The following is a 144179-nucleotide window of genomic DNA, read 5'->3' on the forward strand; positions in this document are numbered from 1 at the left end:
GTGCTACATAGCCTGAAGTTATTTCTATAGATGGAGCCAAGTACTCAATCCATTTGTTTTCACTCTATTAACACATTTATTTTCTACAACAATTCCATGATATAGGTTACTATTATCATTCCTGTCTTACGTATGAGGAATCTAGAGCACAAGAGGTTAAGATGTTGTTTTAAGTTTATGCCAACTTAGAAATAAGTTTATGCAAACTTAGGTAGAAATTGGGAGAGCTGAGCTTTAAACCCAATCTGTCTTATTTCAGAGTTCACACACTTAACCCTTCACTATTACTGCCTCTAGAGCAAGTTTTGGCAGTCTTTTTAATGAGCTTCCTGGTAGGTCCCTTGAGTGATTGTGTGGCCAACATGCATTTCTTTTGGAAGCTCGAACTGTTTATTTTAAGCTTCACTTACATGAACCTCATTTATGACCTTTTCCTGAAGAGAATGATCGCATTTTAAAGCTGCACTAATTTCCATGTCTAACTTCTGTTATAGGCTCACTTTAAGCTTTTTGTCTTTCTTTGGACCAGTAGGAATTATCAGAAGGAAATTTTCTTTTAACTTCTTTGTGTGGGTACTCTTAAATGCTGACTCTAAATAGAATGACATTATTTGATACATTCGAATTATGTATATAGAAATGTAGATTTCTCTCTAAAGCTTTAAGTTTATTGTACATTTTATTATGCCATTCCATTAAATATGATTAATTAATAATTGTGAACAAGTCCTGGGTATACTTATCAGTACTTTACTTCTTTCAAATATGGCATTTTTACAGGCTTCAAAGACTTCGCTGTATCACAAAGCTAGAGATCACGTCACACAGTGTTACGGCTGATATTCATTGATCTTCACAGTGTTATGGTTGATATTCACTGATTCATTGTCTTCATCACTGGTGACTTCAGAATATTCTTATTCAACAGCTCAATTTCTAAGGAACATTATTTAGAAAATTTATTTAATTAAACTGTATACATGGATGAGGTAATATGATGAGAAAAGAGCTCTGAATATAAAGTCAGAAGGCTTAGGTAACATTTTATTTTTTACTTCATAATGTTGTGATTTCAAATATTAGGCTTTCAAATCTTGGTTTCCTCAACTTTAAATTGTAAATAATAGAATATGTCATTTATGTATGGCATAGATACTGAAATAATTAGAATAGACATCAAGTAATGGTGGGTGAAAGAATTTTATTATAAAGCACCCTATATAAATACGAGATCCTATTTGTTATTCAATATAAAATCATCAATGAAAATTATAGCAATACCAGAAAATGTATATTGACAATGACAAAACACTTAGCCACTATAAGTGTAATGAATTATTTTTATTTAAATAAAAATAATCCAATATTGCTGTTGTTATAATTCTATATAGCCAATTTTGGGGGGGTGTAGATTATTAAACATAGAATCAATGTCATTTTATGAGTAAACATTTTCCATTACACCACAAACATTCTTAAATATGGTTTTGCATTGAAATTTATTGTTAAAATCTGGTAAGTTAAAGTTGCATGCATATGTGTATGCATGTGTGCGTGTATTCATATTTGTTTTATATGAGTCAACAAAGGTTTATGTTGTAATTTTTATCTGCATTAAATAATTTGTCCATTTGTTTCTTCTTATTTTATGTTTTTGATGTTTCCCTCGTTTTGGAGGAAAAATACATTCTGAGTGAATTCAGTGATTTGGAATTAAGATTTATTTACAGAAATCATTTTGTTTCATAAGAAATGTTACTAAAAGTGATTGCTAATCATTCTCAGAGACAAAGAAGATGTGTATTTTTAATACTAGAAATGGGTTGCTCTGAATACACCACCTGGGGAATATCATTTGAGGGTGACTTTGGTTATGGTGCTTTTTAAGGCTGCCTTTAATTGCTTTTGCATACAGCTATATTCATGAATGTGCATTCATCAAAGAATGAAGAGCAATGTGACATTTTCAAGTTTTACTAAGTCAACTAGCATCCGTTGCCATAGTACTCAGAAATCAGGAAGCCAGGAAAAGGCAGAGCTGTTTTTCATTATGCATTGAAAGATGTCAGCAGGATTAAAGTATGAAAGCAAAAAGCAAAAAAAAAAAAAAAAAAAAAAAAAAGCTAAGAGAAGGTGAACTACTTACCAAATGGTCACTAATGAATATGAAAAGCAAATACACCAGCCAGCACTTTTGGAGAAGGATGAGATTGAAAAAATATGTAATTAAAGGAAGGGTAATTTTATTATTTTTAAAAATATAAAAAATGCCTGATTCTGTCTTTTCCCAGGTAGGAAAAAATGTTATCCCCATACATATAATATCTCCTAATTTGAGAAAACACTGTCCTCTGCTAGCGAATAGTTTGATCTGGTTTTATGCCTTGAATGAAATAAGGATGCATAAAAACAATTTTGTGCCCTTCAAATAACCTTTGAGTAAAAATAATATTCAAGAATATATTTGATAATTAGGGCTAGAACTTTGTAAATAAATATAACCTTTAAAAATAAACATCAAACCTTATTTAAATATGGTGGCTTCATAACTATACCCCCAACTCTGTAATTTCTAAATGTCAATGAATTTTGACAATGATATAATGTTTATATCATTATATCACTTAATCTCTCAACTTTTTCCTTCATCTTCTGACTATTGCAGGAGAAAGCTACACAAAAAAAAAATTGGATACATTATAAACACAATCTATCAAATTTCATTTCGACCTGCCTTACTGCTAAATAAACTTTCTATTTTTCTCTTATTGAGCCAAAATTCTATTTGGGATTTCCAAATTTCAGTATTTTCTCTTTCAAACTTCTTCCATATTTCTTTAACTCTAGCCTGAGCTTCCATACATACTGTGAAATTATTCTATCTCCCTACTGTATATGGACTATTAATGTTAAATGAAATGGTGTACATTAGCTTCTCTATTTCACTCCAAAACGTATGTTGTTTGCCACTCATTTTTTTTTTTTCAATTTCTGTCTCTCTGAATGCATGCCAGACCCTCCACCAAAGCTCTTAATTTTATCTTCTTTCTCTTCCAGATTGAAACTAAAAATACTGATGAGTTAAATAGGACCCTAGTTAAGCAGTAATGCAAACTGAAGGAAATTCTTCCACTGTTAGGCTGAGCGCGGTGGCTCACACCTGTAATCCCAGCATTTGGGATGCCAAGATGGGTGGATCACCTGAGGTCAGGAGTTCGAGATCAGCTTGGCCAACGTGGTGAAACCCCGTCTCTACTGAAAATACAGAAATTAGCCGAGCATGATGGCAGGTGCCTGTAATCCCAGCTACTCGGGAGGCTGAGGCGGAGGTTGCAGTGAGCAGAGATCCCGCCATTGCACACCAACCTGGGAGACAGAGTGAGACTCCATCTCAAAACAGCAACAATAGCAAAGAAAATTCTTCCACTGTTTACCTGTGTAGAAAATGCATCAACATTATTCTAAGACTCTTCAGGAAATTCAGGCATTTAAAGTCAGCCCTTTAATATTATGGTTCTTATTAAAAACAGAGATTAATGTATAACCAAAACTAAAACTTCATAGGTTAAATTGTGTTAACATAAATGAAATAAAATTACTGTGATAGAAATACGCTTTAATTTCTGTCTACAATTACAAAAATGGAAGTTGAATGAGGAATTTAAAAGAAAACAATACACTTTTATCTTGTAGCCTAGTGTTAATATCAGTGAAATATACTTTTCAGGATAACATTTTCAAATGCAGCAAATATTGTTATAGACTGATGGCATAGCCTTTATTTGCCTTGTCAACATTAAGGTGGGAAGACTTCTGAGATAAAAATGTCAGACTGACAGTAGTGACTCAGAAGGCAGAAATCCAAAAAATGCACTTGCAGTAAATTTTGCTACACTGCCCAGGGCACTTCTTCATCTGTATGTGTAACATGTATTCAGCTATTGTAAAGTTTCTTTAACAGTCCTCGAAGTACTACGACAGTAACAAGGAAGATTGATAGCAGATTCCATGCCTCTTTGTTAATCACATTAAGAACTCTGCTTTGTACTCTTTCATGTTGTGTCTGGAAATATATATCCCCACCACACCATATTGAAAACTTTCATCCTATTACCCATCTGCTGCCAGCAAATGATCAGTTTAAATGCAAAAAATGGGTGACGGGGGTGTGAAAGTCAAAGATTTGCCAAGCATACCGTTTGTCTACTACTCATTCTTCTAATTACTTTTCGGGAAATGAGAGAACCTAACCATACAACATTTTGAAATGTTTCCTTAGGGAATCTGAATAACATTTTATGTAACTTGAGTTATATGATAATGACAAGCATGTCTTCAAACATTAGAATTAAACCCATGGATGTAGCATAGTGCCTGTTGTTTTTCATCATAAGAGTTTATGATAAAACTGATCACTGGAGTCTGCAGTTTATAAAAAGATGTTTCCCTCTGTTTAGCTGGAGGAGTTTCTTACACTGGTTGACTGGTTCCCAGCTCCTACAGTCAGATAAATAAAAAGTTGCAGCAGGGGGACCAACTAGTAGTGAGTACATTTCATCAGTTGGAGACAGAAAATTTATTTCTTCAATTACTTTAGAACATCTGCATGTTACAAACAGGAATGTGCATTAACACAATTAACCATTTCTTTTTAAAAAAAAAATTGAATTCATGGATTAAATCCTAAGTTTTCTAATCAGTTTTGTTCTGGTGTCATAAGTTAAGGGAGAATCAATACCCAACTTATTTTCCTGCATAAAGAGATTACTTGGATAATAGATTTTTTCCAATGCTTTTGCAAATATTGAGTCTGATAAAATAACTCTAACAGAGATACAATTAATCATATCAGTAAGTTTTTCATCAGAAATATTTCACAAAGACTAGACCTGAATCTAAATTGTAGGCAAGGTCATTCAATTTGATAGAGTGGCTACAATTTTCTCATATAGTGAAATGACCAGTTGCACTCAGAAAATAGGACAGCACAACCGGTAAGTGGAGGGAATCTGGAGGCAAAACATGTGGGTGAAAGCCTCACTGTACCACTTTCCAGCTGTGTAATCTTGGGAAAGATTCTTCATCTGTAAATTGATGCTTAAATTCTGTACCTGACTTTTAGGATTGTTATAAACATTAAATTTATAAATGAGAATGATCTTATAACTGTACATGTAACCATTGTTTAAACCTTTATGAATAAAATTCTAGATGAGTCACTGATATAGTTTGGCTGTGTCTCCACCCAAATCTCATCTTGAATTGTAGCTCCCATAATTCCCACATGCTCTGGGAGGAACCTGGTGGGTGATAATTGAATCATAGGGGAGGTTTACCCCATACTGTTCTTGTGGTAGTGAAGAAGTCTCATGATAGTTGACGTTTTATAATGAGTTTCCCTTTTGCTTGGTTCTCATTCGCTCTTGCTTGCTGCCATGTAAGACTGTGACTGCTTGGACTGTGAGGCCTCCCCAGCAACGTGAAACTGTGAGTCCATTCATTTTCTTTATAAATTACCCAGGCTTGGGTATGTCTTGATCAACAGTGTGAAAATGGACTGATAAGAGTCTTGGACCGTGAGTTCCAAGAATTAAGTGCTGTGTAGAACGATGGAATATCCTGGGAAGACATCTACAGCTCTGGAGAGGCACTACCTAAAATAAGGAACTTATGTCAGAAGGGAAAATCAAACCTATTTTCATCTTAATGGATTCTCATTAACTACATTACTGGTGAGCATTTTTCATACATGGCTGATTTTCTCAATTGAGACTACAACCAGATTTCATTCCTTCTCCAAACAGGGATGTGTGTACTCTCAGGAAATGTAATCTAATTTAAAATTGGATGGCGAAAAATCATGTCAAAAAACACAGTAGTTGTATGGCTAAAATAGATCAACCACTTTATTACATACAAACCAAAATATTTCAGATTACGTACTTCATTGTTTATTTCTTTTAGAATAGAAAAGAAAGAGTTAAGATTATATCACTGTCTAAAGATTTAGAAACAGGGTCCGGTGGTAGCACTATCAATGAGTTGCTTCCAAATAGTCTGCCAGAGAGTCCACAAAATTTAAATGTTCTCTTTAAAGAGGCAGTAATTGAGAATCATTACTTTGATATAGAATCTCAACTGTCACAGCTATAAATAATATTCCTTCCTATTATAATTATTTAGTATATTGCCCTCTTAATGATTGTTTTCATAATTAAGAAGAAATGCAGTACTCTCTCTATTTAAAAACTTTTTTTTTTTTTTGTAAGTGTATTGAACTGTATATCCATCCTCCTAGCAAGCTTAGTGTCCCAAACTGGATTAAAAAAAATAATAATACGGGTAGATTTAGGATGTTTGTCATGCTAATAGGTATTCTTTAGGAAGAGAAAACTTCAATTAGTTTCTGTCATGGATTGGAGAAGGTAAAGGCAGGAGGAAGGAATAAATGTGGGAATTACATTGAATACATTTATCTTGGGGAAGCCATCCTGAACTACTTAGTAGGAAAAGCAAAGCAAAATGGTAATAAACACTTCCACAATCCAGAGCAATGAGGATTGTCAGTAGGAAAGGGAAATTCTTTGAAATAATATCTCTGTACATACTTTTGAACCACAGGAGAAGCAATGTACCGTGAAGTAAAGTCAACAGATGAGAGTAAGACTAGCTCTCCAAGTGTCTGAGACAGTAGAACAGTATAAAATACCCTTTTGTAATTTATGAATATAATTGTTAAGTGCTGGAAAAATGAAGGTAACCAATATTGAAAAACAATGAATAAAAATAGGCAGATATGAAATGGAAAACAAACAATATTTTAGAATTGAATATATAGAAATGAAAAATATATACTCTGTAAACAGGCCAAATAACTGAATATGGGAAAAGAATACTGAAGAACTAGAATATAAATCTGAAGAAACTCTCCAGAAGCTGCAAAATGACATAGAGAGATGAGAAATATGAAACAGAAGTTAAGAGATATAAAGGGTAAAGTGGAAGGTCAACTTTTTTTTTTTTTTTTTTTTTTTGAGACAGAGTCTCACTCTGTTGCCCAGGCTTGAGTGCAGTGGTGCAATCAACTCATTGGAGCCTCGACCTCTAGGTCCCATGTGCAAGTGATCCTCCCACCTCAGCCTCCAAGTAGCTAGGACTACAGGCTCAGGCCACTATGCCTGGCTAATTTTTTTTTTTTTTTTTTAAGTTTTTGTAGAGATGGCAATCTCCCTATATTGTCCAGGTGGATCTTGAAATCCTGGACTCAAGCAATCCTCTCACCTTGGCCTCCCGAGGTGCTGGGATTATAGGTGTGAGCCACCACACCTGGTCAACATATTTTTAATAGGAATTTGAGAATGGAGAATAGGGAAAATAAAGACAAAGCAATATTTGGAAAAGTAATCATTGAAAAATTTCTGGCAATAGTTAAAAATCAGTTCTTAATTTCTAAAATTACAATATATTAAAAGAAAAGTATTAAAATATAAATTTAAAAAAAAGGAAATCCAAGATGAATTTAAAAATAAGAATTAGTAAAAGAATGTATATGTGGGTATATATAGATGTGTGTGTATATATGCGTGTGGTCATCTTCTAGAGATGTATGGTTTTAGCACATGAAAAGAAACAAAAATAAAGCAAATAGGCTAACATTATTAGAATTCTACTACTATTAATGTACTCTAGTATGACCATGTTAATATTAAAACTTCATTTTGACAAATGACACTATAAACAGGATTAGACCATAGACTGAAAGAATGGATTAGAGCACAAATATGTAAAGAAATTTTCTAGGTCATCATGAAAAAGGCAGCAATCTAACAGAAAGTATTAAAAGGATATGATTAGGCAATTCACAGAAGACAAAAATTTGAATGGTTATCATCTTATAAAAGGATTTCCTACCAATCAGAAAAATAAAAATAAATTTTTAAAAGATAGCAAGCATTTGAAAAATCTCATATATTGCATTTCTGTAACTAACTGAGTAAATAAATATGTCATATCAATTGAAACTAAAGCATACACCTTATGAGGTTGGAATTATATTTCAGTTGCCATATTGTTTGCAATAGTTACATGTAGGACAGATAAGTGACATATTATTATTACAAATGGATTAGTATATAGTGTTAAAATCTACACTCTATGAAATGTTAGCAATAATGAGGCAATAACGTTGTCTGGAAAGAAAATATTATTAAAATTTTTAAAAGCATTTAAAAATAATTTCCTGCAGGTAAATTTTCAGATGATTTTAGGATAAAACAGAGAGGATTCATTATAAACTTGCTTATTTTTTGGGTTATGAAGTATTATTAATTTTAGACATCATTAGGAAAATAAAATTATTAATTTTTTGAGTAACCACTCAGAATAGAAATAGATGTAGAAGTTTAAATTCATCAAGGAACAAAAGACATTAATCTAAATCAAGTCAGAAAATGTCAAGAAAAAAATGAAAAAATCATAAGGAAAAAATGAATGAATTAATAAAATGCAAGATTAAGAACCCAGTATATGAGACAATTTTTAAGATCTTAAATCATTTACTAAAAAGAAACAATGACATAAGACACTTCCATTTAAGTTAAGCATAGAAAATAACTATCGATGTTGAGCACCTTACCTTGGTAGATTTAGGCTGAGATGACAAAATTTTGATGTAGTAGAAAGACAATTGGGTTCTTTTTCCTGGCTCTGAAACTTATTTATTCCATATGTGAAATTGAAGAAATACATTTAACTTGTATGAATGTCTGTTTTTAAATGCAAATGTGGGGTAATGAGAACAGTTTTCCCTTAGTGCTTAGGATGAATTTCCAATTGCCCATCATCACATGCAAGGACTTTCATGAGGCTTCTCTAGCCTCATCTCCAACATTTTTCTTCTCAGGACAACTTTGTTTCAGCTCAAAAAACTATTTGCAGTCCCCCCACGGATTCTCCACTGTTCAAAACCTGTCCTCTTCAGAAGTTGCTATGTCCACTCAAGTCTTTTAAGGGAAACTACACTGCTGAAAAACCTACTGAAGAAGGAGAACCTAGGATATCCCTTGGAAAAGTGGCAACTGATTTTACCAGATGGTGGTATCTAAGTCAGCAAATCTGGTAGCATCTTGCACAGAAAATCATGAGTAAGAGGAAAAATGGTAATATGCTGGGTTATTCACATATGAATTTGGAATTATTTCTTCGGAATTTGAGAAGAAAATTGTGAAGATAACCAATCACGCATAGCAGAAATAGAAACAAGAAAATAGATCATAAAGAGCAGAGACCAAGAGTAGAGGATGATCATATTAACAAAACTAAAATAAGGAAAGCATTACTTTCTTTTCATACATTAAATAAATGAAGACAATTGTACTCTATTATACCTGTTAACAAAAGACCATGAGATCTTTGGAGGAAAAAGGAGAACTTTACTTTTTTAAAACAGTGTGCAGATTGGGGAGACACAGCCTTTGGTGCAAACTCTGGGATTGGGGGTTGGAAAGTTAGAGATTAAAAAGCAAAAGTTGCAGGAAGAGTCAGGGGAGTGTGAAACAGAGTCTTAATCGGATGGCATTTAAGATCCAAATCAGCACTCTCTCTTAGTTGGCTGGTTCCAGGTGGCTGGTGGTTGGTTGGCTTGTGCAGTGTGGTTCTTTTATAGTCAGTTAGGGACTTCTCAGCTGCAGTTGTTTCCAGGAACTGTTATTTTACTTAGTTGTAGAAAAACAGGTTTTGCAACACTTTCTAAGGACACAGAGGGAGTGACTGCTCCCTCACCCTGCCATGGGCTCTGGTGTCTGCTTTTACTTTTGAGCCACAGAGTCTGGAAGCATACTTGTCTAATAACTGGTAGCATAATTTAGACTTACGATATTGAAAACAGGTGGTTTTTAAACTCTAATTTGAAAAAAAAAAATGTTATAGATAACATAAAACATGATTTCCAGGCTAAATTTTTGTTACTCTTTTTCTTTTGAATGAATGTTTTAAAGTTAATAATTTCACATTTAGTTGAAAATTTTCTTAAACTGGAGAATTTAGGAATCCTATTTACCTAAAAGTAAAGCCACTAAAATGTTTCTCCACATTCTCAGGTGTAATTCTCTTGCGTGTTGTTCTTCAAGTTTCAAACATGCATAGAATAAACTGAGATTTACCTCCACTAACAAATTTTTTTCCTCAATTTTTGCCTAAAAGTTCATTCTCTCATTTCCTAGTAAAGTAAATAATGGAAATTTGATTCAGCATACATGTAACTTTTGAGTGAGTTTTTGTTGTTGTTATTAAAATAATGGAGTACAAGAAGTATGAATTAGCAATAGAAATAAGATAAAATAATTTTTTAAGAGTAGGACCATATATTTACGTACTTGTCCCCCCATCCCCACAAAAAATTAGGTATTAACATAATTAAAGTTTTTCTTTGGCACTAACAGCTTCTAAAAACAAGGAATACCGAAGGGATTCAATCAGCTAGTATTTTATGTTGCATATTTACTTCTGAATTAGTTATGCTAGCTTTTCTCTAAGTCAAAAGTGGCTGGCATAGCAGTAACAGCAGTGGTGGGTGGAGGTGGGGAATGAGGAGATATTGACCAGATAATTCTGAGCAGATTCCATTCCCATGGCTATGAAAATAGAAAGCAAAAAAGGCAGGAAGCAGCAGTGAATGCAATAGTTAAAATGCTCTTGCTTTGAAGCGGAGAGGGGGAAGGGTGGAGGGAAAGAAATAAGCAACCAAAGACAGGTCATGTAAACCATGAGCCAGGAAGTAAATTCTTTAAAATGATGCTTGCCAGAAGCTAAATTCTTGTAAATGTGGGCCTTTTTTTCCCCCCAATGCTATTACTATTGGAATGAGGAATACTTGGGGACCGGATGAGGAAAAGGTCAGAAGTCACTAAATTGTAATTTTATGAAGAATGTAATTGCTCTGCTTTAGTTTTAACATTAAAATCCATAAGCCCAGGAAAAACAATTCTCCTTCTCATGAACTACCCTTTCCAACATTTCTAGAAGATTTATGTTATATGAGAAAAGACTCTCATCCTAAAGTATTGGTTTATATTTTCAAAATCTGTTTTTAGTTTGGAGTTACTGGGAGGAGGTAGGAGCAGGCTGTGGAGGAGGGAGGAAGTTGTTAGTCTAGAATGGTTGCTGCTTGGGTGGAAGTTGGATGAATCTAAATGACTTAATAATTTCAATTCTCTGGAGTTGATCTGTTTCTTATCTCCATGTCTAAGGGAAAAGTAATTTTTGGCTAGTAGGCATAAAAATTTTTCAATTATTGAGACATCAAATACTGCTAATCCAGAGTTAAAGGTTAGCTTCAACGCATTAAAGATGAGATTTAAAAGTACAGGTTTCTACTGTAGTACATATATTCATACATAGAATATTGATATTCTTTTCAGCAATAAAAATCATACTTAAGGAATATTGCTACAACAGCCTTTGGTGTTAAGAAGCAATTAACGAAATAGATAGCAGTTTTTGTTTGTTTGTTTTTTGCCATTTCCATAAACCAGTAAATCATGAGCATGCAATTCCAGATAGTTACCACCATTAAACAAGTGGCTTGAATAGAATGATATTAAAAATATTTGAAGTAGTAAACACTTTGGGGGAAAAAAATGGAGAAGAGAAATATCTGTTTTTAAAAACATTATCCTCAGATATGTCTCACTGCATGAACTTCAATTCAGTGAAAATATGCGCCTGCAAAAGTTGCACAAAATCTTGATGTTACTCTTACCATACAACCTTACCTTCACTTTTAAATTTCCTTAGCGTGACTGATTTTCCCCATTAGATAAAATATGTTTAAATTTCAGGCACAGACAAATAGCCATATAAACATCTATCTGTGTGTTCATAAGGAAAAGTAACTGCTCAAAGGATTATTAACATCATTTTAAAAGAAAATATTTGTTTAACGATATTGATTCTTCCCATCCATGAGCATGGAATGTTCTTCCATTTGTTTGTGTCCTCTTTTATTTCACTGAGCAGTGGTTTGTAGTTCTTCTTGAAGAAGTCCTTCATATCCCTTGTAAGTTGGATTCCTACTGCCCAAGGTAATTTATAGATTCAACGCCATCCCCATCAAGCTATGATGACTTTCTTCACAGAATTGAAAAAACTACTTTAAAGTTCATATGAAAACAAAAAAGAGCCCACATTGCCAAGACAATCCTAAGCAAAAAGAACAAAGCTGGAGGCATCACGCTACCTGACTTCAAACTATACTACAAGGCTACAGTAACCAAAACAGCTTGGTACTGGTACCAAAACAGAGAAATAGACAAATGGAACAGAACAGAGCCCTCAGAAATAATACCACACATGTACAACCATCTGATCTTTGACAAATCTGACAAAAACAAGAAATGGGGAAAGGATTCCCTATTTAATAAACGGTGCTGGGAAAACTGGCTAGCCGTACGTAGAAAGCTGAAACTGGATCCCTTCCTTATACCTTATACAAAAATTAATTCCAGATGGATTAAAGACTTAAATGTTAGTCCTAAAACCATAAAAACCCTAGAAGGAAACCTAGGCAATATCTTTCAGGATATAGGCATGGGCAAGGACTTCATGTCTAAAACACCAAAAGCAATGGCAACAAAAGCCAAAATTGACAAATGGGATCTAATTAAACTAAAGAGCTTCTGCACAGCAAAAGAAACTACCATCAGAGTGAACAGGCAACCTACAGAATGGGAGAACATTTTTACAAACTACCCATCTGATAAAGGGCTAATATCCAGAATCTACAAAGAACTCAAACAAATTTACAAGAAAAAGATCAAAGAACCCCATCAAAAGGTGTACAAAGGATATGAACAGACACTTCTCAAAAGAAGACATTCATACAGCCAACAGACACATGAAAAAGTGCTCATCATCACTGGTCATCAGAGAAATGCAAATAAAAACCACAATGAGATACCATCTCACACCAGTTAGAATGGCAAACATTAAAATGTCAGGAAACAACAGGTGCTGGAGAGGATGTGGAGAAATAGGAACACTTTTACACTATTGGTGGGACTGTAACCTAGTTCAACCATTGTGGAAGACAGTGTGGTGATTCCTCAAGGATCTAGAACTAGAAATACCATTTAAGCCAGTCATCCCATTACTGGACATAAACCCAAAGGATTATAAATCATGCTGCTATAAAGACACATGCACATGTATGTTTATTGTGGCACTATTCACAATAGCGAAGACTTGGAGCCAACCCAAATGTCCATCAGTGATAGACTGGATTAAGAAAATGTGGCACATATACACCATGGAATACTATGCAGTCATGAAAAAGGATGAGTTCATGTTCTTTGTAGAGACATTGATGAAGTTAGAAACCATTATTCTGAGCAAACTTTCACAAGGACAGAAAACCAAACACCACATGTTCTCACTCATAGGTGGAAATTGAACAATGAGAACACCTGGACACAGGAAGGGGAACATCACACACCGGGGCCTGGCGTGGGGTGGAGAGAGGGGATAGCGATAGCATTAGGAGATATACCTAATGTAAATGACGAGTTAATGGGTGCAGCACACCAACATGGCACATGTATACATATGTAACAAACCTGCATGTTGTGCACATGTACCCTAGAACTTAAAGTATAATAATAAAAAGTAAATAAAGTAAAATTTTTAAAAACTGGAAAAAAAAAAAAGAAAATACTTGTTTCTTCTTTTGGATTGAAAATGAGTTTAAAGGTTTTATGTGGAAATACATAATTAAAGGGATAAATGCTAGATTTTTAAAAAGTATTTAAAGACCCTGTCATGTTGGACCCCTACTGACTCCACTAGGAATGACCCTGTCTCTGAGAGGCCAAAAAAGAGACCCAGAGCCTGCAAATTAGATGTCAAGTTTATTGAAGACTTACATATGGGATGGTCCAGTGGTAGTGGGCTGGACAGGACAGATGCTACCCTTTGTAAAAGCATGTGGTCTATACGGCAATTTTCACTTTGCACACTCCACGTAGCAACCCCCATTTAACCCCAAACAAAGGGCTTCAATCCCCTGTATGGTCTGCATTCCAAGGGATAGGCCAATGGATCAGATGTCCTTCATAGATAAGGAATGAATCTCCAGTTGGCTACCCCCAGGTTTCTTGCTTGGAACTCCAAACATACATTCTCCTTAGAATGTAGGGTCATCCTCAGGGTATGGTTAAGTTATTGCTGTCAGGAGCATCTGCCATACACACCCAGAGGACATTTGCCTCTCCTCATAGATTAGCAATAGATTCGATATTTTCATATTCAGTAGTATCACTTTTAAAGTTAAAGGTCTCTTTCCAATACACTAAACTGCTCAACAATTTTTGAACAATTTTGAGTAATCCAAGGCTTAACGAGCTATTATGGTTAATAAATTGCGTCCCACCTAGGTTTTTGATCAGAATATTCAGACAGCTTCTAGCAAAGAGTTAAGGTAAAATATGGTAAATAATTTCTATTTCAAAACATAGACACAACTTTACTTAGTATCTTTGAAATAGTGAGCATTAGTTTATAATTTCACAATACATTTCATTGAAAGAATTGTATAAGGTCTTCAATACTCTCAACTATGGAGTTATACAGGAATGATTTTTACTCTATATTTAATAACAGCACTTTCTTTTAATAAGACATCCCAATGGAAACCACCAGTATGTGAATTACAGAAAATAAAAGTTAATTAAACAAGTAGTGACATTGACCTCATTAAGATACCTGGGTATTTATCAGAGAAAGTGATACCTCAGTGAGTTTATCAGAACACAGAACAGAGATAGCATCACCTTAATTGAATTCAAGTAACAGTGAAGGGAAAATTTCATTAGGTATTCTGTATGAGAAAGCTAGATGGTAGAAACAGGATTAGATTCAGGCACTACACCAAATAGTATGAAAGTTGTTTGAATTCAAAACAAGATTATATTATTAGAAGATGTGAGTTATCATAATGTATTACTCATGTGAAAGTAAGTGTTTCCTCAGTATTCTCTGGGGTGTTTACCTCACCTGAACATCTCCATAGTGGATGTAAAAATAGCCTGTCAATGGTTAAATCAGACTGAGAAATAGCAGTCCTGACTTCTCCGGCTTGTTTTCCAAATTACCTTGGTGCACAAGGGAATGAAGCTTGCTTTTAACTCAGTGACTGCACAGCAAACATATTCCTCATGGAAAACACGTGTAGGAGGTCATATTTCCTCATCTCAGCTTGTGTCAGCCCTTTTAGAAAAACAGAAGAAAATGAAAGCAATTATTTCACCTTAGCTAATTTGTGAATTTCTCTATACATCTTGTGTTTCAAATATTTTTGTGAGGAATAAATTTACCAACACAGTTTGAAGTGTGTGGTTGCTGTATGTGTGACTTATGATGTAGCATGGGAATCCCCTATCTTTCAGTAAATAGCACAAATTCCCATTTTCCTATTTTAAATAAATTAAAAATGAAAATGTATTTGTTTTGTTTTGTTTTTTAAGTCTGGTCTTTGGAACTGGATCCATTATTGAACAGGTTAGGGAAAAAATCTTACTGATTGAAAACCCTGCAATTGCAACTATTCCATTTTTCAACTAAGCAAATTTCAGAGCCCTCTACAAAAAATATCCTACTATATCAACCCTTCTTGCCTCTCTACCCATCTGTTCTTCTCTTTTAAAATTTTATGTCATTTTACTTACTGTGTCACTATCGTGTGAGAAATGCCAGGTTAAACCTTGTTTAATAAAGAATGCTAAAATAGAGACCTTGGTCTGTTGGAATTTATACTATAAATAGGGAAATAAGTATACATGCATGAAAAAAGAAACTAATAATTTTTGAGCACCTATTATATTTTACACACATTTGCACATAAACTACATGAACTTGAGCATTGTAAAATTGTTTGGGGCTCTAAGTGCTACTAAGGTACCTGTCTTGAACATAAGGACAATAAAGTTTAAAGAGCCCCAAGATCATATTACTAATAAATGCTGGACCTAGGTTTTGAACCAGGGTATTTGATCTTCAAACCATAGTTCTTTGTTCTATACCAAAGCCCTCTCATCTGCTACTCTTTTCCCCACTTAATTCCTTGGCTACATTTTTCATATTCTATATATTCATTCCTTAATGAGGAAACACTCAGACTTCACAAGAACTGGTTGTAGCGCCCCCAGTAACATCTGGGGAATAAAAGGGGTTGATTTTCACATAGCACATAACAAATAGAGATAGAGTCCCTGTGGGTCAAAATGAAGCTGAAAGGACATGGCCTTCAAATAAATTGTATGTAACTTTAATCTGCACTAGAACATCAACCCTTCTTATCTTTTAAGACTTAGCTCAAGTGGCCTTTCTTTGAGTTATAATTAAGGATAGGTGAAATTGAAGATAACCAAGGATTCAAACTCTTATTATTATCAATTCAGTGTTGTATTGTTATTTAGATAGTACATTATGTAATAATGCATGGCTGAAATGAATATTCAGTAAGACAAGAAGGTTAGAATGCTCTGTGGGGAAACAAGAGCTCCAAATGTAAATACTATGCAGAGAGGAAACAAGAGCTCCAAATGTAAATATTATGATGCAGTGGTAGCATCCAACCTTCCAGATGACTAAAGGATCTGATTTTATCAAGATAAAATATCATTTGTGTTGTTTATCAGTCCTATTTGATATTAAACTCATTTTAGTGAAATTGCTTGGACTTGAAGTCACAAGATATGGGTGGTTTTCTTTTTATGTCACATATACGATTTAGGACAAGATACTTTAATCACAGCTGATCTCAGGTTCTGTGGCTGAAATACACGTCTTAAAAGTTAACACAAGAATTAGGCCAGGCAAGGTGGCTCACGCCTGTAATCCTATCACTTTGGGAGGCCGAGGCAGGCCGATCACTTGAGGCCAGAAGATCAAGACCAGCCTGGCCAACATGGCAAAACCCTGTCTCTACTAAAAACACAAAAATTAGATGGTGTGATGGCACACCCCTGTAATGCCAGCTCCTTGGGTGGCTGAGGCACAAGAATCTCTTGAATCTGGGAGGCAGAAGTGGCAATGAGTTGAGATCACACCATGCCACTTCAGCCTGGGTGATGGAGTGAGACACCGTCAAGAACAAAACCAAACCAAAACAAATTAATACAAGTATTAAATGACAGAGGGTCAATAAAAACACCCAGCTTAATGCCTTGTACACAGAGCTTAGTATATGTTACATGACACTAGGGTGAGTTGCTCCAATAACAAGACCTTGGAGCTTAGTATTTGGCCATCTTTGAAATATATTACTGGTCATTTGCCTGGGTTAGATTGTGGCTACTTAGTTTAGTGAGCGAAACAAAAACTATCACAAAAAGAGAGAAAAGAGGAACCACACATAAACTGTCAACATCTGCTTTAAAAAAAAAAACAACACCGTGGGCCGGGCACGGTGGCTCACGCCTGTAATCCCAGCACTTTGGGAGGCCGAGGTGGGCGGATCACAAGGTCAGGAGATCGAGACCACGGTGAAACCCCGTCTCTACTAAAAATACAAAAAAAATTTAGCCGGGCGCGGTGGCGGGTGCCTGTAGTCCCAGCTACTCGGGAGGCTGAGGCAGGAGAATGGCATGAACCCAGTAGGCGGAGCTTGCAGTGAGCCGAGATCGTGCCACTGCACTCCAGCCTGGGGACAGAGCGAGACTCCGTCTCAAAAAAAAAAAAAAAAAAAAAAAAAAAAAAAAAAACACCGTGAGGCTTTAGGGTGCTAAAAAATAACAGCAGTACTTAGAATAATTCGACAAGGCAAGACGCAGTGGCTCACACCTCTAATCCCAGCACTTTGGGAGGCTGAGGCGGGTGGATCACCTGAGGTCGGGAGTTCAAGACCAACCTGACCAACATGGAGAAACCCCGTCACTACTAAAAATACAAAATTTGCTGGTCGTGGTGGCGCACGCCTGTAATCCTAGGCACTCGGGAGGCTGAGGCAGGAGAATAGCTTGAACCCAGAAGGTGGAGGTTGTAGTGAGCTGAGATCACCCCAAGGCACTCCAGCCTGGGCCACAAGAGCAAAACTCTGTCTCAAACAAACAAACAAGCAAACAAAAACAAACCAAAAAAACAACAAAAAAAGAATAATTTGACAAGCAGATACAAACAGTGGATATATTAAGCAAAATCGAGATGATAACTACAAGCATAAAGAGCAAACGTATAAAGAAAGGATCCATCTAAGAATGGGGTCTGCAATCTGAAGTCAGCATCCACATTGTTATTAGCAATAACTGCCACCAGTTCATACATTTATTTCAGGTCTTCTGCTTAACAACATGCTGGGGACGGAAAGTTGGTGCTTCGCACCATTCAGATCTTGAAGCCCTACCCACAACTTGATAATATTTGGAGATGGAGCCTTTGGGAAGTAATTGGGTTTAGATGAGGTTAGGAGACTGGGGTCCCCATGATGATATTAGTATTCTTATAAGAAGAGGGAGAGACCAAAGCTCTCTCTTTCTCTTTCTACCACGTGATCATACAATAAAAAGACTGCCATCTGCAAGCCAAGAAGAGGGCCTTCACCAAGAAGCAAATCTGCTAGCACTTTTGTCATGGACTTCCTAGGCTCCAGAACTACAAGAAAGAATTGACTCTTATTTAAGGCATCCAGTCTACGGTATTTTGTTGTAACAGCCTGAGGCACAACGGAAGAGTTCATTTAAAACCACACCTTCCCTCAACATCTCATCAACTGGCCAAAGTGTCTGAGTTCAACAACAAGTTAGTGCTCATTTCTGTGAAATAGATTTCAATCATTTTTTAAAAATAAAGACATCAAGTTGTAGATATTAGACAAATCTTAGGTTTGAATGAGGAAAATCTGTCCATATATGTTATTAAGTGGAGACTGTGTATTTTGAGACTCATTTGGGAAGAAACATAGTAATCAAGGTGCCAGATGTCACTGTTACTAGTTCTCTCTTTTTTTATTGCTGTGCTTAAAGGTATAAAAAGCAAGTTATGTAAATTTGAAATGAAATATTATGAACTTTTACATTTCAAAAGGAGAAACATGGCTAAAAGTGATTTCTGTATCTCTAACTTTTAGGAAGCATTCAGTATTTTATTAGATTAATACTGTTAATAAGTACACTCTTGTGAGCATTTTATATATGCCAGAACATATCTTAGAGGCATTTATATCACCATAACCATAATGAATTGAGATAGATGTTAAAATTCTCATATAACAGATGAAGAAACAGAGTCTCAGAGTAACGAAGCATGTTTACTAAGCAGTCGTGGTAACTAAACATTTGAGTTGGGACACTACTGACTCCAGGCCCCATGCTCTCCAAGTTTAAAAAATAACTTCTGATGGTTGTACTTGATTATGGTGATTTCAAATAAGCTTCTTTCCATATTTTGGGTAATTTCTCACCGGAAAACTTTCACAGCAAGTTCTTGTGATACATGTTGATCATAAAAGAAAAGAATTAAGCATAAAAAATAGGTGGTTAGAAACTTTGTCTACTTCTAAACAGAGGAATATTATCTTCTCACCATTTATTCAATGCACATAATATACTAAATGTTTTTTGTTATAAGAGTAACAGATGTGTTTTATTTCTATGTATTTCATTTAACTTGCCATTTTTTTTTTTTTTTTAAATTTTAATTGAGATGGAGTTTCACTCTTGTTGCCCAGGCTGGAGGGCAATGGTGTGACCTGGGCTCACCGCAACCTATGCCTTCCAGGTTCAAGCGATTCTCCTGTTTCGGCCTCCCGAGTAGCTGGGATTACAGGCATGCACCACCACACCCAGCTAATTTTGTATTTTTAGTAGAGATGGGGTTTCTCCATGTTGGTCAGGCTGGTCTCGAACTCCCGATCTCAGGTGATCTGCCCACCTCGGCCTCCCAAAGTGCTGGGATTACAGGCATGAGTCACTGCACTCGGCTAACTTGACTTTTTAAAGTGGTAATAGCCAAATTTAGGTTGCTACTTTTATTTATCTATTATCAGTTACTTTTTTCTTTATGGGGTATTAATTTTTTTTATTTTTTTCTCCATTATTAGTAGTTTTCCTTTTGTCTCAGCATCAGTTCAGTTTGGGAAGCACTGTCTAGTAGCTCCTGGCATCCAACATATATCAATTCTTCAATATTTGGAAATGGTTGAGAAAAAAGAGTAGTAAATGTACAATATATTTTGATAAATCACATATATTTAGACAGAAAGAAAACAAAACCACTTATTTCTCTCCAGGTGATCTATTTCTGACAGTAACTTGACACGGTAACTACAATTTAGACTTCACAAAAAGACATATCGTGCATTTTCAATAACTCCAATTGCCTCATGCTGCCACTCTACAGGAAGAAATATTTTTTCTTTTCTTTTCTTCTTTTCTCTTCTCTCCTTTTCACTTTTCTAATTTGGAAGTTAGAAAGTTAAATGTGCTATGGAAATAATATAACAAGGAAGGGGGAAAAATGTAGGTTTGGGGAGGGTAAACTTTTTAAATGGAGAGTCAGGTAAGGTCTCACCAAGAAGACGGCACGTAAGAAAAACCTTGCAGGAAGTGAGTAAATCTTGGGAAACAGCATATACCAGACAGAGAGAAAAGCTGGTATAAAAGTATTGAGGCAGGAGTGTTATTAGTGCATTCGCAGACTAGGAAGGAAGCCAGTATGGCTGAAACAAGGTTAAAGATGTAATGGGTGGCCAGATTTCTCACAGGTTTTTATACACATAAGGACATGAAATTACATAAAAAGTATGACAAGGGTTACTCTGGCTGCTTTATTGAGAGTATAGTATAAGAGCAAGAATAGAATCAGGAAGACCAATAAGCAAATATTAAAATAATTCAACAAAGAAACAATGGCGACTTGGCCCAAAATAATAGCAATGGAAGTGGTTAAAGCATTGGATTTTGAATGCATTAAAATCAACAGCGATTGTGGATATTTTGGACATATGTTATGAAAGAAAGAAAAAAATTAATGATTTCAAGAATTTTCAACCGGGTGCAGTGGCTCATGCCTGTCATCTCAGCTCTTTGGGAGGCCAAGGTGGGCGGATCACTTGAGTTCAAGAGTTCGAGACCAGCCTGGCCAACATGGTGAAACCCCGTCTCTACTAAAAATACAAAAATTAGCTGGGTGTGGTGGCAGGCGCCTATAATCCCAACTACTGGGGAGGCTGAGGCAGGAGAATTGCTTTTACCTGGAAGGCAGAGGCTGCAGTGAACCGAGACTGCACCACTGCACTCAAGCCTGGGTGACAGAGTGAGACTCCATCTCAAAAAAAGAAAAAAAAAAAAAAAAAGAATTTTAGCCCGAGGGACAAACATTATAGAATTGTTATTAATTGAGGTGGGGAAGTCTACGGGTAAAGCAGGTTTATTTGGTGCAGATCAAGAATTTAGTTCTGAATATGCTAATTTAAGAGGTCCATCAGACAAACACAAGAATATGTTAGGGCGGCAGCTAGAAATATATGGATACAGTTCAGGCAATGTGAATGTGGGTGTTGTCGTCATATAGATGGTATGTAAAGTCATGAGATTAGGCAAGATCTTCAAAGCAGTAAGTGTAGCTAGAGACAAAAAGAAATCCAGGCCAGGCACAGTGGTTCATGCCTGTAATCCCAGCACTTTGGGAGGCCGACGTGGGCAGATCACCTGACGTCGGGAGTTCGAGACCAGCCTGACCAACATGGAGAAACCCTCTCTCTACTAAAAATACAAATTTAGCCGGGTGTGGTGGCACATGCCTGTAATCCCAGTTACTAGGGAGGCTGAGGCAAGAGAATTGCTTGAACCTGGGAGGCGGAGATTGCGGTGAGCCGAGATAGTGTCATTGCACTCCAGCCTGGGCAACAAGAGCGAAACTCCATCTCAAAAAAAAAAAAAAAAAAAAGAAATCCAAAGTTCAAGCACTGGTACCCTCCAACTATAAGGTAGTTTAGGAAAAATCAACAGTATAAACTGAGAAGTAATTGCCAATGAGCAAGTGTAAAATTAGTAGAGTGTCATATAATGGATGCCAAGAGAAAAACAGAATTCAAGCAAACAAGGCTATAGACTTTATAATAAGTTGGATAATTATATCTGAAATAAATACATCATAACTTATCTCACCCTGTTATTTAAGGACATTTAACTATGTTTGTGTAATAATAATTAATATTTTCGTATAACATTATCTTATCATTACACATTAGGTCAGGATTAAATATGAAATATTGGGCAGCTGTGCTACTTTCTGTTTCATTGAAGAAATCAACAAAATCAAGCTATTCTTATATTAAAAAGTGCTGTACTTCTGTCACTTTTGACTTATAAAACATGATCAATATGACAGTATATTGTATTCTTAATATATAGAAAACAGATGGAGGGAAAATCAGTTTTCTTGCCATAATTAATATACACTTTTTTGAAAGTGCCAAAGTGCATTTGCATTATGGATTCAGGCCACTGTATCTTTAAAATCTAAAAATCTGGGCACGGTGGCTCATAATTGTAATCCCAGAACTTTGGGAGGTTGAGGCTGGCAGATCACTTGAGGTCAGGAGTTTGAGGCCAGCCTGGACAACATTGCGAAAACCCGTCTCTACTAAAAATACAAAAATTAGCCAGACATGGTGGCTCATGGTTGTAATCCCAGCTATTCGGGAGGCTGAGGCAGGAGAATTGCTTGAGCCCTGGGGGAGGAGGTTGTAGTGACCTGAGATTACACCATTGCACTCCAGCCGGGGAGACTCAGCAAGACTCTGTCTCAAAATAAATAAATAAAATAAAATAAGATAAAAATCTAAAACCCTCACACACAAACCTATAAATTAGGAATGTTCATGAGCTTTATCAGGAAAGCACAGACTATGCCATGATAGGATATGGCAGACTCCTGAAAAGGTAGGCTCTCAAGTCCTCAAAACATAATATGATGTTAATAGAACTACTTGGTATTTCATCTGATGATTAAGAAAAACACATGTGCATTTTAATTTTCTTACTGAAAGTGGCTCCACAAAGTGCTGACTATAATAAGTACTAAATATGCATAGAAACACAAATATGTCTGATTTTTTAACTATTATGATAAAATAAAAGAATGTAAGCCTTGACCATTAGGAATCATGGAAGTAATTTTCATGTTAATAACAAAAAATAAGGAACTGAAGTATAAGTGCTCCATTTCAAGCCCTATATTTGGAGAACCAGAGCCTGCCTCACAGGAAGCAGCCTGGTTGCCTGCCTGTGAAAAGTTTCACACGCCCTCCTTTTGCCCCCTTAACCCTCTCACTTCTTAGCCCCACCTTGCTCACTTGCCCCATTAACACTGAGCATAAATCAGTTTCATCTGCTGTCTCTTGTGTTTCTTTCTTCCCTTCCTCTTTCACTCTCTTTCTCTCCCTGTCTGTCTTTGTAAGTTGGTCTCCATTGCACCATATGGCAGCTGAGAGAAGGGGAGAGCAATTATCTGGCTCTGAACAAAAGGCGCTGTGGTGTCACAGCGGCCCATGAATGCATGAGACACGGTCATGTATAGAAGGGCCTCCAGCCCTGTCAGCGAGACTAAAGGGAAGGGTGATGGAGCTGCCTCCAGATAGGGAGAGGAACCAGTAAACTCTTCCTCAGTGTCTCTTTCCCTTCTCTCCTTTCCTCCATTTTCAGTGTTTTTCGTTTGCTTGTTTCTGTGCCCAAATCATATTAGTTTATTAATGACAAAGTCAGAATGTGTGGCAGAACAAGAAATTAAAGCAAGCTATCTTATTCACACACTTCTAAATAGCTCCAAACAACATATCAGTAATTACACAAGTATTTCAACATATAAGGGGAAAACTGATAAATTTCAAGGAGATGGTATCCTTTTAAAATATTTATTTATTTATTTTTATTGATATATCATAACTGTTCATATTTTGAGGTACCTGTCATATTCTGATACATGTATACAATGTGTAATGATTAAATCAGAGTAATTGAACTATTCATCACCTCAAACATTTATCTTTTCTTTTTGCTGGGAACATTGCAATTTTTCTCTTTTAGCTACTTTGAAATACATAATAAATTATTGTTACCTATAATTTTCCTACTGTACTATCAAACAGTAGCACTTGTTCCTTCTACCTGACTGTATTTTTGTGCCCAAAGACTATATTATTTTTCCCTTTCTTCTAAAGAAAAATTATACATACTTACACAAATTAACTCTTGAAAAAAAATCTGGATAATACAAGAGGATACAGGTAGGACTGTGAGAATTCTCTGTGATGATAACAAGTTAACTGTAGTTTCTAAGATTATGTCTTTTAACATTTATTAATGGTTATTATATTATTCAAGAAAAGGAGCACCTTCTCACTGTTTACCTTCTTCCCTATTTCTTGTTCTTCTTGTAGTTGTCACCCCTCTTCTATGCCTGGATATGCATGATTTGTTTCAGTGGCGAATTTCTGCAAAGCAGACACAACATTTTTATTAGTGAAGTTAACACCATGCTAGAAGAATAGTAAATTCAAGCTGTAAATCCACCAGCTTTCAGGAGACTCATTTATTCTGTTCCATATGAAATAAAAATCTACTACAGGGGAAGAGTTGAATATGACCATATACATTTATGAAGGAACATTTTATACTTTACTACTGTAGGCTACTACTGGCCTTAGGGGCTGATGTTGATTTTATTTGATTCAAAATAAAAGTACATAAAAAAATAAAGCAGACATCCCCCACCACTCAATCGCCCACCCACCCACCCACCCAACAAGGTATCTTGGATCACAAAATGCCAGATCCCTGTGGTTATTTAAAGAAACATGGGCAGGTTTCCAAATTACACGGAGGCAACAATAATAGTTCCTCATGAAGTAAATCAATGGACATATGATGGACATATGTAGAGTACTTCTACAATGCCATGTACTATTTTTTGCTTCAATCTTTAAGAAGAAAGTGAAGGTTATGTAGCTCAGTTCCACACATTGTCTATAAACAGGACTTCTCTTCAGGAACATTCTTATGATGAAGACACCCTCCCTCTCTTTTAGCTATAATGTTATTTAATGCTTTTCAACAATAAACGCAGCTTTTAAAAATTCATATACAATACTTTTCTTTGTACAATGCAGTCTGAGACTGATAGTTATCTGTCAGTTGACGAAAAAGTAAAATTTCATTGGCTTTTCAATTATATTCTTCATAAATTCTCTTTCATAATTACCATAAATGTTTGGTTTTACATGAAACATTCGTTAAAATAAACATTCACTAAATAAACAAAACCAAGAGCTAAGGGTGCCTGTGTTTAGCAAATATCAGGACTCTGCACGTTTCCACAGCAGTAAGAGTTATGTGGTACATCATCTGTCAGAAAGACTTGTGTAGAGAGAACCCTCTGTGGTACAAACAGAAAGCAGGAAACAAAGCAACTATTCAACCTTTTCTATTCACTGCACCCACATCTGTTTACATGGCCTCTGCTCAATCCTGAAAGGTTTTGTCCTCCTACCTCCATTTTATTTTACACAGCTCTGAGCGGCTGGCAGCTTGGAAGACTTTTCTTTCTTCCTTTCTTTTTTTTTTTTTTTTTTTTTTTTTGCCTTAAGAGCTAGGGATTCAAATCTGTTTCGTAAAACAGAAATTTGAAAAACAGGCTTACAGATAGCAGTTGGTCTCTTTTCTAGTCTATCCAGTTGGAGTTCTAATGAGGGATATAAACTCCAACATCCTCATTAATTTTTAAAATAAATTTAACAGACATAATAAGCTTCTTCAGGAGGGTAGTAGATGGTACTATTTTCCCAGTTCTGCTCATTACTAAATGTCAGTTTGCCTTCTTTTGACAAAAAAAAATTATGTTTTCTAATCTACTCTGTAAGTCAAATTTCTACTCTGTGAGAGAAATGCATGTGCTATCTAGAAGTAAAATATTTCAGAAATATCACTGTAAAAGATTCTATTTTTATGACACTTTACATTTTACAAAGTTATTTTACACAATTTAGGTCATCAGATCCTCAAAATGAAAAAAAAAAAAAAAACCTAAAAAAGGTAGAGCAGATGATTTTATTCCTAATTTTACAAAAGGAAAACTGAAGCTTTCCTTTAATAGCATGGGATTCCCTCTATACCACGATGAGTGTGTGGTTTTATGACACAAAAACCATATTTCCCTCTATGTGTTGTATACGTATGATAATGCTTTATTCACAATTTTATTCTAAAAATGACTTATGAGCATGATCATTTCTAATCCTTCTTGCATTTTTAAAGTTCTGTAATTCATGATCAGATACATGATGAATGAGATATAAAAGATAAAAGTTCAAAATAATTATGCTCATATGTTGAAAAATTGAAGTCTAAAAACTTTACATCTTTGGTATTCATATGTATAAGAATACTTATAAAGTATGATAAATATAAGTATTATCATACTTTATAAGTAAGATACTAAAGGTTAGACATCAAATGTATTTTCCCTACTTTTCTAAGATTTACTGGATTGCCTTGATGTAGTAACTCAGAGACAGAAGAGATCATAAGAAGACATTTAAATAATATAGTTACAAATCACATATACTGGATTCAATGCTGATTCTACTGGATCAGTAGAATCATATCTAACTGGATGACATTAACTCAACTTTGACAAGAAGAAATAGTAACAATCCGATGCCACCCAATTTCATTGAGAATTAAATCAACTAGTATTTGTGAAGAACAAGTGGTAAAGTGTACAAAACCACACCAATATCAGTGACCGCCATTAGCTTTTGTTGTTTCTATATTGTTAAACAATTAATTTCAACTGTACAAATGAAACTGAAATACTTGAACACTAAATAATAAAATCAGTAATAATAACAAGAGTAGCTTGCAGAAGAAATTCAAAAATATGCCACCTGCTGGTTTACGTGAAAGTGAAAGGGTGAATGAGAAAAAAATAAAAGTCCTTCACTATCCAATAATAGTAGTGCACAAGCTAGAGAGTCTGTATATAGATGCTCGACTACCATCCTCCTCATCCCATATTTTGGTAAATAAATCTTTTCTAAATGAAAGAATATTGGCTCAGAATGTTTTTTTTTTAAAGGCATAGAGAGGCCAGAACTGGGTAATTTTAGAAATATTAGACATGGTATTTTGGCAAGAAGATTTTAAGGCATCTTTCAATGAGAAACAGCAATGTGATATATTTCTTTATTTCTAATATTTTAAATTATTTATTAGAACTGACATATGAATAACTTGTAATAAATTAGTATTCAACAATAGCACACTCTAGTTCATAAAATCTGGTAAAGTTGAAAATAGAAGACAAATCTTCAGCAGTGAAAAAATAGCTTATATGACAAACAAAAGATACTTTTAAATCTGCTCATAGTCAGCCTGTGTATGTGAAAAAAGATACAAAACTAAACTATCAACTAAAAATCACATTATTTTCCATTCAGAAAAATATTATTTGAGGAAACATAAAATATAACCTAAAAAAAGTTAAAGGCATAAGAATAAGTGACTTTGATGGGGAATTGCATTAGTTGCCAAACTGGAATTCAAAACCATCTCTAAATTTTTAGAAGTTGAAAGAAAAAACAACAACAAAAATAATTGGTATTTCCTGAGCTTAAGGACTAGCTTCAGTAGGACATATGGTTTCATTTTGAGGCCTCTCATTTCTTCTGAAAATGTTACTATTTCTGTAGGCATCTTCATTTAAGGGAGTAGGTTTAATAACTAATTAAACCAGAGTTAGTTCACCTGATTTTGATTTTATCTTATTTTTTGGCATTTACATTTTTCCATAGTAAATTATAGTGTACTTTGAAATTAAAAAGTTCTAAGTATGGAAAAATAAAACATTTTAAAACTATGTTGTGTGATATACATCTCAAAGAGTATGTGTTAAAAAATTAGACATCTGCTTTGATGCATTTCATTGCTGATATAGTCAAGAAGTTGTGGCATCATAGAATTCAAGTCAGTGTTTGTTCTATTATAAAACCAAACTAACAATTAAAGTAGAACTTCACAATTTGTTAAGGGAAATGGTGGTTGGGAGGTTTTATTTTCATTTAAAAGCCTATACCCAACCTTAACATGATCTCTTAAATTCAGAGACATCTCATCTCATTTATTAAACACCTATATATCACAAGGCATTATACTATATTGAATATACAAATAAGTATATGGCATCATATTTTTGTACAATGATCTATTTGGCATGAAAGTTATACACTATTATATGCAATAATATTTTTTACAATAGAATATTTAGTGCTGTGTAATAGAAGTACATACAAAATACAAGAGGAAATTATTACCTATGTTGTCTCACTACATAGCCTCAAATGGTTAAATTATATTTTAAAAGCAGATCAGAAGAGTTGCTATGGTCCTACTCTAAAGTAGATTTTTCCAAGAGTAAAGTGACGTATTGCTTTTTTGTTATCATCATGCATGCCTGCGTGCGTGCGAGTGTGTGTGCGTGTGTGTGTGTATGTTGGCTCAGAAACTACCAGGCCAATGTCTTTTTGTCTTGAATTAAATAAACTGACCCTGTTGTAAAGTCAAAGTGAGCACCTCACACTCCTCCTTTCCACTTCCCAACCAAACTTATTAAGAATTACATTCTCCAAAATAAGAAAACTCTTTGCTATTATATACCCTGAGGTTAATTCAATTAAAACTTTAGGGATTTGCTAAACCTTCCTTTCCTAAAGACATCTGAGTTCCAAACTTGTTTCGGCTGGACTTTGAAGTAAAAAATATATAGTATTCCTTTCCCTTTAGAATGGTGAGTTTCCCAGAACAGAAAAGTAGAGCAGAAACAGTGCTGTATAAAACCTTGGTGAAATGTACTTGAAGTTGAGAAAGGCAAATATAAAGGAAATAACAAAAACATTTATAGTGATTCCCATTACCTCTCAGAGTCTTACTTTCTCTTTATTTCTAAGACTTGGTAAATAAGGTCAAATCCTTTGAATAGGCTATTTGTTCAAATCAGGCCACACTAGAGCAAGCATTCTTGAGTAGTAACTGGGATAAAGGTGTTGTGTTTAATTTGTCTCTTAAACTATATGTTTGTCTTTGACTGAATGAAAGTGGTTTTAAATCATTGTCTGTATTGAAGAGGAAAAATCAAAATCTATCTAAGTGCTTTTAGTGAATTAAATGCTAATACAGCTTTGACAACATGGACTGTAGACTTTCATTAGTTGAAGGAAGCCACTCGTCTTCTATTTTATAACCTAATAACAAGAAGACACAAATGAAAAAGAAGACAAATTTTTGCATATTCACATATGTGACTGGTTTTGCTTGAATTTTTAAATAACGTTTTCAAAAAGCAATTCTGCACTGTTGAGAGTTCTGTAACTTATTCTTTTTTTTTCTATTTCCAAATTACTCAGTTGTCATGTAGTTTTAGCAGAAAATGACAAAACATGGAACCTTTCCTATGAAAATAACGTTCCTCAGCTGACTCATAAACAAGCTTTGTGTTAACGTGCATTCCCTTTTGTGGCTCTGTCTCATTAAGGCATCTTTAGTTGGACACAATTGGTCTCCAATTAAAAAGCTCAAGTCTGATGCCAATGTAGTTGTTTGGGTCTGTTCTCCGCAAACAACATATGCTGTGGGTACATGGATTTCTATTTACCTTTGCAGCATTTGTTTCTTTTGATCCTGAGATCTTCAGAAAAAGAAAGGAATGTTTTGATCCTGAGATCTTCAGAAAAAGAAAAGAATGTTCTGGGATTTTATGGTAGAATGACATTTGCTTCTTTGGGTTGGCAACCATCACTAATTTCAGGCTTGTTTCCTCTGGGTTATTTCTTACTAATTAGCTGCTTTTGTGCAACGTTTTTTTTTTCTACATATGGCACTACATTTCTTTGAAAAGTGAAATGCATACTCATACAAATGGTTGTGAATCAACATTCATTCAACTTGCCTATCAAGAGCATGGAAGTTTAAAAAAATATATAGAGCTATTTGGATAAACCCTGAAGCATTTATAAATAGTAATCATCTTTTACCTAGATTTATTGGGGATTATGCTTTTGTGTTGTAAAAGTTATCAAATACAAAAATGGGTTTAGAAGGTTTACTTAATGATAAACTGGCAAGCGACAAACTGCTGCAAGGGATGGAGGCTCAGATGAAAAGAGGTTATTGAAAGGAAATGGGAATGATGGGGCATGTGGATTTTCTTAAGAAGCAGAAAAGTTATAGTCAATAACAATTACATTTAGATGGACTGAGTAAGAGCAGTTTAGTCAGGAAAAAGTCCAAAATTATAGACACTTTTTTTTTTTTTCCTAAGAAGGAAGTGTGAGGCTAGGCCGTGTAAACTTGCAAAGAAAGAATGGTTTTGTTCCAACGGACAAGATAACTATTAGAGTGATTTTTACAGAAGATGGCTTTGGTCTAAAAACAAAAGGAAACATCGTGATCCCAGTAAGAGAGGATGATGCAGTATTACCAGGTGAAAAAGAAAATTGAATAGCTTGATAGATAAGTGATTAGAACAGTAGTGACAAAAATAGTCATCCTCCCTGTGAATCCTTACCTGAACTGTCGTGAAAGCTTGATGCTGCCTCCTTCATGATCCCAGAGAACACTAAAGAAGTCTGATAAAAACTTCTGTTATTACATGTTAGTGTATTGTTTTGAGTATTGGTACTATATTTCATCTTTCTCAGGAGACTATCACAGAACCCAATACATAATAGGTTCTCAAAATTTGTTCTTAAATTAGAAAAATCAAGTTCTTCTATATTGTTTGCTATAGTACACATTCCTATATATGAGTTTTATTTCTATATCTTTTCTCTTACAGAAGTTCATTGGAAAATACAAAATAATCCAGTTACAATTTGCATAAGTAACCTAGAGAACTGGGGAAAAGCAAAGGACATGATCTTAGGGTTTCAGTTTGCCTCCCTAAGAAGGAGCAATAAGATACTTCTAGCTTTGAATATTGAGCTTATTGTTGGGAACCCATGAAGGATAAGCTTAGAAATTTATAAAGGAGCTAAGAGATTGGGTCAGACTGGAGGCACTATAGCTCAAAAACTTAAAATTGATTCCTGCTACTAATGGTTCAGAGTTGAGAGAACTTAATGAACAGAGACCAAGTAGATGCAATATAACTGAGCTATCTGTATGATTGAATGTCCTTTACACATGTGAGTGGGATGAGGAATCTGATGGATGTATTATGATACCACATAATCAAAAGGATTAGTTTATCTAGACCTCTGCCACTCGGTAGGGCTTCTGGGTTAATTTAACAAGATCGATAAATTTTACTCAACAGCTTAATTGTGGCCTACTCGTATGTGTACAACCCATAACCATTTTTATGGCTGTTTTCTCAGATAGAAGTATGAGCTGAATGTAAGTAATTACAAGTCAACAAATAAGGAAAAATATATGTGCACTGTGTTTGAACTGACATGTTGATTTTGATAATTGGATGTGTAGGTGCACAATGGGAATTTTGGCTTGCCACATGCTCATAAAACAACAAAGGATCCTCTTATATTATTCTTTTTTCTGTCATAAGTGCTGATGTTGCTGCCCTGGGATGAACTGAGGTGTAGGGTCTAAAAAATATTATTGAAAATTTCTGAAACCAAACTAGTTGGTAATTTGATCAGCAGCATTTGTCTTTCAAATGCCAAACTCGACAGTAATATATTCCACATGAAATAAATATGGAGAGTTGTATGTGAAACACAAATACATTTAGAGATAATTTGGGTCACTCCAGGATCTTCGCCCTCTCCTTTGGGCTCCTTGCCATGTCTTTTCTCATATCTCACAGGTCCAAGGATAGCCACAATCAGCCTGTGAGTCCTTTCTACCCTTAGCCAACATTAGAAGGCAAGATGAGGAAGTGCACTTTTATTGCATTTGCCAGAAAGTTTTCATTTAGAATACGTAAACTCCCTCATTTAGAGTGTATGCACCTTAACCCTTAATTTTCTAGGGAAAACAGTCATAACCATTTACCATCTGGGTCTAATGAATGCTTTAATTTTCAAAATACTTTAAGTCTTTTTACAAGTAATCTGCAAAACTTTTAAATAAAAAAAAATAATTTAATTTTTATTACAATATTCATCAGAATTTAATCATAGCAAAACTGTGTGTCAAGTAAATTTTGGCACAAAACATCATAAAATATAAAATACTATAGTCATATATTTTGGTAAAATGGGGTGGTCTAGATTCCTCTCAAAATCTGTATATTATGAACTCCTTCTTCTTGTTGATTGACTAACTGGATGAGAAAACCATATTACCTTTTGCCTCAGAAATATATTGCTTAGTCATCAATTTTTTTTTTTTTTTTTTTTTTTTTTTTTTTGAGACGGAGTCTCGCTCTGTCGCCCAGGCTGGAGTGCAGTGGCGCAATCTCGGCTCACTGCAAGCTCCGACTCCCGGGTTCACGCCATTCTCCTGCCTCAGCCTCCCGAGTAGCTGGGACTACAGGCGCCCGCCACTGCGCCCAGCTAATTTTTTCTATTTTTAGTAGAGACGGGGTTTCACCATGGTCTCGATCTCCTGACCTTGTGATCCGCCCGCCTCGGCCTCCCAAAGTGCTGGGATTACAGGCGTGAGCCACCGCGCCCGGCCTTAGTCATCAATTTTGAGTTTAAGAAAATTATTATAAAATATCATCAATCTGAAAACCCGGTCTAAGATTTTTGCTTCTGTGACCAATTTTATTACCGTGTAATCCACAGTGCTATTCTATGTTCCTTTGTGTTCATCTTCCTATTTATTGAATTATTGTGAATTGTCTTCCTCTGCACTTGACCAAACTAAGCAGAAAACAAAACTTCAGAATTTTTATTGTGTTTGGTGAAGGCTAAAGCAGACTACAAAATATTGACAAATTTATTTTATACCTTTTTAAGAGATAACACAATACTTTGGGCAACATATTAATAAGCTGAATTTATTTCACTTTTTAATCATCCTTGAGTTGATTTCATGTTTTTTTTTTTTTTCTTTTTTTTCTTTTTTGAGATAGAGTCTCACTCTGGTCCCCCAGGCTGGAGTGCAATGGCACACGATCTTGGCTTACCACAACCTCCGCCTCCTGGGTTCAAGCGATTCTCCTGCCTTAGCCTCCTGAGTAGCTGGGATTACAGGCACCTGCCACCATGCCTGGCTAATTTTTGTATTTTTAGTAGAGACGGGGTTTCACCATGTTGGACAGGCTGGTCTCGAACTCCTGACCTCAGGTGATCTGCCCGCCTCGGCCTCTCAAAGTGCTGGGATTACAGACTTGAGCCACCGTGCCCGGCCAATTTCATCATTTTTTAAAATTCTTATCATCTGAGGTTTTTCACCATAGCTGAAAATAATTGATGAGTAATGAAGAATGCAGATAAAATAATTCTTAGGTTTATGAAATAGCAAAATGTTTAAAGGAATATAAAAACATAGGTTATTAATATGTTAAAATGTATCTTTTTAAAAATAAAAGCGTTGACAAATCCACATGTAATTAAAAATATAATAAGCTTTATTCTGTTAACTTTTTTTCCCTTTGAACTTAGGAAAACTTTAAGAATAAATAAAAGTCCTAAAATATCAATCTTTATAAAATGCTCAAAAAATAAAGTTTAAAAATGAAAACTGAGTCCAGTGATTCCTTATGTACATTCAGAGTTAAAGGAATGAAACTAAGAGGTCACAGAGATACATATATCATGAGTTGGAGGCAAGACGACCCACTAGATGCAGCTAGGAGGAACATCTAATGGTTCAGAGGAACATGGGACCACCAAGGGAGCAGGACACCAAGAAGACTGGTGCACTCTAAACAGACCTTAGGAAGGAAGGCATTCAGAGTGAACAGAGGAAGGTCACAGATGCTGGGCTGAAGGGTGAGAAAGCTGGGAACCCTGCATAGGGTTGCTACACACAGGGACTTGTTCTTGGCCCCCAGTGACTCCTGGGGAAAGGATGAGTTGAAGAGGCAAGCAGCAACCTGCTCTCACCACGGGCTTCTGAAATCCTAGCATCGTTAAACCCCACAACCCCCATGGATGCTCAAGCTGTCAGGGATAGCTGCTTTGAGAGGTGATAGGGGCAGGACTCCAGCTTGTGTGAAGCCCAGACGGTTTGTTGTGGAAATGTCTGCAGGAGAGCATGGCCAAGGATGCCCAGTCCCCAAGGCTGGCCGAAAGTGTCAGACCTGAACAGAGAAGGGCAATCTTGGATCTTGCTAGTGAGATCAGGCCAGTCCAACCTGAGTGTCCTTTTGTCTGCTAGCCTCTCCTGGGTCCCCAGCCTGGCCATGACTGCTTGCAGTGCAGCCTCAGATGCCCAATCAGGGTGCCTCCGGTGAGCCTGCATCATAGCTGCTACATTGGCAAACAGTGCCTTACTATCAGAGAGCTCCAGCATAGTGGACCCCACTGACAGGCACTAACCCTCCTAGATCTTCCCTTGACGCACCACGGCCTCCTCCCCTGCCAGTGCATGGGTGCCACTGCTACACAGTCATTGCTGACACAAACGCATGCATGAACAACAGCAGCATTGCCCCCCTGCTCTGTGCTGCCCCTGCCACTGCCATGAACATCCACAGGGACACCAGTAGCCATACTACCTGTCCTGCACCACCACCACCACTGGCACAAACATGCACACAATTGCCAGCACTGTGCCCACCAGTGCCCACCCCTGCACCAACACTGCTGTGGGGGTGAATGTATACATGGACATCAGAGGTGCCGCCTGCCCCCCAGCCATACCATCACTGGCACCACTGCAAGTGCTTGCCTGAAAGCCAGTAGCTCAGGCCTGCTAGTGCCCTGCCCCAGCTGGGGAGCGTGCACCCCCATGCTGCTGCTGCTGCTGGCATAAGCCAGTGAGCATAGATCCTGCTGCCACTGCCCAGTGAAGCAGTTTGGCTGTCACCACCCTTTGAAATGTGGCCAGAGGTCCAGGAACACCTTGGCCCCTCCAATCCAGTAGATTTCCAAACTTGAGGGGCCAGAGAATAAAGCTGGGGGACCCATACCAGCCCCCCAGAGTTAGAGCACACAGCCCAAGGAGGCTATGCTGAGCCTTGACCCCCCAAAAATCTACTAGAAGTGAAGCCAGTTGACTGAACCCACCCTATACCATAATCAAGCCTCCAAGGACATCAATGAAGATAAAAGAAAGAAAAGCATTTTCAATCAATAATTTCATATCCAGTCCAATTAAGCTTCTTAAGTGAAGGAAAAATAAGATTCTTCTCATACAAGCAAATTCTAATGGATATTGTTAACACCAGACTTGCCTTACAAGAGATCCTGAAGGGAGTGCTAAACCTGGAAAAGAAAAACCATTACTGGCCACTAGCAAAACACACTTAAGCACATAGACCAGTGATGTTATAAAGCAATCACACAAACGAGTCTGCATATGACCAGCTGATGACATGATGACAGGAACAAATCCACACATATCAATACTAACTAGAGATTAAACAGGTAAAATGCGTTAATGAAATGGCACAGAGTGGCAAGTTGGATAAGGAAGCAACACCCAACAGTATACTGTCTTCAAAACACCCATCTCACATGCAATGACACCCATAAGTAAAGAGATGGAGAATAATGTACCAAGCAAATGGAAAACAGAAAAAAGCAGAGGCTGCTGTGATGGTTAATATTAAGTGTCAACTTGATTGTATTGAAGGACGCAAAGTATTGTTTCTGGGTGTGTCTGTGAGGATGTTGCCAGAAGAGATTAACATTTAAGTCAGTGGACTGGGAAAGGAAGATCCATCCTCAGTGTGGGTGGGCACCATCTAATCAGCTGCCAACACAGCTAGAAAAAGCAGGTGGAAGAAGGTGGGATAAGCTAGTTTTCTGGGTCTTCCAGTTTTCATCTTTCTCCCATGCTGGACACTTCCTGCCCTTGAACATCAGGCTCCATGTTCTTCAGCCTTTGGACTCTTGGACTCACAGCAGTGGTTTGCCAGGGGCTCTCGTGCTTTCAGCCACAGACTGAAGCTGTACTGACACCTTCTCTACTTTTGAGGCTTTGGGACTTGGACTGAGCCACTACTGGCTTCCTTGCTCCTCAGCTTGCAGACAGCCTATTGTGAGACTTCACCTTGTGATTATGTGAGTCTGTTCTCCTTAATAAACTGCCTTTCATATATACATATGTCCTATTAGTTCTGTCACTCGAGAGAACCCTGACTGATACACTGCTATTCTAATTTCAGACAAAACAGACATTAAACGAACAAAGATAAAAAAGACAAAGAAGGATATTATATAATGGTAAAGGACTCGATTTAACAAGAACTAACCATATATAGGGGTGTGTGTGTGTATATATATATATATACTTTGTATATACAACACAAGAGCACCCAGATTCATAAAGCAAGGTCTTAGAAACATAGGAAGAGACTTACATAACCACACAATAATAGTGGGAGACTTCATTTAACACCACACTGAAAGTGCTAGATCATTGAGGAAGAAAATTAACAAAGATATTAAGGACCTGAACTCAGAACTGGATCAAATGGACCTGATAGGCCTCTACAGAACTTTGCTCCCCAAAACAACAGAATATACATTCTTCTTATCACTTCATGGCACATACGCTAAAATTGACCAAATAATTGGACATAAAACAATTGTCAGCAAATGCAAAAGAACCGAAGTTATAAGAACCACTCTTTTGGAAAGTCACCCAATAAAATTAGAAATCAAGCCTAAGAAAATTGATCAAAGCCATATGATTTCATGAAAATTAAATTAATCTACTCGTGAATGACTTTTTTCCCCCTCTGAGACAGAATTTTGCTCTGTCATCCAGGTTGGAATGCAGTGGCGCAATCTCGGCTCACTGCAACCTCCACCTCCAGATTCAAGCAATTCTCCTGCCTCAGCCTCCCAAGTAGCTGTGATGACAGGTATGCACCACTGTGCCCAGCTAATTTTTATGGTTTTAGTAGAAACGGGGTTTCACAATGTTGGCCAAGCTGGTCTCAAACTACTGGACTTAAGTGATACACCTGCCTCAGCTTCCCAAAGTGCTGGGATTACAGGTGTAGGCCACCTCTCCTCTCCTCTTGCATGACTTTTAGGTAAATTATAAAATTAAAACCGAAATAAAGAAGTTATTTGAAACTAATGAGAACAGAGATACAGCATGCTAGAATCTCTGAGACACAGAAAAGGCAATGTTAAGAGTGAAATTTAAGGCATGAAATTTCCATTTCAAAAAGTTAGAAAGCTCTCAATTTAACAACCTGAGTGATCTGAGTGATGTTAAAAACTCCTAGGCAAGAGTCTTTCCTTACCCCACTTTTCTTGTGATATTATCTGGTATTTCACTATTATCAAGCAGTTTAATTCTTTATTTATAAAAACATCTAGAATTCAGATATTTAAGGAGAGATAATTCAATCATGTATTAGTTAGATTTTGTTTTGTTTGGTTCAGATTGTATGTTCGAAAAAAGAAGCTGAAATGTATACTTTAAGTAAATGGATGTTTTCGTTGCCTGGCCAGCAGAAACATGCTATTTTGAAGGATGGAGCAATGCCATCTGGAGTGTGATTCTGTGTCCAGAGAGAGGACAGATGAGCATACTTAGTGTCTGAGTCCCAGAGAGAATAGGTGTTGGGAAAAGGAGTGTTGCTCAAGAAGGAAGACAAAGTCACTCACAGCAAATATTACATTTTTGGTTGCCTCAGAGATTTGGTTTCTCAATGTCTGATAGGCCTGGCTTACAAAGAATTCTCTGAATTTTGTATATGTATATCACAGAGAGGATTCTGAACCCACATCAGCTATATGTTCTTCAGTTGTAACACAAACCTCAATCTCTTTAACAAAATCCAGGCAAACAGAATATTAATGCTTGCTTTGTTTCCTTTCAATATTCAAGAACAAGAAAAGGAGGAAGGCAAATGGGAGGAAAAAGAGAAGGAGGAGAAAGAGAAGGAGAGGGAGAGGAAAAAGAAAAAGGAGGAGGAAGAGGAGGGAGGGAAGGAAGAAGACTGAAAAAACGTATTTGAAACAAATTTCAGATAACTTCAATGAGAAAATACAGATATCATTTTGCGTTGTCAGTCAGATATACATACTGAAATTGTTGCCAGAATCCTGTGGAAATCATAGAGGACTTGCTTGACAGATTGGGGATGAAGCCAACAGTAGGACTCTGTTTTCAGGTTTAGTTCACATGATATATTCATCTTGAACAGCAGGGGGTAAATTTTCTAAATAGGTCACTGGGGATCCACACAAATCCCATTAACTGGTAATAGGATTTGTATGCATAAATTCTCTTGCCCTGAAAACTTAGATTTTGGTGTTTAATTTTCCATATGACCTGTATACCCATTAGTGTAAATTAGAAGAAGTTTCTCTGGGAAATTGCACATAGTTTTCATTTCCTTTTGTTTATTCCTGTCTAAAAAGACATTTTCCAAAGGTTAATCTTTGAAAACGTCTTTAGGGTCTGAAAACATCTAACGGGGGATTATATAGAAGAGAAAATTATTGAAATACAGTTATTCATGTTTTTAGAACTTATTGGGAAAAGCTCTAAGGGAAAGAAAGAAACACATAGATTTTAATATACCTTTAAACTATCAGAACAAGCAATATTATCCTAAGGTGTTTTTAAATATTCTAACGTTTATTTTTTAATACAATAAAGTTAACACAATTTGTTTGCCTACAGTAGGTATCCAAGATAATGTTACCAATTTGGATTTTCATGGGAAAATAAAAGTCTGTCTTTGGGTCCAAAGGCCAATTGAAGATCATGAGCTTTTCAAGAGATGATGGCCAAGAAAAGGAGCATCAGGTTCTCAGCCAGCATCTATTTTAGAAGAAATATATAAGATCCTCAATCAAAATTTTGAAGAATAAACTTGGCAGGCTTTTGTGAGTGTTGTTTTAAATTTTCAGGTTCAGTTGAATCCAAAATCAAAGCAAAATGTAATGGGTTTATCCCTTGAGCATGGACCTGTAGAAGGGGTTGCGGGGATTATTTGTGCCTTAGGCTTATTCAGCTTAATTTCAAACAGTTCCATCTGACATCATCATAAATTCCTTAAAATCTATGGTAAATTGTACTTTTTGGTAGTAGTAGTACCAAATAAAATACAGTGTTTCTTATTTAAACAAATGTAAGGGGATAATAAGGATACAGATACTACAGGACACCTACAGGATACACATCTTATTGGAATTTACTGATCCCATTTCAGCTGCCATTTACTGATTCCTATAACTAGTCAAATGGCCTCAAATACAGCTTTCTCATTTATACTCATAGTAAACTGAGAAAATAGATATTATCTACATTTTGGCAAAAAAAGAAAAAGATGTTTGGAAAAGTTACTTAGCCTTCCCAAGCTTACAAAGTTAGTAGGTGCCTAGCTAGAGTAACCTGCTTCTGCCTAGTTCCAAAGATACCTCTATATTCATCCAAGAGCGCAATTTAGGCTGGATGCAGAAGCTGACACCTGTAATCCCAACACTTTGGGAGGCCAAGGCGGGTGGATCACAAGGTCAGGAGTTCGAGAACAGCCTGACCAATATGGTGAAACCCAGTCTCTACTAAAAATACAAAAAAAAAAAGCCAGGCATGGTGGCACATGCCTGTAATCCTAGCTACTCAGGAGGCTGAGGCAGGAAAATCACTTAAATCCGGGAGATGGAGGTTGCAGTGAGCTGAAATCGTGCCACTGCGCTCCAGCCTGGGTGACAGAGTGAGACTCCGTCTCTCTCTCTCTCACACACACACACACACACACACACACACAAAGAGTGCAATTTAGTCACTCTTAACCCATTCGAATATGTATCATGCCAAGAGGTCTGACTGCTAATGTAACGGCAAGTTGTGAGTCTCTTTTGTTTTGTTTTGTTTTAGTGGCTACATATTTGAATAATCTTAAACTGGATTTAAATTACAGATTAGATCACTTGTAAGAGATTGTACATGGGGACCATATAAAGTTTTTTTTTTTTTTCATTGTTTACCTTAAAATGGACCATGTATTTTTTCCACTAGTTTTTCAAGTGAATATTTTTTAAACCAAAGCTGAAGAAAGGAAATCTATAAACTGATGAGGGAAGTGTCTATGTTAATGTAGAGAGGATAGAGAGACAGATAAATAAAGAGACCAAGAGGAAGCTAGCCTAAAGGATTTGCTGCTGCCCTCACTCCCATGGCTCCAAAGGAGATGACTGATTCTGGAGGCTCAATGTACCAGTTAATTATTGCTATGATAATCCTGCATAACATACACCTACAAGTTATCAACAGAACACAAAATAAAAATTGTTTTAACTCATGCATCTGTGGGATATCTTGGGGATGGTTAACCTAGGCTGACACAGCTTTTCTTCATGTCAGTCATCCCCTTTGGACAAGCTGGGTATCCAAGGCAAGTTCCTCTCAAGGCTACGGCAGAGGATTAGGAAAGCAACTTGAAAGCTGCAAGGCTTTCTGAGGCATAGACCCAGAGGTGGCACACCATCATTTCTGCCATATTCCATTTGCCAAAGTAAGCCACACGGCCAAACCCAAAGTCAGTGGAAACAAAATATACTATATTCAGATTCTAGAAGAAGGAACTACAGAGTCACGCAGTGAAGAGAAGGCACACCACAACAAGTGAAGCGCTGGAGTCAGTAATGCAATATGCTACAGTCAGCATAATCTCCACCTGGAGAAAAAGGACTAAAAAAATTGTCTGAAGCTAGGCCAGAAAGTTGAATAATTTATCAGCTGAGTGAGTATAGCCTGTGGCGTCTTACAAAACTCAATTGCCAGTGGGTTGAGGGATCCTTAGGCAATTGCATTCATACAGAGTTTGTAAAACTCAAAGATACTGAGGCAATTGCCACGGGACCTGAAAGATTAAGAGGTATGTGACATCTTAGATAAATGGAGTTTTCAACACCTGCACCACAGACATTCTCTCTCTTTTTTTGCATCAGAACAGAAATTTGAAATGACCAAAATACAGAATAATTACTGTCCTACTAATGTAAACCTTTTCTATGTCCCTAGGCTTTTCATTTTGTAAAATAGCTATAATAACTTACAAATAAAATTTCACATTCATATTGTGCTTGAATTTTCATGAAATGTTCTCATATTTATTAGTTCAATCTATTATCTCAATTGATTCAAAATAATTTTGTTATAGAAGATTAATTATGCCAATTTTTTTTTTTTTTTTTTTTTTTGAGACAGAGTTTCACCCTCGTTGCCCAGGCTGGAGTGCAATGGTGCAATCTGAGCTTACCACAACCTCTGCCTCCTGGGTTCAAGCGATTCTCCAGCCTCAGCCTCCCGAGTAGCTGGGATTACAGGCATGTGCCACCACACCCAGCTAATTTTGTATTTTTAGTAGAGACAGTGTTTCTCAATGTGGGCCAGGCTGGTCTCAAACTCCTGACCTCAGATGATCTGCCTGCCTCAGCCTCCCAAAGTGTTGAGATTATAGGCATGAGCTATGGTGCCCGGCCTAATCATGCCAATTTACTGGTGAACCCACTTAGTTTAGGTCACTTTGTTTATTTTAGAAATGGTCAAAACCTTAAGTTCTCCATTTCCTCTTCATTTTTCATTTCTCTCTTTTCTGAAACCTCCTCACTTCCCCATACCTCTTTTCATACCTCTCGCTAAGGGTTCTAACATCTATGTATTATAATTGGTCCTCACCTTCCATGTTATTGCCTGGAACCCAAATCTAGCTATCTTCTCCCTCTATTTGAGAGACAGATAATAAGAGTTGGAAGGAAATCAGATGGTGACACTGAATGTAATCCACGCTTTCATTTGTGTGCGGCTTTGAGATCTTTGGACATATTTGGTAATGAGGCTTCCCAAATAATTTACTATTTGCAGAAGCAGAAAATAATTGGCTCAAAGTTCCTCCTGGCCTGGGAATAAATAAACGAACAAACAAAACCTCTGGTAGTGGTATGTGTGTGGTGTTGAGGGTGGTATGGTGGCTATTCTTCAAACCACAAAGTATAGAATGAAGGTGGTTGTTCTTGTTTGACTGCTTTTCTGCATACTGTGTGGTAAAACCTGTGCAAATGTAGCATAACCACCTATACACCCTGATCCTAGTTAGTGTCTACCTCTGAGCAATGAGCCAGAAGGAGGCTGAGTAGGTGTCTCTGTATTATGCAATATTCATGTCCCGTCTTATTTTTTTAGATACAAGTGGCCATGAGATTTCTCCTGTGCTATTGCGTTGTGTTGTGCTATTTTGTATGGCTTTAAAGGGTATGGACATGAGCTCTTTGAAAACACTGGTGCTGTTGTGAGAAGTGGAGTGCTTTCTAAGATACATACATCAATCGGTGTCTGAAGCTACCACAGGTCTAATGTGCCAGAATAGGTGCTCAATATCAATTACTTTCATATGTGATGTTAGAACTCTGAAAAATGTGATTTTTACATTGTCATAGAAAAAAAATAGTGGCCCATGTTTCATAATCTTGCAGGTGTTTTCTGTGCTTCGAAGACTTCTATTTCATTCCTGATGGATATAATTTGAGTTCCCCTGGGAAGTTTCAGGGAGGAATTACTTCCTTATCTCCCCATATGTTATTTTTATAGAGGACCCTTCGGTGTGTATCAATGTGTGCCTAGGGTAAATAAGTATCTCTGAATAATAGGTCATTGCATAGTTTGCTTCAGGAATAATAATGTTTTAAAGTTTCAGTTATTACAAGATTTTAAGAAAATCCATGGAAACAAATTCAGCAGATGTTATAAGAATAAATTTGCTAAAATTAAAATATTTTTATTAATGTAGGATTCTACATTTTCTTCACAAGTGTTTTGTGTGACCTTTCTTTAAAAAATGCACAGCTTTACCATAGAACAATTTATTTGAAATTGTTATAAAATAACAATTCATACCTTCAATAAAGGTATTAATATTACTTTTATTAAAGGTAATAACTATTAATAATTTAATTAATATTTAATGTAATTAATCATGAATAAAACTATTAATAATTTTCTAGATGCATAAAAAACTAAATTACTTTTCTATGCCTTCTAATAAAAATAATGGCAATCATTTGATCGCACTTAATATGTGACAGGCACATTAAGTCATCTTGCATTATTTTCTTGACTTTTTGAAACATGTTGGATGTAGATATTTATTATTATTTATACAGTGCAGATGTTTAACTCCTATTTGGAGAGTTTGTGTGGCTTTCTAAAGTAACACAGGTAATGAAAGAAAGAGCCAGGTTTCAAACCCAGAGTCATCTAACATCATAGGCCATTTTCTTAATCATTCTACTTGACATGAAACTTCAGCATAATCTGAGTGCAGATTTTACTGTTTTAAAATGTTTTTTCCCCCATTCTAAAATAAGAAATAGAAAAGTGGGTTGATACGAAGGGTGGCTTTCACAAAGTACGGAATAAATAGAACAACATCATAAGTAATAATGGGTGGAGAAAAAGTTTTCTTGTTTCCAACTCTTTGACCACTTTCCTATGTGTTCCAGACTTATAAATGGTGAAGAAGGCAGCATCAAATGTTGGACAAAAGGAACTATGTTGCCAGGATAATGTCATCTCACCAATGTCATGGAAGTCTATTACTCATAAAGCTTTAGTACTCAGAAAGAATAGCCAACCAAAAGCAAGCTGTCTGATTGGCCAGGGAATTATAATAGCTTTTAATGTGATTAAGAACTCTACCTAAAACAAAAACAAAACAAAAAAAACACATTATACCAGAGCCAACGCTGAGCTGTCAGCTTGTGGAGATGGAGCCAACAGTGGGACTATTCATTTGACAATGCACATGACAAGATTCAACTCAGACCATAGGGGGCACATTTTCAAATGAGGCCTCATTGATCCTATTATGTAGTAATGGGATTTGTGAGCATCAAGTCTTGTGCATGAAAAATCTACATTTAGGTGACGAATTTTCCATGTGACAGAGCAATTTATTAAATCCGAAACTGAGCAAAATGGTATAACTGTTCTGGCAACTTTCAGTTCCCTTTTCCCTCATATCTCTGCTTTGTCAAAAAATGATACATTCATTGAATGATAAACTAAGTGGAATGGTGAACTTACAGTGTATAAATAATGTTATGACACAAAGGCAAATTTAAAACTTATAAGACATTCATGTTTGGTGAAATTCATCTGATTAAAAATAATAATGCAAGTGAAAGGAGCTAGCACAGTTCCTGAAACCTAAGACAGACTTCTTAAATGTTTCTTGAATTTGATAGAACAAGCTCATTTTATAGAGACTTGGTTTTAATTATTAATCTGCTGCTACCACACTGCTATCACAATGCTCTCTGGGTAGAATTGTATAATTTTGTTTTTCTTAGTGATACTGAAACCATGTTATAAAATATGCATGCTGTCGTTATTTAGTCTTAGAATTAGTGGCTAAAGACATCTTAATTTCATAACCATGGACTTCTTTATTTCCTTTCCTCCTTTTCTGAATCTGAAGCAAGAGTTTTACTCAGAAGCATGTGTTCTATGATGCCATTTTGCTCACATTAAGTTGAATTTTTGCCAGGTGTTATGTTAGATGCAGTCACCGCTGGGGATTCTGTGGGTGTTACTGAAAATTACTTGGACAGAAAAACAATATGTTGGCTTAGTACAGGCTGAGAAAGTGGTGATGCAGGGGCACGAGGGAGTACTTTGCAATATGTAGCAGGGGCTGGAATTCTTTCTGTACCATTTCCAACCAAAACATCTCCACTCAGAGCTTTGTCACTTTACTCTGACAATACTCAGGCCAAAACTTTGTAGATTAATATCTTAATGTAGACTTTTTCACCTAACATAGCAAATACATAATTGACTAATTTTTAACACTGTTTAAAAAGTGGATAGTCTCCATTAAAAAAATGAAAATAAGTTTTAAGAATTAAAAAAATTATCCAGAAACACAAAATATTGATAAAAAATTACAAAGAAATAGAAGAGCTTTAGTCAATCATGAAAATAGAAGTTTTCTTTCCTATTCTCTATACTATTTTCTTTTATTCCCCTACCACTTATTCTATGTCTCCCACTTTTCTCTACGTGGCACATAAAGGGACCATCTGTTCTTCAGCTGCCCCATCAACATCAATGACTTTCATACTCTTTCATTTAGTCATTCTCTCTTACCCTCCGTTCTGGCTCCTTAATCCAATCAGTCAAATAGAATTTCCTACTTAGGTTGTTTATTTACAGTTTTTTCTATTTTTTGTATAATTTTTTAAATTTCAAAGACAAACATATATTCCCCTTATAAGAAGAAGTAAACAACTATCCCAATTAGTCTGAAACTCTCTGGTTTTACTAACGAGTCTCAAGTCCCAAGAAACCCAACAATCCCAGGCAAATCAGGGCAGTGGCTCGTCCTAGGAAGATAATGATAGTTCTAACTATTCTGGCAGCCAAGACAAAGATGAAAAATTGCTGTTTATCTTAACTCATTATTATGAGAAATAAAATATACCAGTTCTCCTGTGGAACTTGGGGTGTGAGGGGTGTGTGTGTGTGTGTGTGTGTGTGTGCGCGCGCGCGCGTGTCTATGTGTGTGTTTGCCAATTTTTAAATTTGAAAAAAAAGTTAGTCAGGGTAAGCATTACTCAAGAGGTACTAAGTAATAAGTAATATGCAGAATTCTGTCCATTTCTCAAAAAACAACAACAGTAACAGAAATAGGACCTAAAGCGCTAGTCCTTACCTTGATCTGTGGAAACAGAAAGACCTAAACCTGGTAAGAGAGAGGATAGGTCAAAGTAATTAAGTAAAAGTAATTTTGTGGTCATCTAAAGAGCTGATAAAACTTTCTAGACAGTTGTATGTCTAAAATAATTGAATAAATAGGTAATATGTCTCTTTAAGATATCATCCTATAACAATGATTCCTTTCTGCTAGATATTTAATAGAACCTGGACAGCAGAGTTAGAGATTGATCATTTGATCAGGGGTCTTACTAAAGACCTTACTTCTTGGTACAGGTAGAGTATCCCTAATCTGAAAATCAGAAATCCAACATATCCCAAGATCTGAAACTTCTTGAGTGCCCAAATGACTTCACAAGTGGAAAATCCTACACCTAACCTCATGCGACAGATCACAGTCCAAATTCAGGCACACAACACACATTTAATTCAGCATCCCCTAGAAAAAAATAGATCCTCTCAGCCCCCTTTAGCTGTCATATATCTTTCCCATGCATGCCCAGATTCTCCCATATAAGCACACCCGCAAAGGGTAATAAAATGACATTTGTGCAGGCCAAACGCCCCAATGGCAGGTTCCCCATGATACCTCACATGGGGCCAAGACCTACGTGCATTACTCACTGTTTTTTGTTTGTTTTTTTTATTACTTTCATCCCTATGTTGTAAAGATATTGCTGAAAACATTAAAAAGTTTTGCAGATACCCATGTTGGTAACAGTGATATAAAAAAGGAAGTATTCATGTTTCTTTATAGCACAGAAAGTCAAGATGCTGGAAAAACACTGGGCAGCAGTGTAAGTGTGAAACATCTTATAGAAGAGTATGGTGTTGGAATGTCCACCATAGATGACTCAAAGAAACCAAAGGATAAACTATTGATGTTCTATGTTAAAAGTGATGAACAGAAGTTAATGAAAAATAGGAAAGCACTGCAGAACAATAAAAATGAAGATCTCAGTCATGTATTAAAAGAGTAGATCCATCAGCAAACCGGTGAACATATGATATGATAGTATGCTGATCATGAAAAGAATACAGATCTATCACAATCAACTGAAAATTGAAGGGAACTATGAACATTCAACAGGGTGGTTGCAGATATTTAAGAAAAGATGCAGCATTATATTTTTAAAGATTTGTGACAATAAAACGTCTGTTCATTACAAAGCTGCTGATAAATTCTGACAAGTTTGCCAAGGTTGTGCTGATGAAAATCTGATGCCAGAACAAGGCTATTTGGCTAATAAAATATTGCTGTATTGGGATTATTGTTCCAGAAAGACATGGACTATAGTTGATAAAAGAGTCCTTACAGTAATTAAAAATGGGAACAGCCAAATAACTGTGCTAGAATATGTTAATGCAGCACCCATGTATTCGCATTACTATAAACTTGCTGTAATAGGCAAAAGTTTTCATTCTCATTGTTTTCAAGGAGTAAATTTTTTACCAGTCTCTTATTATGCTAACAAAAAGGCATGACTAGCCAGGGACATCTTTCTAAATGGTTTCATGAATATTGTTACCAGTGGTTGATGCTCATGCAGAAAAGCTGGAATAACTGAAAGAGTTTGTTATTCCTTAGCAGCTGTTCTGCTCATCCTACAGCTGAAATTCTCATAAAAAATAATAGTTATGCCACGTAATTTCTCCCAAATGTGACTTCATAATTCATCCATGTGACTAGGGTGTCCTTAGATCAATGAAGCGCAAATATAAAAACACTTTCTTGAACAGCAGCCTAGCACCAGTGAACAGGGTGAGTGTGTGGAAGGTTTTCAAAAGGGGTTTAGCAAGAAAGATGCCATCTATGCTGTTGCCAATACTTGGAACACAGTGAATAAAGACAGTTGTGCATGACTGGCACAACCTCTGGCTTGTGACTATGTTCAGTGGTAATGATAAACAAGGTCGTGACTTCAAAGGATTTTGTATGTCAAGTGAGAAAAAAAAATGATGTCTGACCTACTCATATATGTAAAAGATACACCTGTAGAGCAAGCTTGTGCAATCTGCAGCCCACAGGCCCAGGATAGCTTTAAATGCAACCCAACACAAATTATAAACTGGCTTAAAACATTATGAGTTTTTCTGCAATTTTTTTAGCTCATCAGCTGTCATTATTGTTAGTGTATATTATGCATGGCCCAAGACAATTCATCTTGCAATGTGGCCCAGGGAAGCCAAAATATTGGACACCCCTGCTTTAGACTCTATTGGTAATCTGAAAGAAGTGTGTATTCAAGTTTCTAACATGGATTATGAGGCTCCAATTATTCATTCATTGACTGATGGTGAAGTGGCTGAAATGGCTTTGAATCAAGGTGATGGTGACAACTGTGATGATAATGGTGATGTTGTTAACACTGCAGAAAAAGTGTCTATAAGCAACATGGCAAAAATGTGTTGTGGGCTTATTGAAGGACTAGAGCCGCATGCATTTATAGCAGAACAACAAATCATGTGTGTAAAATCGAAGAGAGACTCTTGAGACTCAAACTATTGTTAATAAGGCAGATAACTCTGGAGGAAACATTTAAAAATATTATCCGAAATAACTTCTGTTCATCCCCAGTGAGATCACTTGGACACAGGAAGGGGAACATCACACACCTGGGCCTATTGTGGGGAAGGGGAAGGGGGGAGGGATAACATTAGGAGATATACGTAATGTAAATGACGAGTTAATGGGTGCAGCACACCAACATGGCACGTGTATACATACGTAACAAACCTGCATGTTGTGCACATGTACCCTAGAACTTAAAGTATAATAATAATAAAAAGAACTTCTGTTCATCCCTTGAGGACCCACGTCCTGGTCCCTCAACTGCTTCTGATGTTTCTTCTCACCTGAAAACATACAGTGTACATTAACCTTTTAATCAAAACACAGCATCATAGGTGGAGATCCTGCTGTTGTTTGTTGCTGCTGTTGTTTAACAGCTGATATAGTCATCTGGTGATGCGACTGTGCTGCTTACTTACCCTGAACACATTATTTTTTCACTATATTTAATGGTATATCATATATTTTACTGTTAAGTACTTATTTATGTGTGTGTAAGTATACAAAAATGATTACTTATCAGCAGCATATAAATTCAGAGTCAGGAATGATGGTGATGCTAAAGAACCACAGATTGTCCCCATGGGGGGCTGAGATAGGGATACCTTTGCCTTATGATGAGTCAATATGCACATGCTCAAAATCAGTAAAATTTTGTTAAAATTATTTGTTTTAACAAATATTTTTGTTTCATGCTCAAAACATTGTCTCATGCTCAAGATTATTTAAAATATTGTATAAAATTATATCCTCACTATTTACATAACATATATATGAGACATAAGTGAGTTTTGTGTTTAAACTTGGGTTTCATCCCCAATATATCCCATTATATATATGCAAATATTCCAAAATCCAAAAATTCCAAAATCGAAAATAATTATTGCCCCAAGCAAATCCAATAAGGAATAGTCAACCTATATTCCAAAGTCTTCAGGACAGAGCAGTCAAGTGATAACTTTATGTTACCTAAATCAGTGAGTCTAAAATCCTACACTACCCAATTGTTGTAACCACTTGAATTTTTCCTTATTTCTATAATAAATAGATACTTCCAAGTTTTACCCAGGGAGATGTCCACATTTTTGCTATGACAATGTACAATCCATATTCTGATTCTCAGTTTCTTTATTTTTTTAATAATGGAAAATAGCAAGGTGCATTTTATAGCAACTTCTAGTTCTGGAATAATGTAATCTGAGATTCTAGAATTAAAGTATACTAATCTAAATTATCACTCTGCTTTGGAGACAAGTAATATTTCTTATAATCTCTCATTCAGAAATGTATTATCCTAATAATTTAATAAAGTCAATGGTGGGGAAGAAAATCCTAGAAAGGGTGTGTCCTTCAGTGAGAGGTAGAAAATCCCGGTAAAGTAAAATCTCTCTTTTAACAGTTACAGTAGGCAGAATTCTAAAAGGATCCACAATGACCCATGCCCTTTTATAATCTCTTCTCTTTAAGTGTGAGTAGAATCTAAGAATATGAATCATGATCAGAATCATGGGATATAATTCCCATGATAGTTACTTTATATGGTAAAGTTTAAATAATGTAATTAAGAACCTTAATCCGGGGTGGGTCTGACGTATCATCAGGTGAACCATTTAAAAGCAAGTTTAGGCTTTCTCTGAGTTCAGAGAAGCCTTACAAAAGCAATTTCCAAAACTTAAAGTGGAAAAAAAAAAAAGAGAGAGAAGCAAGCTCCCATGAGTTCTACTTTGGCAAGAAAATTAATGCTACCAACAATCAAATAAGCTTAGAAGTGGATTCTTCCCCAGTCAAGTCTTCACATTAGCCATTAGCCCTCAATGATGACTGATACCTTTATTGTGGTCTGTGAGATCCTGAGTAGAGGACCCAGTTCGACTGTGCCCAGACTCCTGACTCATGGAAACTGTGAGATACCACATGAGTTGTTTTAAGCTATTAAGTTTGTGGTAATTTGTTATATAGTAATAAAAAACTCTTTTAAGAGTTTTCCATCCAATTAAAATAATTAAAACATTATTGACCAAAAAATTTACTCTTACAACATAGATAAGATACTTTGCTCCTACATTATTGACCAAAATATTTACTCTTAAAACATAGATGACATAGATAATGCTTTAGTGAATTTTCTTCTGGGATATTTCTAAGAGTAATTGCTTTAGTTGGTAAATTTCTTATACCAAGCACAAACATGCCAACCATGCTGCCACCTGATGGCATCCATTCTAGCTGCAGAGATCAGTGGGCATATGGACTTTGGCAGATTTGAAGTTTTATTACAGCCAGACAAACTCCACTTCCCCTCTCCAACACCTAGTTTTGAGATTACTGGTCAGCTCTGTCATTGGCACCTGTTTCCTACCGTATTATTCTAAGTTGGGGTGGAAGTAACACATTTCTAACTCCCAGGACAAAAGTGAGGCACCCAGACTGAAACCTTGTGACATCCCACTCACACCGCAACTTTCACTTCCTTAAGACTTTTAGTGATTTCTCTAAGTCCCCACATTTATGCATTAAATCTTCTTCTGTTCAAATTACCTAACATGGTTTCTATTTTCCTAACTGATGCATAACTGGTCATGACTGAAATATAACAATAATTTAATGAACATCATTTTAATTAATTAATTAGATGACAGCTGTTATTTTATTAGATTTGATAATCATAAGTGAAATCATACAATTCCAAGTTTTTAACACTTGAAGGTTTGAATCCACATTGACACTCTTCCTGATTTCATGACACACTTATAGAGTCTCAAACTCTATTATAGCTTATTTATGCCTTTGGCATCTGCATGAATGCTTTGGAAAGGAAAATGTAGTTAAGCAAATTCTGGGATGTGTTTAAAAAGTTAAAGTAGCTCAATTTAGAATTCTTGTTGCAACTTCCTTCTCACACCCCCTTCACTTTGGACAGAATCACCATTGTAGGTGAATTGTTCGTGACTAAAATAAACATCTCACTAGTCTTAGGTATTCCTTTGTCAAACAAGGCAGTTTAGTGCTGAGCACATATTAGCTTATTTTAGTTTTTGGTTATTCTTTTCTTGGTGTAGTTTACAGATTTATGAGTAATAATGCATCACTTAATGTGTTATATAGAGAATTTACAAGTAAATATAAGAACTTTTTAAAGTTGTATAAAGAGATAGAGAAGCATACCTTGAGATTTCTAAAATCACAATATGTGTGTGCTTAGCCTCTCTCCTGCTCTTTCAGACTTCCAAGGCTGTCACACAGTTTTCATGTAACCAATGCTATAAAAGCAATGATTCAAAACTTTACCCTCAAGTCATTTACGTGAACAAATATTCAATATACGTTTCCAATTGGACTTAATTTCTCTACTCTCACAGAATGAGAGGTATGGGTATGTATATTAACAGTCTCACAACTTCCAAGGACTTTCCTAGCCTGTGTGAGATAAGCTATCTCACTGCAACAGGCACACGAAATGAAGGCTTTTGAAAGACCGTCTCATGGTACTGAATATGAAGTCTGGTGTCTCACAGTGCAAAGCATAACCACTTAGCTATTTCTTTTAAGCTCCATTTGTCCCAACAAAAGGCTATTCTTTAGCTCCGTAGTTCAGTTCACAACAGTATAATGAGAATCTTTGATGTCTAAAGCAGGCTTAAATACAGCACAGAAACACAAAGTTCATATCGCTGTATGTGTATATGCGTTTGGTCAAACAATACATTCTAGGCCTTGAATAGGGATCAACCAATTTAATAGAGACATCTTATCCATCATGTCTAAAGTATAATTTCTAAGAAAACCTGAAAGTTTTTACATCAAAACTTCTGGGAACAAAATGTTAAGTAGAGTTTGCAGTGACAGATTACAAGGAGTTTTACATTTATGATGTTTTTCATTACTTTCAATTACATATCACTTACTGAAAAAGGGTATTTAAAAGAACATACAAGGGAAATTTATCCAGGTATTGGAACTATTATTAAGAGTTAACCACATTTTAGTATCTCTTAACTAATACTTGTGCTTGAAAAATTAATGTACTATAATTTCCACTCTGCAAAAAACAATGTCAAGAGAACAACAACAACAACAACAACAACAAAAAAAAAAACCAAAGTCTGGGAGGAAATATTTGCAAAAGACATATTTGATAAAGAACTGTTATCCAAAATTTGCAAAGATTCTTAAAATTCAACAATTAAAAAATAAATAGCCAGAATAAAAAATGGACCGAAGACCTTCACAGACACCTCCTCCAAGAAGATGGGAAATAGGCAATTTAAATAATTATCCACATTATATGTCATCAGGGAAGTGTAAATTAAAATAACTATTAGAATGGCTGAAATCCAAAACACTGACAACACCAAATGCTAGCAAGGATGTGGAGCAATAGGAACTCCCATTCATTACTGGCGGAAATACAAAATGGTATGGCAATTTTGAAAGGCAGTTGGATGGCTTTTTATAAAACTAAACATAATCTCACTATATGATCCAGCAATTGTGCTCCTTGGTATTTACCTAAAGGAAGTGAAAACATGTCCACACAAAAGTCTGCACATGGATGTTTGAAGTAGTTTTATTTATAATTGTCAAAAGTTGGAAACAACCACAATGTCCTACAGTTTATTCATTCAATGAATACCATATAATTACAACTAAATTACATTCTGGAAATGGCAAAATGATGGGAACACTAAAATGATCAGGGGTTGATGAGGTGGAGTGGGGGATGGGTTGAATAGATACAATACAGAGGATTTTCAGAGCAATGGAAATATTCTGTATGATACTACATTGACGCATACATATCACTATACATTTGGCCAAACCCATAGAATGTATGCCAAGAATGTCCCCTAAAGTAAACTGTGGACTTTGGGCGATTATGATGTGTCAGTGTGAGTTCACCAGTTGTAACAAATGTACTACCCTTGTGGGGAATGTTGATAATGGGAGAGGCTAACCATTTGTGAGGGCAGGAGGAATTTGGGAAAACTCTGTATCTTCCTCTTAATTTTGCTGTGAACCTAAAGCTTAAAAAATATATAAAATCTCTAAATAAAGACATAAAAAATAAAAATAAATTAATGCAATAGAGGAAAGTATTGTGTATAATGGTTCACATTTCACTTTGTCATATAAAGAAGTTTCAGAGTTAACAAATAAAAAACATGGGTCTCTTTACGGAACAAAAGAAAGAAATTTTTAAAAAATAATGTTAAGGCTGCAGTTAGAGGCTACTAGCTAGACATTGAGTAGAGATTATGTGTTGGATTCTAGCAAAGCTTGCACTTTTCCAAACCATCACAAATTAGCTCTGACTGGATATTTTAAAAAATACAAACCCTAAGGATCATATGATAGCAATCAAGAAGAAGCCTGTGGAGGTCAGGCATGTTGGCTCTTACCTGTAATTTTGACATTTTTGGAGGCCACATAAAGCAAATGGCTTAGGCTCAGGAGTTCAAGACCAGCCTGGGCAACATGGTAAGACCCTCTCTTTACTAAAAAAGAGAGAGAGAGTGACAGGCATGGTGGTGCGCGCCTGTGGTTTCAGCTATTCAGGAGGCTGAGGTGGCAGGATTGCTTGAGTCAGGAGGGCAGAGGTTGCAGTGAGCTGTGATCGCACCATTGCACTACAGCTTGGATGTTAGAATAAGATCCTGCCCCACCCCCCTAAAAAAAGCTCATTGAGCTGGGCAATTCTGCTACCTCCACTAGAGAAACAACTACATGGTTATAATTTACTGAAGATAAGTAATAGAATGCTTGGTTTTTAAACTAAACAGAAGTTTACAAGTAATCCAGCTCAATTTATTCATTTTAATTTATATTTTTATAGGCATAATACAAGCATATGATTAAAAAAATCCAAATGAATTCAAACACACATGTACATATATAATTTACATTGTATGTGTGTTTGTATGTGTATTCACATGGACATATCAATGTGACAACAGTAAAAAAAATTAACAGTTTTTATTTCCTGATAAAATAAGGACAGAATATATACTATGGAGGGGCTATGTTTTAAAAGTATAAATTCAAATTTTACAAGTCTACATAGATTCTACCAATCTGTTGAATGATACAAACGTTATCACTTATATCAGTGTTTTGCAATACATGGTTTGCAAAACATTATGAATTGTGAGATCAATATAGTAGGTCATAAAGACCCGTTTAAAAAAAAATAGAATAGAATATAAAAATCACAGAGTGCATTACTTATGCTTAGGGTAAGTTTTGTTTTGTAAAGCTATTTCTTAACTTTCATTCAACGTGTATGTTTAACTTTATTTAATTTAAGCATATATCTGCATATCCAATTGTAATGTAAAATATAACTTTTACTATAGTCATACTAAAATGAAACTAAAAAAGTTTCAAAGCCACTTACCACTGATTTCCCTAAGAAATTTAACCTATGTGAGGTGGAACAAAAATAAGAAAACAAAGTGTGATGATAAGTTGAAAGAAATACAATGACAGTAAAATACAATATATATTCATAGAAAATGTCTTTGGAAATGGAATGATAGACTATTTTGCTAATTAAATGCATCATGGCAAGCCATCTCAAAGAGTTTTACATTACGGAGATAGTTTGTGTTTTAGAGACAAGATCTCTGTCTCCCCATCAGTTTTTTCATAGTAATTATGCCTTTTTGAGGCTGTTTGTTCACAACTCACCTCCAGTATCCACAAACTGAGTCAAAAGAAAATTATAAATGCATGAAGTATATGAAAAAACATACCACCACCACCCTCCCATTGGTTCCTGATGATAATGTCAATAATGAGAGACGAGTTCTTGGCACTTCTTCATGCTGGTGTTGAAAGAGTGAAGAAGATGATTTTATTTTATATTATTCTCAGCTGCAAGCATTGGATTACAAGGCTTTTAATAGGAACTTTTCAAATAGATGAACTGGATCTATCTTGAAATGAAAAATGAATGCTGGCTCTATTCCTCGATGCAAATGACAGCCATTGCTCAGCCTACTGATGTCCCTCTTCTCTTTTATACACTGAGGAGATGGGATTAAAAGAGGACACATGTATTCTAATGCAGGTCCTCCACTAATGCTGTAGCTAGTACACAATAACGATCAACTGTCTCCAACAGAGGAGAGTATATGAAGGGTTAAAAATCAAACTTTGGGACTAAGACTTCTGATAATCAATAACAGTAATGGTAAAACTAACACGCAAAATAATATTTGGGGCACAAATGCAATAGATGATGGAGTAAATTTTTAACATACAAAAGGCAATGGCATTCCCACAAGTTCTGATTAAGCTGTTTTCAGCTAAGTAGTATTAAGTGTAAGTAGCAAGCCTAAGGGTTGCATTGCAGGCAGTCTACTGATCTCAATAATAAATCCTGGATTTATTTGAGAGTTGAGGTTGCAAACTGCAAATCCTGATCACCAGTGCTTAGAAGCAAAATCCGAATCCAAATTCCAAACTCTGAGCTAGTGTACATTCTCTTTTGAATTAGAAAAACATTACAGATTAAGCTCCCTGACCAAAGTTAGCCTCCCAGTTCTAGGCACAGAAGAGACTATATAATTTGGGGATTATAAAAACCATAACATGAATATTGCTTTGGATTTTGATCACACATAAAAAATGAGTTAATTTCAGAGACATATGCTCTTAGTCAATAAGACATAGAAAATAAAACCTCTTTCTGAAAATAGCTTCTAGATTTATCTGTGGTCACTTTTCTGAGTTCCATTTATATATCGAAATTAAGTTTCTTAATTTTCTTCCCTATAGAAAAAAAAAATGGTGTGCCAAGTTTTATGATGCCATTAACAGAATCTTTGATTGCTGAAGTCGCAACAGCATAAATTGTCATGTCTGTAACAATAAAAACTGACCCTTGGAGATTATATATTTCTAAATGTGCTATTATCTACACACACAGAGTGAAAATAGAATTGAGACAAGACATGTGACTGGATAAATCAGTCTAAGGAACATGCTTGCTATTTGAATCAAGGGCAGTCTCAAATTTTCTAGATCATGTCTAAATTTTCAAATTTTTTGTTTTATTTATAAACAAAGCTTCTGTGCATTAGCCCAAAGTTTTACTTCTTGAATATGGTATCATTCCTTAAATCTCGAGAGAAAGCCAGAATCATTTATTATTTAATAGTTAACACTCATTCAATGATTTCTACCAAACATAAACTGCTCACTAGCCTTTACCTAAACTTTCCTGTTTAATTATCAAAACAACACCTGAATATCCATACGATGGAATAATTATATCACACAAAACAACAAGGGTAGATTCTAAATGCTTTCTAAGTGAAGAAAGCTGGACACCAATGTGTATGTCATAGATGGTTGCCTTCATATGAATTTTTTTTTTTTTTTTTTTTTTTGGAGACAGAGTCTTGCTCTGTGGCCAGGCTGGAGTGCAGGGGCACGATCTCAGCTCACTGCAACCTCCGCCTCCCGGTTCAAGCGATTTTTCTGCCTCAGTATCCCAAGTAGCTGGGATTACAGGCACATACCACCACACCCAGCTAATTTTTAGTAGAGACGGGGTTCCACCATGTTGGCCAGGATGCTCTCAATCTCCTGACCTCCTGATCCGCCCGCCTCAGCCTCCCAGAGTTCTGGGATTACAGGCGTGAGCCACTGCGCCTGGCCCATATGAATTCTTAAAGGATAAAACTACAGTGACAAGAAGATCAGTGGTTGCCAGGGACTGGGCTACAGGGAGGAAATGACTACAAAGTGGCAACTGGGAACTTTTCAGGGAAATCCAAATATTCTGTATCATGTTTGTGTTGGCAGTCATGCTACTATATACATTTATCAAAAGTCATCACAAAGAGACCAACATTATATTGTATAAAAAGAATATACCAATAAAGTTGATTTTGAGAATTAAAAAAATCACTTGAGATGAATGTCATACATCTATCTTTTTTTTTTTTTTTTTTAAAGAACAGACTGAGGTTGAACTTGAATAACTTGCACAAGGTCACAGTGAGTGTACTAAACCCCCACTTGATCGGCCCCGAGACCATGAACTCTACACAATTGGGTAAGCTTTCCCCATTACCTCTTCTGCATCTACGACTTGTGTCTTGTATAGAGTAGACACTCGACACACACTCATAAGGCATATATAAATAGGTGCCTGGAAACCCAAGTTCTGTCTCCTCTATTGCACAATCTTTCATCATAGTAGGTTGTCTCTTCTCATGGTATTCTATTTCTTTAGGAAAATATGAATTAAAAAAGCAAAACTTCTTCAAATGATAAATACAGTATATCAATATAATAAATGTCTCATAAACTATTAAGTGATATGCTACAAGATTTACCTCTCAAATCAGAAGTAATCTATTCCGGAGGATTGGAAGTGTGACTTTCTCATTAGTGGTGAATATCTTCCATAAAATTCCTTTGCTTTCTTAGGCATTTCTGAATAAGGATTTTAGACATTTATATTAATATTTTCTTTTTAGGATGGTATACGTGGGCCTTTCTCTCTATAGATCTCTATAATGAGTTTCATCCAAGATTTGCACACATTGAACATGGTGTAAATATTCAATGTTTGTTCAAGAGGCCTGGCCTTGACCTGTCTGATTTTCATTCTGTTTATAAATGACCTTGCATCCTACTGCACACTCTCTGAGTATACCCAATGTTTTTAGTTTTCTTTCTCAGATTTCAGATGCCGCAATCTCTCCTTGCATCTAAAACACCCATGTTTACCAGACAGAGTTTCTTATAAACAATTTAAATGTGGTTGTCAAAAATCCATGCCAGCTGCTTCAGCTGCCTTTACAATATTCGGGGTAATTAACATCTGCAAACTGCAAGGAAATAAAATTTCTCTCTTTCTCTTGCTCTGTGTCTCTCTTTTAAAAGACTTTCAGACTTACTACTTGTGTTTATGTCAGGTGGATGAAAGGTATAATTTAAAGAATAGCCTTTTTTCTCCTTTCCTGCAAAATCAGCACCTTTGAATAGGGATAAAGATTGCTTCTGTATGAAGATCATTCAAGATGCCATTTTAAAACAGAAAATAGAATCAGACATAAAAATGCAGAAGTGGGTTTGGATTAGAAGCATTTCTTTTCAAGAATTGTAAGTCTCGTGCTGTTTACTAGCTGGAAATATCTCCAAATGGTCTATTGTATTTGCATTTAATGTAAGGAAGAAAAATATTCAAAGCAATACCAAGAGCAATGGAACAATAATCATGTGTACATAAGTGAAGAAAACTCACTGCATCCCAAATATTTAAGAACATACACCTAGTCATTTCATGCCTTGCAGGAGGTGTATGATGTGGACACAGAATCCAAGAAGAAAGAGAATGTATTATTCCAAGTGCTAGCTTGGTCAAACTACTAATAAATTTGTCTTTAAAAAGAATTAAGGATGCCCTTCCTTGTAGCACTTGACTTACAGGCTTCAGATGCATCAATTCATATGCACCATTGTACCTGTCACTGACACGAGTTAGAAGTTAAGATGCTTCCACTCCAGTAAATACGCTGCAGTGTTTGTTTTTGTTTTTGTTATTGTTTTTGGTTTTGGTTTTTTTGGCAGACTCTTGCTCTGTTGCCAGGCTGGAGTGCAGTGGCATGATGTCAGCTCACAGCAACCTCCACTTCCCAGGTTCAAGCGATTCTCCTGCCTCAGCCTTCCTAGTAACTGGGATTATAGGTGCACAGCACCACACCCAGCTAAGTTTTGTATTTTTAGTAGAGACGGGATTTCACCATGTTGTCCAGGATGATCTCGATCTCCTGACCTCGTGAGGAGGCACTTGGCCTCCCAAAATGTTGGGATTTCAGGCGTGAGCCACCGTGTCCGGGCACTGCAATGCTTTTTAAAGTAGAAAATGCTGATAAGGAAACTGAGATTGGTTGAGGAATGAGGATAATAATCTTTTTAGGAGTCTAAAAATTGTAGTGTACATATATACTCTTGGTGACAGTACAGATACATTTTGACAGTAAGCAATTCAGAGTAAACCACAAAGGAAAATGCACATAAGAGCTTCTTGAAATAACTTAGGTTAGGATAGTCATATTTGGCAAGTAAAAATACAGAACACAGTTAAATTTCAACTCTGTGTAAATTACAAAATTTTAAAAATACAAGTACTTCTATGACTATTTGGAAATGAACTTACAGTACTAAACTGTCGTTTGTCTGAAATTTAACTGGATGTTCCATATATTATCTGTCAACCCTAATTTTGGTATACAAAATAGTGTAAAAGCAATGCTATTAGTAACTTTGCAAGTACTAAATTGACTTCAAAACTAATGTACCAAGTATTAGGAACCAAGTAATCAGTGTTTGGGGGCAAGAAGATGAAGCTTTTATTTGTCCAATGAACAGCAAGAAAAATAAAAATAATGGATTAAATTTGTAATAAAAGGAGAACAATTCAATTAAATAAATGAACTTTAGAAGCAATAACATCTTCTTATTGTTTTAAAATATCCTTAGTTGATGAAATAAAAAAAGACGACATTACAACATTGGTCCTTCTTTTTCAGATCTGTAAAATCAAGACGTGTTAGTACTACTCAATACTACTGATGTTTTTTCATCATCTGAAATCGTATTGTTCTGTGTCTGGTTAGCGTTAAAATAAGAAAAATTTGATGACCATACACACACACATTCTTTATATTTTATAGCAGTTTAAGATTCACAGAAAAATTGAGCGGCAGGTACAGAGATTTCTCATATGACTTCTGCCCTACACATGTACTGATGTTCTTTGACTTAGGATAGGGCTACATCCAGATAAACCTGTCCTAAGTTGAAAACAGTAAGTCCAACGTGCATTTTCAACTTCTCATATTTTAAATTTAGCCTGGGTTTATCAGGATTTAACCCACCACAAATCGAGGACAGTACTAAATGTATATTGCTTTCACACCATATTAAAGTTGCAAAATCGTAAATCAAGCAATTGAAAGGTGGAAAATGTCTGCATAGCCTCTCCCATTATCAACATCCCCACCAATGCTTTACTTGATAATCCATGTCCAAAAGATTATAGTTCTTTTTCTGCTTCGGCTCAATCACCACCACATTGAAGTAAGAAAAACTACTCTATTATTTGCAAGAAAATCTATGCCCCCTCCCCCCCAAAATAGGCTTGTGCTCTCAATTTACTACTGATTATAATGGCCATCTTGACGTTAACAACTTAGGCCCTTGATAGCTACCACCTTATTCCAATTTACTGTCTCCTACGCAGCTGTAACAGCCTCTTAACTGATTCTTCTCCTTTAACTGTTGTTCCACTTCTGTTTACACGAAGTAGCTCTGATATTTTAAAAATACAATCGGATAGTATCACTTCCTTATTCAAAACCTTCTAGTGAACTCTCATCACCCTTAGAATAAAAATCCCAATTAATGACCAAGCCCTAGTGATTTAGACTTCTCCCCACACTGTCTCTGGTTTCTCTAATGTGCCTATGGTTCATCCCCTCTGCAGGGCATTATCCTTCCCTCCCCCTCCCTTCCCCTCCCTTTCCCCTCCCTTCCCCTCCCTTCCCCCTCCCTTCCCCCTCCCTTCCCCCTCCCTTCCCCCTTCCCTTTCCCTCCGCTTCCCTTTCCCCTCCCCTTTCCCCTTCGCTTTCCCCTTTCCTTTCCTTTCTTTTTTTTTTTTTTTTTCCCGAGACAGGGTCTCATTCGGTCACCCAAGCTGGAGTGCAGTGGTGCAATCTCTGCTCACTGAAACCTCTGCCTTCCAGGTTCAAGCAATTTGTTTTATTTATTTAAAGGACCAGAACAAGTAAAACACGATACCAAATTAGTTAGGAAAGTGGCACCCTTTAATTGCAAATAGGCACACACTCTCAGGAGAGGTTCTCCATCTACAAGTATGGGGCCAGTCGCGCCGGCTCCTTCCGGCTGGGGACTTTTATGCATTGGCACCGGAAAGGGGAGGGCAGTGGGCGGGATAGGGGTGGCTCCATGGGCGTGGTCGGGTAAGTTTCCGTTTCTTCAGATTGATGTCACGTGGGCATGCTCAGTTGATCCACACGTTCCCGGGAACGGGCAAGTTGGTGATGAAGAACCCGGAAGCAACAGGGACTGCGCCATTTTGTTCACCTTCTTCTATCTTGTCCCTTTTCCCTCACCCAAACACAATTCTCCTGCCTCAGCCTCCCAAGTAGCTGGAAGACATGTACCACCATGCCTGGAAAATTTTTGTATTTTTAGTAGAGATGGACTGTCACCATGTTGGCCAGGCTGGGCTGTTTATTCTCTATGGAACATTTTTCTGCAGATTGTTTTTTCATTGCTCATTTGCTGTCTTCATTCAACTCCAGGCTCTGCTATTACTGCTTCAGAGATTATTTTGCTAACCACACTGTATATGTAATAAGTCATCACCTAGCCCCATATACACTTGATACACTTTAATCTCCTTATCTTTCTTTATTTTTCTTAATATTCGTTCTAAATACCCCAAACTAGTTATTTGTGGTATAACTCTACACATTAGAAAATGAGGGTCATTGGCCGGGCGCAGTGGCTCATGCTTGTAATCCCAACACTTTGGGAGGCTGAGGTGGGCGGATCACCTGACGTCAGGAGTTCAAGACCAGCCTGACCAAAATGGAGAAACCCTGTCTCTACTAAAATACAAAATTAGCCAGGCGTGGGTGGTGCATGCCTGTAATCCCAGCTACTCAGGAGACTGAGGCAGGAGAATCCCTTGAACCCAGGAGACAGAGGTTGCAGTGAGCCGAGATCACCCTATTGCACTCCAGCCTGGTCAGCAAGAGTGAAACTCCATCTCAAAATAAATAAATAAATAAGAAAATGAGGGCCGTTAAAAAATAAGCTTGTGTCTCCAAGCCACTTCTTTAGCCTCATTACCTAGCATCTAGTAGGTGCTCAATAAATAGTTGTGGAATGAGTAAATAAATTGAACATTCTTTGGTGTAGAAGCCCAGCCTAAGTCTCTTAAGAGTCTGGACCAAAAGACAAAGTGAGTAAAATCAGCTTGGTTTTATTTAAAATTACCCTTCCTTATGATAACACACTGTGTCTTCTTATTCATTCCTTTTCAAAAGAATTGTAGTGTCTCTTGAGAACACTGACCTGGAGGTTAAGAAGCATCCATTGCATAGAGGTATTTGTTCCAGCAGTTAAAGGAATATTCATGCAAATTGAGCTTTGCTTCTTGTGCAACTAGTCTGTAATATTTTACCAAAAAGGAGATTATAAAAGACATACAGCAAAGTCCCTATTCTAAAATTCTTACTCTAACTGTACAAATAAAAATGAAAACTTTCTCACAAGCCAGAGCAATTGTACTTCCAACTAATTTAACAGGAATTTAATAAAGATACTTAAGTATTGTTTTCCCAACTGCGGCCAAAATACATTCCAAAAATATAAATCACCTAAGATCATTTTGTCTGAGGGTTTCTTTCACAATGATCCAAAGAGATCACAACATCATTGAATAGCATGGAAGGGAGGGTTTATACACATGTTAGACAAAAACATGCAGGAAAACTCAAGGATGAGGGAGATTGTCCAAGGGGTTGGTCATATATAACATGAAAAGCATCGATATAATATGCCTAGCATAGAGTAGCTATTCAACAAATATTTGTTGAATAAATAAAAGAATAAAAAATACTTTAACTCACTTTTCCTCTTTGAAACATTTGAAAAGCTGTAGTTTATTGAAAATACTGAGTCTGGAAGCTCACAAAAATTTTTTTTCACAAAATCTAAGAGTCTATTTTAATTCTCCACCATTTCAACCTAATAGATGACTCTTTGAAATAATCTCTTCATTTGTTATTCTGACACTGCACAAACCTGAGTCCCTTTTCAGTGTTTATGTTTTCGTCCTACTGTATCCCTTTTGATTTCTTCTCTCCCTCCTACTATCCCATATGTCTAAGATTCTCTATGGTCATGTATTTACCCACGACCCTTTAAGTTCACTTTCCCAGAGAGTTCATATATTTTCATAGCTTTAAATATTTCCTCTATGCTGATGACTCAAATAGCATTTCCAGTCCTCACTATTCAATGATGCTTCAGTTCCAAGACTCAAAAATCCTGCTGCCAAATTTCTGATTCCAAAGAAGAATGTTTTTCAAGAATTTGCAGTGAGTCCACTTTGCCCCCTAAGTGATATTTACGCAAGGACGCTTAGAATTTACAGCGTGTTTCTTTACTTGTTTTTCCCAGTATGAAGCCTGACTTATCATTACTTTCAACGCCTTCTCCACAGCCATGTCCATGGTTTCATAAGGCTATTTTTCCTTCTCAGAAAACCTCCCAGTCTTCACTAAATACGCAAATCCAGCAGACTTTTAAAAAGCCAGGTCCAGTGGATGATATGCTGTTTAAGCCAGGGAAAAAGAAAACCGAAAAAAACAAAACATGGGGCATGGAAGGAGGAGAATTGGCTTTCTATTTCAGTGGGTGACCCCAGAAAAAACTTTTCCCTAGGCCTTAGTTTTAACAGCACAAGGTATTGTGGGAGTTAATTACGTGGTTATGTTCAATTTTATTAGCTATTTTTTATCTGAATATAAATATTCAGTTAGAATAATTTGCCTTTTTCCCCTCATTACACTCTATGTACAATCTTACTATTTTCCAAGTTTAGCAATTCACCTGTTCTCCATAGGTTTTACTAGTGGAGATGAAAATACTCACAATAAAAGTCTACATGATTATGACATTCTTACTTATAAGAACTCACCTACAACTGCTCAAATTAAATTAAAAAGATGTTTATATGTTATCAAAAATAAAAATAAAAATCTATCCATCACATGAAAATACTAAAATACGTGTTTTAGATAATTATTGGCTTAGTAAACTTAAAGCATCTAGAAATGAAATGTTATTTTCTTCTAGCAAAAGAATTAAAATAACAAATGCTGTTTTGACATTTTTGTCATCTAAACCAAAACAAAGATTTGAGGCTAAGCTTTGTTGGCCCACATCTGTAGCCACTGCTGTGATGAGTATGTGATCACTTTCCTCAAATTTGATTGATCATTACACAATCTTAAATATTCTAGTTGTTTCTAAGAAAAAATATCTCCTAGGGATGAAAAATTACCTAATTTTATAAAACTTGGCTCAGATAGAAAAAGCCCTCTTCTCAGTAAGGAAGCAGTGGCTGTTACTCTTCTTATGGTAGGGTTTTCTCTTAGTAGAAAAAGCACACGTAATGTCAGGCTAGGCCACTGCTCCTTGTGGTTAGGTTACACGATACCACATATATGGACCCCCTTGTACTATAAGGACTACATCACTCTAGGGGAAAGCTGGAATTAAAACTGTGTGTCTGCATGTGAGAGAGGGGAATAAAGAGAGTATGTGTGCATTCGTGTAGATCTGTGTATACATGCTATTCTATTCAAATGCAAATGGAACTAAAAATAAATTCATAGGTGGCAGAGTGAGTGGAGTACGAGGTCTTAACTGTCAATAAACTCAAAGGCTTTGAGAGTTCTCAACATGTTAGTGAGAGAGGTGGAAGGAAGAAACTGGTCAAGCAGGCAGTTAGGGTGGGTCCTTGGTAAAACTCCTTCAAACCAAGAATAGCCTGAAAGTCAAACTGCGAGCTTGTGTCTTTGAATGGAAACGCTTCCTCTGTGAACACAGATGAACAAATTCCACTTCTTTTTTAGACACATTTCTGTCTCCTTGACCTGCCTTAGTCTACTGCTTTTCACCTATTTTAAATACACCTACCTTTCTGTGATTGGCTGCTGAGAGAATCTTCATTTACATAGAGTGAATCATCACTCCAGCTCCTGACTGGTCCTGGGCCAAGGTCCCAGTCAAGCCTTCATTAGAGCCCCTGATTGGTCCTAGACCAAAGTCTTGGGCCAAGCCTTTACCTCTGCTTCCAACTGGTTGTTTTCACTATCATACCTCTTTCTCAGAGGTGCTTTCTCCAAGATGGGCTTCAGACCACTCAGCACATTCCTCCCTCTTCCCAGTCCATAAAAATCCCTGGACTCAGCTTCATAGCTTGGAACCCTCTTTTGAGTCCCCTCTCTTTACTGAGAGCTTCTCTGTTGCCTAATGAATCTAACTCTGCCTTGCTCACTGTCGGTTGTCTTCATGCCTTAGTCTTCCTTGCCATGGGACAAGAACACAGAGCTCCTTAGTGGTAGGAGTAAAAGAGCTATAATGTGCCCTTCCACTCGCCAGACAACAGGAGTGAAAAGGCTGCAACACTGACACTGAGAAATGCAGCACAATTAATTTTAAGAGATAATATCCGTATTGATTTTCGCAAAAAATTCAGGAAATATCTAGACATAGAAAAGCATTACCTATCTGGGACTAAAGAATTCATTATTTTCAATGTCAATAAATAGAAAACAAAAAAATAAGATACCATAAGGAGTTTCAACCACTGCTTCCAAAACTGAGATGTCTTATGCAATGAATTTGCTTAACAATCTCAAATCACTGGTTATAAACACAAAACTGCTTTTGTTTTCAGTAACTGTCCACATCTATGCAATATTGAAGCTCATATTATTGGTGGATAAAAATTGTATTTGTTAATAATTCTTTGGCCCAATCTCCTTATTTTCATACACTTTCAATTATTCAGTCTCATCTTAGTTTGTACTCATCTCTATTCATTTTAAAACTTTTTTTCATATTTTAAAATATATTATTTTTCCTTCAGTTAAGTATTAGCTGAAGTTCGAATGGCTGCAAGACAGGATGGGTTTGATGTGGCTCTCACACTTCTTCCTATCTTCTTTTCTTGGTACCAGCTTCTCAGTTATTGATGAGGGGAGAAGGAGAAGGAAAACACAGATCCTTTCTTATCTGACAGCAGCAACACACCACTCTCTCTCCCCACCCACTGCCCATCCCCACTGTTCTAGTATTTTGTTTACAGGGTCAATGTAGAGATATGGCAACTCACTCTGAGCAGTGGACTTGGGCATTGGTAGTTTCTTGAGAGTTTACATATGTTCTTCCAACAGAACTCCAGGATGTGTATGGTCTCAAGTAGCAAATCCTCTCTGCAGCAGTCTCAGCAAAACTGGATCCTGACTGTATCCATCCTAGGGTTAATTCTAGGGTGGGCACCCGCAGGATCCTATCCCACACTGCTTGGGAAGTGAGAGTGTGGCCTCTGCCCCCGGCCCCTCTGCTGGGCCTCACCCAGCATGCTCTCCCACAGTTTGCTTCTCTACTGTTTCATTAGCACAAGGCATGCTTACAAGCAGAGTTCCAAATATGTAACACAGTAAGTTTTACTTTCCTGAGTCTTCCCTCCAATTACTTAGCTTGGAAAAAATAAAGCAGCTACTAGATTTCAAGAGACTAGGGTTACATCTTTGTATTGGGTATCACGGCATAAATTAGGTAATGTTTTGTTTTCATTCATAAAGACAGAGTTTTCAAGCTGACAAAAATGTCTTTCTCTTATTTTTTATCTACTTTGTCCTGTGAAGTTTCCATGACTTATTATATAAGACAATTTATAACTCTTGGCATCTTAGCATTTTTACAGCCAAGAAAGGCAGAACTGTGCACTTTGTGCAAGACAATAGGATTTGAAGCTCAGCAAGCACGTGATTTTGTAATAATGTCAAAGGAACAAATAGTTTTCAACTCTTCATGTTTATGGTGATGATTCCAGGCAGTTGTATTAGTTGATTTTTTTACTCTGTTTTTGAAAAGTTTAGTCTTGAGGTTTGATTCCGGAGAGAGAAAAAAGTACTTCATGCATCTTGAAGCAGGATGGCATTAAATTTCCGACTTCCTTCTCAATGTTTAGTTTAGCTGGTCAACACTCAGGGCTAACTGTGAATTGCCTTGGGAGTTTTAGGGAGGTTAACTATTGGGTTTCATCTCTAGCTTCATGCAAAGCATCTGCAAATAATCAAGATACAGAAAGAAGCTCAGAATGGAGGCAGCCTTCGGGATTTGATTTAGCTAAACCTTCCTGTGAGCCACATTTCTTTGTTTACATACATTCCTGCTCTGAAAGCCAACTTCCTGTCATAAAGCTGCATACCAAATTTGAGTATTTAGAAAACAGTGTGGCTCAAACCATTATAACTCTGGAAACAGACTTCAAATAATTATTATTTTTAAATGATATGCTATAAAATGCAACACCTCATTCTAACATTCACAATTTAAATTCTTTTCATATAACTGCACACATGTTTAGCGCGCGCACACACACACACACACACACACACAGAGACAGAGAAGTGAGAGAGAGAGAGACAGAATCAGTGCTATTCTCTGCACAAAAAATATCTCTCAGGATAGACCTTGTTTGGAGACACCAAAGAGATAGTACAAAGACTGAAAAGGAATTTATTTTTCAAAAGTGATAAATCCTTGAGAGAAGACACAGTGTATGACCAATCACATATGGTATAAATTTCAGCAGTACAAGTGTCTCAGATAATTCAGATGTCATGGTTCCTTTGGCTCCTTCAGTGTATCGTCCTTTTATCAGTTATTTTCCACTTTCTAGATCTTCTATATCTCTCTTCTTTTTCAAAATATGACTCAATACTTCCTTACCTGCTTTATCCTGTTATTTCATTCTCTCTCCCAACAAATCTCTTCTTTTCCCTCCGTGATACCTGTTTTTACCATGTGTAGTTACACACTTTCTATTCTAGCCTGCCACTCTAGACCTAATATCATAAAAACCCTAGAAGAAAACCTAGGTAATACCATTCAGGACATAGGCATGGGCAAGGACTCCATGTCTAAAACATCAAAAGCAACGGCAAAAAAAGCCAAAATTCACAAATGGGATCTAATTAAACTAAAGAACTTCTGCAAGGCAAAAGAAACTACCATCAGAGTGAATAGGCAACCTACAGAATGGGAGAAAATTTTTGCAATCTACTCATCTGACAAAGGGCTAATATCCAGAACCTACAAAGAACTCAATCAAATTTACAAGAAAAAAACAAACAACCCCATCAAAAAGTGGACAAAGGATATGAACAGACATTTCTCAAAAGAAGACATGCATACATCCAACAGACACATGAAAAAATGCTCGTCATCACTGGCCATCAGAGAAATGCAAATCAAAACCACAATTAGATACCTTCTCACACCAGTTAGAATGGTGATCATTAAAAAGTCAGGAAACAACAGGTGCTGGAGAGGATGTGGAGAAATAGGAACACTTTTACACTGTTGGTGGGATTGTAAACTAGTTCAACCATTATGGAAAACAGTATGGCGATTCCTCAAAGATCTAGAATTAGAAGTACCATATGACCCAGCCATCCCATTACTGGGTATATACCCAAAGGATTATAAATCACGCTGCTATAAAGACACATGCACACATATGTTCATTGCGGCACTATTCACAATAGCAAAGACTTGGAATCAACCCAGATGTCCATCAGTGACAGACTGCATTAAGAAAATGTGGCACATATACACTATGGAATACTATGCAGCCATAAAAAAGGATGAGTTTGTGTCCTTTGTAGGGACATGGATGCAGCTGGAAACCATCATTCTCAGCAAACTATCACAAGAACAGAAAACCAAACACCGCATGTTCTCACTCATAGGTGGGAACTGAACAATGAGATCACTTGGACTCGGGAAGGGGAACATCACACACCGGCGCCTATTATGGGGAGGGGGGATGGGGGAGGGATTGCATTGGGAGTTATACCTGATATAAATGATGAGTTGATGGGTGCTGACGAGTTGATGGGTGCAGCACACCAACGTGGCACAAGTATACATATGTAACAAACCTGCATGTTGTGCACATGTACCCTAGAACTTAAAGTATAATAGTAAAAAATAAATAAATAAATAAAAATAAAAATAAAGAATTCATAAGGCTCAGTTTCAAGCCTATGACTCGATCTAATTAGATTTAATTAAATCAAACCTCAACTACCAGCCAGAAGTTGTATTTTGCAAGGTCATTGATGAACTGCCTGTTATTAACTCAAAGAACAATGGGCAGTTTTCACCATGTATTTATTATACTTTCTGTAGAATTTGGATCTGTTTGCAGCACTCTCCTTGAAACTTTATCCTTCCTCAGTCTCTATGACATTATTGCTTCTGGGCTAATCATCATTATGGGCTCCACTTCTTCTATCAGACTTTAAATCTTGGGGTTTTCTAGTATACAATTTTTAGATATTGTTTTCTTTCTAAGCTGCACATGTTCTCTATTTCTCTTCCCTGGTTTTAGCAATAAGGTAGATGCTGATGATTCCAAAATCTACACATATAGCCTGTGGTTTTCTCTCACTTTTTGTATCCTTTTAGGAACCGATTCCTACCAATTTTACTGACAAATCTCACTTGGATCTATGATTTATCTCTATCCTCTATCAGAGAAACACTATAATATAAAGGGCTCTGGACTCAAGCTCCCTCTGTGCAAGTCCTGGCTCTGCTTCTTGCTACCTGCATAATGGTGGGTAAGTTATTTAACCTCTCTATCTCTCACCTTCCACATGAGTAAAATGAAGATGGGAAGAGTAACTTAATCACAGGATCTGCTGATGTTATTGCCATTACTATAGTTCATTTCACCATCTTTTTTTTCATTTTTTTTTTTTTAGGCCTTGCTTTGTCATCCAGGCTGGACTGTAGTGGTGCTATCACAGCTTACTGCAGCCTCAAACTCCTGAGCTCAAGTGATCTTCCCACCTCAGCCTCCCAAGTAGCTGGGACTACAGGCACGTCCCACCACATCCAGAAAATTTTTATTTTATTTTATTTTATTTTATTTTTGTAGAGACAGTGTCTTGCTATGTTGCTCAGACTGTTTTACACTCCTGACATCAAGCAATCCTCCCATCTTGGCCTCCCAAAGTGTTGGGATTGTGGGCATGAGCCACCATGCCTGGCCTCACCATCATTTAAAAATCTCTGTTGTAATAGTCCCCTAACAGGTTTCTGTGTCATCTTGGCTGTTGTATAATTAATCTGCAAAACAGTCAGATTGATCTTCCTAAAGTGTCATATAATCTTTTTGATGCATAAAATTCTGGGAATGCTCCCATTAATTTCACAATATAATCTTGATGGGCCACATTCTACATGATATGATTCTTGCCAAACTCTTGAATCTAATCTATTGATGCAGAAGAGAATGGAGTACATCACATTCTCCCTCAAATTTCAACCTGTAATTATGGTCCCATATATCCAACTTCTTCATAATAGAATTATTTTCCCATTAACAAAAATTTCTATATAACTATTTCTTTAGCTCCACTGTAAACAAATAGGCAAGATCAAAACGAGATCTAGTAATTTTTGTAGGGGTAGCCAAGTCATATATTGAAGTAAAAAAACTTAAAATGCAAATATCATCACACAGCATCTATGCATGACCACCTATCATTTACATTCTTTATTTGTCGGGCCTCCTTTACATTTTGTTCCTAGTGTTTCATTTTACACTGTCATGCTTCACTGTACTGCAACAATAACCACGGATGTGAAATAAATTGATTGTGCTCAACAGAGATAGAGTAGATAGTGGAGGTAAGTAAGTATAGAGATAAATCTTCCTACAAAACCAAAATTGACATTTTTTTCCCTATCATCTTAAAACATTTGTTACTCCACTTAGAAAATGATGTTTGCTTAAGAAAAAAAAAAAAAAGACAGCCGAGTATGTATTACAGTAATGTGGGTTCTAAAATTAGGCACTCAGGATAATCATGAATTAGTGTCCTGAGAGCCATTGTAGTTGTGGAAAAAAATAATAAAGTTAATTAAAACAGTCTTTAAGAATATACATGTGTACCATACTACAGTGAGTATTCCAAAGGATGTGGAAATAATATTTTTTCTGTTCATTTTGGGCACTTTATATAGTGTATTTTTTTAAATCTAAAGTAACAAGTTCAAAGTTTAAAGTTCAAAATAGTGTTGAGTATTCCCAAAGATGTTATATGTAATAAACAGAAACACAGAAGACACAATTACTACATAGAAACAAATCATATGAAGAGTACACAACTATATCAATTTCTATATCGCTTTTAAAAAGAATACTGATTTTTTTTTGGAGATGGGATCTTGCTCTATTGCCCAGGCTGGAGTGCAGTGGCACCATCTCAGCTCATTGAAACCTCCACCCCCAGGTTCAAGTGATTCTCATGCCTCAGTCTCTCAAGTAGCTGGAATTACAAGCATGTATTTGCAGTAAAGTCGGCATTTTGCCGTGTTGCCCAGGATGGTCTTGAACTCCTAGCCTCAAGTGATTTCCTGATTCTACATCCCAAAGTCCTGGGATTTCAGGCATGAGCCATTGCACCTGGCCAACTTTCTTCCTGTTAGTAGACTCGACATGAAATGTTTGGGGGCAATTTTACCAAATAAAATAATATAATCTATAACCTATAATTTTCAACCTCTATTCCAATGTTTCAGACGAATTACAGTAATGTTGTTTAGTTACTATCAGTATTTTTAGGTATTGAAGCAAAAATATTGTGTAAACTTACTTTTTCAACAGAATTAATTATATGAGTTTATTTTAAAATGTTACTTAAAGTACATTATCAAGAAATCATCATTTCTGAGAGATGGTTAGCATTGCACTTTTTTTCCTATTAATGGAATGGATTGATTATTGGCAAATTTTTGTATTATGTGCTTTGAATTTTTTAGAAATAACTAATTTAAAGCTTCTCTAAGAAATAACATATTTTAATACGTAATATGTAATATATTTATTGCATGTCAATATTTGCAGATGCATGAGGATAATATTTTCACACCATTTTTCAAAAACAAAACTAACTTTTCTTTGTTTACAACTGCTATTTAAGCAGCAGTGCGTGTCTCCTCATATTTGAGAATATTGATTGGGTCTTGAAGACAGAGTAACAGAAGTGCCAGAACTCAAGCATTTTGCCAGGAGTGGTGCTGCCTCATCAGTCCCTCAGATCTAGGCAGGGAAACTGTCAGCAGAACTGTTTCAATGTTTGCTTTGTGAAATGCAGATAAGTGATACTCCAGGTAAGCAAGACTCAGACAATAAAACTTTACAGATTGCAAGCAGCACCTTAATTGCGTTTGAATATGAACTGGAAGTTGATGCAGTTCTTTGCTGTAAAATAAAATTTAGATTATTAAGTAACCATGTGCTTTATTCTGTACCCTTAGAAACTTCAGCATAGATGCCAGCATCATGTTAATATTTGATAATCTTTAATATTTAAAAAGTTTTAATTTTGAAACAAGAGGCACATGATACATATTATCTTCTTATGTATTCATTATATTTTTATACATGTACTTGGCCAGATGTAAATAAATATATTGTGTATGAGGAGAATAACTACATATCAAAATATTCTATGTCACTCTAATACACACCATCCAGCTTCTTTCCTTTGCTGTGTTTTCTACTATGTTACATTATGACACTATTTACAGTGCTTTTTAAAAACTTGTTAACGAAGATCTTTCTTATCACTTAGACTGTAAGTTCTTTGAGGTCAGAGTCCATGTCTGCTTTGGTTTATTACTAAATCTAATTAAGAACCACTTCACTCTCTGCAATTGGAGTAACAGAAAAACTACCAGTTTAATGAATTAATATGATTTCAATATTGCTTTCAAAGTAGGAGACAGTTTGATTAAATCATATAGCATACTGTACAACCATGAAAAACACCAAATACATGTTTGCTTTTAATATCTAGAAATGTTAAACCAAGGATTTCTTTATAAAAATTCTTATATTCTTATTAGGAAAAGTAATAAAAAAAAAAAAAGCTATTTGTACCACAGAAAATAGTGTATATAATACTAAAAAATATTTTTAAATTACATTTAGAATTTCAGATATTAGCGATATTTTTCCAGAATCTATCCTGATACCTTTTGATAAAAAAGATAGAAAAATAATATGATTTTGCCTTGTGTATAAAATAATAAAACTGCTGACACATCATTATTCTAGGTTTACATACCTTTACTTGCCTTGTCCCTATTGTGTAACAAATAGTATGAGTTTGTAAAATGACTGGCTAGGGAAAGGGACAAAATTTGTATCCATGAAGTACACAAAAATTAACAGACCCCCACAGGCATGAAACTCTGGCTTTCGCTGTGTTAGTTCAAGGCCTATCCCAGTGGAGCAAAGCAGCAAGGATTTGGGGTCTGTTTCTTTTCTCACACGTCTTTTACAGCTCATCATTTCACTCTGCTTTTTCATGCGACTGCAACGTGGAAATTCTTCAACTTTCTTGTTGAATAACATGTAAACTCTAAATCACATCCAATTTCTTAGTATAAGCATATGTTCAAGACCATTTCCTAATATAGAATAGATATGCCTTCTGTTTTGATTACATTCTGCTTCACTTGGTTATTTTCCTTTGGACCACCCTGGAACCTCATTTTAACAGCTCTCCAATATTTACATAGAAATTCTTTTATAAATCTTTTGCTACTGTTACTACTGACTCTTCCACTCTCACTTTCCATTTTTCTTATTTGATTGCAACCAAAATTCTTGATTTTAGGACTGGTCTTTTTTTCTCATGCATACATCACTTAATTTTGTGTTTCCTTAAAGATCAATTTCCCCAACTCAGTTTCATGTTTCCTTTGTTGACATTCCGTACCTCAAACAACACCTGTATATACTAATTGCTTAAGAATTGTCCTATAACTATATGGTGAATAAATAATCTTAGAAGTTCAATTCACTTCCTGAAAAATTGTATTTATATACATGTATGTAAGTATAAAGATACATATATATATATTTTATATATATGTTATTCAAAATCACCATAGTAGAGGTCTTATGAAAGTTATGTGTGTGCTACAGTTTGTTTATATACACTATATTAACCTCTCATTTTTCCAGGTAGTCTTAGGAATCTAGATCTAAATACTGAAATGAGAGTGTCAAATAGTATTCGAAGACAGTGTATGTCATAAGCTTAGAACTACCACAGGGTTTTAGAAAATGGTCAATATATAACATTAAGCTTCAATTTCAGTGCAGGAGAATGCAAGGTTGAAAGTCACTCGCCATCTATTTTGACATAAACCATTAATGAATTGTAATCAGACAGAAAGTATACATTGGTATAATAAGATTTTACTTGTCATAATACTTTGTTAAAAAAGAAAAGGCTAGAGACATCACATAATATACCTCTTACAATATACCCATTTTTCCTTAATTTTAATTCAGGGGGTACATGTGCAGTGGTAACAGACCTGCACATGTACCCCTGAATCTTACATTAAGAAAAAAAGAAGCAGGCTAGAAAAATAGGATGTGAGGATGGAGGGCAGATGAACAGAGAAATATTTCTGAGAAGAATTTTGTATTTTAGTTTTCAGTTTTTTTATAGCATTATCATTCCACATGGAAATTTTATTTTTATCTTTATTGAGATTCTTACAAATTCACTATGTTTAAAAAGAAAAATAATAAACAGACTAGAAAGAAGAAAAAGAAAAGGAATTTTGAGATTTCAGTAAAACTCTATAGTCTTCTTTACATTCTTTTTTTTTTTTTTTTTTGACAGAGTATAGCTCTGTCACCCAGGTTGGAGTGCAGTGGAGCAATCAGGCTCACTGTAAGCTCTGCCTCCTGGGTTCACGCCAGTCTCCTGCCTCAGCCTACCCAGTAGCTAGGACTACAGTAGCCACCACGCCCAGCTAATTTTTTTGTATTTTTGGTAGAGACGGGGTTTCACCATATTAGCCAGGATGTTCTCGATCTCCTGACCTCATGAGTTGCCTGCCTCAGCCTCCCAAAGTGCTGGGATTACAAGCGTGAGCCACCGCGCTCAGCCTACATTCCCTTTTTATATTAAGAAAAATGATCCTCAGAAAACACACTATTTTATTTCAGAAATTCAGATAATAACTTTGGATATAAATGTTTCATTTAGGTTGTTTAGGTAATATAAGACGACATTTTCGAATGATGGACTGTGTTAAAAATTGGGATATTTCTTAGATCTCATATCAGAAAGTTCAATGTAGTTTAACCTTACAAGGGAAATTTGAGAATTAAATTTCTGTTTACAATGTTATAAAAATTTATTTCAGATAGTCATCTTTTTCTTGGTATCATGACAATCCATCTATTCTAATTTAATTTCTTGTACTTTGCTGGAATGTCACACATCTTCTTTTGGTTAGCATCCATTGTTCTTATTTTCCAAACTAAAAATGGCTAAAGATACAATACTTGCTCAGTTGCTACTCTTCCTAACAACGTTGTATATTTGTTGTTTTAATTTGCTTGACTCTTAAAATATACATATATGTAATATATATGTATTTTATATATAAAGAGAATCTTGCTTAGTTATTATTTTGTAACGTTCCTTTAATCTTTAGAAATTGGAAGAAAGTTCTTTGCACTTTATGAAAATGAGAAAATTCAACAGTAAGTTTGGGAGAATTACTACTCTCTACCTTATCTAAGGTTGAAATTGCTTCTCTCTCACTCTCTCTGAGGTCACTTCGCATCCCAAAGCAAAAGCCTATTCTGGCCCTGTTGTGCCAATCTTATAGTGATCACACTCTCTCAACTTTCTTCCTTTTCTTGCTCAAGACTGTTAGGAAATTTCAACAATTTCATCAGTTTTCATGCTGCATGCAATATATTTCTCAATCAATATTAACAAATACTGAGTTTGCTCTTGGAATGCAAAACCATCAGATCTATCTTACTGTCCAAAGTAGGCACTGGCTGGAGAAAGTGTTATTTAATGGGAATTACCTCTAACCCCAAGAGACAGAGTTTCGGTTGTGCCCTCAGTGATATAGGGTGATATAAGGCAAGATTTCTCAGGATGGGTACACAGCATTCCCTTCCAACAGAATGTTAATAGCTGCCATGTAGAAAAGAAAATATTCTCATTGTGTGTGTGTGTGTGTGTGTGTGTGTGTGTGTGTGTGTGTGTGTGTGGGATGGTTTNTGTGTGTGTGTGTGTGTGTGTGTGTGTGTGTGTGTGTGTGTGTGTGTGTAAGGGATGGTTTGAAAAAGGAAAGTGATACCTTTACTACAAGGATCTTGGAATCTTTAATACATGAATGTGCAGCATCTGTCTGCAAAATGTATTTAACTGTGTGGAAAGTCCAAGTTTTATGTATTTAACATAAGCCCCAATCCTATGAGTCAGTGTAAAGACAACTGTCTTCGTGCTGAAGGATGCCATATGGACTTGTCCACATTATCTAAGAGCATAGTCTCTATCCTCTGTCTTCCTCATATAAAATCTATAAAGCCTCCTTTTAGATGTTTACCATTAGGTGGTAAGAAGTAATCTTGAATAAGACGAATTATTCCAAGAATGATTTTTCCCACCTGAAAGGGCATAGTATATTCAGGTCGAAGGAACTCCAACAAGAAAATGACTCCTCTTTCTTTCTTTATACAGACGGGTGCGATTACCTCTGATATTTGATTCTGGACTCTATTTGGCCCAATCTAGCTTACTCAAGTTTTTCATTAGGATTTCAGAAAACAATCTAGCTAATAACAATTTACTATTTTGTCTCCTTCCTGCGTATATCTATCTTAGAGGTTTGTGAGTAAAAGTTGTTTAGAATGAGGGCAGAATTAAAATATTGTGGGTACCACTGGCTAAATGTGTCTTAAAATTATTTTAGATCACAACTTAAATACATAATGTGTCTTAAAATTATTTTAGATCACTACTTAAATACATTCTTTATTCAACATTTAACAGAATATAGCAATTCTAAACTAGCCTAATTACATTTTTTGTTTGTTTTCAATTTGAACCTGTGAAATTTAATAAGGTTGGAATATTGGCTCTACTACCTACTAGCTAGATGGTCTTTATTTACATTTCTAATCTCTTTGAGCCTCAATTTCCTAGAATATAAGTGGGATAATTAACATCTACCTCATAGTATTATTTCAAGTAATGATTAAAATGATACATGTAAAGTTTGTGAAAGAAAAACAGAATCTTAGGACCCCAAACTAACTATGCCAAAGAGAAGGTTAAGCTTGGGAAGTGAATCATGCAAAAACTGACTTTCTTTTGTCCTGAAACAGCTTTAATTTCACATGCTTACATTATCTTATGTAAAATGTGGATTTACTGGGCAAAACAAAATGAATCCTCCCACTCTCTTCTTCTCACATGTAAAATGTAGATTTGCTGAGCACTAATCAGAGCCTCACAGGAATGTAATTACTTATATCATTGCCTACCCACTCTCCTTTTTTATTGTTCCCCTCCTGCTTAGTCTTTCCTCTTTAAATATTGAAGTTCCCAAAACCCCCATCAGAAAAAGCACAGGTCACAGATCCTACTGTGACTTGTGTTTCTTTTTGTTAGGTGCATCCTCAGCCTTGGTAAAAATAAACCTTCAATCAATAGACATGTGCCTCAGTCCCTTTTTGATTTACAAGTTTTTAAGAGAACAGACAGTATAAGTGATAGGTAAATTATAATAGCTACAAATTTGCGCACTTATAATTTCCTCACCATGCAGCAGCCAGCTCAAATTAGATCATACTCTGTTTAATACCATCCACTGGTTCCCAACCACCCTTAGAATAGATTTCAAAGTTCCACATATGCAGTTGCCCTATCTTACTTTACTGCCTCACTTTTGTGCCACTTTTCATATTTCTTTATTTCTCTGGTCACAATGTCTCTTAATATATTTCTTTCACACACCAAGCTTGCTTCTGCCTCAAGGTATTTGTACTTGCTCTTCTTATTTCCCCAAATTCTCATCTGTAAGATTTTCATTTGGTTTAAATCTCCTGTCACTTCCATCTCTTTAGAAATCACCTTTCCTGAACATCTAAATACCCCCATTGCCTTATCTTTTCATGAGATTTCCCATCAGTTGAAAGTCTCTTACATGTTTCTTTGTTTACTTGTTTGTTGCCTGCCTTCACCATAAGAATGTCATTTCTGTGGCTATAGAGGCCCACTATTCTGTTGTTTTCTGCACTGTATTCACAGTGCTTAGAATAGGGTTTGTCACATGGTAAATGCTCAATCAATTTTTGTTCAATAAAATAAATGGTGTAGACTGTGGCCATTCTTTTGTGGGTTTGGCCAACACTAGAAGTTGTGAATATTCTGGTGTCTGGCGCCAGAGAGAAGTGCCTGGGCAATAGCTGAGAGAGTGAGTCTTTAGTCAGCAATCTTAGCCCTTCATTCTTCTAATCAGTCTTACCTTTCACAATCCATGTTCTGATTCAGAAAGGGAAGACGACAAAGTTAGGACACGATACATATATGACTCACCAGTATATATTCATGGCTAGCAGTGTCAGGAGATCATAAAACCACCGTCACACTCTTGAGGACTGTTATCCTGTATTTGCACAAACCTGGAAACCTTCATCAGAGGGAGACTCTTGGGACCTAATCAAAGATACACATGGGATAAAGGTTTCAAGAATTTCTGCCTGTAGGACAGACTTAGATACCAGAAATACTCCAGGGTACCTACACCCTAGCTCTTGGTTTCTAATATTATTTTCCAATTAAGTGTTCCAGGGTTGCTTGAAGAAATGGCAGAGTCTAGGGCTGAGGCAGAGAATAGACAAGATGAGCTGGAGCATCTCGTAGCATGCAAAAGTGAGAAAGTGTTCAAATAACAAAAATATCTCACAATTATGGAAATATGTCAAAGGTACACAGGAGCCAGCTGAAAAGAGTTCTTAAGGGTCAGAGAACAATTTGAGCAACAAAATAAAATAGTACTGGATTATAATACAAAGTATAAAATATCCGTGAATTCATACTAATATGAAGAGATAATTGAATAAATAAATGAATGGTGCAGAAGAGACAAATCTCCCTTGAATAATTCCAAATAATTTATATAGCTATTCTACTCTCAAAGAGGTAGAATATAAGTCTCATTCCTTAACAGTGGGATACTCAGGGTGACTTCCTTTGAAAGAGTATCGTATGGAAAGGGAAAGAAAAGAACAACTTTACACTGGAGAAACCTGACACTTGACCAAGTGATCAAGATTAACATCAGCCGTGGTAAATCACATTATAGTGTGCATTATTTTATCACTGACGTGATGTGATAAAAATGACACTTTGCCTCTGTGGACTCCCTGCCTTCCCCAAACCCTCAACTCCAGTCTGATCATGAGAAAAACATGAGACAAATAGCAACTGATAGACATTCTACAAAATACCTGACTGGTACTCATCAAAACTGTTAAGGTTACCAGAACTAAGAACTGTCTAAGAAATTGTCTCAGTTAAGAAGAGCCCAATAAGATAAGGTGACTAAAAGTATAGTGGAAACCTGGGTGGGATCTTGGAACAGAGAAAGGACACTAGACAAAAACCAAATCAATCTAAATGAAGTATGAACTTCCGTCAATTATTTATCAACATTGGTTTATTAGTTATTATAAATATACCATACTAATGTAAATTATTAACAATAGGAGAGATTGGGTGTTGGTAATGCAGAATTTTTGCTCCTTAGTTCAGCTAAATCCTGGTTCTTGTGTCACACCAGGAGAAATTAGGCACACAGACACATTAAATGGTAAGGAGAACAGAATTTATTGGGTGAAAAGGAAAAAGGAAAGAAAGCACTCAGCAAAGTGAGAGGGAGTCCTGCCAACGGGTTCCCACCACCTCACACTTTGAATACCAGGCCACCACACAAGAGCTGGAGGCCAGGCTCCTCTCCCCTGCACAAGGTGTGATCCTCCCATGGCTCCACTCCATCCTCCCAGTGTACAGGCAGGTCGCCAATCCATGATGGACATGTGCATACAAGACTCTGGGTGGTTCCCTCATCTGCACAAATGGATCTGATGTAAACATTTGTGGGGTGGGTCAGCGATTCTCTGGGTACCCCCTTTATCTGCCTCCTGCATCTGTCATTGGATATATGGGAACTCTCTGCGTTGTTTTTGCAACTATTCTGTGAAGATAAAACTATACTAAAATTTACAAGTTAGTTAAAAAGAAAACTTCAGGACAACCATACACACTACACTATATAGATAGACAAATGATGAGTTTGCTGAGAGTGAAGATTTAAACACACTTCAGAAACATTTATCATAAATGTTAAATAAATGTATCTGAAGTGTATTTAAATGTATTTATGTTTTAGGTATAGAATAAATGCTTAATATATAAATAAATAAATTGATTAAAAAGGTAATATTTTATTGTAGCCTTGTTTACCAATTTTAAAAATTACTTTTTACTATCTTTATACTTTTGAGAGGAGAACAAATAAAAAAAAGTTGGGCTTATTAATTTCATATCAAACAGAGGAACAAATACCTATGTAATATTTCTTTTTAGCTAAATTTAAAACAAAATAATAATAGCATAGTTTTTGTGATTATTTCCATCATAAATCAAAAGCTTTTTAGAGACATTATCTCATCCCTTCCAACATCATTTTTTAGATTAAGGCTGAAAAAATGTCAAGCACATCTTTTTTATATAAAGGATAGTACTTTAGTAATTCAGGCTGTGACTAACATTGTTCAGTTTAGTCATTTCTAGGCCTGAATTGACCAATTTCCTTTGGGATGTATAACTATTTTTAGCCCACGGCAGATATTTATATAAAATTCCCCAAGGAAACCATCTACTCTTGTCTCTGTTCCCAGAATCCTGATGAAAACCAAACAAAACAAAAAAAACAAAAAAACTCATGAAAATAATATTAAAGAGCAGGAACTTATCTAATATAAAGTTTATCATACTTAAAGGGGCTTTTTTCAAAATAGGTAAAACTTCAAAAAATGGTAATCATATATCAGTAAGATAGGGAAATCGATATTCTTCTATATTACTGGTGATAATGTTGATTAAATTTTTTGGAAGAAAACTAGAAAGTATGTATCATTCCCCCTCAAATAATCTTATGTATTAAAATGTATCATAAGTAAAGAATAAAAAATGTCTTCAAAGGAAAAAAAAAAAAACCTCAATGCCTGCAGATGAGATTTAACATAGCATACCTTTCGACATTTTAAAAGAAAACTGAAAAAAAAAAAAAAAAAAAAAGGCAAATCATAACATGTACAAGAGTAAAGAGCTGGATAAGAAAATAATATGCTATTGAAGAGATTTATGTGGTCATTAAACTACTTGCAAAGAATATGAAACAATACAATGATGCCTTTATTAAAAAGTCACTATAAAAGTGTATAGTAAGAAAAATTAAGCTTAATATTGATTATTCTAAATAATTACATGTCTGATTTTGACAGCTATATTTTTCTAAAGCTCAATTGATCTGTATATTGTATAAAGCAGACTTATGTATGTCATATAATAACATTCAATTTGGTGATCATATAGAAAGTCATGTTACCCCGAATTGACCATTCTTGAAAGTATCATGAATGCTCTTCTAGGGTTGTAATGATTAACCAGAAAGAAGACACTAAATTTCTTTTCAGGCACAAGAAAAATGAGTCATGCACCACAGAGTAAAATTTGAGGAACTCAAGTAATTATTCATAGGTCGAATTGGACACACACTCACATACACATACAAAAGTCTTGAAAGAGAAAACCTAGCTTTGCTTTCAGGCATTCTATTAGCTACAGACTTGTAAAGGAGACCAGATTAAACTTTTTAATTTTCTCTGAACGTTTATAAACTCATGTCCTACCTGCCCGGTTCCTAAAGCCTATGCTCTATCATTAAGCCAACAAAACGAGATTAGTGTATAATATGATTTGGCTGTGTCCCCACCCAAATCTCAACTTGAATTGTGTCTCCCAGAATTCCTCTTGTGTTGTGGGAGGGACTCAGGGGGAGGTAAATAAATCATGGGGGCTGGTCTTTCCTGTGCTGTTCTCATGAGAGTGAATAAGTCTCACGAGATCTGATGGGTTTATCACGGGTTTCTGCTTTTGCTTCTTCCTCACTTTTCTCTTGCCGCCACTGTGTAAGAAGTGCCTTTCACCTCCCGCCATGATTCTGAGGCCTCCCCAGCCAGGTGAAACTGTAAGTCTAATTAAATTTCTCTTTCTTCCCAGTCTGAGGTATGTCTTTATCAGCAGCCTGAAAACAGACTAGTACAGTATAATAGCCAGGATTTTCTTCCAGATGATCTTTATCTCCCAGTATTATACTTGTGAATGTGTTACCTTACCTGACAAGGGGAGTTTGCATATGGAATTAAAGCTGCTTATCAGCTGACTTTAAATTAGGGACATTATCCTGAGCTGTCAGAGGACCCCAATGTAATCACAAGTGCCTTTATAAATGGAAGTGGTTTACATACATTTTAAACATTTGTTCCTTACAGTAATTACTTAAAGGAGATAATATTGTATGCTAGATGTCTTCCATTTGTTCCTCTAGACCCACTTTCCATCCTTCTCCCTTCTGAGGAAGGGGTGGTTAAAAAAAAAGACGGCATAAGAGTAGATGAGAGAGATATGGCAAAAGAAGAGGCAGGAGAGAAGAGGCAAGAGAAGGACTGTCCCACCCACTGCTGTCTTTAGAGATACAGGCTATGAACCAAAAAGCACAGGCAGCTCCGGAAGCTGAAGACAAACCACACTGCCCACATTCCTGCACTGCCCAGACTGAATTTTGCCAATTACCTGCCTAAATCAGAAAATGGATGCTCACTAGAGTCTCCAGAAGGGAGCATGGCTCGCTGACACCTAGATTTTTGTATTGTGAGACTAATCACAGGAATTAGCCTGCGCACTTGACTCCTGAAATTGGGATATATCTATGCCTGCAGAAACTCATGACATGCAGAAACTATGAGTTAATAAATGAATGTTATTTTAAGCCATCAAGTGTATGGTAATTTGTCACAGCAGCCCTAGAAAATGAATAGACTCTCTAACTAACATTGATGCTTCAAATACCATAGGCACTGTGTATATAATCTCCCTCATACACATGTTTCCACTGATATTCAACAAAAAAAAAGAAAAAGAAAAAGGGAGGAGGAGAAAGTGAAGGGTCGTGGAAAGCAGTGGCTCAAAGGAAGAAGAAGAACTAACAAGAGGAAGAATAAAAGGAGAAAGGAAGAAAAAAATATCATTTTACAAAGAAGAGAATGCAAAGCAACTCATAGACATTTAGTTGTGAGCTATTGCTTAATTACTGAATCAAGATTTTTTACTTCAGCTACTGAATTCAGGTGAAAGAAATGATCTCTGTTCTATTTATAACATGAAAGAATTCTAAAGCACATATGCTGAACAGATTGCATTTGCACTTCATCATCTCAATAATCTTTCATGAGAATGAACAGATAAGCCCACTTCCTCCAAAACAACTGCTGTGGAATTGTACCTGTGGTCCACCTGTCTTACACTATGTGTTTAAAGGACTGGATCATAGGTTGTCTATGAAGGGAAATTCTAATATCATGTTTGCTAAGGTTTACACCAGCCAAAGTGCATTGAATTCTAATCTTAGACTCAATTAGAAGCACAATTACCACACCTCCTTTCTTCCCACAGAAATATCTTCATTACTAACACAGCTCTTGGCCAGCAGGGCAGTGGTTAAGACTAAATGCTCAACCCTCAAAATCCCAGGTTATATTGAAGCACATTTTCATGTATTAAAATGAAACAGTCTATCCTGGGATTGGCTCAGAAGCAAGTTAATTCTTGTTAATGGAGTTCTTGGTGTTGTTGTTCTAGAGGAAAATCCCCTTAAAAGTTCCCCTGGTATAGCTTTCTATTGAAGCTGGCCTGCAGACAGAAATTTCCTAGAATGAGAAGGTTTTTTGCACTGCGGAAATGTTTAAACATAGCCATTGATTCTGCTGGCCAAATACATAACAGAGATCAACGTTGCAAGAAGCAACTGTTACTGGAGCTTAATAATATCTAACACTTTCCCATACTGAGGGTTATTCATTCTAAATATTAGTCCGGAAGTCTATTATGATGCTGTCCCTATCCACTCCTAACTCTCCACATTTCCTCCTCGTACATGTAACTTTTTCCAGGTGTACAACAAAAGCCTCTTTCCTTCAACAAACAGCCTGCAGATAATTATGTTTTTCCTCATGTAGAAAGGAAAGAGGGCATACATACAGCACAAAATAGATCCAAATACATAGTCTCAAAGAAAAACTAGAAAAATAATATCTGTGGAAGTTTACTTGAGCACTAACCTTTCTCTCTTTTTGCTTTCTAAGAAGGATCATCCATTGTCAATGGTAACTCTGAGACTTAGGATGAAGCTTGGCTAGCTAAGTTTCTACCATCATCCCTACCCAACCAATTGTGAGTGAATAATTTATTAACCTGAATAACAATGGTTCACTATACTAGAGTACACTCAAAACTGTTTATGATGACTCCGGTGAAACTACAATTTTAACATAGGGAGGTACATAGATACAATATGCATTTGCTCTCCAGCCTGGGAGAAGTTGGGTGGAATGTTTTATATGCATGCTATATGTCTACTTGGTGTTATTCTTTATGGTTCACTCATAAATCATTTTCAGAGACACATGCACATATGTAGACATATACACTAAATTCCTCATTCACAGGATTCATATGAAATTTTATTCTATAATAAAGCTACTTCTCTTATAGTACTATTGGCATTTTACCTCTATGTTTCTCATCCATGGATGCTATGAAAATTATATAATGAAATATACCCTACTGTTGCCTAAAGCATATGTGAAAATTAATCATTTTCATTTTTGTACATAGAGAGAATATAGAGAATTCAAGATCAATTGGAAAAAGGTACTTTCAAGTGGAGGTTCTGTTGGACCCCAACAATAACATTAACTTTTTCATGTGTTGCCAACAATGTGATCCCTTAGCCTCTTAAGTTATATGAATCATGTTGCATTATTAACATTATTTCAAAATCAATGTAATTTAGTACCATATAATTTGTATATCTGTGAGTTAAGAGGTGCAGGGCATCCACTTCTCCTTTACCAGATTAAAAAAGTGGGAGAGGATTACACCAATAACTATTTGATTTGTTCAATCATAGGGTAAAAGTAAATCAGAATGAAGTGATGAAGATCAACAGTACACAGATTGGACAATTCAGTAATTCTAATGCAGAGATCTTTTATCAAAGGTTGTCTTTTATTTGTTCAGAATGTAAGCATAAATATTGTCTGCTTTGCAATGAGATGCAATGACAGCATAGAGTTGCCAAGAGGCTTGAGCTGTTCTTTCCTCATCAACATGAATGGGGTCTTGCCTTAATGTTTAGGGGAAGAGATAAGATGCAAGCAGCTGTTTTCCCCGTTGTACCCTTACAACTATAGCTATTCCAAAAGTTTTTGTTTCTCCTTTAGGCTATAAGAAGTTTAAGTCTCTACTTGAAATATATTACAAATAGGAAACAGAAACCTTTATAAAAAAAAATGTAGAAGAGAGTAGTAGAGGTGAAAAAATAAAAATAAAAATAAAAGCTTTCCTACAGTTCTTGGCTGCCCTATTAATATGCTTATTGATCACATTGAGGGTCTTCTAAGAATGGACAGATTTGAAAACAGCTATAACAAATGTACAAGTCATTCCATCTATCAATATTTGACTTCTGTACAATAAACCTTTCATTGACATTTGACAGATATTTATGATTTTCAAGTGAAGCACTGTTGTTTATTTTGATTTTGATTTATAATTTGAAATAATCTTCCCAGAAGAATATTAAATATTGTGCTTGACACATCAGTTGAAGTTATGTCATCATCTATTACTAAAATATACCAACATAAAATATTAGATAGTTTTCTGTCAGCCTAAAATATTTCTGACAGTGAGTCTTAAATAGATCATTAATGTTCATACTTTGGTTGCATGACGAAAGATTCGGTTCATGATTGAAGAGCCTTTTCAGCTTTCAGAGTTGTGCTGAGCTTTAGAGATCATAGAATAACATAGCTGGAGAAATCGTAGTTATTCTTTAGTTTTAGAACAGCTAAAAGTTTAAAGAGGTTAAGTGATTGTTAATAACCTACACGTGAAATTTGTATTAAGTAAAATAGTCCTTTAGTTATAAAAACTAAGCAAAAATTCAATATATCAGAAAATATGCAGAAAACATTTCTAGTCTTGTGCATGGTATTGTGTCTGATCCTTTCAAATGAGTTAGTCCTTTAGATATTGAAGAAGTTAGAGAAGCATGTTTTATCACAATGCCAGAATGTGGTATCATTAGATGGTTGAAACACTTTTAAACTCTATTCCTAGAACAGGTTAGTACCATTTGGATAACGAATGTTTGATTCTGTCGATAGTGAAAAGTCGGTGAAATGTTTTAATAAAGTTTTTAAAATTATTATTTTATTTATTTATTTATTTTGAGACAGAGTTTTGCTCTGTCACCCAGGCTGGAGTGTGGTAGTGCAATTTGGGCTCACTGCAGCCTCTACATCCTGGCCTCAAGTGATTCTCCTGCCTCATCCTCCCGGAGTAGCTGGGATTACAGGCATGAGCCACCACACCCAGCTAATTTTTTGTATTTTTAGGAGAGACAGAGTTTTACTGTGTTGGCCAGTCTGGTCTCGAACTCCTGACCTCAAGCGATCCGCCCGCCTCAGCCTCCCAAAGTGCTGGGATTATAAGTGTGAGCCACAATGCCTGGCCCTAATAAAGTTTAGATAGTTGGATTTTGATAAATATTCATTCATCCAGTTTAACAAAGTGTCATACAAACAGTAAGCATATTAATATGTTTTGTTATGCTGATGAAACTGTGCGAATGGAAAAAACCCATACCACACAAATGAGAATTCGTTTGCCTTCCAGCAATTTATTTTCACTTCCTGGCCTCCAAATTAATAGAAACTATAACAAAATGTGTTTGGAAAGAAGGTTTGATCATTATATTTCTCCTTTTCCAGACTATGCAAACTAATAAATCATAATTAACACTAGGGATATTTTAAACAGGATCCATTTTACCATTATTTTTATAATATATAATTGCAGCTACAAATGTATGCTCCTGAATAGCTACTTAATTTTTTTTTTTTTTTTAGAAAAACACATTTGGTTAAAATTGTAAATATTTATAAGACAGGGAGATTAGGGAACTTCTAACCTTTATAAACACACTCTCCTTTCTTATTCACATGGTTCATTTCTTAAATACAGTAAACATTCTATTTTCAAAACAGCACATAATTTCTCCTTACCTATCCATAATGTCATTTAGTTGATCAGCAGATGCAGTTTATTATCATTTTGTCACTAACTTAAGAGTTGATGCAAATTCCTACACTGAACAAGTTGATACATTCCCACTTAAGAAAATAAGATATATGCAATTGTGATATATGTTAGGTAATAAGTTTCAGTGTTAATGAATGCCACCTTATTGGTGCTAGCTACATTTCATTCATTACAACAGATAATATAAATGGACCTTAAGCGTAATGCTTCATACAAAAAGTTAAGAATTCAAATTAACTGAGCCTTCTGTAGTATTAAAAACCTACTTTGAACTTCCAATGAAGAAGATAAAAAGGTGTAATTTTCAACTTCAGATTGCGATTAAAAAGGTCAATTCAGCATGTATATTTGTTATCTCTAGTTCAATATGATGTATTTAAGAGACAGCCTATGATTTTCATAAAGGTCACTGGAGTTGGAAATGCCAAATCTCATTAGTCTTAATCAGTTGATATAAAAGTTACCTACCTGCCTGTATGCTTAATGCAAGATTACTCAATTTCTTCGTTAAATGATTCTTTTAAAACTCCATGCTTCTTGAAACATGTTTTGTTCTAGGAAGAGAACTTTTTAAAAACTACTGCACTGTATGTTTAATTTAAAGTTAAAAATATTTCTGTTCTGCCAGCTTAAACACTGTCTTATTTGAGCTACTTTCTCTATACATTTGACTATAACTAGAAGATTAGAAGTTTGTAGAAATAAATGTATGCAAAGAATGTAGCACGTCTCAAGTTTTTACAAGGAATTCATTTAAAAAAAGTCATGAACTTAAACAGAAAGTTGAACATTTGTGCATATGGTCACACTGCAGAGAGGGTAATTGGGACCAGCTGTTACACTTTGTAGTTTCTGAAAGCCTGTGTATTGCCTTCTAGCTACACTGACTTTGTGCAGGCCTTAATAAAAGAAATTAAAGAATGTGCAAGCCTGAATGACTTCCACATCCCTCTTCAGAAGAGCGTTAATTCAGACAAGACATAGAAGGCATAGCTTTTCCATTGCCATTCATCTCTGAGCCACATGCAGATGAAATGATTTTTCATGGAAATTATTTAGTGACTTGCAAACTTTAATCATTCTGCTCGTTTCATTTAAATCTATCTTCTTATAGTAAAGTATCTTAACCACATCAGAGTCAAAAAGTTTGTAAACACACACAAACACACATAACAACAATACTTAGCATCTCACTTTTCATATCCTTGCTTAAAATATTTTCAGATGTGAGATATGATAAAATAGCATATATTACATCAGACAAAAATGTATATTTAAGGGAAGCATGATAGAATTGTGATATTCAAAATTCTTCTTCTTTCAGAATTTCAGTGTACATCAGGATTCAGTTATAGTGAAAAAAATAAATAGTAGTTCAGGCAAGGATTTTGGGAAGATAGTGGCAGTAACTTTTAAAAATCTTACTGAATACCCACTGTGGTAGACAGAACAATGGCTCCCCCACAGATGCTCATAACCTAATCCCTAAAACCTGTGAATATGTTAAATTATGTGGCAAAGGGGATTTTGCAGATATGATTAAATTAAAGATACTGAGATAGGGGATTATCCTGGATTATCCAGTGGGCTCAATATAATCACGAGGAAAGAGAGAGACAGGAGTGTCAGAGTCAAAGTGAACAATGAAGACACTACGCTACTGCCTTTGAAGGATGAAGAAAAAGTCCAGGAGGTAAGGAACTCTGGCAGCCTGGCAACTGGAAAAGGCAGTACTATGAGCAACACAGCTTTGCAGATACCTTGATTTTATCCCAGTAAGACTGATTCTGGACTTCTGATCTCCACATCTCTAAGACAATAAAGTGTTGTTTCAAGTGGTTAAATTTGTTGTAAATTGTTATGGCAGCCACAGGAAACTAACATAACAGTAGAAAACTCAACAGTAAAATCAAAATCACTGGGCAACATTTACAACAAAATTAGGCCGCAAGATATGCCTAGGAGCACCAAAATCTTGACTGGAAGAAACAAAACCTACAAAGTACTCGCAACTATATGGGAAGCAAAAAAGGGATCAACAGGGTAGCGTCCAAGGCACCCAAAAAGACAAAGACATAAACTTGGTGGAAAGTGTGCAGAGATGAAACTAGGATGGACGGGGCAGCCCTTTACAGCAGGTGAGTTCAGGGAGCTGATAGTAGAAGGACCAAAGGGGCTGGAGAAGCTCCGCTTCTATGAACCCTAAAGAGTGACCTATCAGGATTCTTTTCTAAGAAAGGGACAATGCCATAAGCAAAATCAAAATGGAACAAGGCACAGATATCAGAAATAAGGTAAAATGTTCCATCAAAGTGTTGGAGCCATCAGAGCCAGGAAATCACAGAAAACAAGCTGTCATGTAATTTTATGTCACCATGAGAGAGCAGGAGAGAGAGAGAGAACAGAACCCCTGTGAAGTTAGAATGTTTCCTAATTCTAAAATTCCGAGAAAATTTTACACAAAAATAGACAGGAGAAAAGTTTGAGGTCAAACCCTATACAAAATTACAGAAAGAAAAAAGAGAATAAGATCCCTACAGACAATTACAGCATACTCTGAAGATGTACTCAATAAAGCAGATCAAACTATCAAAAGTTATTAAGAAAATAATGATAAAAACTAACCAGCATAGCAGAAGAATAGTTGGGGTCCCTAAGAAGAGAACTAAAATGGGAGAACAGGCCAACCACAAAATTAATTAATCCACGTAAACATTACAGAACAAGAAACTTTTCCTGAAATGAAAGATTTTAATCTACATGTTGAGGAAGCACACTAGACTCCAACATCAAGACATAGTCTAGTAAAATTATTGGTCTTTCTAAAAAAGAAAGAAATATTTCAGGTATTAAAAATATAAATGTACAATTTATCATTAGGCTTTTTTTTTTTTTTTTTTTTTTTGAGACAGAGTCTTGCTCTGTGGCCCAGACTGGAGCGCAGAGGCATTATCTTGGCTCACTGCAACCTCCACCTCCTCAACTCAAGTGATTCTCCTGCCTCAGCCTCCCTAGTAGCTGGGATTACAGGCATGCACACCACACCCTGTTCATTTTTGTATTTTTAGTAGAGATGGGGTTTCACCATGTTGGCCAGGCTGATCTCAAACTCCTGACCTCAGGAGATCCGCCCTCCTCGGCCTCCCAAAGTGCTGGGATTACAGGCTTGAGCCACTGTGACCAGCCCTATCATTGGACATTTTAACAATGGTTTATGCTGAGTAAAATGAGAAATTTATTAAAGAAAACCAAGAAAAGAAAGTGTGAGCAAATAATTTTATATTCAGAAAAACTGACTTTCAAGTATTAAGAACACAGAAAAACTGCTGTTATTATTAATAACACGAATTAGAAAATGTTGTTCCTTGAGGACTTCCTAAGTGATTGACCAGAACATATACTTGATATAACCATAACAACTAGAGAGACATCAATACATAAGCTACTGCAAAGATCTGAAATGAAAACTAAATGCGGTTCAAGAAGGAGTGAGTATAGTAGGCCCTGGTCATGCACTCTTATAAATATAGGATAATTGTTTTTAAATGATGAAAGAATAGGGAAAATAAATGCAAAAGTTATTCATACTTTTATAATTATATTAGTAATAGCATTAATATTATCATTTTGCAATTTCCATATGTACTATAGGCTTAAAACAAGAAAGCAGTTACGTGTGTCCTTGAGAACCAGGATTCTTGCTATGAAAGGAAGGATGCTTAGATGTCATTGAGAAAAGGTAAAATAAAGGCTCTCTAGTCCTGACTTTGAATTGGAGTCAATACGATCTTATAAGGTATGTTATCTTTGCATATATGTGCATTTATTTCCTTGTTCAGTCCACTGAAAGGGCCTAGAAACTATGACCAAATCATTAACAGTAAGTATCTCTTGTATCCAGTTCAAAAGTCTTACATAACGTTCCCACTAAAATAAAACAGTGTTTACTGAAAAAAAAAAAAATGGCTAATCCCAGTTCTGGAGCAGGACATGTTCAATATGAGCCACATCTTATACCAGATAACAAAGAAACTATCAAAGATTTAATAGGGTTATGCCAAAGGAACTCAGGTGCCAACTTCAAGAGGTTTCCATTGACTGTGGATGGAATAATTTGAGCTTACATGTTGATAACAATTGCAAAGGACTTAAACCCATCAAACATGTGTAAAGCCATGTGTTCATAATTTTATTTTAAAACAAACCAGTCCCCTTTAGGTTCACTAAAAAAAATAAACATTCACCCTGCCTTCCCATATCAACCACAGAATTACCAGATAATTGATGCTGGAATGTGTCTCTGTATAACAACATCTCAGATAATAAATAAAAAAGAGAAGTGATAGCATTAGAATACTTTCATATTGTGACCTCCAATGAATTAATAGATACAAGTAGTAGCATTAATGGCTACTAAAATCAGAAAAAGATAGAAAAACAGATAGCATTTTTTTTATAGATCTTTCCAAATATCGTCTATAATCATGCCAAAGGAATGAAGATCTCCAAATCCAACAGCCATTTGGCAGAAAGTAAAGAGAAAAATGAACACAGCAAACTGGACCATGAGTATGCAATCAACAAAGCTCAGCTTCTTTAGTGGATAAATTACCAGGAAAATAAAGGGTTTGAGGTATTACTTGTAAACTAAGACATATTGCTATAGTCTTATAAATGTATAAACTAATAAGATTTGCTAAATATAATGGCTGTAAAGTTAATTCTTACTACATACCTGATGCTGTACTAAAGTTTTACTTTTCTTTGATCCTCACAATTCTTTGAGTTAAGTGCTGAGGCAGGAGAATCACTTGAGCCGGGGAGGTGGAGGTTGCAGTGAGCCGAGATACCATCACTGCACTCCAGCCTGGGCCACAGAGCAAGACTCTGTCTTAAAAAAAAAAAAAAAAAAAAAAAAAAAGAGAATGCCTAATGATAAATTGTACATTTATATTTTTAATGCCCAAAGTATTTCTTTCTTTTTTAGAAAGACCAATAATTTTGCTAGACTATGTCTTGATGTTGGAGTCTAGTGTGCTTCCTCAACATGTAGATTAAAATCTTTCCTTTCAAGGAAAGTTTCTTGTTCTGTAATGTTTACATGGATTAATTAATTTTTGTGGTTGGCCTGTTCTCCCATTTTAGTTCTCTTCTTAGGGACCCCAACTATTCTTCTGCTATGCTGGTTAGTTTTTATTATTATTTTCTTAATAACTTTTGATAGTTTGATCTGCTTTATTGAGTACATCTTCAGAGTATGCTGTAATTGTCTATAGAGATCGTTTTCTCTTTTTTCTTTCTGTAATTTTGTATAGGGTTTGACCTCAAACTTTTCTCCTGTCTATTTTTGTGTAAAACTTTCTCGGAAGTTTAGAATTGGGAAACATTCTAACTTCACAGGGGTTCTGTTCTCTCTCTCTCTCCTGCTCTCTCATGGTGACATAAAATTGCATGACAGCTTGTTTTCTGTGATTTCCTGGCTCTGATGGCTCCAGTTTACAGTGAAGAAAGCTTAGATACATAAAATTTATGCGTTTAGTCAAGGTCAGAATGCCCACAGATCATGATTCTAAGATTTTAATCTTCACCAATTGTAATAAAAGCCTATAGTTTCAATACGATAGTATATTTAGTGCTATACATTATATATTATACAATTTTAATAATTCTTTTCTGTAATAAATTGGAAGTATGATAAATGTATATAGAAATTTAAACCACATATTACAATATAATATTATAATTAAAAATTTCTTACACTCAAAGTAAAGCACCTTGAATTTCAGTAATACGTCACAGTCAAGGACTTGAATCATGTTGTAAAAGCAACGTAATGCTTTGTCAATGAGATCATTTGATTCGTAGATAAAATGAGGGATATAAAACTTCCAGAATGCCTGGGAATTCATTAGAAGGTTGTGTGCAGACAGAAGTTAGGGAGTCCCAGGCAGCACATAGCATGTGCAAAGGCACAGAGGCATAGTGTGTTCTGGAAACATATTTGTTTGGTATGATAAGAACAAAGTATGGTTCAGCAGGAGACCTGCGGTATGATAAGAACAAAGTACGGTTCAGCAGGAGACCTGCAGTATGTACAAATGCAGTCATACTGTAGAGGGCCTTCCAGTTTAGAAAGGCTGTTAATATTTATAATTTGGAATGGTATAATCACTGTTGTATTGTAGCTAATTAGCTTTGGATACTTTGTATAGGAACAGAATTCACAATCAGTTGTGTAGATACTAACAGGATCTGTAGAGAGGCCTTGGAATTTCTGGAAACTTGAAAAACTGAGCACACTAAATGTTGAATATGTATGTTTTTGCATCTTTCCTGGGAGACATCCGATAACTTCTAGCTGATTATCAAAGCATTCCATAGAATCATAATGTTAGAAGATGTTATGAATACCACTTAGGAAATGTATTAGTGTCCCAGAGTTTCTGTAAGACCAAGTACCACAAACTGAGTGGTTTAAAAGAACAGAAATTTATTCTCTGTCATTAGTGAAGGCTAGAATCAAGGTTTCAGAAGAAACATGCTCCTTCCAAATCTTCCAGGGAAAATCCTGCCTTGACTCTTCCATCTCCTGGTAGCTCCAGGCACTCCTTGACTTGTGACAGCGTAACTCCAAATTCTGTGTGTCTTCATATGACCTTCTTCTCTCTGTTTGCTTGTGTGTGTACCCTCTCTTTTTATAAAGACATCAGTCCTTGAACTTAGTGTACATAATAATGTACACTAATAATACAGTGATTTCATTTTGAGATCACTAATTAATTTCATCTGCATACCCTATTTCCAAATAAGGTCACATTCTGAGGTTTCAGGACATGATTTTTTAGGGGACACTATTCAACACCCTGCAAGAAACTAATATTTTAGTCCGGGAGAGATATGATGACAAAGAAGGAGTACACAAATGAAAGAGAGAGTATTCAGAACATCAATTTTTGTGTATGATTGGATTTAATAATTAGAGGTAGGAAAGAATTAAAGATGGATCCAAGGTCTCTACTTTGGGAGAGGGAGAGATTGTTATCTCATCAACTGAAATAGGAAATAAAGATGTAGGTGTGAGATGTAGATCTGCATGGTGTGTTTGATTTGGACATATTAACACGAATATGCCTTTCTGCTCTCTTAGGGAGAGATGTCTCAGAAGCCATAGAAATAAACCTTAATCTCAGCCTGTGTTGAAAGAGAAGTTTTGATGGAAGAACAAAATTGAAGAGATAGGAAGGGGATTATATTCAGAAAGAGGAATACTTACATGTGAGAGTCTTTGAAAATGAAATAGCTCTGAATGTTCAGTTGTTTCACTGAAGATTTCAAGGAGGAAATCCACACAGCAGAAGAATCAAAATTCAGTGGGATGAGAAAAACATGACAGAAAATTATGACAACGTTTCCAGAAGCATAAATGAAAAGAAAGGGAAAGGTAGTTAGAGGAGACTGCAGGATCAAGTCAGGGGTTTGACTTTTGAGGTAAAGAAATTTGTTTATGTTCCAAAGGAAAGAAATCACTGAAAAGGAAAGGGTTAAAGAGAAATAGGAAGATAAAAATTTGTTGGGCAAGACATATGAGGATAAACAGGGATGGAATGTTTAGCACATGAAGTTTTAGCCACAGTTACACCTCCCTGATGGGCAGAGTTGGTTGTATTCAAAGTCCAGAGGCAGAAGCAGGGAAGAGAAGGTCATCTCAATGTCATAATTTATCTGGGGAGAAATAGGGCATATCAATTCCTGATGTTGAGGTTACTAATGGCTTAAGGAGTGTGATGATAGTTTAGAAGAGCCCCTGGATTGCAAAGAACATGAACAGAAACTAGAGGATTGTTGCCGAACCCCGGATTATACTTATGGTAACCTCATCACTGAGAATTTCCCAGATTGCTGCTTTTCTTACAATACTTCTGGTGTGTGCTGAAAGACTCTTTGAGGTTATTTACCTCTAAGTTTGTAGATGACATTGCCTTCAGTGCTTGTCTATAAATACCAAAGAAAAGTCAATTCTGTTGTTCATTATTTTCTAAAAGTCTTTTGGAAATTTATTCAAGATATCATCTTCCACAAAACCTAAAGATTGTATTTATGTCCTTGCTGACATCAAGCAATTTATGAAGCTAAATAGAAAGATCAGTCTTAGAAACAGGGTCATAATATTTCCCTGAAGCTATCACCCAAGTAAAGTGAAACATGTTAAAGAACTCATTGTAAAGAAACTTACCATACACCAGGTCTTGAAAATGAACTCTGAAAACTTGCCAACTACTTTTGAGATTAAAACAATTTCTGAGCAGCATTTGGTCCTAACTTTAATCTGTAATAACAGAAGGAAAGTGGAATTTAATTCATTTTACTACTTTTCAGAGTAAACTACCAGATCAAATAACTGGTTGATGATTTAGGGAACAGGCACTGGAGCCAGACACCTGGGTTTGAACTTGCCCTTTACTACCTCTATGACCTCATATAAATTGCTTTATCTTTCTGTGCTTCAGTTTCATGGTTGGTAAACTGAAGATGAGGATAGAAAGTATCTTATGCTTTGTTATAAAATTAAATGAATTAATGTTTGTAAGCATACAGCACCTAAAATAGTATTATATGAGTATTTGCTAAATATGTTTATTTTAATACACAAAGATATCTGGCTGATGTTGGGGCTGCTAATGGCTTGAGGAGTGCTCCCCAAAGAGCACTTACACTCGAGTGCTCTTAAGTGCTCTTACACTTAATACAAAGGTGTATTTAAAGGTTTAGCACACCTTTAATACAACAGTGTATTAAAATAAAATAGCTTATTATTAGAAAAAAGGTTTAATTTGGCATATTCTACTGAACACCAATTCCATATAATCCCTACTCGGGAAGCTTTAAAGAGAACTCAGGTTTCACAGGTGCACACACACATGCCCACAGAGGCACACACTCTATAATTTTATTAGTGTTAGACAGTTGATGATAAAAAGTATTTTTTAAGACCACTAGGGTATGATTTAACCCTGTCACAAAATAGGACAGATAAGGTTAGCCAATTATTTTTTCATAAATATATAGGTGAGCTTCTTGACATTTATGAGGAATGCATGTTTATGTTTTCTCTTCCTCTCAAAGGCAATTATCAAATAAATAATTATAAATATTAGAAAGTAGGTTAAGTGTGTACTATTCAAATTCTTCCAATTCTTTCTTAGATAGGTTATATACACTACATCTGTAATCAATAAATCAACCTTTAACTTTATTTAATCAATAAAATAACATATGCTTCTATGGTAGAATATCCTCATTACATATAAAATTTCATGAACTGTTAAATCATTTGTGACTTAACAATTGTGAATATTAAAATTAAATATGCCCAAATCAACTTTTTATGTATAAATTATAGTTTGTATGTACATACCCTTTTTTACATATAAACATAGAGAATTATATATGTCTTCACATGTGTATACTAAAAGTCCATATGCAATCTGAAATATTCTCCAATGCTTTCATTGATTTGATGAAATTTTATATTTCTTTCCAAACTGGCATATTTCACTTAGCAACATATTTGCATGATTTTCCACTGCATTTTCAGCAGTGTAAAATAGTTTGCAATTATCAAGGTACAGCTCTACAAATATACTAAGACCATTTGGGGGCTAATTTTATAAATAAGTAACTAATTAGTGAATAATTTTGTCTTATGAGTACTTATGCTTCTTTTTGTAGCCTCACAGTTTTAGAAATTCAGATATTCAACTCTTGCTAGTTTAATCTGTCTTGGAGTTTCTGTGAGTCACGGGACCAAAAACTGACCTAAAGAGATACAATATTGTGTAGGAAAGCATACTCATTAAAAATATATGAATAGCACAATATTTAGCATTAGTGCCAAATTCTAAAGGAACCCAGGTTTTACAACTTTATATGCTGAAGCATCAATGCAATTTAATAATATATATTATCTCATAATGCTTTGTAATTGATTTGATTATGATTCTTTCATACTTAAGAGATATTCTAAAATAAATTCTCTGAAGTCCCTAAGAAAAGATATTAATGAGATATTCCTACCATAGACTGCCAACTCATTCCCTTATCTACCTAGACTTCCTCTACCATCTAACTTTTAGAGTATAACTCAAATTCCCCACCATCCACTGCCATTCACATTAATCTATTCTCCTCTCCTGAATTTCAACAGCAATACCCTATTTCCAGCAGGATTTTTTTTTCAAGTATTTACACACTGCTCTGTGCTCTTATTTGGAAATATCATGCACTTAAAATTTGTTTCACCAGTTCAAGTGCAAGCACATTGGCATGCTTTGTGTTTCTCTTGGCTGGGCCACAGTGCTTTCTTCATGTAGCATGAAACAACAAACACTTGGAGAATCCAAATTAATACAACTTAATCTCATCAAATGCAGCATCTATGTCTAATACTTTTTTCTACCTTTTATATGATCTAAAGTAGCTGAGAGGCCATAGTATTGCTTTCAAAGACACGTACATGGTGGCTATCATCCAATTGATAGTTTTATAAAATATCTGTCAAGACATTTGACTGGTTTTACAAAATGTAGCAGAGCATAGGAAAAACAAATTACTAATTTCAAAGTCATGGTAAAATTCTCTTTACTGATCATAAGTGATATGTATTTATAAAGAAAGATATGCATTTGTAGGGAAAGATAGCTGTCATGTGGAAGAATAAACATGAAGTTACAGTCTGATTGGAGTTTTATTACTGTCCCTGTCTCTCAATAACTGCGTGATTTAACAGGTTTTTAAAACATTTTTGAGCCTCATTTTTTTATGTAGGTTAATAACATTTGTTCCACAGAGTTTTGTTTTAAATAATAGATGAAAAAACAATCACAAAGTACTTTCAAGCTATATAAAGTTAGGATTTTCAGAATTATTTTGATATCAAAATGTTATGGTGACACAATTTAAATTTCTGATTAAGAAAATTAATAACTATCTCACCTGAATTATATGAAAGAATACACACATATTCTATATATATACAAGATAGAAAGCTAAGAATAAGAAGTAAACAAAAACCATCTTGTATTTCTAAAATACTTTCTTTAAAACAACCTATAATTCAGCCAGAATTTACTGGTTACAAGGCATATAGTTATCTACAAATACAAAGAAGCCCTCAAGGAATGAAATACTGAATCATCTTTTTATGCTGCTACTCATACATTTTTATTAAAAATTTCAAAACCAACACTTGAAATGAAACTGAGACATTGTAAAACATCTGTTTTACAACTCTCCATTTCTGTCTAACCCAAGTCCAAGAAATGTTTGATAAATTTTGAAGATATTATATCCTGAGTTATTTCTAATTGCTCATTTACTCATTTATGCATCCATCCAGTCAATATTGATGTAATCAGTATTTTTTTCTGACATGCTGATAGATTGTAGGTGTATGGTTATAAACTATACACACATGTTCTCTGCCTTCATGAAGTTTATAGCTGAGTGGGGAATTCAAAATATATGTAGGTAAGCAATTTAACATACATTCCAGTTCATTCTATGCTAAGTGAAAAGGGGGATAAAATAGTGCAGATTTTGAGATCAGCATTATAGGATCTACTTTAGAAGAGTAGTGTAAAATCTTCAACTAAGTGACTTCTAAGTTGACTCATGAAGGATAAGAAGTCAATGTTACAAAGAGCAGAGAAAAAAGTCTCTGCAAAGGCTGTTGGGGAGAGAAGGTCTTGATTCACCAGAAGAACATCAGGAAGAACTTGAAGAAGCTGGTGTCGCTGGAGCTGAGAAAGCAGCAGAGGTGCAGACATGAGTGGATGGTGAATAGGAAGTCAGGACTGAAACCAAGCAAGTCCTTGGGAACTATGACAAGAATTTTCATTTTATTTGGATTACAAAAGCTATTGAAGGCTCTTAAACAGAGGGCAAATTAACAGATTCATGCCTTTTGAAACAGAAATTTTTTTTAAGCTGAAAGAGAGTAAAAGGAGAAGCAGGGAAATAATAAAAAGCCTACATCAGCACGCCACTGCACTCCAGCCTGGGCGACAAAGCAAGACTCCGTCTCAATAAATAAATAAATAAATAAATAAATAAATAAAAGCATACCTCAGGAGCCTGCATTGTCTAGGTGACAGGTGATACTGGCATGGACTAATGAGCTAACAGAAAGTAACAGCATCTGTCTTTAATGTATTTTCCTTTAAAAAATGCAACTGTCAGTGGAAGAACTTGAACTGGGGGTTCACTTAAAATCCTTGATTTATTTTAGGGAAAGGGGAAAAAAGAGATTTTTATTAACTTCACTGCTACCAGCAGAAATATATTCATAGAAAATATATCTCTGGTCTACCTAGTTCTAAAAAACCTTATCTTAGGAACATTCTATTATTCCAAGGAAGTTATGCTCTAAAGATTGTCAAACATTACTTTTTACACTTGTATTTAAGATTTTCTATGTTCCACACACAGTGATTTATGTGTGTGTGTGTGTGTGTGTGTGTGTATGCATCTAATTTCCATAACAATACTATCTCCCTTTTTGAGGTAAAGAATGAGAAAAAAATAAGAAACATGTCTAAGGTCCAAGGTGACACCACTCATTAAATTGAAAACTTAAATCCGGGTGCGGTGGCTCATGCCTGTAATCCCAGCACTTTGGGAGGCCAAGGCGGGTGGATCACGAGGTCAGGAGATCGAGACCATCCTGGCGAACACGGTGAAACCCCGTCTCTACTAAAAATACAAAAAATTGGGCAGGCCTGGTGGTGGGCGCCTGAAGTCCCAGCTACTTGGGGGCTGAGGCAGGAGAATGGCGTGAACCCGGGAGGCGGACCTTGCAGTGAGCCCAGATCACACCACTACACTCCAGCCTGGGCGACAGAACGAGACTCTGTCTCAAATAAATAGATTAATGGATTAATTAATTCAGAACTTAAACCTAGTCTTGCCTCTACCTGACTCCAGACCTCATGGTTTCTGTCCCGATTCACCAGTTGTTTTCTTCCTTCCTTTCTCCCCTTTTTTCTTCTTTCCTTCCTTCCTTCCTTTTTGCCTGTCCCAATTTACCAATTCTTTCTTTGTTTCTTTCAAAAAAAAGTATTGGTTTTTTCCTATTTTATTTTTTTGCATTAGTTATTTATATTATTCTATTTTTAAAAATTATTTTCTATGTTCCACAAATAATTCTTAATTTATTCTATTATTCTGAACTCCAAGATATAGAAGGGAAGTATTAACTCTTAATTTGCCTTAGTTCATTTTCCATTACTGTAACAGAGTACCTGAGACTGGACATTTTCTTTATCTTTTTAACTTTTACTTTTATTTTTATTCTTTGAGTCAGAGGCTCGCTCTGTTGCCCACGCTGGAGTGCAGTGGCATGATCTTGGCTCACTGCAGCCTCTGCCTCCCAGGTTCAAGCAATTCTCCTGTCGCAGCCTTCTGAGTAGCTGAGATTACAGGCATGCACCACCATCTCTGGCTAATTGTTTTGTATTTTTAGTAGAGACGAAGTTTCACCATGTTGGCCAGGCTAGTCTCAAACTCCTGACCTCAGGTGATCTGCCCACCTCAGCCTCCCAAAGTGCTGGGATTACAGGCATGAGCCACCATGCCCGGCCGAGACTGGACAATTTATAAAGAAAGGTACTTATTTGGCTCATGATGCTGGAGTCTGTGTAGTGCCAGATCACGTGGCTGCAGCTGGTTGGCTTCTGGTGAGGGCCTTGAGGTGTCATAACACAGTAGAAGATGTCACAGGTCAAGAGGGCCAAGCCTGCTGCTCAGAACTCTCTCCTCTTAGAAAGTCACTATTGCCTCTCACTCCCGTGACTGCTTTTAATCCTAACCATCTCCAAAAGGTGCCACCTCTCAAATACCATAGTCAGATTTCTCACCTTCTTTCTATCTTTACAGTGGGGTTTAGGTTTCAACATGAATTTTGGAGGAGACCTTCAAATCATAACATAATCTATCCTGAAATAATTCTAAATTGGTATGTTCATCCGAAAACTCCAAGTCTGTGCAGAAGCAGACCTGCTGTGCCCCAGCATGATGATAGAAACATGGATGAATTTACTAGTTGTGAGTAGGATATACTGTCAAATATTTCTCTGTCTCCTTATCAATATGCTCCTTGTCAAATATTCCTCTGTCTCCCCTACAACTATTTCATGAGCTCCATTAAAATCTCTTATTACTCTGATCTTTTTAAGATAAATGTGTTGTCAGAACTGGTTAGTATAAAAAGAAATGGGTAAAGAATTAAGCAGTATAGAAAACCATATAAAACCACGTTAATACAATGAGAAATCAGAGAAGAGAGTGCTTATAGTACAAGCTAATTTTATGGAAAGAAACGTCTTAGAGCAGTCTAAATCATGGCTTCTTAATTTCGGCACTACTAATATTTTGGGTCGGTAATTCTTTGTTGTGGAAGATGGTTCAGTGCATTGTAAAATGTTTAGAAGCACCCCAAGCGCTACGTACTTAGTCAGTAGCAACACACCCATTCTCCTCCTGTTATAACAACCAATAATATTTTGGGACATTGCCTAATTTCCTGTGGGGGGGGGGGCAAAATCAACTCTGGTTGAAAACCACTGGTCTAGAGCATAGAATTCTAGTCAGAGAACACATTCCAGCTGCAAAAAAATACATAGTATTCCTAGGATGTCCTCAAAATGCTAGTACTAGCTGGTAATACAGAAATGCCCAAGAGTTTCACAAAGCATAAGGGAAGGTGAGTGATCAAATGTAGGTTCTATGTTATCGGGGGGAAAAAAAGGAGAAGAGTAAGATGATGGAGGAAGAGGAGGAGGAGGAACAGAAAGAGAAAGAGGAGGAGGAAGAGGAGGAACAAAAAAACTCTGGAGTTTGAGCTGCTTCAAATATGGCAGAGTTGGCCAGGAATGGTGGCTTACACCTGTGATCCAGGCACTTTGGGAGGCTGAGGTGGCAGATCGCCTGAGTTCAGAAGTTTGAGACCAGCCTGGGCAACATGGCAAAACCCCATCTCTACAAAAAATAAAATTAAAAAATTAGCCCATCATGGTAGTGTATGCCTGTGATCCCAGCTACTTGGGAGGCTGAGGTCAGAGGATCACTTGAACCTGGAGGAGGAGGTTGCAGTGAGCCAAGATAGTGCCATTGCAGAGAGACCCTGTTTCAAAAAAAAAAAAAAAAAAAAAATGCAGAGTCTAGGTGGTTGCTTTCCGGGTAGATAGACAGAAGCAGTGATGGGAATGAGAGAGAGATTCCAGACAGAAAATAAATACTCTGGAGAAAGCATGGATTATGAAGATACTTGTTTTTTTTGTTTTGTTTTGTTTTGTTTTGTTTTTAAAAATGAATATTGTTTGCAGAGTAGGAAAGAAGTTTCCTGACTCAATATAAAAAGCTTTCTGTGCCTAGGAGTTTATGCCATATTCTACAGGTAATAGAAAATCATCAAAAAATTGCAAGAGGAGATTTACTTATAAAAATGGATGAATGTGTAGGTGGGTAAGAAAGTTTTAGAATTGTGTATCAGTGTCAGCAAAGCCATAGTCTGTAGGGGAAATCTAGCTCACTGCCTCATTTTGGGAATAAAGTTTTATTGGAATACAGCACACTTATTTATGCAACAATGGCAGAGTTAAGTAGTTGTAACAGAGACCATATAGTTTGCAGAATATGAAATATTTTCTATCTGCCCCCTTATTTAAAAAGTTATCCAACTTTTTAAATGTAAAAAGTTGCCCATTAAATTTAAATTAAACATTTAATTTAAAAAGTTGCCCATTGCACTGTGATGTTCCTACCCACCTTCTGCTACCCCAATTCATATGTTGAAGCCCCAGTATGACTATATTTGGCTATACGGCATATAAGGAGAAAATTTATTTAACAGAGGGTCGAAACAATGGGTCCCTAATTCAATAGGACGGGTGTCCTTGAAGAAGAGGAAGAGACACAAGGGACCTAGTGCTCTCTCTCTTTCCTCCTTGCTCTCTTTCTCTTCCTTTTACTCTTTGTGTACATACAGAGGAAAAATCATATGAGGACACAGCCAGAAAACAGCTATGTACAATCCAAAGAAAAGACCTTGTCAAAAACCAATTCTTCAGGCAACTTAATTTTGAACTTTCAGCCTCTGGAACTGACAAATTATACTTCTGTTGTTTAAGTCACTGAGTCTGTGGTATTTTGTCACACAGCCAGAGTAGACTAATATGACAATCCTTGGCCTAGATCATTTATTTATTCAATAACATTATGCACAGTAATTTTATAGAGCACTAGAATTACTAATATGTGAAAACCATGGCTTCTACCCTATCAAAGCTCATAGCCTAGTAGAGGGAGACAGATGTGTATTTGTCTGACAGTCTACATGTGCAGTTTTCAAACAATTTTAATGTGTAGATTCACTTGATTCTTTTTTTTTTTTTAATAACGCAAGATGATAAAAGGAAAAAACTCTTCTCATCTGCTTGGAGATTTCGATAGTGACAGGAGACAGACAAATTCATAGGCAGACAGGGATGGGTCCCTAGTGAAACCCCACCTTCAAGCCAATGACAGTCTAAAGGCTGAAAGCCAAGCTACCAGTTCCAGTTAAAGTCCACAACCAGACTGAGAACTTCCATCCTTGTCTTACCCACTCTTTCTTGATTGCTTCCTTCTGAATGATGCCTTTTAACCAATTGAATGGTGCTTTTTCCAAGACCACCCATGGACCAATCAGCATGCATTCCCCCATTATAAGCCCACAGAAACCCCATACTCAGCCTCACAGATGGCAACTTGCTTTCAGGTCCCCTCTCGCTGATGAACAAAATTCTACTCTGCCTTACTCACTCTCTGGTGTCCACATACCTCATTCCTCTTGGTCATGAGACAAGAACTCAGAATTTGCGGAACTGTGGGGAACAAAAGAGTTGTAATTCTCCTGCTCACCAAGTTGTGGTGGCAGAAGTAAAAGAGCTGTGACACTTCCTCCCACTCGCCAAACAATGGGAGTGAAGAAGCCACTAGACGCAACTCTCTCCTGCTTGCCAAACAATGGGAGAGAAGTTGCTGCCGCTCACTGAACTACAGGAATGGAAAAGCCACAACACTTTTACCATTTGACCTTCTCTTGCTGTAAAAAACAGATAAACAGAATTTTTGTGCAACTACTTTGGTATTTGATTATAATGTTTTTGAAAGCATGTTGTCAAAAATAAGATGAGTTGGAAAAAGCAAAATGGCTTGAAGATGCAAGAAAAGTGTTTACAACAACCAGAAACAGATCTCCCAGGCTAGGGAAGGGCTGGAACAATATGTCTTGTTCTAGGACCTGAGCAACCTGGGCCCTCTTCCCTGGCAGCACCTCAAGTACAGCCTTCTGTGTGTGGGCATGCATTGTCAACAGGGGTGATATCACTCCAGGGAACAAAAATTGGTTCATGAGTGGTGAAAAAAATCTTAGATATTACAATAGTCCGTAGTCTCTTAAAGGGCCACAATAACATATTAACAGGTAGAAAACATAGCTGTATAGAGGGACAAAAAGTTGAGAAATACTGGCCTACAGAAATGGACCAATTCTGTGTGTATAATACTAGCACAGAAGCAGCAGAGTGGTCACACGAGTAGACCATGTGGACACTGAAAAAGGATTTTAGCAAGAAACTAAAATGACAGATGACTAACAGGTCTTACTATACCTTAGCAACGCATTATAGTGCTCCAGAAACTTGGCAACAATCTTGTGACAAAAAAGGCTGCAAGAATAATGGAGGCTGAATTCCCCACCAGGGGGGTTCAGATATATATTCCCACAGAGCAAGGGGTCAAGTTGAAAATGTAGGAAATAGATTGACATCAGTTTCTTATACTGAGTTTGTAGAATGAGATTCAGACCTGCTGCTATGGAAACAATAATATGGAATACAGGGTAAGTAGACATACTTAAAGAATGAAGAAGAAGGTGCTGGGAAAATAAAGATATAATAGTCCATTCTGCCTAAGATGGGAAATAGAGGAGGGTAACCTATTATAAGAAAAAGATCAATAGATGAGATTCCAATAAAAGAATAATGAGACCTTGACTGAAAACAATGGCCGGGGAAGTGGAGAGAACATTGCAGATGGAAGAGATATTTAGAAGGATAAATGATGGGATTAGGCTACTTATTGAATCCCAGTCGAAAGGGTCAGTGTGAAGGAGATATTGAAGATAATTCCTAGAAAGAATGTACAAAGGAGAAGCAGAGATCACACGAGAAAAAAATTGTCCCTCTCTTTAGGAAAAGTGCAGATTTTTAAATGTTTGTTAGAGTAAATTCTAGTAAGGATTGTTTATCTCAGAGCAAAGCCTGTAAATTGATGGTCATTAGGCTAAGTGTGGCCTTACGAGGGCTTTGTTTGAAGTTTTGTGTTGGCAACACTTTTAAGAATAACAGGATTCTTTTAAAAATAGAAAAAAAAATTGTGTTTGTGAATGTTTAAAAATCATACAATGACTCATAGTAATCCAGATTTCTGAGTCTCCAGGTTCACATTTCCATCTAACTACAACAAAAACTTAGCTGAAGATGACTACTGGAAGCTTCCTTTACATGGCATGTGGTTTTCAGTTAACCATAATGATCCCCACTCCCTGGAGTATTCCCCTCTGCTTTATTCATTGCCTGACTGTCTCTACAGGACCCCAACAAACCCATCACTATAGAAATTAAACTGCCAGAGACATCATGAGAACAAAATATGTCTCCAACCCAGAGAATAAAGGATGTTGCAATATGCAAATGGAGGTTTGACTGAAGTCCTTCTTTTGCATGCCACTGCATATAAGCAATGTTTCAAGAAAAGAACAAGACTAGCTGGGAAATATTCACAAAAAAATAAAAACAAATAAGCATGAAAGAAAATATACGTGTAGAATAGAAGCAATAAATACTATTGTAGGGAGAAAACATTAAGTAGACTTTCTAATTCTGACGAAGTAGGCTTTCTAGTTCTGGAGTTAGAACCTAAATTTTAAAATAATTATTAGTAATTATTATCAGTTATGCCTATCTTTCCCCAAGACAATTTGCAATTACCAAATTATCATATAATTTACTTCATCAGAAGTATTGCCATTTCTGCGCACCCATTTTTGCAACATTTATACTTATTTAAAAACTATTCTTCTCTTGAGCTAATTTTCTCCAGCACTGGAAAGAAAAAGTACTAAAAAGCAAGATCGTTTTATCATGGAAAGTTCACTCTCGTGACATTATTCTCCAATTTCTAAAAATCCTAAACCATTTTGCACCCAGCTTGACCCAACAGCTGTAGCTTTTCTGCTCTCAGTCCCTAATTTGTTTGCATTTGGCTTATATTTCTAGCTCTTTGGAGTGCTGATAATTATACTTGTCTGGGAGGCTTAGAAGCTGTAAAAAATCTGGACCTTCTCACATTTCAGCACAAGCAGACAAGGCTCAGGCTCCAATTTGGAACTGCATGACTTAAATGGAGCATGTGAGCCCAGAGACATCAACAGCAGTCTGCCAGCTTGAAGACTGTTCTCCAAAGCCACTCACCATATGTTGGCTACAAATTGAAGACCAAACAGGCCAAGGTGGTACATGGGATTCAAATGGACCTCTGTTAACATATGTGTTTGGCATGGGGCAGGTGAAATGTTGATAGAACCTGATAATCTCAGTCACATTGTTACCGGGATATTCTTCCCAATCTAGAGACATCATAACAGTTTCACTAATTTAAATATTATAAAATATAGTGATTATATAGTATTTTGAGAGGAAAGTGAGAATAATAAAATCTGAAAATGAAGTCAGTGTTTAAGACATGTGGACAAGAAACAATGTTAGAAATGTTTAAATAATGGTGCATATATTCATTTGCAAAATTATTAAAGTCATAGAAAAATATTCAGATATATCAGGAAAATATTATTATCACTTATTGATAGCTAATAATAAATTTCATGTTAGGGCTGAGCACTTAGAGAAATTTAAAATCTATTTCTTTCTAGATTTGTGATTTAAATTAAAAACCTCAAATTTTAAGTTCATGTTCAAACATTAAGAACTTTAAGTTGGCACTAGAATCTGAATGTTTGTGTCCCCTCAAAATTCATATGTGAAAATCTAATCATCAGTGTACTTATCATCAGTGTATTAGGAAGTAGGGCCATTCAGAGATGATTTTTTCACTTTTACATTTTATAATGGATTAGTAGCCTTATAAAAGAGACACCAGTGAACTAGCTTGCTTCTTCTACCATGTGAAGAAACATCTATGAAGCAGGAAGCAGACCTTTACTGACATCAAATCTGCTACTACTTTAATCTTGGACTTTCCAGCCTCCAGAACTATGACAAGTAAATCTCTGTTGTTTATAAGCTATTTTCAATTTACAGTATTTTGTTATACCAGTCTGACTGGACTAAGGCAGCTGTCAACCCATTTGTTGGGATTTGGAAGTGTGTTAAAAAACACTTAAATTTGGTTTCTTCTATTTCACACTGACTTAGTCTACACTGAGTGAAACATAGCTCTAGGCAGTACGTCCACTATCAATATTAAGATTATTTCTTTTCAGTTTTTGGAGAAGAAGCAGTCATATTGTTGGCAAACTCACTTATGTTAAACAGTTGTCCTTATTTAAAAATAAATTAAAGCCATTAAAAAAATCAGTGAAGAATCTGAGACTTAAAAACAAACAAACAAACAAACAAAAAACCAGAAATTTCTTTTGACTTGCTTGGATTTGAGATTGACTACCTAAACAAAAAGAGAACATTTCATTATTTCTCCATATTTTCCAACCTCTCTCTTAATAAAACTATGACCTTATACTTCTGAGATGGTAACTACTTCAGAACTATTACTTGCTTTCTTAAAGTTTGTTCTTTCCAAAAACTTCAAAAATAACTTACCTAAGAGTTGTTCATTACGTTAAACAGTGAACACAGACATTGTTAGAGGGTTTCTCAAAGTTGTGTCATGATTCCCAAGAACAAGAGGAATTAGAGTTACATCAAGCATGAAACATGTGTTTTGAAAAGTGACTTGATTCACAGGACTAGAACTTCGCATGGGAGCTGAAAAGACACTTTGTTTAGTTTTAGCAATAAATTAGATAAAGTTCCTGGTTTTAATATGTGGCGGCCTTGGAAAATAACATTTGGAGAATGTATATGAATCTGTAAAAACAAACACATACTATAGATATCTTTTCAGCATGACTGGAACTGACAAAAATCCAGATGTTCTCTTTTTATATTGTTGGATCACCACCAAAGAGCAAAAAATAGCACTGATCTCTGCTGATCGGTATCATTTGAAGAGGAAGTACTAGCCCTACGACAGCAGGAATTACTCAACATTCTTCAACAGAGGCCCGGAGATCCTCAAAATTTAACACACTCATGTGCACATGTGAGTCCCAGTTACACTTGAAGTAATAAAAATATTTGCTTAACTGCGTAAATTATCAAGGTTGGCTATCATCTACCATCTATACGAACTCAAAGTAGCTAAATTATCAATTTTATTGAAGCTTCACCTTTTATAAAAAATGCTGAACAGGTAAGGACTTTTATTCTTCTTCTAAAAACAATAACAAAAACAAAAACAAAACAGACCATAAGATAAGCATATTTAAAAAGCCAAATACTTGCCCATCAGTAGCATGACAAACTATAATGTAAATTTGTAAATTTGTAACACAAATTTGTAATTTTGAACACAAATTTGAATGTAATTTTTCATTATGTAATGTAATGTAAATTTGAACACAATATGTAAATCTATGTAAATTTGAACACAAATTTTAACCTTGCCATTCTCCACCCTCTTTTGTTGTGGCTCCTCCAAAGGGCATATGTAATTTTGAACACAAATTTTAACCCTGCCATTCTCCACCCTCTTTTGTTGTGGCTCCACCAAAGGGCATAGTTGGACAAACCTACCCCTCTATGGAAGCATAATTTCCTCTCTCTTTTCATTTTCCATTTTGAAAAAGTAGAATTAAATAAAGTCTTCATTTAAAAAATAAAATATCCTAATAGTTGTAATAATTGAGAATCACTGTAAAACAAAAAGGGTGTTTCATACCCAATAACTGAGTGTGTGTATCTGTGTGTTTGTGTGTGTTTGTGTGTGTGTGCATGCATGTGTTGGACATACGCAATTTTCTGAAGTCTACTGAGGCAAATGCAGAGCAAGTGTGGGGTATGTAGTGTGGGTGGAGGAGACTCAGGGGTCAAGAAAAATATAAAGGGTGGGAAAAAAGAAACAATCTACAAGCTATGGGAAATCAACTACCTTTGCCTTCACAGAGAAATAAATATGTCTATAGGAAGAAAAAGAGAAAAAAAAATTGAGAACTATTTCCAAAGTAAAAATAAACCAACTGAGGATTAAAAGAATCAATAAAGGTTAAATCAGTGAGAAGGCAAATCTTTGAGAATTAAGAACACAAGCAATCACAACAATGAGTTCAAAGTCAGATGAAAAGTAAATCTTCATTAGGCTTGATTTTGCCTTAAAATATAAACATATGAAAAATTTTATCACAAAAAATTTAGATGTATTAACTTTATCTGTTTATTCCAAAAGATATATTAAGAGCATTTTGAAAAAAAGATATGGGCTGATTTTATAATATTTCTTTAATTTTAAGCTCATAGTTATCTACTCTATTATATATATTACATATACATAAAATTTAAAGTCATGTATAAAGAAATTAAACTATTTAGAAAATAGAATACTGCTACAATTCCAGTTAAGCTAACTTGTTACCTGGCTATTTATTATAATAAGAAATGTAGTTGTCTCAATAAGCTAATTATTATTTACTTTCCTTAATATCATTCCACTTCTGCACTGTGTAGAACATGGTTTTGGCTAAAGTCATATGATTTTAAAAAACCAACTTTTTAGTAGTAAATTAAGATGGCAACTCTAGGAAAGTGAGTGAAAAGTTTTAAATATATCTTAAAGGTAATTTTATGTCTAGATACACCATAAATACAGTTTGAATACAAAAGAATAAATCAAACAATGCAATTCATCACAATCCATAAAGAGAATTTTTAATACATGGCAGTCTCTTTAGAGTTAATGAGTTGTCTGATTCTTAGGATGATGGCTTCCATCTGGATCAGCTCCAGGCAAGTTGATAGACAGGCATTTAACTGGATCTCTAAAACTTGATCCTGTCAGCTAATGACAACAACAACAAAAGATAGTATGCAATTATTTCAATCAATCAATCAACAAGGATTTTTGTGCACACATCATTTTGTCATCATTGTGCTAGATATAATGACAGTTTGCAAAAATAAAGGGTATGTAAGACATATATCAGTCTTAAAAAGTATGTAAATTAGGCTTGAAGAGGTTAAAAACAATGCGCATGAAATAATTAGCCAAGTTAATAGCATATTCTTAAAGAGTGGTTTATAGAGATGGGTGAAGATGCTGTAGAATATTGGAGAAGTTCAGATGAATAAATGTCAGAAAGATCAGAGGCACTTTCAGTGATGCAAAATTTGGAAGGATACATAGAAAGATTAAATGAGTAAAGAGGGAAGAAACTGTTTTCTCCTTAAATGAATGGAACCGCATAAAATAAACATGGGAAACAAAGGGCAGTAAGTACAAATTTGGGCAAAGAATGTGAGATAGATCACCTGACCAATACAAGTGGATGTGTCAGGGAGCAAAGCAAGGTACAAACTGACAACACACAGAATGGATATAAAGAGACTTGAAAACAAAGCAGAATTTGAGTCTGGTGTCAAAAGTAACTGGGAGTCCATGGTAATGTTTAATTGATACACAAGATATTACATATTTATGGGTTATATGCTATAATTTCTTACTTCCGTAGAATGTGTAATTATCAAGTCAGGGTATTTGGGGTGCCCATCACCTTTGGTATTTATTATTTCTATGTTGGAAACATTTCAAGTTCCCTCTTCTAGATACTTTAAAATATACAAGACATTGTTGCAAACTCTAGTCTTCTTACTCTGCTATCAAACATTAGAACTTATGCCTTCTAAATTACTGTATGTTTGTACGTATTGACCGCCTCTCTTCATCCCCTCTCCCATCCACATACCCTTCCCAGCCAATGATAGCTATTATTCTACTCTCTACCTCTATGAGATCAACGTTTTTAGCTCCCACATATGAGTGAGAACAAAATTTGTCTTTTGGTGTCTGACTTATTTCACTTCACATGACCTCCAGTTCCATCCATGTTGCTGCAAATGACACAATTACATTATTTTTATGGCCAAATAGTATTCCACTGTGTATATAGGAGAATGCAGGTATCCCTTTGATATACTGATTTCTTTTCCTTTGGATAAATAGTAGTAGTTAGATTGCTGGATTGCATAATAGTTCTATTTTTAGTGTTTTGAAAAATCTCCATATTGTTTTTTCAAATTAGCTATACTAATTTAGATTCCCACCAACAGTGTATACGAGTTCTCTTTTCTATTCATACTACCAGCATCTTTTGTTTGTTGTCTTTTTAATAATAGTTGTTCTAATGAGATTAAGATGGTACCCCGTTGTGGTTCTGATTTGCATTTCTCTGATGACTTGTGATGCTGAGCATTTTTCATATACTTATTAACCATTGGTATATCTTCTCTTGAAAAATATCTATTCATATCCTTTGCCCACATTTTAATGAGATTATTTGTGTTTTTTCCTCCTACTTTTGAATTTTTCCTTTTATATTCTGCATATGAATTCCCTGTTTGATGAATAGTTTTCAAATATTTTCTCCTATTCAGCAGGTAATGTTACTCTTCACTCTTAATTATTTCCTTTGATGTGCAGGAGATTTGTAGTTTAATATAGTCTTATTTCTCTATTTTCATTTTTGACGTCTTAGCAATAAACTCTTTGCCTAGACTGATATCCAGAAGCATTTTCCCTATGTTTCCTTGTAGTAATTTCATAGCTTTGGGTCTTATGTTTCAGTCTTTAATCCATCTTGATTTGATTTTTGTATGTGATGATATGGGTTCAGTTTCATTTTTCCGCATATGGATATTCAATTTTCCCAGTGCCATTTATTCAAGAGGGTGTTTTTCCCCAATGTGTGTTTTTGGTACATTTGTAGAAATCAGTTGGCTATAAATATGTGGATTTATTTCTGAATTCTCTATTCTGTTATTGTGTTCCATTGTTCTCTGTGTTTGTTTTTATACCTATACCATGCTGGGTTATTTGTTTGTATTTTGTTTTGTTGTTTACTATGACCTTTTAATAGATTTTAAAATAAGTTCAAGTAGTGTGATGCCTTTAGCTTTGTTCTTATTGCTCAGGACTTCTTTGGCTATGCAAGCTCTTTAGTGGTTCCATGAAAATGTAAGATTATTTTTCTATTTCTATGAAAACTGACATTGATATTTTGATAGGACTCGGGTTGAATCTGTCTGTTGTTTTTGGTAGTATGGTCATTTCAATGCTATTAAATCACGTGATCAATGATCACAGTATGTCCTTCCATTTGTTTGTGTCTCCTTCAATTTCTTTCATCAGAGTTTTGTAGTTTTCCTTGTAGAGGAAAACTTTCACCTCTTTGGTTAAACTTATTTCCAATTTTTTTTTCTTCCTTTTTTTTTTTTTTTTTTTTTTTTGAGCTATTGCAAATGGAATTGCCTTCTTGATTTCCTTCCCAGCTATTTTGTTATTGGTGTATAGAAATGCTACCAATTTTTACATGTTGATATTTTATCCTGTAGCCTTACTGCATTTATTAATCATATATAAGGGTTTTTTGGCAGAGTCTTTAGGTTTTTCTACATGTATTATCTTATCATCAGCAAAGAAGTACAATTTGATTTCTTATTTTCCAAATTAGATGCCTTTTATTTCTTTCCTTTGTTTGATTGCTGTGGCTAGGACTTCCAGTGCCATGTTAAATAGGAGTGATAAAAGCAAACATCTTTGTCCTGTTCCAGTTCTTAGGGGAGAATTTCATCTTTTTCCTGTTCAGTATATGGCTTTGTCACATGAAGCTTTATTACCATGAGATACGTTCTTTCTGTAAGTAGGTTGTTGTTTTTATCATGATGAGTTGTTGAACTTTATCAATTGCTTTTTCTGTGTCTATTGAGATGATCATTTGATTTTTGTCACTCATTCTGTTCACATGATGTATCACATTTATTGATTTGCATATGTTGAATCATTCTTGCGTTTATGGGATAAACTATATTTGATCACATATTTTTTAATGTGCTGTTGAATTTGGTTCACTAGTATTTCATTGAAAATTTTTGCATGTATATTTGTTAGAGATATTGGCCTGTAGTTTTATTTTTTGTTGTGCCCTTGTTTGGTTTTTGTGTCAGGGTACTGCTTGCCTAGTACCATCAGTTAGGAAGAATTCCCTCCTCTTCAATTTTTTTAGAATAGCTTGTGAAGAATTGGTAGTAGTTCTTCTTTGGAAATATGGGGGAATTTTTTGAATTTGCCTTTACAGGGAGGGATTTTTTTCCTAAAATCTATGTATGTGTTGGTTGGGTAGGCCTCTGGCTTTGATTCTGGGTGTGTGCAGTAGTGTAGCTTCTATATGATTTCTTTGGCTATAAACAGTACTAGTAGTGTTTGTGCTTTCCTCGATTTCCTAGGGTGCAGTTGTGAGTGAAAGTGTTGTGAAGTTTTGCTGAGGACTGGAATGCCAGGTGGGCCAGGCTTTGGGCCTTAATAGGGGCAGCTGTGGCAGATGCTGGCTCTGGTATTAGTGGGGAAAGTGTGGCTGGTTCTTGGGCATCCAGGTGGCTTTTTCATGTACTGGGAATGGCAGCAATGGTCCAGGTAGGTGGGCAGGTTCTTGAGCCCCCGGGCAGTGGGTGTGGCATGGGTGATAGCAATAGCAGTGCTGGAACAACCTTCTGGGATCCAAGCTTTTGTATTTGTGTTGATGTTGGCTACAATGGGCTTGGTAGGCCAGTCCCCAGACCCACAACTGGCATGGATGGGTGCCACTTGTGGTGGTAGCAGCATGTTTAGTGGGCCTGACCTCAGACCTCACAAGAAGTGCTCAGGTGCCAACAGTGGTTTATTGGGTTGGGCAATCCTCAGGGCCCTGGACTGAGTGCTCAGGTAATGGGGTGAGAGTGTCACCGAGCTAGTCAGACCTACCCTCTGGCCTCCCAGTGATGTATACCATCAGTGGTTGTGGTAGGCAGGGGCTAGGTGATCCCCAGACCATCTGAAAAATGCTCCTGTGAGGGCTGCTGTGATTGCATTGTGACCCTGCTACAGTGGAGGGTCGGGTTGCTTTCAATGGGAGCAGCCATATACAGGCAGCCAGGGGCGTGAGCTTCACTTCCACCTCAGTCCCACAGCAGCCCACTGTGGCAGCAGCTGCAGGTAGTTGCATTTGTCCTCAGGGCATTTGAGTATGCGGGGCTTCCCCTCTGCTGAGGGGTGCAACGTCAATGCTCATGGTTCCTGCAGTGGCTCTGGTGGCAGCAGCTGTGGGAAAGGAACGCTACAGAAGCTCCAGGGATGTTAAGATGCAGAGGCTATTGATCTGCACGACAGGACACAGTCCTGTGGAGGCTGGGCTCTCAAAATGGCACCATGCTGCAGCCGCTTGGGAGTAAGGTGTTTGTAGAAACCAGCATGAGCTCTTTCTCTGGATCGATTCCATTGCACGGTCTCCAGGCAACTCTCTATGTTACTCTTAGAGGCTGCAATTGTGAAGAAGCTCTATTATGACTAGGACTGTAGCAGTTTGTGGACAGGAATGTGGACCACTGTGGGTGTCTCACTTATTGTGTCCCAAAATTAAGGAACTTCTTCAGATTCCCAGCTGATCCCGGTCTGGAGTCAGTGGTAATTTTAATCCAGGAAGTAATACGACAAAAATTTTAATCTGACAGAAGATGCAGATGAAATGAAGAGGAGAAAAAAGGCAATTAAGAAGATCATAGTAATTTTAATAAAAAATGTATACATTATTATTATTTACAATTTTCTAAATAAACATGTTTTTTGATATCAGTCTTGTGGTATAAGAAGTCCATTGATTATTGACTTGATGTCAGAGACCATTATATGCTTATTTGCAGGATTAGGATGACAGTGGTTCCACCGGAGTTCAGGGGATGGTGGTAAAAGCATTAGTCCAAAGAAACACTAATATGGTAGAAAATGAGAAACATGGGGCCACAGTCATATTTAGGTCACTGTTAATTTTGCTGCTACTCTTAAACGAGGCTTGTGTGAAGTTTTCTTTTGTGTGCTTTTGTTTTTGATTTTTGGTAAACTATTTTCCAACACCAAAAATGGGAAACAGTTGCAGTTTTCTCTATCGGCTCAATACATTCTTCCTAGCTTTTCCCCTTCCATGACAACACAGCAGGTCTCTTTTTATGAAGATATGGCATGCAATTATTTCAATCAATTTCATTGATTTTTTTTATGTGGGCCCATATTAATGAGATATATCACTAGTTTGAAAACCTACTTGGTAGAATATTCGGATTCATTGTTTTGATTATTTCTGCCCCTTTGTTCCTTTGAATGTTCCTGCCCAGTTGTGACAGTAAGAAGTGGTCACTAAAATGAAATTCTATACAGGTTCCTTGTATTGTTATTAAGGGGTTGTATTAAAATAAATGTTTCTGAATGTGGCTGATTGTTCTTTTATAGCATGCACATTTATGACCACCTTGGGAACCCATAGCACTGCAACATATGTTTGCAGGGTCCTAAAAGCTTTCAGAAGGCCAGAATGACAGTAATTCAATGAAAGTCCATTATCAACATTTCAGAGCTTGTCATGTTGCCTTAATGACAAAAGAATGATTAATTTTACTTTCCTTTTTCTTCAATAGATGAAATGAGGAATCAGACATCCAACTGATCAGCTCATGTGTACTTACATGTAGTGGTGACATACAAACTTATTTATATAAAAGAATAGCAATTATTTCATTGATATGTATTATGATTGTATATTGATATAGGTTTATTACTTCAACTCAAATGTAAATGAATATTCTACTAAAAATTAATATCTAAATACATCAAGGGAGAATATAGTAATAATATGTATTAAAATGATACAAGAGACAGAATATAAATATGGGAGTGAAGGTATCTTGTTTCTGATAGTCATTATCCTTAAATATGCATATTTTGGGAAATTATTCAAGTTCCTAGAACAATGTAATTCTCAACTGTCAACAGGTGTGATTAAATAGGTCAACATGTTAAAATTATGTTACAGCAAATTAAATAATTAGGCTGAATTTAAATATTTATTAGGGAACAAATACAACTACTTATTGTATTTCACAACTGTTACATTAGTTGTGAATCTGTGTTTTAAATAAAAACATTAAAAATATTTCTTTACTGCAGAAATTCCCAGTGAGTTTAATATATTTAGATACTTCAGAAGTATTTGTTTATTGTGAATACCAAATAGGGTGGTTTTTATTTTTTAATTATTTATTATTATTATTATTGTTATTACTATTATTTTTTGAGACAAAGTCTTGCTCTATTGCCCAGGATGGAGTGCAGTGGTGTGATCTTGGCTCCTTACAACCTCCGCCTCCTGGGTTCAAGAGATTCTTCTGCCTCAGTCTCCTGACTAGCTGGGATTACAGGCTAATTTTTGTATTTTTAATAGAGATGGGGTTTCACCATGTTGGCCAGGCTGGTCTAGAACTCCTGACCTCAGGTGATCTGCCCACCTTGGCCTCCCAAAGTGCTGGGATTATAGGCATGAGCCACTGTGCCTGGCCAGGGTGATTTTTACATGGGTTATAACATCAGTATAACTTCACAAACTTATTTGATTATTCTACAATGTGTGACCTGTTTTGGTGTACACTCTAGAAAATATCAGACTAGACCATACTCTTACATTTTACATTTAAACAATACTGTAAAATCTTTAATACTGTTTTCTGTCTGCCCAATAAAGAAGGCTTTCAAGTGATATGCATTTCTCAAGGGGATCGGTCCAGTCTCTGAGTATTTCAAAGTATTTTTTTCCAGCAAGTTATGAGTGAAGATCAGGTTGACTAATCAAAGCTTAATGTATTTAAACAGCAACAAAAAAAGAAAATAAAATGAAACAAACAAAAAAATCAGAATGTTAAAGTAAGTGTACTACATCATTTATTATAATAATACCACTTAAGAGCTTCCAGTAATGATTTTGAGAATATTCTTTATATTACTTTAATTTGACTTTAGTTTCTCTTTTCATTTTATTGACAATTTGTGTCCTTATTTCTTTATATTTCTTGTTAACTTAATTTCAGTGTTCTATGATTAAAACTGACCTTACGGTTCAATATTAGTGTGTTACAGTGGGTAGCCAGTCAGACATGAGCAGGGCAGGAGAAGGTCCCCAGAGCCCACAAGGAAAGTCAGGTGACCATCAGGTGATGTTCAGGAAGTTGTTACACTGCCTTTCTAAATAGTAATTGGTTGTAGCCAACACCAGAGAAACGCAGTCTCCCATTAGATAGAAAAAACCTGAAACTGGTGATCTCAGGGAGTAGGTGAGTGGGTTCACACATGTGCACTAAGAGGCTAAATGGTGTATTTTTACTGGCATATGACCTTTCAGGGGCATTCCACTCGGAAAGGGAAGAACGTCTCAGGTGAGCTTGCATACACCTCCAGTAAACACAGTGCGCATGCTCCCCTCCCAAGCATTAGCAGGCCATTGTAAATGCAAACAACCCACCCCAAGGGAAGAATCAGGGAGAAGGGATGCAAGAGGTCAAAAGCAGGTCAGCTAATAAAACCCAAAGTCGAAGGCCAAACGGGGCACTTGACCTCCAAGATGCCCACTTGGTCTTCTCTTCCAAGTGTACTTTACTTTCTTTCCATTCCTGCTCTAAAACCTTTTAATAAATTTCCACTCCTGCTCTAAAACTTGCCTTCGTATCTTTTTCTGCCTTATGTCCCTCAGTCAAATTCTTTCTTCTAAGGAGGCAAGAATTGAGGTTGCTGCAGACCCGTATGGATGTGCCACCAGTAACTTGAATAACTTCCACTGCTAACAAGTGAGCATCTAATTCTACAACTTTAGATGACACACTCATAGATACCTTCCCTGTCACAGCAGATTAGGTAAGGCCCTTTGCTTATATGATCCTATATCACCCTCATTGGTCATCACATACAAATACATACACACGTAAAGTTTATGTGTGTGTGTTTGTGATCACTTAGTTAATTTTGGTTATTTGATTAATTTATTCCCCTTACCCTGATCTCAGATTATAAACCATATGAGGGCAAACTTTAGTCTGCTTGACTCAATACTATTTTTGTGAGGTCTAGCACCATGCCTTACCCGTAGTAATTGCTAAACAAACAGAAGTTGAATGCTGAATTTCAAAGACACTTAGGTAGTAGACTTCAATAAATACAGATTCACTCTTGGAAAGAATTGCTCAAATTTATCATATAGATAGAAGCTATCCCTCTCTTACTTATTTTAATGAATAAATTTAGTTTAAAAATGTTGATCTTTATGCAAATAAAGTCGTTCCTTCAAAAATAATGTTTTAAAACATAATTAACCATTCTTACCTCAGATGAGAAATAAGTATATGAGAAAAGTATGGAATTAGAGAGACTAGGGACAGGAGGCAGGAGGCAGGAAAATGATAAATAATGGATATTTATCCTTAAATAAACTCTACCACCAAATTTTTGTGTCTGAATCTGGCTCTGGGTTCATAATTCTCTAACAATTATCTATTTTAAAAAACCTCAAATATATTTTCTTGTTATTTTATTTTAAAAGTGGGCAACGTCGTCATTACTTTTAATGACAGTATGTTTTCTAAGAGCAGCTAAGTCACTTTCTTGATGATGGCAAATCAATAGGAAACAGGAAGTCAACTAAGGTCTCAGAACACCTTCATTCAATTAGTGAGGATTCTACCCAGATTCATTATAAAAGAAATGGCCAAAATATACACAGGAAAAATGTATCCTCATCTCTGTAGAACATAGTTTGTTTTTAAAGTGTAACCATTTTCATTAAATAAAACAAAAAATATAAGATAATTATGTTCCAAACCTTACCTCAGAGCAGTGTAAATGTTAAGCAGTTAAATGTATATTGTGAATCTGAAATTATAGTCCCCACAGTGACCATAACCCAGTTGTCAGGTGAATATGTAGGAGTTTGCGATATTTTATACAATGCAATGCTGTGTGCCATAAAACAAAATAATGTTGCTTACCAGTGGCTTTCAGAGTTATTTTAGTTTGCAAGTTTAAAGTTTATACCACCATTGTCTGAAATAATTTGTTTTTAGTAATAAATTCAGTTATATTTTGTTGTATGATCATAATTTTTTGCCATTAAACTGCCCAATGAGAAGGATAAGATAAACAAGTAGAATAGGTCATATGTTCCTACTAATTTTTTTATTGAAATTAATGTTTTATTACTCTCTAGCTTACTGCCAAAACAAAACCCGAGTTTAATTTCATATGGTGCACCTATAATGTGCAAGCCATTGTGCTACTTACTATAGGAAATGAAAAGATGAATGCATCACAAATGTGGCTGTCTTAGGAACTCATGCTCTGGGAATTATAATCAAGTAGCCGAATAAGATGGTTACACATCTAAAACAAGGGAATCTTGGATAAGGGTCTTAAGAAAGCTATAAAGGAAGCCATGATCACATCTACTTAGGGGCTCAGAAAAAGCTAGATTTAGAGGGTAGGTTGATCTGAGTATATAAGGATTAGTAAAATTTCATCTAAATGCTTAACAGATATATTACCTCACTCTAGCACTGCAGCAACATGTGCATAGATCTGGAAAACAGTGTTTAACAATGGAGTGGCTCTTGTCAGGAGTGTTTGTGTATCACTTTGACTTCTATGGAATAAGATTTTAACAGGTTTCTAGAAAAAAATATGAAGCAATTTTGTGAGGGATGAATATTCAATATGGATAGAATTGCTGGTACACTATAATTTTTTTGTTTTTGTGTATATAATACACATATATATGATATATGTGAGTATTATGTTTATGTACATATATGTTTATATAAGATATAACATATCTATCTAGTTTGTGTTATACATTTTGTACATAATGTATTTTTGTATAGGAATATATGATGGAAATTACTTTTGTAGATCAAAACATATTAAAGCCTAATTTAACTTCAATATTTCTTCAAAAATCTTCTTTATAAAACAAATTGTTGTAAACAACCTCTTTCCCACAGAAACATTATTAAAATTAGAGGCTGATTCCAAAGACTTTGTATAAAATATCAATATAAAAAGCTAGATATTTAAAGAAAAAATGGATGTTTTTATAAAATTGAAGGTAATGAATGATGTCCTGGGTTCCAGAACATTGGTATGAGTGTGTTCCTTTATAAGGAATTTCAACTTACAAGAAGAAGAGTGACTATAAAAGTCTACTGAAGGAACATGCTCTCAAGAGAGTAACACTGAAGCACTGTATACGGGATGGCTTATACAACAGATATTTATTCTCACTATTCTGAAGCCCTGGTAGTCCAAGATTAAGGTGCTGGCCTACTGGGGTCTTCCCAGTGAAGGCTTGCTTCCTGGCTTTCAGAGTCCTACCTTTTGGCTCACGTGACAGAGCAGATTTCTCTCTTTCTCTTCAAATAAAGCCATGACTTTCTCCATGAGGGCCCTACCCTCATAACTTCAGCTAACCCTAAACTTCCCCAAGGCTTCATCACCAAATACCATCATATTGGAGGTCAGGGCTTTGTGTTAGGCCATTCTTGAGTTGCCATAAAGAAATATCTGAGACTGGGTAATTTATAGACCAAAGAGGTTTAATTGGATCATAATTCTACAGACTTTACAGGAAGCATGGTGCTAGCATCTGCTCAGCTTCTGGGGAACCCTCAGGAAGCTTACCATCATGCCAGAAGTTGAAGGAGAAGCAGGTGTCTTACATGGAAGGAGCAGGAGCAAGAGAAAGAGTCCCAGGGGTAGTGGGAAGTGCCTCACACTTTTAAATGACTAGATCTTGTGAGCACTCACTGTCAGAAAGATGGCACCCAGTAATGAAGGATCTGCCTCTGTCATCCAGAACCCTACCTCCAGGCCTCACCTCCAGCACTGGAGATTATAATTCAACATGAGATTTGGGTAGGGACAAATATCCAAACTGTATTAGGCTTCACATATAAATTTTGGAGTTCTATAACTTAGTCCATAGCAGAGGTAAAAGGTAGAAATTTTCTTCAAGTATCAGGAACTTTCCTAAAATATCTGGAGTGTTAAAAACTTAAAAAGTTCACCTTAAAAGAAAACTTGAGTAACAAAAGATAAAATTAAAGCATTTTTTTCTAGAGTCTAGAACAATAGCTATGATGACTGCTCTTAACTTTCTATTGGCCTTAATGTATCAAAATGTGACTAGGAAGTCCATTTTTAGCTGCTCTGCCCTTATATAAAAAATCTGTATATTTAACATTTAAAAAATAGTATCTCCAGTTGATTGCTGCAGGCAATTTAGATTAGCTTGCATCAAACTAAACCTCCAGTTGAGAATAGCTATGAAAGATAGCTTTTTTTTTTTTTTTTGCTAGTGAGGGCATTGGAAAACAACAATCTCATCCAGGAAGGAAAGAACTTGAGGGATCAGTATCCCTGGGAAAAAAGAAATCAAAGAGAAGTGCGTCTAACTTTCTGCATGCAAATATCTCTCTAGGCATTGGCCAAATGCTGTGTATGTGGAGGAGAAGAGCATAAAAGCAAAAAGAAACCACTTAATAAGGGGCTAAGAAGCTAAATAGAGTTGTTATTGTTGCTGTTGTACTTTTTAAATTTATTTTTTAATAATTGCATACTCCTTGACAGACAACACCTGAAATTCAGGGCTCAACAACAAAGAAGGGATTTTGCAAATATCACCAGTTCTCAGTGAGATACTTGACATGTCTATGGCTAAGGCATAATCCACTTAGAGACTTTGAAAATGTGTTCTGTGTTCTATTTCCTAAGTATGTGTATATCTAGAACATTAGAGCACCAGCAGTTCTATTCATATTACACTAAGAGTAATTTTTAAACTGTTTTCTAACAATTTAACCATTAGAACTCTGTTTACAAATGTCCCACTTCTCCATTAACACATTCAAGGAAAGCTCATACTTAACATAATTTATCACAACCACGTATATATTGCTGCTAGAATTTTCAAAATAATATGATTTGAGTACCAACAATATGTCAAAATACTTTAAATAATTGATAAAACTTTTATTCAACAAATATTCATGGCTGCCATAGTTTTCAATGGACTTCTAGATAGATTTTATCTATATGAATTCAGCAAATATAACTTTTGCAAATATAAGTGTTTGAATCTTTAAATGAAATAGTAAGTTTTAGTTACTTTTCAAACATGTATTCTGAAAAGAGCAATTTATCAATGGTGACACAGTGGTTGTTTAGTTCTTTTAATAAAAAGTAGATTTTTAAAGAATATTAGCAATTATTTCCTCGGATCATAATACTATGACCAGATTCATGGCAATATGAACTCTTCTTTAGATAATATAAAATGTCCAATTGTAGCACTAGAATCTAGTAGATATGATATGGTTTGGATTTGTGTCCTCATCCAAATCTCATGTTCAATTATAATCCCCAGTGTTGAAGGAGGGGCCTAGTGGGAGGTGATTGGATCATGGGGGTGAATTTCCCCCTTGCTGTTCTTATCATAGTGAGTGCTCTCAAGATCTGGTTGTTTAACAGTGTATAGCACCTCACTCCTCTCTCTTTTCCTCCTTCTTGGGCCATGTGAAATTGCCTGCTTTCCCTTGACATGCCTGCCTTCTGTCATGATTGTAAGTTTCCTAAAGCCTCCCCAGCCATGCTTCCTGTGCAGCCTGTGGAACCCTGAGCCAACTAAACCTCTCTGCTTTATAAATTACCCAGTCTGAAGTAGTTCTTTGTAACGATAAAAGAATGAAGTAATACAAGATATCAGGCAATTTTTGTTCTATTATTTACCTGTATAAATGCTTATTAAATATCTATAACACAAAACATATGCTTGGCATTATGAGGATACAAAATATATACATGATAACCCTCTTCTTCCAGCATGATTTATTGGTGTAAAATTTGTTCTCAGAATGACTCCAGAGATTTTTAAAAAATTATAATAAAACAGGACAAGAAGCTATTAAAAGATAAGTTGTTTATATTAAATCCTCACAAAATGCTTGTGAGATAGGTATTTTGCATGCCAATTTGAAAAAAAAAAATGTGTATCCTGAGACTTTATAGTAAGTAACAAAAACATTCACAAAGCTATTTGGTTGGAACACACCTAACTGTAACAACCTTACAACCTGATAAAGCAAATACAATAATATCAAAAATAAGATCATGATTTTATAAGGGTGAATATTTCTATTTGGTGCCTGTTGGATTTCTGCTAATACATTAAAGATTATTCCAATCTTCACTTCCATAATCAACCACACTCAGACAACCTAGGCTACAGAAATCTTAGCAAAGATCTGATTATCTTGAAAAAGCAGATAAACAGCTAGGCTGTCTTCATGACTTTCCCAATGTATGCAGATGCATTCAACAATGTACTTGTTAATTTAAATGAGAGAACCCTTCACTTAAATTAGAGTAACCCAGGAATATTATATGTGAGATATTATTGTAATTCATAGCAACACACACACACACACACACACACACACACACATCATTGTGAAATGAGTGAGTCTTAATGCCGGATTCGAGCTCTAAGTTCAAGTGTTTAATCAGTGATTATTTTCTTATTCTTATAATAAAATTAAAACTATGCAGAACAAAAGTTTCACTGCTTCATTGTAGCAAATCACAATGCAGAATCATAAGCTTAACCCAGTGTTGCATGAGAACGTCCCTCCTTTTCAAAATCAAATGATCTGTGACTCTCTTTGGAGGGTGAGAGACACAGTCACCAAGAGTAAGCTGCCTAACACATTTATTGTACCACTCATTGACATTTTTAAATAAATTAGTTCAGGGGTAATGACTCCCACTTAAAAATAATCTCTATGCTATAGAGAAATTTTCAAAAACAAATCAGTTATATCTGCCTTTTGTATTCTTATTAGAATCTTCAAATATGTATTCAAACTGTTTAGTGGTGATTTTTTTTCAGTTGCTTTCTCTGTGTAGAAAAATCCTCTCCTAAGTGTTTCAAAAACATAAAGACAGTGGAAATAAGAAACAGAAAAATGCAGAAAATGAATAAATTGGAACCAGAGTAAATTTTGGCAAGCATCTGACCAGAAAGGTCTTGACAGATAGAAAGTTTACTATATTTGACATTTAAACAACCAGTCAATATTTAAAGAGAATTATTTTCCTTGTTTTTGAAAAATTGATTTCAAGAGAAAATAAATTGTTAAGAAGAACTCCAGCTACCTGAAGTTCAAATCTATGTGCATTTCAAAGCCTTCTCAAGGAACACAGGTATCAGTTGCCCTCATACAGATAAAAAGTGTAACTACAGTAGAAATGAAAAATAATCATCTTGACTTTCAGGTGCAATGTAAATGTGAAAAAGTTTTGTTCTTATGGATAATTCTCAGAAGGAAACTAATGCCAACATTGTGAATTACTGTAGAATATATCTAGGTATCAGCAAAACAAAACAAACAAAATAAAAGCATTGATTCTTTTCTCACTAATAAAATAATCATTGACATGTGTGCAGTCGATATGGTTTATTGATAAGAAGCTATTATGTATACAATATTCTCCTTAAGAAAATTTTCTTGTTTAGATTTTACAGCAAAAGGAAAAACATTTTCTACTTTGTGATCCTAATGCTCAAGATGCATGGTGTTTCAAGGTAGCACTAAAAGAATCAGTAAAGACCAACTCAGAGAATTTTTTCCCCTCAACTACCTGAGTAACTTTTTGAGCTTCTAGGATATTCCAAATGATTTAAATAATGGAGACCTAATCTCTAAGAACTTTATGCACTTTAAAAATCACATTTTTTATGGAACAGTTGCTACACCTGTGCATAATCAGGTTTTTCACTTTCCTTTTTAGAAGTTCTCTCTACCTTTCCTCAAATATGCAAGTTCACCAGGTGTTTGGAATGTGAGTTTGGTAGCAGAGTTATGAAATCTTAATGGTGCTTTTCCCCTCTGTCGCTTTAAACTAACTTCATCTGTGTTATAACAGACTTGAGGGTAGTGCATTTGTCAGGTTCACAGTAAACTAAAATGTCATTCATTTACTTTAAACATCTCTATATTTTGTTTGAGCAAAAAGAAATGAAAAGACATAATTGTCCCTCAGCCACATGGTTTTAATTTTCATCTTAAAAAAAAAAATACTGTAGTCTGTTTGCTGTACTTTTATTTCCCCCATCATTAGCTCTCTCTGATTTTCCTTTTTATGTTCAATAGGGACATTTTAAAAACATTTTAAGAAGCAACACATTTAAAATGTATTTAAAAATATATCAAGTTCATAAACCAAAATTGGAGTGAACTTTTTAAGAGTGGTCCTAAAAAACAAAGTAACATTATCTATAAGGAATAGCCTTTTTTTGTTCAGATACCAATTTCCCTGTATCCCTTAGTCGACCAGCTAGAAATCATTAAAGAAGATGAATGGTACAGATAAGAAAGAACATGATCTACATATTTGTTCCAGTAATGGGAAAGACAGACAACACAAAAAGTGATTTAATGATACCTGAACGTTAATCTGTGTAAATTTTGTAAAAATATCTATGGTGAAAATACAATTAATAGAGAACTGAAGAAGAACATGATACCACTAGTTACATCCTTTGTCACCATTTAGTAGGAGTTTTGAATATTTATTCATTTCTTCCTTTATAAATGTCTGTTTAAAATATGCATCATCACATAAAAATATTTGAAGTAAGAAAATCTGGGGAAGGTAGGCAATGGTAGTTTACAGAAGGAAACCATGAAGAATAGATAAGTGTAGTGATACAGGAAGGTTTTGAAAAATCTTTGAGAGGAATTATGAGAAGCAAGGAGTTAAAATATTTATTCCAAAAGGATTTTCTGAGCATCGGTCAAGGTATGGTGTATATCAAGTATATGAAGGGATCCAAGTAAAAGTCTCAATCCTAATTATGAAGAAGCTGCTAACCCATTTGTGGTATAAGATAACAATAGCTTCAGAAAGCCCTAATGATGTGGATAAATCTCCCCGATACAATATCGAATGAGAGAAGCCAGATACAAAGAAATGACTTAGATAGCCGTGGTTTAATTAACATAAAAGCTTAAAATAGGCAAAATCAATCTTTCTTTAAGAAAGCTGGAAGAGTGGTTACCCTTGAAGGAGGTTGTTACAGAAGATGGCACAAGGAGGGTCCTGGGGTATTAGCTGTATTCTGTTTCTTGATCTGGGTATTGGGTTCAGAGTTATGTGTATTTTGAGAGAAATGATCAAGGTATATATTTATTATGTGCTAGGAGATTTTTGTTCTGTATATTGCATTTTTTAAAATGTATTAAGAAAATCAAAATTAGTTTGGGATTAAGCATCTCATTTAAAGGAATTTTTTAAAAGAACATTTTGAGCAAAGTATTAAAGTACTAAATGGTGAGGAAAGGCTGAAAGTTATTTTTGGTTGAAAAAGTAGAGAATTATTCCCTTAGAGGCAGGATATATGCACGCAACTTGAGTAATAACAACCATAAACATTGTAATAATGATAGTAACAGAAATGACAATTATTATTGTTATTTTTACTATTAGACACATCTAAGCAGTTTACCTCAATGAATTTAACCCTTACAATTATACTCTGCTATAGGTATTATATTTATGTCTATTTTAAACATACAAAAATTGAGATACAGAGTGAAGTAACTTGCCTTGGTAAAATAGGGTGGAAAAAATAACCATATACATTTAACAGAATAAACATAGATACTGTGAAATTATACAAGGTAGGATAAAAACCTGGAATGGTCAGGAGGCTATGTTCATATTTAAATAAGCATATCTTGAGATATGCTCTGATATGTCTCAGCTATATCGTGAGGCACTGAGTAACTTGTGTGGAAAACGGCTTCAAATTGTGTCTCTGGAGGCTGGAGGCTGGCATTCCTATCATCCGTTGGGTGAGTTTTGTCCTGGTGAGCTAGAAAGTCTTCAGCTAGAAAAGACAAAGGAAAATGCTTAATGTGGGAAGCTTTGAGGGTGTGAGGGGCTGTGCACAGCATCCTATTAACTCAAGTGGACCTAACTGTTAGGGTGAACTTTCAAGAGTGTCTGCTACAGTACCTCCCACCAATCCAGAGAAATCTCAGCACACATATTCTGTCCAATAGCATCATCCTTTCCTGGCTTGAAAAGCCCAGGAAATTGAAAGTAACTTCAGCCTGACCTGTTTCACCCAAATACTACTTAGGTCCTGCCCCTCCTTCCAAAATTCATCCCCGCAAATCGCTCAAGTTTCAACCATTTCTTATCCTTATGAAAAACAATGAAATACAAAAACAAACAAAAGTTTTGTAAACTCTCCTTTATGATATGTTATTTAAAATTCTGTTCTCAGTATTTCTTTCCCCTGCCAGGCAACAATATGAATAAATCCAGCTTGTTTATTTGACACAGATTTTCCAGGTGATATTTGTGGCAGAGTGAATGAGCCCAGGCCTTCCTCTCTCTCTCTCTCTCTCTCTCTGAAATATATTCCATTCTTTAAATTTGCTCTTTTTTTTTTTTCATTTGACCAACTGTAATTGTTGCAATTATTGTCTGTTATTGCCACTAACAATTTTATCATATGATCTCCTTATTCTTGTGTTCTTACCAGTTGGATTCCTAATATTTTATTATTCCTGTGTACAAATTCTTCATTTTAAATAATGCTACCATTTTATAATGCATTCAGCCTAGGTATACTTACTGTTTGCTTTTCATTTTTTTTCTTTACTATCTGATATAGAAAATTATTACTTTAATTTTGTTTTAGCTATCCATATGTCCTTTTGTTGTTTTGTTATGTCTAATTTTTTTCTAAAATTTAGAAACTTCTCTTTTCTTTTTTTTGCATATATGTAGTTTATTGTAGATTTTCACAGTTTTGTCAGTTTTTCATCAAACGTTTGACTATCTTTGATTTATAAAAATTGTATGAAATACTTAAATGCATTCTATCTTAAAAAATAGGTAACTATAGTGAGTTAAATGTTCAATTTTCCAGTGCCACTATCCTTAATGTTTCTGAAATATTACTATTTTCATAGGCAATCACAAAATTTTAATGTTTATTGTTTTCTAACATGTTATGAAATAATAGACATAGAGTTCTGCTTTTTGTTTATTTACCATAAATAAGCATATGTCTTACAGATTGTTCTCTCACTAGTTTTCTTACTTACAAAAAACACTTTGAAACTTATTCTGTGTCAATATGCAGAAATCTACCTTGTTTTTTGGCTTTCTGCAATTGTACAGATGCACCATAATTTATTAAACCCCATACTGATGATGGAAACATAGTTTTTAATAATTATTTTTACCTTTCTCAATAATTAAATTTTTAATGTATATTTCCATAGAACATAAATTTTGTAGGATAGATGTTTAGAAATTGAATTGCTAGGTCAACATATTTGAATATATGTAATTGAGTTTACTAGATACTGCTAAATTGTTCACTAAAACGGTGACTGGTATTATAAAATGTTATAACAATTTATAATCTCATTAGCAATGCAGAAGCATTTTTACTTCTTATGATTAATTTGTTAATATCTGGGTGAGAAATAATTGGCATCTCAATGTTGCTTTATTCAAATTTCCCTGAATAATTATGTTAGGTTATACTTTAACAAATGTAGTGGCCTATTTCATTGTTTACTCTGAGAGTAAGCTGTTTATCTTTTTTAAAAATGTTAATTGATTTGTAGGAGACTTTTCAACATTGAATATCATAGCACATAGAGAATTATTTATGTACCCACATGAATTATCTTTTCTGAAATTTTTGCATTTTGTATTTACACAGAAAGACTTCACACAAAACTCTCTTTCTAAATTATATTTCTTTCATTGAATATGTTTGGATATATCCTTTAATGTCTATATACATTTATGTATATTAAACCATACAGATAATTCTAAATGAATTGAAGGTAATTGTGAATCCATCTGGAATATTCTAAACAGCTTGAATAACTAATAGGACATTAATCGAATAACTTACAGTTTTTCTACTGGTTTGCAATTATACTTTTTTTTTTTTTTTTTTTGGAGACGGAGTTTTGATGTAGTGTAATGGCACAGTCTGGGCTCACTGCAACCTCTGCCTCCTGGGTTCAAGTGATTCTCCTGCCTCAGCCTCCCAAGTAGCTGGGATTACAGGCATGCGCCAGCACACCTGGCAAATTTTTTGTGTTTTTAGTAGAGATGGGTTTCTCCATGTTGGTCAGGCTGGTCTCAAACTCCCAACCTCAGGTGATCCAGCTGCCTCGGCTTCCCAAAGTGCTGAGATTACAGGCATGAGCCACTGCACCTGGCCTGTAGTTCTACCATTAGCATTAAGCAAAATATCAGACATAGAGAAGTTGGTTTGTAGGATTTTATTCTAGGTTCCTTTGTTTATTACAATTATTTGCACTTTAAATTCCTATATATAATTTCACAAAAATCTCTATTTAATTTTTAAATTTAATTCTGAGTACATAATAGTTGTATATACTTTTTAGGCATATATATGATGCTGGCATACATTGTGTAATGATCAAATCAAGGTAACTGGAGTATCCATCACCTCCAGCTTTTATCATTTCTTTGTGTTAGAAATATTCCAGTTCTACTCTTTTAGTTATTTTAAAATATACAATAAATTATTGTTATTACAGTTATCCTATTGTGCTACTGAATACTTGATATTCATTCTATTTAACTGTATTTTGCACCCATTAGTACAAGAGTACCCATTGTACCTTATCCCTACCCCTCCCTATTATACTTCCCAGACCCTGGTAACCATCACTCTACTCTCTGTCTCCAAGATATATATATATATATTTATATATATAACTCCCACATATAAGGGAGAACACAAAATATTTGTCTTTCTGTCTCTGGCTTATTTAACTTAAAATAATGTCCTTCAGTGTCATCCATGCTGTTGCAAAAGGCAAGCTTTCATTTTTTTACGGCTGAATAATTGTATATATGTACCACATTTTTTTATCTATTGATGAACACTTATGTTGCTTTCAAATATCTTGGCTATTGTAAATAGTGCTGCAATAAACATAAGAGTGCAGATATCTCTTTGACATTGTTTCCTTTATTTTGGTTATATACCCAGTGATGGGATTAACGAATAATATGTAAGTTCTATTTTAAGTTTTTTGAGGAATATCCATACTGTTTTCCATGGTGGTTGTACTAATGTACATTTCTACCAACAATGTAGGAGTCTGTCTCCATATCCTTGCTGGCATTCATTATTATCTGTCTTTTTGACAAAAGCCATTTCAGCTGAAATGCGGTATCTCTTTGTAGTTTTGATTTCTGTTCCTATGATGATTAGTGATGTTGAGAAATTTTTTATATACCTCTTGGCTATTTGTATATCTTCCTTTGATAAATGTCTATTTAGATCTTTTATTCATTTTTAAATTATTTGCTTTTTTCCTATTTAGTTGTTTGTTTGCCTTATATATTCTAGTTATTAATCCCTTGTCAGATAAGCAATTTGCAAATATTTTCTCCCATTCTGGGGGTTGTCACATCACTTTGTTAATTGCTTCCTTTGCCGTACAGAAGCGTTTCCAGATAATGTGAGCTCATGTGTCCATTTTTGCTTTGGTTGCCTGTGCTTTTGGGGGTCTTACTCAGGAAATATTTGCCAAGATCAATGTCCTGGAGTGTTTCCCCAAAATTTTCTAATGGTAATTTTATAGTTTCAAGTCTTAAATTTTTAATCAATTTTTATTTGGTTTTCATACACAGGGAGAGATAGGAGTCTAGTTTCATTCTTCTGCATATGGATATCCAGTTTTCCCAGCACCATTTACTGAAAAGATTGTTCTTTTCTCAGTGTATGTTCTTGGCAGCTTTGTTGAAAATGAGCTGATTACAAATCAATCTTGTCCAACCTGTGGCCTGTGAGCTACGTGTGGCCCAGGACAGCTTTGAAAGCAGCCCAACACAAATTCATAAACTTTCTTAAAACATTATGAGATTTCTTTTTTTAGCTAATCAGTTATCATTAATGTTAGTGTATTTCATGTGTGCGGCCCGAGACAATTCTTCCAATGTGGCCTGGGGAAGCTGAAAGATTAGACACCTCTGTAATGCATGAATTTATTTCTGGGTTCTCTATTCTGTTCCATTGGCCTATCTGTCTATGTTAAGGCCAGTAGCATACTGTTTTGGTTACTACAGTTTTGTAGTATAATTTATAATAAAGTTATGTCATGCTTCCAGTTTGGTTCCTTTTGCACAGTATGGCTTTAACTATTCTAGGACTTTGTGGTTCCATATAAATTTTAGGATTATTTTTTATATTTCTAGCAAGAATGTCACCAGTATTTTGACAGGGATTGCAATCAGTGTATAGATTGCATTGGGTAATATTGACATCTTAACAATGTTGATTCTCCCAACCCAGAATATGGAATACCTGGAATTCCAGTGGAATGTCTTTTAATTTTTTTGGTTTGTCATCTTCAAATTTTTCATCACTGTTTTATAGTTTTTATGGTAGGGATCTTTCAGATTCACTTTGGTTAAATTTATTCCTAGGTATTAATTTTATTTGTAGCCATTGTAAATGAGATTACTTTCTTGGTTCCCTTTTTAGATTGTTTACTATTGGCATATAAAAATGCTACTGATTTTTGTATGTTGATTTTGTAACCTGCAATCTTACTGAATTCGCTTATCAGTTCTAATGGTTTTTTTGTGGAAACTTAAGGTTTTTATAAATATGAGAACGTAGTGCCTGCAAACAACCATAATTTGATTTCTTCCCTTCCAACTTGGTTGCACTTTATTCTACTCTCTTTTCAAATTGCTCTGGCTAGGACTTCCAGCAGTTAGTTGAATAAAAGCAGTAAAAGTAGTCTCCTTTTTCTTGTTCCAGATCTTAGAGGAAAGGTTTTCCAATTTTTCCCGTTCAGCTGTGGGTTGGTCATATTTGGCTTTTATTGTGTTGAGGTATGTTTCTTCTACACCCAGTACTTTGAGCATTTTTGTCATGAAGAGATATTGAATTTTTTCAAATACTTTTTGGCACTAATTGAAATGATCATATAGTTTTTGTCTTTCATTTTTTTGATATGATGTATCCCATTTATTGATGTATGTGTGTTGAACCCTCCTTGTGTTCCTGAAATGAATCCCACTTGATGATCATAAATGATATTTTTAGTGTGTTAAATTTGGTTTGCTAGTATTTTATTGAGGATTTTTGCATCTACTTTCATCAGAGATATTGCCCTGTAGTTTTCTTTTAAGTTGTGTCTTCTACTGGTTTTGGTATCAAGGTAATACTGACCTCAGAATGAGTTTGGATGTATTATCTACTCCTGTGTTTTTGGAATAGTTTGAGTAGGATTAGTATTAGTTCTTCCTTAAATGTTTCATAGAATTCAGCAGTAAAGTTCCTAGGTTTTTCTTTGATGGGAGACATTTTGTTATTGCTTCTATCTCATTACAATCTTGGTAGGTTGTATGTGTCAAGTTTTTCCCTTTTTTCTAAGTTTTCCAACTTATTTGCAAAATGTTGATTATAATATTCTCTAATAATCCTTTGAATTTCTGAGGTGTCAATTATAATGACTTTTTTTCATCTCAGATTTTATTGATCTGAGTGGTCTATTTTCATCTAGCTAATCGTTTGTTCATTTTGTTTTTTTGTTTTTTTTTTTTTAAGTCAACTTTTTATTTCATTTACATTTTGAATTTTTAAGCCTCAATCACAATTATTTCTGCTCTGATCTTTATTATTACTTTTTATTCTTCTATTTTTTGCTTGGTTTGCTCTTGCTTTTCCAGTTCATTGAGATGTATTATTAGGTTGTTTATTTGACTTTTTTCTCCTTTGTTGATATAGGCACTTAGTGCTATAAAATTCCCTCTTATCAGTACTTTTACTGTACCCCATAGGCCCATAGGCTTGATATGCTGTGTTTCCATTTTCACTCCTTTCAGAAAATCTTTAGTTTTCTTACTCTTCTTTCTCTCTCTCCTTTTCTTTTCTTTTTCTTTTTTTTTTTTTTTTTTTTTTTTTTTTTGATGATATAGGGAACAGGGTTTCACCCCCATCATCCAAGCTGGATTGTAATGGCACGATCTCAGCTCAAAGCAACCTCTGCCTCCCAGGCTCAAGTGATTTTCCTGCCTCAGCCTCCCAAGTAGCTAGGACTACAGGCACGTGCCACACCAACTAATTTTTGTACTTCCTGTAGAGATGGAGTTTTGCCATGTTGCCCAGGCTGGTCTCAAACTCCTGAGCTCAAGTGATCAACTTCAGCCTCCCGAAGTGCATATTGTTTAATTTCCATGTGTTTGTGTAGTTTCCAAAGTTTTTCTTGTTATTCACTTTTTAGTTTTGCTCCATTGTGGTTAGAAAAGAATTATTTAAGACATATTTTGTGACCTAACGTGGTCTGTAATTAAGAATGTTCCATGTCCTGAGAAGAATGTGTATTCTGCAGCCACTGGATAAAATGCTCTGTAAATATTTATGAGGTTCATTTGGTCCATATTGCAGATAAAGTCAGATTTTTTGTTGTTGATTTTCTGTCTGGAAGATCTATCCAATGCAGAAAGTGAGGTGCTGAAGTTCCTAGCTATGATTATATTGGGGTCTATTTCTCCCTTTAGCTGTAATCATATTTCCTTTATATATTTTAGTGCTACCGTGTTGGGTGCATATATATTTACTCAGTGAGAGGGTATAATTATTATACCCTCTTACTGAATTGATTGCTTTATCATTACTAATGATCTTGTCTCTTTTTACAGTTTTTATCTTGGAATCTATTTTATTTGATACAAGTACAGCTATGCCTGCTCTTTTTTGGTTTCTATTTTCATGAAGCATCTTTTTTGATCCTTCCACTTTTAGTCTTTCTATGTTTTCGCTTATAATGATGAAATAAATTTATTGTAAACAGCATATAGGCGAGTCTTGTTTTTTAATTCATTCAGCCACTTTACATCTTCTGGTTTGAGAATTTAGTCTATTTGCATTTAAAGCCATTATTGATAGGTAAAATTTATTACTGCCATTTTGTTATTTGTTTTCTGGTGTTTTCATTGTTTCTCTTTGTCTTCCTTCCTTTGTTGCTTCCTTTCTTCTTTCGTTGCTTCCTTCCTGTCTTCCTTTTTATAGAAGTGATTTTCTGTAACAGTATGTTTTAATGTCTTCTTTTTTGTATATTGTGTATCTGTTACAGGTTTTTGTTTTGTGGTTACCATGAGGCTTGCAAAAAATATATTATAACAAATTACTTCAAACAGATGATAACTTAACTCTGATTACAAAGAAAGGAAAACAAGCAAAGAAGCAAAGAGAACACTAAAAAAAAAGTCCACTCTTTAATTCCATTCACCCTTCCTTTTGACATTTGATTGTTTCTATTTGTATCTTTTTATACTCCCTACATCTTAAAACGTTGTAATTATTATTTTTGATAGGTTTGTATTTTATTTATTTATTTATTTTAATAACAATATAAGTGATTTACACACCACAATTACAGTGTAAGGACAGTCTGTCTTTTTTGTATACTTACTACTACCAGGGAGATTTCTATATTCAGATGATTTCTTTTTGTTAATTAGCATCATTTTCTTTCTAATTGAAGAACTCCCTTTAGCATTTCTTATAAGACAGGTCTGGTGTTGAAATCCCTCAGCTTTTATTTGTCGGGGAAAGCCTATTTCTCCCTCATGTTTTAAGGATAATTTTGCTGGACATAATGTTCTAGATTGGATTTTATTTCCCCTGCACTTTTAATATATCATCCCACTCTCTCTTCACCTGTAAAGTTTGCACTGGTAACACTACTACCAGACATATAGGAGCTCTTCTATATGGCATTTGCTTATTTTCTTTTAAAGCTTTCACTGTCCATTCTTTAACCTTGACCTTTGAGAGTTTTATTATTTTATGGCTCGAGGAGGTTTTATCTCGGTTGAACCTGCCTGATGTTCTATAAACTTACGGGACACAAATATTCATATCTCTCTCTTGGCTTGGAAAGTTCTCTGTTATTATTTCTTTGAATAAACTTTCTACTTTAATCTCTCTCACTCTCTCTCTCCAACCACTATAAGGCCAATAACTCTTAGATTTTCCCCTTTGAGGCTTTTTTTCTAGATCTTATAGGTGTGTGTCTTTATTTTTTTCTTCTCTGTCTGTGTATTTTCATATAGTCTGTCTTCAAATTTGCTAATTGTTTCTTATGTTTAATCAATTCTGCTTTTAGGAGACTGATGTATTTTTCAGTTTGTCAATTGAATTTTTTAGTTCCAGAATTTCTGCTTGATTTTTAAAAATTATTATTCCAGTCTTTTTATTGTGTTTCTCTGATAGAATTCTCAATTCTCTGTGTTATCTTCAAGTTCGTTGACCTTCCTATAGACAGCATTTTGAATTCTCTGTCTGAAAGGTCACATATCTCCAACACTCTAAGATTGGTCAGTGGTGCTTTTATTTAGATCATTTGGAGATGTCATGTTTCCTTTCATGTTCTTAATGCTTATGGACATTTGTCAATGCCTAGGCATTGAAGAGATAGGTATTTATTTTGACCTTCAGAGTCTGGGCTTGTTTGTACTGGTCCTTGAGAAGGCTTTCCATGTATTTAGAAGGGATTGAGTGCTGTGATCTAAGCCCGTGGTCACTTCATCTATATCAGCACTAGGGGGATCCCTAAGCTCAGCAATGCTGCCCCCTTTATGGATTCCTAGAGGAAGCGGCAGGCTTGAGTATGATAAGACAGAAAACCAAACACTGCATGTTACCGCTCATAGGTGGGAATTGAACAATGAGAACATTTGGACACAGGGTGGGAAACGTTGCACACTGGGACCTGTCATGGGGTGAGGGGAGGAATAGCATTAGGAGAAATACCTAATGTAAATGATGAGTTAATGGGTGCAGCACACCAACATGGCACATGTATACATATGTAACAAACCTTCAGGTTGTACACATGTACCCTAGAACTTAAAGTATAATAAAAATAAATAAATAAATAATAAAAAGTTTAAAAAAAAAAAAAAGAAAGCAAATTCGTGAAGCCTTCCATGTTTTTTGGAAACCATCATCCTCAGCAAACTAACACAGGAAGAGAAAACCAAACATCGCATGTTCTCAGTCATAAGTGGGAGTTGAACAACAAGAACACATGGACACAAGAAGGGGAACATTACACACCAGGGCCTGTCAGGGAGTTGGGGGAAAGGAAAGGGAGAGCATTAGGACAAATACCTAAGGCATGCTGTGTTTAAAACCTAGATGACGGGTTGATAGGTGCAGCAAACCACCATGGCACATGTACACCTATGTAACAAACCGCACATTCAGCACATGTATCCCAGAACTTAAAGTAAAATTTTAAAAAGAAGAAGAAAAAGGAAAGAATTCCCTGAGTTACTAGGGGAATTACTAAGCAAGTCTCTCACTCTCTTCCCTCTCTCTGCCCTAATCGAAAGGAATTTCTCTTCATGTTAGGCTGCCTGGAGTTGGGGAAGGGATGATGCAAGCACTTCTGTGGCCACCACAGCTGGGAGTGTGCTGGGTCATCCCCAAGGGCAGCACAGTACTGGGTCTTGTCCAAGGCCCATGATGACTCCTACCTGGCTACTGCTGATGTTTACTCAAGGACCAGGGGCTCTTTTGTCAGTAGATGGCAAATCCAGCCAGAAATGGAACCTTCCCTTCAGGATAGCAGATTCCCTTCTGGCCCAGGGTGCCTCTAAAAATGTCATTCAGGAGCTCAGACCTGGAATTAGGGGCTTCAGAAATCTGCTTATTGCTTTATTTTACTGTAGCTGAGCTGGAAACCAAGTTGCATGACAATGTTTCTGTACTCTTCCCTTCTCCAAGTGAAGAGTCTCCTCCTGAGCTGTACTGTCTGGAGTAGGGGGAGGGATGAGATAAGCACTCCTTGGTTGCCACGGCTGGTGTTGCAATGGGTCATGCACACCCAAGTCTGTTGCCTCTGAGACCAGCGCAGCTGGGACCAGGGCTTGCCCAATAACTGTAATTCTATGGCCGACTGCCTCCCAAATTTATTCTGGGCCTCAGGCCACTTTAGTCAGTCAGTGATGAAACTGCGTTTTCTCCCACTGGGGCACGGTATTCCCTTCTGGCCCAGGGCTGGTCTAGATGCTTCCTCTGTGGCACCAGCAGAATTCTGCCCCGCTGTGTTCCACTGTGACAGAGCAGTACGGAGTTCCAAAGCAAAATTCCTCACTCATGTGGCTCTCTCCCCCAACCACACAGTTCTCTCTCTGCAGGACACTGCCAGGGGAGATGGGAGAGGGCTGGTGTAGGCATTGCGAGACTCTCTTTCCTACCCTTTTCAGTGCCTTTTTCCTTGGTATTATGTTAAAACAAGATTCTGTGATCACTCACCTGATTTTTGCTTCTTATGAAAGTGCTCTTTTGTGTGGACAGGTATTTAATTTGGTGTTCCCACAGGGGGATACTCACAGGAGGTTTCTATTTAGCCATCTTTTTATACATTTCTCTCTCTTACAATAGTCTTTGAATCTTGGAAAATGTTTCACTCATTGCTTATCTTTTGAACAAATATATGATATTTATTTTCATTTTTTCTTTCAAATATAATTAGTTTTACACAAATTCCCATTGTTCAGAAGTACATTGAATATGTTTATTTATTTAGGTAAATTGGCATCTTTAGAATTGTTGGTCTTTTTATCCAGGGTTTTGACATGTTTCTGTCTCTTAGATCTTTTAGGGACTTTGATCAAGTGTTATTACTTTTATCTTCTCGATTTTACATAATTGTGCTAGTTTTATCCTTAAGTATTTTATATATTTTTGTCGCCCGAGTTAGATGTATTTTATAATTATTTACATATTACAATTATTTTACAGTAACACACAAAAATGTTATTGTATTTTATAATTTCTGTATATATTACAATTATTTAACAGTAACATACAGACATGCTCTTTAATTGTCTTCAGTGTTTTTTTCCAAATTCCTTAGTAAAACAAGTTTTAAAATAGCTAACCAAGAGTGTCAGCACCACTAAAATACATAATTTTTCATTTTCCAATTAATTTTGATGCCTACTTAATCATAGGTATTAACAGTACTAATCCTGCATCATAAATTATTCATTTATTATTGTATCTTTACAATGTACTGTGGGATTATGGCTCCTTCATTTTATTTTTATGTATTTAATTTCTTTTAGAGGAATATAAAATCACTTTTCCAAATTTGTAAAATAAAATAAAAAATTATGTTTCAGATCGGAATTACATTATTTTTTAAGGACTTACATGGCAAATGTTCAAACTTTCTGTTCTATAATATGCTAAACATTTAATTTCTTTCTTTTATTATATTTAATATTTGATAGTTTTTTCTTCATATACAACCCATACTTTTCTGTTTGTTTATTTCAATTATTTATGGCTATATTTACTGCTGTTAATGAGGGGTTTATGATTATATATTTTGAACTAATCTTTGCAGCAAATAAAATTATTAATTTTCATGTTCATTATTTTTCTTATACTTGCCTATTACACTAAGCTTTCTTTGCAAATCTAACCATTTTACATTTAAATGCCATGTGTAATTATATATAAAATAATAGTTTCTCTATTATTTGATTGTTTTTTCTAGTTTTTTTTGCTTTCATACAATAGCTGTATTTTTTAGAAAAACATAAATAATAGAGGCAATGTTGGGTATCATCTATTTTTTCATAAATTAGGCTGAAAAGTCTCCAATGTGGTGGTTATTAATGTGCTAGGGTTATAGAATTGTTTAAAAACCTTACAGGAGCTAGAATCCCTAATATTTACTATGACATTAAAAAACTTGACTGTATTCAGAAAATTCAAATGTGTGTTGAAAACTTTCAAAGAGCATTTACCCTAATTTAGTAGACATAGTCTTTTCTCATATCTGAGATTTATGTAATACTATTTTTATTTGAACTTAGAAATATGTAACATAATGAAGCAGATTCATTGTATTATTATCAGAATATACACATATTCCGTGTAGACATTCTAGAAGAAATAACATTGAAGATATTAAAATCTAATGAAAAATGTACTGTGGGAATTCTTGAATTAGAAAGTGCTTATGCATCTGTTAATACAGCTTTTAAGTCACTGCTTCATTTGCCAATGTTAATACAGGATTCAAGTTTGATCAAATAACTTTGAAGTAACACTATTCAAAGTGAATGAAAATAATTTTATTAAAATATTAATAATATCTAAAACTCTCTATTACCTCGATGGGTGCTAATTTAGTATGTAAATAAGCATAATTATATTGACAGTCCTAACAAGGGAAAAGTCAATTCAATAGGCACCTTTATGCAGAAATGCATTATGGAGGTCCTACACTAAGGGAATATACAACATAGAGATTTTTTTAATGGGAAATTTTCTGCTCAACTTCCTGAATTCTGCTGTGGATATGATATTGCATACAGTCCTGAAGCTCTGCCATGATTTATCTACATGCGAAGTCTCTAATCTTTTTGAAATTATCATCCTAGTTTTCCTTTCAGATATTTAGCAAATATTATATTTGTACCAGCATCTTGAGAAGAAATACCTATGTCTTTTGGGTACTTATAATCTGGCTCAAATACAGCTGTGAAAGCAGAATAGATGACAATTAACCGATGCTGTGTTTTCGTATTTATATGATCCCTGACTTGGGAACACGTTTATTATGCCTGTCTGAGAAATGCACTTCATTTCTGTCATCTCTCCTATCTAGCTGTGCTTTCTATCTCCAAATCAATAAACCTTAAAAGTGTGTTGTAATGGTTACAGTATGTTTCTCCAGGGAGAAATTGTTGTGTTAGGGTTTTGCTGTTTTTTGACACTATACCAATTTCATTTGACAATGAATTGAAAGTTGAACAGTGCACTGAGCCATGCTAGTAAGTTAATACTATCCTTGAAATACTGTCTTTCAACCTTGACCAGCAAGCTATTGTTTGTGAAAGCTGAAGTATGTTCCTTCTCATGTCATCAGCTTGTTTTCTTCATGACAGTGAGATTAAGAATGCATAGTTTACTATGAAGATATTAGGGTCTTGCTATTGTTACTGTCTATAAGGTTTTTCACACTGAATGTCTAAGACAGCAGAGTGAACAATAATTATTCATTAATAATATTGACCATACTTCCACCTCTCCCACAACTGCTTCAATTATCTGGCTAAAAGCAGTCAGAAGACATTTTCTCAAATTTGGGCTCTTCACTATCGTCTCTGGGGAACTTCAATAAACTAAGATGAATGTTCTTCAACTGTGATGAAAAACACTGACAAAACTGCAGTTGTTGCCAAATTTAAATTGTTGTACAAATTTCATTGCCTTGGTTTTATTGCCCCAAACAATGAAGATTTTTTACTATAGCATCTCATAAGGGAAACGATGGAATCTGTTCTCATCTTTCAAGATTATATTTCTAAAGACTTCATCTCTGTATCAGAAAGTTCAATAAAGTAATCCTGTAACTTGAGAAATTTGATGTAAATGTAGTGCGTGGCTGAAATGATCTAATTGGAGGAGCTGATAAACAATTTCTTAATTCTCAAATGAAAATTTCATAACAATTATGAAAATGAGAACAATTATTATGAAAACTCAAAAATGCCAGGGACCGATCCAAAAGTAAGTAATGCCCCTGGAAATATGAAAATGGCAACTGGTGGATGTAGAATGAGAAATCTGTAAGTATTTCTTCCTTAAGAGCTTTCCTTTAGGCCTTAGATCTCTGCTGAAAGAGACAAGAATGCAGGAAACACAGTGTGACCTGGGAGGAACGTTTACAATGCAGAATGCTTTTCATGGCCAAATAATTGATGAGAATTTATCTGTCTGATAAAAAAATATACGGTGGAAATTTAAAGTCGTTATAGTGGTATTCACTAAGCACTATAGGTGATTTGAGGAAGTAATAATTTGGATTTAACTCCTACTAATTTTACATGTGTTGGGAATTTATCAGAAAATAAGCTAGGTGGAGTCCAGATTTGGTGCCTGTCTGATACATTTATATCTGCTTCAGTTTACTAGTATAAGAATATTATGGTGTAAAATGCAAACCAAACAGCAAACAAACATACAAAACAATGCCACTCTTTGTATGCTTGAAGGTTTGTTGTCCTCACCTTTGTTTAACTATGTTTTGCTTAATAAAGTGAATAATTAAATAGTTTGAACATCTTTTTTCCTGTTTGGAGTAAATTTTTAGAAATTTAGAATCCAAAATACAGGACTTGAAATAACTATTCCAACAGGTTAAACTCTGGTAGGGGAAAGAAAAGATCAAGGGAATGTTCTTACTTATTTCAAAAGATAAGAATATATAAATATTTCCATTCTTAAACTGATAAGGAGAAATATTGGGTGCATGAATAATTGCTAGTGTGCAGAAATTGTGTGTTTCTCCATAAACACATTAAGAAGAATGAAGTATGACAAGGAAATACTTGAGCAAGAAGAGTACTTCATGAACTACTTTAAGATTAGAGGAATCATTTGGAAAATTGTGAATGCCTAAATATAGTCATGCAGAAAAATGTTACTCTTTTGAAAGAAGTGGTTTAGTCTAGCTCTGTCATTATGCTGAAACCAATGAGAGTGAAGACTAGACAACCTAAATATCTTAGAAGGAAAATCTTAGGCAAAACGGGAGCACACACACACGTACATTTTTAAGTATTCAGAGAGTTCAAAGTATCCGTTATTTTTATTGTGCTAAGGAAATGAGAGGTAACCAGGGACAAAAATGGTAAAAGCATTCAGATCTAGTGAGACACAGACTTTTCTAAATATCCAGATCTTTCATTTCTCAATGTACTTGAGAACTCTGTTGACTTGTATAATGTGCAATGCAGAATAGATACGTATCCACCAAAAAATTCTGTATAAATATACAATCAATTTACAACAGGACTGCCATAATAAATGGAATTTCATGATGATGATGTTTAAGAGTTCCAAGTGTAGTACTGAAAAATAAATGAGTTTTTAACGTTTGGAGAAGATAAGATGCTGTTTTGAGAAATTCCCTGTGTGATTCTCGTATGTATATTGATTGATGGGTATTCACCTCTTTTATGGGTTGAATTGTATATTCCCTAAAAGTTCACATACTAAAGTGTTAATATGATTGTATTTGGATATAGGGTCTGTAAAGAGGCAAAAGTTAAAATGAGATCATTAGGGTGGGCCCTAATCCAATAGGACTGGTGTCCTTATAAGAAAACATTTGGACAGAGATGTGCACAAAGCTAAGCTGATGTGAAGATACAGGAGGAAGGTGGCATTCTACAAGCCAAAAAAACACGTTTCAGAAGAAACCAACCCAACACCTTGATAAAGGATTCTAGTTTCCATAGGTGTGAAAAACATTAATTTATGTTGCTTAAGTCACCCAGTCTGTGGTACTTTATTATGGCCAACTTAGCAAACAAATAGAGCTTCCTCAAAGAAGAAAAGATAAGCTCTTTGGGAACTTCGGGAATTTTATTTGTCTTCTATATTTTATCCGAGACCGAAATAAATGTAATAAGTTGGACAAGGGATATTTTTCCAAAATATGAAATAATTTTCCTCACTAAAACAGTAGGCCATAAGAAAGGAAAATTATCCTGTGCTGAAATGTCGTATTTAGTGAAGGGGACAAAGCTTTCAGTGAAGATCATAGCAACCACGAGGATTCTAAACAGCAATGTTTGCATGAACTTTTGATAGTCCTTTCGGTTCACTGAAGAAAACAATGTTTGGGATAAACTGTTTCATAAACTTCTAAAGAGCACTAGCTTTACTTTGGAAGTTACCAGCACAAATACTGATTCATTACTGCCTATAACTTTGTTTATTCAAGCCGTTGCTTAGTAGAGCACCGAGGGCCTAAGCAAGGACTGTCATATGGAAGGTTCTCAATACATGTTGGTGGAATACATTTGCACAATGAACAATGCTAACTTTTCCACACACATTTTACTACTTAGATTTTCTTGAAAATATTATGTTCTATGGAAAACATGACCAAGAAAATTAATTTGCAAATTGGCTATGTTGTTCTCTTTTGAGTGTTCACCAAAATAATTATGTGCTCCTGGTATTAGCTCTGTAATTCTAGGCATCCTATTAAATGATACATTTAGAAATTTCTGGCCTTATATTTATTTAGAGGAAACTATATTTATTTGGATGACAAGTTTGTTCAAATAGACTATTATAGCAATCATATAAATTATAGCATCATA

This window comes from Theropithecus gelada, chromosome 5 (assembly GCF_003255815.1).
Source record: "Theropithecus gelada isolate Dixy chromosome 5, Tgel_1.0, whole genome shotgun sequence".
Lineage (NCBI taxonomy): Eukaryota > Metazoa > Chordata > Mammalia > Primates > Cercopithecidae > Theropithecus > Theropithecus gelada.